Source organism: Hibiscus syriacus, unplaced genomic scaffold (assembly GCF_006381635.1).
Source record: "Hibiscus syriacus cultivar Baekdansim isolate YM2019G1 unplaced genomic scaffold, ASM638163v2 tig00112411_pilon, whole genome shotgun sequence".
Classification (NCBI taxonomy): domain Eukaryota; kingdom Viridiplantae; phylum Streptophyta; class Magnoliopsida; order Malvales; family Malvaceae; genus Hibiscus; species Hibiscus syriacus.
Window position 1 is genome coordinate 802,819 of NW_024063326.1, and position 140,367 is coordinate 943,185.

At 32.6% G+C, this 140,367-nt stretch overlaps 8 protein-coding genes and 5 pseudogenes across 9 annotated transcripts; 6 read left to right on the top strand and 7 right to left on the bottom strand.

Moving 5' to 3' along the window:
* Positions 1 to 14,005: 14,005 nt before the first annotated feature.
* LOC120179272 lies at positions 14,006 to 14,770 on the top strand (annotated as a pseudogene).
* A 16,483-nt stretch (positions 14,771 to 31,253) lies between these two features.
* LOC120179378 (transcription factor bHLH160) lies at positions 31,254 to 36,494 on the bottom strand. The gene is made up of 5 exons (XM_039184988.1): positions 36,440 to 36,494; positions 35,282 to 35,361; positions 32,597 to 33,112; positions 31,481 to 31,831; positions 31,254 to 31,379 (listed from the first exon to the last, which is right to left on the bottom strand). Exons 1-5 carry the CDS (start codon positions 36,492 to 36,494, stop codon positions 31,308 to 31,310), a joined length of 1,074 nt encoding a protein of 357 aa, XP_039040919.1. The 3' UTR covers positions 31,254 to 31,307.
* Positions 36,495 to 38,762: 2,268 nt separating this feature from the next.
* On the top strand, positions 38,763 to 43,048 carry LOC120179379 (annotated as a pseudogene).
* A 309-nt stretch (positions 43,049 to 43,357) lies between these two features.
* Positions 43,358 to 46,545, bottom strand: LOC120179288 (serine/threonine-protein kinase SRK2A-like). The gene is made up of 9 exons (XM_039184924.1): positions 46,207 to 46,545; positions 45,855 to 45,929; positions 45,667 to 45,768; positions 45,312 to 45,365; positions 45,127 to 45,219; positions 44,943 to 45,035; positions 44,393 to 44,497; positions 44,203 to 44,301; positions 43,358 to 44,012 (listed from the first exon to the last, which is right to left on the bottom strand). Exons 1-9 carry the CDS (start codon positions 46,324 to 46,326, stop codon positions 43,689 to 43,691), a joined length of 1,065 nt encoding a protein of 354 aa, XP_039040855.1. The 5' UTR covers positions 46,327 to 46,545; the 3' UTR covers positions 43,358 to 43,688.
* Positions 46,546 to 53,041: 6,496 nt separating this feature from the next.
* LOC120179289 lies at positions 53,042 to 59,969 on the top strand (annotated as a pseudogene).
* A 1,470-nt stretch (positions 59,970 to 61,439) lies between these two features.
* Positions 61,440 to 64,122, top strand: LOC120179286 (cleavage and polyadenylation specificity factor subunit 3-I-like). Its single transcript, XM_039184922.1, is given in 7 exon segments — positions 61,440 to 61,474; positions 61,506 to 61,674; positions 61,773 to 61,870; positions 61,973 to 62,018; positions 62,104 to 62,253; positions 62,382 to 63,300; positions 63,303 to 64,122. Coding segments are annotated over 6 exon segments (2,082 nt in total). The 5' UTR covers positions 61,440 to 61,474; positions 61,506 to 61,524; the 3' UTR covers positions 64,022 to 64,122.
* A 2,684-nt stretch (positions 64,123 to 66,806) lies between these two features.
* On the top strand, positions 66,807 to 69,803 carry LOC120179290 (annotated as a pseudogene).
* A 4,279-nt stretch (positions 69,804 to 74,082) lies between these two features.
* On the top strand, positions 74,083 to 78,586 carry LOC120179287 (uncharacterized protein At4g06598-like). Its single transcript, XM_039184923.1, has 6 exons — positions 74,083 to 74,228; positions 75,412 to 76,155; positions 76,864 to 76,939; positions 77,055 to 77,181; positions 77,909 to 78,142; positions 78,182 to 78,586. The coding sequence occupies exons 2-5, from the start codon at positions 75,431 to 75,433 to the stop codon at positions 78,055 to 78,057; spliced, it is 1,077 nt and encodes a 358-aa protein (XP_039040854.1). The 5' UTR covers positions 74,083 to 74,228; positions 75,412 to 75,430; the 3' UTR covers positions 78,058 to 78,142; positions 78,182 to 78,586.
* A 1,346-nt stretch (positions 78,587 to 79,932) lies between these two features.
* On the bottom strand, positions 79,933 to 81,471 carry LOC120179380 (annotated as a pseudogene).
* Positions 81,472 to 86,743: 5,272 nt separating this feature from the next.
* LOC120179291 (B3 domain-containing transcription factor VRN1-like) lies at positions 86,744 to 89,017 on the bottom strand. The gene is made up of 4 exons (XM_039184925.1): positions 88,769 to 89,017; positions 87,465 to 88,074; positions 87,179 to 87,387; positions 86,744 to 87,087 (listed from the first exon to the last, which is right to left on the bottom strand). Exons 1-4 carry the CDS (start codon positions 88,859 to 88,861, stop codon positions 86,818 to 86,820), a joined length of 1,182 nt encoding a protein of 393 aa, XP_039040856.1. The 5' UTR covers positions 88,862 to 89,017; the 3' UTR covers positions 86,744 to 86,817.
* Positions 89,018 to 89,494: 477 nt separating this feature from the next.
* Positions 89,495 to 93,001, bottom strand: LOC120179344 (B3 domain-containing transcription factor VRN1-like). Of its 2 annotated transcripts, none has more exons than XM_039184968.1 (5): positions 92,772 to 93,001; positions 90,557 to 91,001; positions 90,433 to 90,486; positions 90,146 to 90,345; positions 89,495 to 90,058 (listed from the first exon to the last, which is right to left on the bottom strand). In XM_039184968.1, exons 1-5 carry the CDS (start codon positions 92,829 to 92,831, stop codon positions 89,786 to 89,788), a joined length of 1,032 nt encoding a protein of 343 aa, XP_039040899.1. In that variant the 5' UTR covers positions 92,832 to 93,001; the 3' UTR covers positions 89,495 to 89,785. The 2 variants fall into 2 exon arrangements, with proteins under 2 accessions (XP_039040899.1, XP_039040898.1); XM_039184967.1 differs by having other exon boundaries at positions 90,433 to 90,504.
* A 31,112-nt stretch (positions 93,002 to 124,113) lies between these two features.
* On the bottom strand, positions 124,114 to 125,449 carry LOC120179404 (probable 2-oxoglutarate-dependent dioxygenase At5g05600). The gene is made up of 3 exons (XM_039185006.1): positions 124,928 to 125,449; positions 124,503 to 124,830; positions 124,114 to 124,408 (listed from the first exon to the last, which is right to left on the bottom strand). Exons 1-3 carry the CDS (start codon positions 125,386 to 125,388, stop codon positions 124,142 to 124,144), a joined length of 1,056 nt encoding a protein of 351 aa, XP_039040937.1. The 5' UTR covers positions 125,389 to 125,449; the 3' UTR covers positions 124,114 to 124,141.
* An 859-nt stretch (positions 125,450 to 126,308) lies between these two features.
* On the bottom strand, positions 126,309 to 127,592 carry LOC120179381 (pollen-specific leucine-rich repeat extensin-like protein 4). Its single transcript, XM_039184990.1, has one exon. It carries the CDS (start codon positions 127,578 to 127,580, stop codon positions 126,309 to 126,311), a length of 1,272 nt encoding a protein of 423 aa, XP_039040921.1. The 5' UTR covers positions 127,581 to 127,592.
* Between the last annotated feature and the right edge of the window lie 12,775 nt (positions 127,593 to 140,367).

Genomic DNA, 140,367 nt, shown 5'->3' on the forward strand with positions numbered 1-140,367 from the left:
TGGGAGTATCTGGACATTCAACAGGGAATTGTTGGTCACTGTTAAAGGAAATAGAGACGCTCGTCGATAAGGGAGTCTTGACACAAGAAATGATCAAGAAATGGGGAGCAAATAAGGATAAAAATCCTGGGCCAAGTACATACCCAACAATAGAGGAGTGATGAGTCATGATAAATAAATAAGTGGAAGTGTTATCTACCACTATAGTACTTTTCTATTTTCAGCATCTTGTTTGAACTTGTTTTTTTGTTTCTTTCTCCGCCTTTTGTGCAAAAAAATAAATTGTGTTGCTTTTATGGTTATGAGCAAAGAATCAAGTTTTAATCTTGAGATTATTGAGTATCAAGTAGCTTAAATATTCTTTTAAATTTGCAAGAGTTATAGATCTATTGGCAAGTGATAAAATTATATCTTCCATATCCCATCCAACACCAATTACTCGACCTTTACCAAAACCAAATCCTGACACTACATTTATCTGAGACTCTGAAGAAATGTATCTACCTGTTTTTGAGACACAAACTCTAGATGTTTACCTTCTCGGGTAGAGTCGATTGATTGATGATACTACCTTCCACCATATACATGACTTTATAAGTCACACATTTGTCCTTCCAAATACAAAACCATCATAAACCAAAAGACCTCAAAAGAACCAAACTTTCAACTATTCGTGAAGAGGAGACGAGATGAGGCATCATGGACCAACTCATTGATGATAATTTCGAGTGATTAGGGCATACTCAAAGAAGAAGGGGAAAGTGATTGATTGAAATATATATCATGCATTAATTACATTTTTTCATGTAAATAAAGTTAATCTTGAATATTCATCCCCCTGTGGATACCTCTTTTTACAAAGGTTTCTGTGTATGAGATGATGAACGACATTGTTTCATTTATCCTTTAATATATATATATATCCTTTGTTGTCCCCATTTGAGCCTGAATAATTTTTCTTCTAATTCAACCCTAACCAAGGATCACCCTCTACATTGGGGGGCAAGGTAAAGGATATTGGCTCACAAGAATAAAGATTGTCAATACAGTTTTTACGAAGACAAGTTTCCATGAAGTCATGAAAGTTTTGAACTACAAAGTATGTCAAATACAGAGTGCTTGAAGATCAATCCAATCAAGAATAATGGAAAACCTCCAAAATGCAAAAGAAAAAGGAGGTGCTCAAAGCAATTGAAGTATTATACTCATCCAGCAAAGAAAGAAGAAAAAAAAAAGGAAAATTGAATCAAGATGGGTGACTTATTGAGCCTCAAGTTACAAGGTTGATCAAGTACAAACAAGAAGAGCAAGAAATGCTGGAGATATGAGAAAATGGAAATGAATCCAAAATTTGGCAGTCTAGAGGGATCCAGTTGATGGAAAATTCCCCAGCAAGGCAGATCCAAGTCAAACAAAACAAGATTGATGGCATCAGAATGAATTGATCCTTGGTTTGATGACCCTTAAACACTTATTTGGGCCTTTTTATCCCTTTTTTCATAACCATAAGCCATGGCCTACGTTACGTACCTGAAAAGTCTATTTTAATCGTACATGGATTTCTAAGTAAAAGAGAATATCTTCAGAATTCATTCCGCCTCTCAAGATTGATTTTATTTGCAAAAATTGGTTTTTAAAATCTTTAATGCATGATATGAAAAATGATAAAAGGAGGGTTCAAGATATAAATTTTTAAAAAAACATCTTTGAAACCAAAGGAGGATTCAAGTTGAAAACCTGAAAAAGGTGGCTCGAATATTGAATGGTGCAACAACGACATAAGAGACGATCTTAAGCTCTTAATGAAGCACCACACATCTCAAAAACGTTCCTGAGATTCTGGAAACGAGAAGCATCTCTACAAGATGAGCATAACAACCATTTCTTCAAGTTAGTGGAAGCCCGAAGCGACATACTGAACCAACTTGAAAGAACCTACTTTACCAAAATCAACCTACACCTCAAATCAGTCAATATTTGACACTTGCCATAGGACTATGATTTTTGAATGATTTAAAAGTGTAGTTGATTTATTTGATATTCATTAAACTCATTGTTTATGATTCGATTATATTGTGAACCTGAAAGGGGTAATACTTTGCAAAATTCTTTCATTCTTCAATAAAGAAATGAGAAAAAACATTTTCAAACAGTACAGTCTCAAATGAGGAAGGTCCTTAAAGCAATTGTTGCTTATTCTACCTCTGTTGTAGAAAAAGAATGAACAAAGCCAGAAGAATGAAGCACTTCACATTTTTGAAGGCAAGTGGTCCAAGAAGCCAGAAAGTCTGGAGAATTGAACTTGTGACACTCTCCTATGACATTAGCAATTCATCAAGAAAGATTATCGTTTATCTCATGCTGAGGGCGATAAGCATCACCAGACAGATTATTTTCCCCAACCATCAATTCATGTTCTCTAGAAGATTACATCATAAAGCCATGAACAAGTCACTACCTGCACTCTGGTTATACCGTGATGCTGGCTCAAGTCTTGATACATTATTGCTACTTCTTCATGCTGATCATTTCTTTGTCAAGATGATATTCATTATGTCCTTCAGAAGATTGCTGAATCTGAATTTGAGGACTTATGGCATAGAATAAGACATTGGAACAGAATCTACCCTTATAGGCCTTTTATATAGGGTAACATTGGTTACAGGATTCCAAAAGTTGAAGATGACAAATTTTACTATCAACTAAACCGTTCCATAATTCGAAAAGAGTGGGATATTGAAGCAGCAGAAGAGACAGTTTGTTGTAGCAATCATTGCAAGTAAATGCACCAACAAAAATCTTCAAGCCCATCACAATGATGTTTATTTCTTCCAGTAAGGTTGTTACGCTGGATGCCACTTACAACAAGGTCGAATTCGACAAAACTACTCATCAATTGCTCCAACCGATCATCATTCAGTTCTTGCACATCTGTTTTCAAAAGTATGCCAAGACAGTAAAAGACAACTTCTGCATCATTGATCCCAGAGAAAAGAGACAGGACATTGATACCACCATGGAACATGTCTCTATACAGATCCTTGTGTATGGTTTTTAGGGAAACCTAGAAGCATTTCCACCTCATCAGATTCAAGTGGAACAATTTTATTCTTTTCAACCCATACCAGATTCTATTTTCAGCACTCATCAAGAACATACTTCTGGACACTCGAAGGTGGCTCATTGTCATAAGCTTCAAGAGCCTTACAGATCCTTTCTGTCAATTTGGCACTTCCTGTACATGTTTATAAACAGTTCAACTTTGTTCTTGGATCCCAGGAAGGCCATCATTTCTTTGTCAATGGAAAAGCATCAGCACATGGAGGAAGCAGAATAAGAGAAAATTTGTTCTCAATTGGCAGAATTATGAATATAGCCCTTTTCAGTGTAGTAGCATGAAAATGCTTCGAATCTACAAATTCTGGCTCTACATCGAATAAGTACTGTGATATTCCAGTCCAAACATTAACTGGAGCAAGTGCCATGTGCTCATAGTAGAAATAAGAAGACTCAATAGCATCTTCTGGAAGTGTTCTTTGAGTTATCTGATCTGGTTTGGTATGAACCCCAAAAAACCAATCATTGGATTTGAAAGATGAATTTGCTCATAGTAGAAATAAGAAGACTCAATAGCATCTTCTGGAAGTGTTCTTTGAGTTATCTGATCTGGTTTGGTATGAACCCCAAAACCAATCATTGGATTTAAAAGATGAATTTGCTTATAGTAGAAATAAGGAGACCCAATAGCATCTTCTGAAAGTGTTCTTTGAGTTATCTGATCTGATTCGGTAGGAACCCCAAAACCGATCATTGGAATTAAAAGATGAAATGCATGATCATCTTCATTAAGAAGCTTCTTTTCAAGCTTCCTCTACTTCTTCCTTTTCCACAAATCATAGCCCAAGTTTCGTCTTTGCTTGTAATTGGGATCATTGCATAATGGCTTCCTATCTTCTACCATAAGAAGTGCATCAGTAACCTTAGCCATTTGATCAGCACATATAAAATCTGTCAATTCTGTAATTGATGAATCTGAACCACATCTCTCCATGGTTATTGAAGCCTCAGCCTCTGAGAATCCCATTTTTGTCAAGTATAACAGTTTACTCTCCTCATCAGAATCAGAATTCATGATTTCCTCGATATCAGAAGAACTATCAATATCTGTGAAATCATCCTGAAAGATCGCTTCATAATCAGATGAGTTGTTATCAGGATCAACATGTTGTATGGGTGCGGATTTTTGATGAACTTGTACCATTGTATATGTAGTCTTGCCATTGCATCAGATTACTGTTTGCATAAATTGGTTTCTCTCCCACAGAAAAGTATATTTCAGAGATGGCCTTCACTGAAAGATGATAAGCCAATGTGTCAGCCTGGAACGGATTACCAAGCTATTTTTACTACTCTGTCCGACTAAATCCCTCCAGATACAGAAAATGGTCATCTCATTCAGAAGACACATATCTTAGACGTTTCTGTCAGAATGATTGAGTACTTCTTAAGCTTCTGACAATATCAAGAGAATTTCTCCAGTTACTTGAAAATATTATTGTTTAGTGACACCAGAATGAGAGTATTCAGGATAAACATATTTGGAGCACGAATAAAGCCACAAGTATCCACCACAGTGTATTGTCAAAATTGAACCTTGTAGGGATCATGATATTCAAGTCAAACAGACGTCGAGAGTAAACCAGAAATAGAAAATTGAGGCATCTAGAAAGCCCAATTTAGACAGATCTAGAGGGACATATTGAAGGCCAATTTCAACCAAAAATAGAATATTGAGGCATTTTGAAGGCTCACAGCAATATGAATATTTGGGCATTTTTGGAGGCTCATCTCAACAAGAAGTAATGTTGAGCACACTTTTAACATATGTATCAGCAAATGTTGGGGCATTTTAAAGGTTCCTTCAGACAGATCCATGTGGGCATTTTGAAGGCTCGGATTAACAAGAAGCAAATATCGGGGCATGTTGAAAGCCCATTTCAATCAGAATTAGGACTGTTGATGCATTTTTGAACGATCGTATCAGCAATTGTTGGGGCATGCTGAAGGCCCACATCATCATGTGTCAAGATCATTGACTTGAACAGATATTTCCAATGAGACAGAAAGGTATGAAGAATGAAAATGGTGAAACAATGACAATGAAGCTGACTATACATAATTGCTTCGTTCATCAGGCAGTTACATTATGATCATGTTGTTGAAAAATATCTACTCAGCAAATATGTTTTCAAATACCCAATCTTCTTAACCATGTGTCACATGATAGCGTGTTCCTTGTTAAGCTACATCACAATCGCATGAATAAAGATGGTCCCTTTGTAGACCATTCGATCCAAGGATCAGTTCCTCGAGACCTCGAAATCTGAATTTGGCCTTTTGTGTGTCGGTGATGATTGGAAATATTTCTTTGAGATTCCTAGCAGTTAGTTTCAACCATAATGTTGAGATTATGAAGTTGTTTTTCACATCAGTTTTTTGCTTACTTGATGACATTGAAAAGGGAGACTCGACTCTCCCTTATATTACTGTTATTCCCGTTGTTATTGGGATCATCATTGCTAGCCAGGGTGAACTGAGTTTTCATCTATTTTGGTTTTATCATGGGTGTTTCATCCCCAGCGGCAAGAATTCCATGAACCTCTTCCTGTACATGGCCCCTATAGCTGATATGTTTCTAATTCTTACAACGCTCATTACAGAAGAAAACGTGATCAGTATTATATTTGCCTTGGCCCGATATGAAAACGTGATCAGTTGGTATCTCCTATTCAATTCGACACTAGTACATTTTGTGAATTTGACCAACTTTTTGGTCATACTAATATCACACTTGAATCTCCACTGAGTTTTGCTCTCAAATGGTCTTATGACATCATTCAAAAGCTTTGAACACTAGGCAAAGAGCTTCAATGATTAAGAAATCTTGGCAGAAGCCACAGAAAATGATGAATGTGTTGTCAAACGCTTTATGAACGTCTGAGCAAAAACCACAAGAAAGGATGAATGTGTTGTCAAATGTTTTACAAACATCTGAGCAGAAGCCACAGAAAATGATGAATGTGTTGTCAAGTGTTTTACATCTCGACAGAAACCACAGGAAAAGATGAATATATTGTCAAATGTTTTATGAACCAGTGATTATGGTGCTGAACCAATGTTGTGATCATATGGTTTCCATTTTTGATCCAAGATGAAGTCTGTCTTCTTCAACCCCAAGATTAGAAGTTGAGATATGATGAAGATTTCTTTCCACAGAAGGAGAGCTGAAATTTTAACAACAAGAAACTATTGGAGCCAACTAAGATCAAACAATAGGTTGTTGTTAAACATCTTTACATGATATGGTTTGAGTTGCTTTGTTCGAGATCCAATTAGATGTGGAGACATGAAAGGAATTGGAATAAATCCTCCTTGTGATATGTTTCAAGAGTCAAATCAGAACAGACACTACTCTCTTAATTAATCCCTGCTGAGTCAGGCATATCTACATCTACACTCTTCAAAGATGATAGATTCTCTTTTTAAAGATGACAGATTCTATTTTCAAAGATGAAAACTTTATGGGATTTCTACACAAGTCCAAACAAATAAAGTTAGTTTTATCCAAGACAAAATGGGGCATTAAGGTCATAATTCTGACTACGACAAGAGTTCCACAAATGAAACAATTCTTCTGAGACTTTCATGAAGCAAAGAATACATAAAGATACAAGTTGATCAGATGGTTCTTCAGAAATGCAAGCTTGATAGCATAAGTTGCTACACTGATATCCAGAGGTGACCCTGGCAATAAATGATGAAGTGGAGGAAAACCGAGTTCACCATTTTGAAGTCAAATGAAGATTGCATCAACATTCATGCATCATATTTAGACATTTGCAAAATAGGAGGATTTTCATTCATTTTATCCATGTTGAATATTTGACAGGAATTTCAAAAATTTTAGCAAAGATTCAAATCCATCATCTGATGGATCAGCTTTTCCAGAAAAATTTCATAATAAGAAGAACTCATCTGAAGAAGGAAGAAGAAATTCATAATGAGAAGAATTTGTTCAACCTTTTGCTCAAATCCATCATCTGATGGATCAGCTTTTCCAGAAAAATTTCATAATAAGAAGAACTCATCTGAAGAAGGAAGAAGAAATTCATAATGAGAAGAATTTGTTCAACCTTTTGCTCAAATCCATCATCTGATGGATCAGCTTTTCCAGAAAAAGTTCATAATGAGAAGAACTCATCTGAAGAAGGAAGAAGAAATTCATAATGAGAAGAATTTGTTCAACCTTTTGCTCAAATCCATCATCTGATGGATCAGCTTTTCCAGAAAAAGTTCATAATGAGAAGAACTCATCTGAAGAAGGAAGAATAAATTCATAATGAGAAGAATTTGTTCAACCTTTTGCTCAAATCCATCATCTGATGGATCAGCTTTTCCAGAAAAAAGTTCATAATGAGAAGAACTCATCTGAAGAAAGAAGAAGAAGTTCATAATGAGAAGAATTTGTTCAACTTTTTGCTAGATTTCATCATGGAAGAAGATAAATTGTCATCCCCAGTGGAAGAATGGAAGAGTTCATAATGAGAAGAACTAATCTAAACAAAGAAGAATTTGTTCAACATTTCCATCTTAATCAAAAGAAGTCAAATGAACAAAAATTTATTGTCTTTTCGTCTTTGCCCTATTCTTGTTAACGCAAAAATGAGCAAAGAGGGGCAGCTGTAGACACTAAATTTTTACCCGAGCAGCCCCCTCCATCCAGCAGCTTCCAGCGAGCAGCCCCTCCACACATCAGTTGCAACAGCTTCCTTGTCCACGTTGCTACTCTATAGTGAGTCACCACCATAGTTCGGTGACTCACCAAGGGCCATTCCTTTAACTGGTCCGAAGAAGACACCGACGAGGCCTATAAATGGCCATCTCCTGCAAAGAAGAAAAAAGAAAAAAAAAAGAGGAGACACAGAGCAAGAACGAGAGAAGACAAAAAAAAAGAGGTAGAAAAGCATCTAAACCAACGATCCCAGGCAACATCAAAACGAAAAACAAAAGGAGAAGAAGTCGAGAGCCTTACCACCAGCTTTAAAATCTTCAAAAGCCGCCGGAGATCCAGATTTAACCGAAGGTAATCACTTTGGTTTATTTAGATCTAGGGTAAAATAGAGGTTTTTAGAAAAAAAGAATGCTAGATTCGGGTTAAAGGTTTAAAAGCGAATCGTTTGGGTTAATTTGTAATTTCTGGCCACCGGAGACGGTGGCTGGCGGCGGCGGTTATCGCCGGAGCGAGGCGGCCGGTTCTCTCCCCCGATGGATGATTTTAGAGAGAAGGGGGAGAGATTCTCTCCTAAGAAAGAAAGAAAAGAAAGAAAAATGAAAAGCTTTGGCCCTTAAGGGCCGGTTATAGGGTTTTTATGCCCTCATCAAAACGACGTCGTTTTGATGAGGGTGTATGCGTAATTTCGCGCATGGTAAAATCATTTACTAAGTCATCTGAGTTTGTAACTTTTACGTTTTAGTCACTGGAATGATTTATGAACATATTAATATTATATTCGAATTTTATTTTATTCTATTTTAGTCCTTATCTGTATATTTATATGCTTAAGGTAAAATACCAGGATTAATCCTTTTAATTTTTTTAAAAAAAATTTAATCCCGTATAATTATATAGGTTAAATTACACTAATAATATTTAGGTTTTATGGTATTTCGAATAATGTCTCTTAATTTTGTTCTTTTATAAATTAATCACTTATTTTTTTACTATGAATTTTACATATTTATAATTTAATTGTTTTAATTTCAATTATTTGTTATTTAAAAACTTTCTTAAAATCGTTGTCAATTAGCTATTCACTATAAATTTGCCTTTAATGTTTCATTTTCCTTAATTAGTTGTAATCTTAATGTTTGTATCTTTGACTTTATTTTTTCCATACTTTAATTTTCTTTTCATTTATTTATAATTAATATCTTAAATTTACTTTCCATTCTATCCATTTTTAATTATAATAGAAATTAATATTATTTGACTTTATTATATAGATATTATTAATATAAATCTTTTTTATTTATTTTATTAATTCGTTTACTTTTATTATACTTACACATGGTATTTTATTATTAATATAACGTTAAGTGTATTTATATTGTAGTTTTAATTTTATTTAGTTATTTTATTTCATTATTTATTTGTAATATTATTTTTTTTATTATTTTTAATATATTTTAATTATTACTTTAATTATTATTTTATTATTATTTTTATCTTAGTCTTATATATATGTATATATATATTTGTTTAAATAATAATATGTATTTATTTTTAATATCAAAGAAAAGGGTAGTCTTAAAGTAACTAGATGCCCTATTCTGATATTTTAAATAAATAAATATCTTACTTATAAAAATCAGAAAATACATATTGTTTTATTTAAATTATTTTCTTAGAAAAGTAATCATATTTATATATTTATATATTTTTTTAACATTAAGAAATGGGCTGTCTTAAAGCACCTAGAAGTCCTTTTCTGATATTCTTAAATAAATAAATATCTTACTTTTATAAATTATATCTATTTCTAAATAAATGTTTTAATTAATTATTTATTTTTTTTAAAGAAAAGAGCTGTCTTAAAGCACCTAGAAGTTCTTTTATGATATTCTTAAATAAATAAATATCCTGTTTTTTTATAAATTATATATTAATTATTTTTTAAAAAAATGTTTTTTTAGTTATTTATTTATTAATATCGAAGAAAAGAGCTGTCTTAAAATACCTAGAAGTCATTTTCTGATATTTCTAAATAAATAAATATTTTATACATATTAATATTTTCTTTAAATTATTTGAAATAACATAATTATGAATTAAATATATTTTGAATTTTTAAATTTCTAATAATAGAGACAATTTATAATTAAAAAGTACCAATTTTGGGCGTTGTAGGGGTGCTAATCCTTCCCTAAACGTAACCGACCACGAATCCCTTTTTATTATTAAAAAGAAAGAATTTTTGGTTAAAACGCAGATCAGTTTATCTTTTAATCGATGTTTTCTTAAAAACTCTTTTAAATGATGATTTTTAGGTATTCGACCTACCTGACCCAAAAGGCCGATGGCGACTCCCAAATTATTTTAAAAAAAAACCATTTATTCCCATCACTTGTCCAGTTAAGTAAATATTTCGTGCCCGGACGAAAACCGGTTACGACAGGTGGTAATGATAGGGATGGTGGTGGTGGTGGTGATGGGGATGATGGTGGTGATGATGGGGATGGTGGTGGTGGTGATGATGGGGATGATGGTGGCGGTGGTGCTGGTGATGGTGGTGCTGGTGATGGAGTTGGTTGTGGTGGTGATGGTGGTGGTGGTGGTGATGGAGTTGGTTGTGGTGGTGGTGGCGGTGCTGGTGATGATGGCGGTGGTGGCGATTTCTCTGGTGTTGAGGGTGGCGATTGTGGTGGTGGTGAAGACGATTGTGGTGGCGACGGAGACGGTGGAGATGACGACGACGAGTTATTCTGAGGCGGTGAGGAAGAAGACGACGAAGGCGGAGAATTCTCCGGAGCGTTAGCAGCCATTAGGGGTTTTTCCGGTAATGTTTAACCTTAAAAAGATGCCGGAAAATGCCCCCTCTTCCTCTCCTCCAAAGGATGCCTGGCAACAATCAGAGATTAGATGAATGGTAAACAAAAACAAATTATACTAATAACAATGATCTTCATACCATTAGCTTAGCCATGAAAATGGAAAATAAAAGAAAAGAAAACAGAATGAAAGTACCTTGAGGAGAATTGTGGGAGGATTCCCAGATCAAAATATATTTGATTGCTAGGTAATAGCTCCACCAAACATTCTGATACCTTTAAGTTTCATGTTCTTCCCTGAATCGTCTCCTAATATGGAGGAGGATCTCTATATTTGAAGTTTTTTTTTTTGTTAATATGTTTCTTACTCCTTTAACCAATTAATTATTTACTTAAACCCAAACTGTAATTAATATATTATATTGTGCTATGCAATTTACGATTTCTAAAACGGCTTAACAAATTAATTAGTTGACTATTATTTTCTTAATTATTTATAATTCATGAATTGTATTATTTATATGAGAGATTAATAGCCTTTGCAACTTAAGAAGCAGTCAAACTTTGAGAGTGTAATTAGGATTAGTGAATCCTAATACAAATAAGTTTGGAGCGGAAGAGTATCAAGACGACGAAAAACCTAGGTCGTATTTCGAATCTCCATTGAATTTTATAACCCAATAAAAAAAAGTAAAAAATAAGGAAGATGACGATTGCAGCGGTGAAGGATGATAGTAAAAGGAATAACGATGAAAATGAGTAAATTAATATAAATTTAAAATATTTATAGTTATTTTTAAAAAGTTAAGATCAAATTATCCTAATATATAAATTCAATGATTAAAAAGATGACTTTAATATAAATTTAAAATATTTATAGTAAAAGGATCATATCATTTATTAATTCTTTTAATTGAAAGATGACTTTAAGCCAATAATTTAAGTAAGAAGAGTTCTACAATAAGAATGTCTCGATATATCTCTTGAAACAAACTGTTGAATGTCGGGTGATATAAAAAGTCAAACAATGAAACTTGATAGTGAACAAGAGTAAACATCTTCGTCAATCGATCAGCTACCATGTTACATTTTTGTAGGATCTGAAGAAACTTAATAAACAAGACTTGATTTTAAATAGCATATATGACTTTTACCGATTGAAGAGGGTTAAAGTTTGCGCACGGAGCATAGATTAACTTCACGTCTCCTGCATAGTCCTATTGCACTGGAAATTGTTTAGAACTGTGGGTTCATGTCACTTGAAGAGCAATGTAGAAACTCCATAACTCGGCTTAAAGAGACGTGATAATGTTGAGAGTTTTACGAAATTCAATAATCCAACTATCATCGTTAGACCCGAATACACCTCCAACAAAACTAAAACTAATGATAAATGACACCCAAGTATTGGTGTTCAAGCAGATTCAATCTTGTGGAGGTGTAATCCATTGAATAGACTATTTACCTATTTTATCCTAAAAATAAATGAAGGAATTATTTGCATATTATAATATTTTATACTTAGATATTTAATAAAAAAACACATTATAGTCTGGGGATTGTTTGCGTATTTTATCCTAAAGTAAATGAACTTCGAGGGAAAAATTAACGCTTGAAACTTAACCCAATTACCCTACCGATTTTTCTGTCAGACAAACGAAGTCTAAGAGCAACTCACTCACTATATAGTGAATTTTCCTTTTCGTTTTCCTTTATCTATAGACACGTTGATTCCTTACTGTCCTTATCATGCCGTCTCGTCGTAGAACCCTCTTGAAGGTCATCATCCTTGGCGATAGCGGGTTAGATAAATTCATTTTTTGCTTTTTTCCCCCCATCTGGTTCAATACTTTCCTATCATTTTCTTGTTTTCTTATGTTGTTGGGGTGGATATGTCGTTCTTGTAGATACTTGCCTGACACCATCGATGTCGTAAGCAGCAGCCGAATAACAAATAACATGCCATAAAAACTCAATAAATAAAAATGGAAGAAGAAATTCACTTGAAGTGATAAAACAGATAACAGGAGACTTCCTTCAACATTCCTATATTAATCAAGCAGCATTGGAACACTTAAGTAAAATGTTAGATGAAAAAAGTCGTCACCTTTAACCTCATAACAGCACCCACGGCTAGTTGTGCAAAATGCTCCTTATCCTGAGAGAGAATTTTGGAACTCAAAGTGGTCATTGCTATTTTCATCAAATCTGGCTTGAAATTCTCTGCAATATCCCGAAATGCAACATGCATGAGTAAAAAGACAGCCCAATAACAGGAACTACTCCATTACAAATTTCATAAAGGCAGGCTTATTAAAGAGTCAAGTTCAAAGGAACAATAAACCTAAAACATCAAGCATAATTAGGGATGGTAATTTAACCCGAATCATCAGACGGGTTCCGACCGTCTACCGGATGTGAATGTTGAAATACAGTATGATATTTTTTTTCTTCTTCTTGCGGTTGCAAAATAACAATCTTTAAAGTTTTAAGAATGATTTGACTTTGACAACCATTTTTATGGATTCAAAGTGGGGACTGGGGATATACACTGTACATTAGTTATTGTGTGAAACAAATGGTTTGCTAATGCTCTGGTTGGATTTAGTTGTCTGTTTGGTTGTGCCTTTGAATTAAGTTCTTCATTTGTTTAACCATTTATAATTTTACCCATGTTAAACCATACATTCCATGTTCCTTGAATTTCTCGCATCTCCTAACTGATCCAATTATGATATATATTTTGCCTGTTTGTCTTTTGAATGTATGTCATTTCTGGTGAAAGGATAATCATAACTAAAATTCAAAAAATAAAAAATATTTGTTATATTTTTTAAGAAAACCCTCCAAAACCACCAAATCCCCACTAATAATCCGGAGTCAAACATCATTTTGGATATCGTATTCCCTATCTCTGACGTGATCATTGATAAAGCTAAATCGGATATATGATAATCATATCCATACAGTTTGTTAGATATTAACAGGCATGATGACAACCATAATTGTATTATCTATCAGCCTGTTAACATATATGATGACTCTAAGCAAGATGAATTTAGAGGGGTAGTTATGGCATCCTCTCTTTTAAAATTTTAAAATTATATATTTTTATATTTTCTGTTGAAAATATATTTTTAATCCTTAAAATTTTATAAATTATCTTACTTAAAATTTATAAATTCACCTTTTTTTTAATATAAAATTTTAAAATTCGCCTCTTTTAACTCGATCAAAACTAGGCAACCCCCACTTGGCAAGGAGCGCAAGCTCAAATACAGATTAACACGTGCGAGACAGGATTAGACTATTGGTGACGCAGTAGAATCTTCACTTCTTCATAAAGCCAAAATATCTTCTGCAGTTTGTTTAGGTGCTACATATCTGCCCAATCTCCATGTATAAACCCTACCCAAAACCCATCTCACCGACCCAAATCGGGATAGGCGTAATGGGTGCAGCCATGGCTTCTCACCTCCTCTCAGCCGGCTATTCCCTCACCGTCTAAGCTCGCACCCCATCAAAGGCCTCGTCTCTCATATCCCAAGGAGCCCATCTCGCCGACTCCCCAAAACAACTCGCCCGTCAGCTCGCGAAAAGGGTTGTTGGTCGATCGACGCTTCGGTCTCCGGTGGTGATATTGGAGCTAGAGAAGGAAAGGTGGCTATTTTCGCCGGAGGGGAAAGGCCCGTGGTGGAGTGGCTAAAACCCTTGTTTGATTTGATGGGGAGAATGACTTACATGGGGGAAGCAGGGTGTGGGCAGAGTTGTAAGATTGGGAACCAAATAATGGTGGGGGGGGGGTAATCTAATGGGGTTAAGGTTTGTTTTTTGCTGAGAAAGCAGGGCTGGATTTGAGGAAGTATATGGGGGCCATTAGGGGAGGATCTGCTGTGTCAATGGCGATGGAGCTATTTGGGGGGAGAACGATGGACAGGGATTTCAAGCCAGGTGGGTTCGTGGAGTACATGGTGAAGGATTTGGGGTTGGGGGGATGTTGTGAAGGAAGATGAGGATGAGAGAGTGGTGGTTCTGCCTGGGGCTGCTTTGTGCAAACAATTGTTTTCATCAATGGTGGCTAACGGTGATGGGAAGCTTGGTAGACAGGGGCTTATAACTGTTGTGGAGAGGATAAATGGCAAGTGAGTTCTGATGCAAATTTTGGTGTTCAGATGGGAAGACACTTAGATATTAAATGATTGATTGGCTCAATGATTGATATTAAAAATTGACTCATTAAAAGTTTTAAGAACTTCTTGAGAAGACGTTCAATCATCATCAAGTTCACACATGACCTCTAAATTTATTTCTGACATCTTCAGCGATTTCCGAGCCATTTATAAACCTTTTATACTCTAATAAGTCATCTATGTCTATTAGAAGAAAAAAATGAAGTCATTCATTTGAACTGATTGGGGGGTTTGAGATACCATCTTTAAGGATCATTCTACTTCAACAAAAGAATTAGAGGAGTACAGTGAAGAATAGAAAAAGAAAAAGATCTCTTTTGGAATATGTTCACAATTCATTACAATTATTCTTTTTTATTAGTTTGAGATAATTATAAGATAATATATTTTTAAAATATTTTCAATCATTTGATAATGAACACTCAAACATTCTTATAGTCGTACTCGAACTCAAGACCTCTAAAATTTATAATCATCTCTTTAATCATGAAAATTGTTTGGTTCATACCTTTTCTTATTTAATACCGAGAAATCTTTCAATTACTCAATCAGAATTTAATTATAAAAGATATTACAGTTTTGGAGAGTTTTGTATTATTATTTTAGTTTCTAAATTTTATTTCCGATCTTAATAAGAGTATTAAGAGTTTTTTTATGAAAAAGAATACAATCCTTAGATTATGTAGCCGTTACGGTAAACATAATCAGAAGATTTGATGAAATTAGAGGACTGAATTGCGGGATTGTCTCAGGAAAGGCGGGTTAATATACGGCTAATATACAGCATTACCAGATACATTAAAATGTATTTAATAAATTCGGTTTAGCGGTACCTATTATGTTGACAACTAATAATGTTTTAGGTAGAAAATATGAAAAACTATTAAAAAATTTGGTAACCGGTAAACTTTGGTTATCGGTAAGTATCTATCATTTTTATAAAAGTGTCCATACGTTTAACATATCAAGTAAATTTTACCGGTTTTGTCATAATGAATCTGGTTTTGTCATATTTTTACCTGTTATATTGTAAATTATCTATCCTTTTTATAAAAGTGTCCATACTTATTTCACTGTGAAAATATATTTATTATTATCTTTAGTTAATATTGTTAAATTTAAAATCTAAATAATATTTTATAAAATATCAAAACAATCAAATAATTTTTTGTGTAAATGAAATTATTAAATTAATATTGTAGGTGGAAAACATGAAACACTATTAAAAAAATTGAAACATAAATTACATAACTTTCAAAAAAGTATATATCATTTTTATAAAAGTGTCCATACTTATTTCACTGTTGAAAACATATTTATTATTATATTTGGTTAATATTGTTAAATTTAAATTCTAAATAATATTTTATAAAATATCAAAACAATCAAATAAAATTTTGTGTAAATTAAATTATTAAATTAATATTGTAGGTGGAAAACATGAAACACTATTAAATAAATTGAAACATAAATTACATAACTTTAAAAGCAGTTTTAAATCCTAAAAAGTGTCGATACTTTTAAAAAATATATCGATCCAAAACGATATACCAGGTAAAAATATGATAAAACCGGTAACAAAATGATAAAACGGGTAAATTTAAAAGTGTCGATACGTTATATAAGGATCGACACTTTGTGAATTTAAAAGAGAAGCAGTTATAGCGCCTATAATGTGTCGATACTTTAAAAAAAAATATCGATCCACAACGATATAACAGGTAAAAATATGATAAAACCGGTAACAAAATGATAAAACCGGTAAAATGATACCGGATATATTTAAAGTGTCGATACTTTCGTAAGTACGTGTAATAAATTATCGACACTTTCAAAGAAATAGGTAATTATCCTTCGAAAGTATCGACACCTGACATAAAAGTATCGACACTTTTGTATTTGTATCGATTAAATATAAATAACATATCCGATGAAAATATAAAGGCCATAGCTAAATATCCTCTGAAAAAAGATAGAACGGACGAGTTTTTGAAATCGAAGAGTAATTGTTGCTGCATTTCAGAAGGCATTTCTAAAGCGAAGTTTGTTTGTTTGTTGCTGCAGTCGAATCGAAAAGTATGTTGTCGAAACCCTAATTTTTTATTATTACAGTAATCACGATAGGGTTTTTTATGTGTTGTTTGGGGTTTTGGAGTAAGGAAGCATTTGGGACCGATTGCAGGTAGAAATAGATATTCAAGGAAAAATATAAATGTCGATACTTTTATTAAATATTATAGGTAGAAAATGATATTATAGGTTGTATAAATGTGCCGACACATTTTGGTGTGGCCATTCAAATTCTTTTGAAGAAAACCGTTTTACCACAAGAGTAGTTATCTATATTTGTATATTGAAAAGTGTATGTAACAAAATAATTTGATTTGCGTAAACTGATATATGAAGGAAAAATGGAGTCAATGGGTTGGAAAATTGTTGGTGGAGCAGATGACTTTGAAATTGAGGCCGAGACTCGAAAGCAACCAAAGGGTGGATATATGTACTTCTAGTAAGTATCAATGTCTTTTTGTTATTATTGTTGAAATGGTAATTGGATTAAAGTATCGATAAACTTTAAATTGATTACAAATTTTAAATGTTAACAGTATGGCCGAATGCAAAAGGATGAAGGGAGATGGCACACAGAGCGGTTCGGTATGTAAAATGAAATTGACATTGAGTAGTATTAGTATTTAGTGTTAATGTATTGATTAAGAAACGTTTATGTTTAATATTAGGTGAAAAAAGATGTGAGGTCCAAATGGAATTCAATGAGTGATGCTGAAAAGGAACCTTACATCACACAGTCAAGGAATGATAGTAAAGAATACAAAGAACGGAGGAAAGCACATGAAAATAAGGTATTCATTAAACTTGTAAATACGTTGATACAAAATATATAAGAACTATAACATTATATATTGTTAAAAAATGTAGGAAGTGTCGACAAGATGCAGCATTAAAAGGGTGAATTTATTAATTAAACACCTTAAGGAGAAGGGTCAGTTGAATGTGCTGGGAGAAATAGGTTTTGGATCGTTGATCGGAGTAAGGGATCGACCTATTCGGAGGGAATTGTGTCGATCCTTGATGGCACAATTTGACGTCAGTCAATGTATGGCTAAGTATGGTGATTATTCATTCCCTCTGGGGGTATCGACTGCTGCAGCCGTATTGGGGGTACAAAACAAAGGCAAAAGTGTTATAGAAGTCTGTAGGAGTAAGAACTGGAAAGCACTTGCCTCCAAATATGGTTTGAATCATAAGGTGACATATACTGAAGTTGAAGAGGATATCAAAAGTGGATCTTACTTGGGGGATGAGCTGAAGGCCCGAGTTCTATTGTACCTTGTCGGGATATTTCTTTGTCCAACGGGTGATACGTCAACGAACAAGGAATATATGAAGCTCATTTGCGATGAAGGCTTGAAGGGTGAATTCAATTGGGCTGAATATATCCATTCGAGATTGATTGAATCAATAATCACCTTTAAAAAGGGCAGCCAGAGATACCTCAAAGGGTGCATAGCAATCTTAGAGGTAAATGAGTTGAATCACTTTTTTGTGTTTTTATATAAAAATATAAATTTGATTATAAATGCAGGTTGCACTGTTCGATTTTTGGTCGGGCTGTGAGGCAGTGCCGGCTTATGAAAGAACCGGAGTGGCACGCATCCGTGCATGGGGGAAGGAAGAGGTGGTTAGAGTGATGGTGAAGTTGAAGTTGGATAGAGGGAAGAAGCAATAAATGGTAATAAATGTAATTAAATAATATTAAGAATATAATCAATGTCTTAATATTGTAATTTAATTTTTTGAAGGTTATTGGCAAGGATGTAGAGGAGGCAGTGGAGGCAGAGGAGAAGAAAGGAGGGATGGTTGTATTGGGGGATGAAGGTGAGTGGGACGACGGTGAAGCAAAACAGAGTAACTTCGACATTTTGATGTCTGAATTGGCTGATATCAAAAAAATCCAATTTGAAATCATGCAAAGACAATCAAGAGTCGAAGAGAAACTTGATCAAGTCGTAGAGAAACTCGAGAGAGTCGAAGATACATTCGAGAGGCATAAGGGGGTAGTGGAAGGAAAAATAGATGGAGTGGTGAAAGAAGTAGAGGTGTTGAGGGGTGAAGTGGTGAAAGAAGTATGGGTGTTAAGGGGTGATATTAAGATGGTGACGGGAGAAAAATTTGAGGGAGTGGTGAAGGAGGTTGTTGATTTGAGGAGTGAACTTACGGGGGTGAAGGGGGTGGTTGATAAATACTCGGATGAAGGAGCTCAATTGAAGGGTGAAATAAAGATATGAAGAGCTATGTAGAAAAAAGTACGATGAACTGAAAAAATATGAAGAAGAAAAGAGGGAGGAGGAAGAAGAAGAGATGGAAGAAATGAGGAGGAAGGAAGTCGATGTCATTTATACACCGGAGAGTGTTATAGCAGCAGTTTTGGATTCGGAATGTCCTGCACCCCAGAAGAAGAAGCAGAAGGTAAGTTTAATAAAAGAATACTTAATTTGATTTTTATTATGTTGTTGTGACAAAAATTTGTATGCAAAATTGTAGGTTGAAAAAGCGGATATTCCAACCGGAATTGATGACATCGAAGCTGCAATTTGTGATTATTTATGGAATAGCAAGTTAGAATCGGGGTAAGTGAAATATATTGTTTTGTGAGTGATATTTAAATATTTCATGACAAGATATTAATCCTAATGATTCATACAGATATTCTGTAATATCAATGGGAAATCAATTCGCTACTGTATACGACGTTGCAACGTTGAAGCCTACGGAATGGGTTGGCGGTGTGGTAAGTAGAAAGTAGAAAATAAATAAAACTTATTGAATATGTTCTGATTGTGTAATTAATTTTGTTAGGTTATCGATTTGCTCGCCTGGACCATATGCTACGATTCTCAAAAGTCACACCGGAGGATTGGCTACCTTTCATACCTCTTAGTGGTGAGTTAAATTAATAAATATTGAAAAGTAGTGTTATAGACGGTAAATTAATAATGTTTGTTGCGTAATTACAGCAACAGGCGTTGGAAGCCAACAACAAAGAAAGTGTTGAGAATATTTCTACCTTCTGGGGTGTCATATTGGATAACTATGTGAAATTCACCGACTGTGAGAAGGTAAGACACCATACCAATTGCAAATGATGTTTTCGGATATAGAATGTTGAATTTTGTCAAATTGGGTGTGAAATTTGTTGCAGATAATGATCACAATAAACTACCATAATTCACATTGGTATCTGTTGGTGTTGGATATGGTAGATCATGTTGTAACAATATATGATAGTATGTTTACAACTGAAGCAGCTAAACAGAGAGTGAAGGATGCTAAGAGATTGGTATGTATGTATGTATGTATGAAAGGACATTATGTAAATTATAATGCATAATTTTTTTGGTGCATAACTTCTTCTATTTTAATGCAGATTAAAATATTAGATTCTTATAATAAGAAACGCATTTGGGTTGAGTCATGTGGATCTCTAGGAAAGTATCCCTTGAAAAATTTCAAATTTGTGGAGCATAAGAAGAATAAGCAATTGAATGGGTATGAGATGTTATTACAAATAGAAAGCTTAATTTATGCAGTATTCATCATAATTGACATGTGTGGTTTTCAAATTTTGTAACAGATATGATTGCGGCATGTATGTGATGATGTGGATGGAATCGATCGGTTCTACAGGGGCAACTGGTGATTTTGTAAGTGGATAGAAAAAATTGTTTGTGGTAAAATTGTTAAAAGTCGTAGATTGAATGCTGTAGTTGACAATACTTAACGTTCTGACAATTTGAATATAGGTTGTTGGAGACTGGGATCGATCGCGAGTATTAAACGATCTCGTAAGCCACAATCAAAATGAACGAAGACAGGAGATAACAAAAGCTGCAATATTACATAAGAATAACAAAAGGATGCAATGATGTAAATGTCGAGTTAATTTTGTATAAGATTTATAATTTTGTATACGATTTATATTTTTGTATGTGAATATAATTATGAATGAGATGAGAAAAGTTAGCAGTATGTTGTTGTACATGTTTCTTATACACATTAAGGGTCATGTCGATACTTGGAAGTAAAAGGCAAATTTACAATATGGCCAACAGGGTGCACCCATAAAGTGTCGATCCATATATAAAAAGTGTCAATCCCAAAAACATCGAAAACCAAAAGTATAATGTAATATGTAATTTTTCAATCTAACCGGTACAATTATACCGGTTTTATGAGAGAATATGTCTAAATAATGTGTCGACACTAATATAGTTTGTGTCGATATTTTTTTCCAGAATGAATGGAAAACAGGGTGCACCCATAAAGTGTCGATCCATATATAAAAAGTGTCGATCCCAAAATCATCGAAAACCAAAAGTATAATGTAATATGTAATTTTTCAATCTAACCGGTACAATTATACCGGTTTTATGAGAGAATATGTCTAAATAATGTGTCGACACTAATATAGTTTGTGTCGATATTTTTTTTCCAGAATGAATGGAAAACAGGGTGCACCCATAAAGTGTCGATCCATATATAAAAAGTGTCGATCCCAAAATCATCGAACCCAAAAGTATAATGTAATATGTAATTTTTCAATCTAACCGGTACAATTATACCGGTTTTATGAGAGAATATGTCTAAATAATGTGTCGACACTAATATAGTTTGTGTCGATATTTTTTTTCCAGAATGAATTAAAAACAAGGTGCACCCATAAAGTGTCGATCCATATAAAAAGTGTCGATCCCAAAATCATCGAACCCAAAAGTATAATGTAATATGTATTTTTCAATCTAACCGGTACAATTATACCGGTTTTATGAGAGAATATGTCTAAATAATGTGTCGACACTAATATAGTTTGTGTCGATATTTTTTTTCCAGAATGAATTAAAAACAAGGTGCACCCATAAAGTGTCGATCCATATATAAAAAGTGTCGATCCCAAAATCATCGAACCCAAAAGTATAATGTAATATGTAATTTTTCAATCTAACCGGTATAATTATACCGGTTTTATGAGAGAATATGTCTAAATAATGTGTCGACACTAATATAGTTTGTGTCGATATTGTTTTCCCATAATGAATGGAAAACAAGGTGCACCCATAAAGTGTCGATCCATATATAAAAAGTGTCGATCCCAAAATCATCGAACCCAAAAGTATAATGTAATATGTAATTTTTCAATCTAACCGGTACAATTATACCGGTTTTATGAGAGAATATGTCTAAATAATGTGTCGACACTAATATAGTTTGTGTCGATATTTTTTCCCCAGAATGAATGGAAAACAAGGTGCACCCATAAAGTGTCGATCCATATATAAAAAGTGTCGATCCCAAAATCATCGAAAACAAAAGTATAATGTAATATGTAATTTTTCAATCTAACCGGTACAATTATACCGGTTTTATGAGAGAATATGTCTAAATAATGTGTCGACACTAATATAGTTTGTGTCGATACTAATTTAAATATCAAGTGTTTTCCACCGTTTACGATATATAGTACTCTTAATCGAGAAACCCTAAACATAAATGCAAGCAGGCAGATCTTCCTCTTTCTTCTACCGTTATCATAAGTGACGATCAGATATTCAGGTAAATTTATCGATATTTTATGGGTTTGATTGATTTCTATATTGGAGTTTTTATCCTGAATGTGTTTGTGTTCCATTGTAATAGGGGTAGCATCCAACCAAAATGGCTCCAAAACGTCAGCGTCAGAAGCGAGGTCTTTCTCAAAGCTCTTCTCAACCCAGTTTTTCTCAACCACCTCCTTCTGTAACAAACGATTCTTCTGAGGAAATCAGGTCCTTCGAAACTCTGAACTTTAGATCCGACATGGAGAAACAAAGATGGCAGACGAGTTTTAAAGTAAGGAAGATTCGTCCCGAACGTGTCATTGACCTGGGTTTCTTGTTTGATGATAAATATGCATTTAGTTTTAAATCCACATTTACATCTTGGGGTTGGCTTGAATTCCTTGGTGTAGAACCAAGATATTATCCCAACCTAGTTAAAGTCTTCTACAACAATGATTCCTTACAGCACGAGCCTAATAAGACTAATATAATAGGAATTAATACACATGTCATGGGGAAGGATATATATATATCTCCAGAAACTATTGCGGAGGGTTTAGGTGTAGCGAATACAGGGGATTCAGATGAAAATGGTGTAGATTGGTCTACAATTAAACGGGTTACTAGAAATAGCCCAATTCACCTCGATGTAGAGTCGAGTGTTTCACAAATGCTCACATGGTATATCCGGCCTAGTGGGGGAAAACATTCAACGCTTCGAGACAGCGATTATTGGTGGATAGCAAAGTATAAATCCAAAACGGCTCCAAACATTGCAAAACTCATATTTAATACAATTGTATATATGGTCACAAAGGGAGCAACAATTTCAACTACACTACCATATGGATGTGTCATCACCCATCTGTTGAAGAAGAAGGAAGTTGATTTTTCGCATGACGCCCCTGTTCGATTAACCCGCAAGATTGACATGGTATTTATTAAAAAAACGGGATATGATTTTGTTGAAAAACTCGGTTGGAAGCGTGTCAAGGAGGTCGGATTAGATCAAGAGAGGGAGGAAATGGACCCCGTTGGCCATGAAGAAGAGCAACCAAGTGGAGACGCAATGATGGAAGAAGCTCCAGTTGCAGAGGATGTCACAATTAAGACCGTGATGGAATACATGGTCAATTTTCGGGAGCATATTGATTCCCTTGTGAGTGGAATGCGATCCGATATTTCATCATTGCAACGTGAAGTCTCCATGTTGCGTAACGAATTACGTCAACGACATCAAACGAGTTAGGTAATTCATTATCTATGTTTCTTAACATTTACACGTTCTGAACTTTATTTTATTTTCTTTTAACAGATGTGGACAACCAAGCGGTCGCAGAAGATGAAGCTGACGATGAAGATGACGATGATGATGATGATGACGATGAAGCTGGCGATGAAGATGATGACGATGATGATGATGATGAAGATGATGATCCAAACAAGTATATCGTGTCTGCAACGCCGCCTTCAAGAAAACTTTTAATTTTTGATCTCAATGGTGTCGTTGCCTACAACCCAAGACTGCCGGCAGGTTTTAATTCTATTCTTTTGTATCCATTATTTTAACATATAAGCGTAGAACTTTAATCTCATTTTCTTCATGTTGTAGATGTTGTCCTCAGAAGAGGATTATTTGAATTTATGCAATTTTGTGTCGACAATTTTGTTGTTGCCCTTTGGTCTTCAAAGATGAGGTTAGAACATGTTTGAGGCAATTGAATTACTGTAGTCAAAATCGTTAATATACATTTGAATGTTAACATTCAAACTTGATTACAATCTCAGGCATAACGTCGACCGTGTACTTGAGAAACTACCTGTATTTTCCGAGCATTTTCTATTCGTGTGGGTAAGATGAATGTCATTACAGTTTGCTGACTTTTCGTTGTCTATGATTCCTACATATTTATGTTCGACTGTTTGTGAACAGGATCAAAAAAAATGCAAAACATACGATTCTGTTACCTACTGTAAAGATCTCAATGATGTTTGGAACGCGTGTCCAGATTTTAACGAGCTAAATACACTTTTGGTCGATGATTCAGTGGAAAAAATGATTTATAATCCGGTAAGTTGCATTTATGCAATATGTTTTTCCAGTTGAACAGGTGTTCAGACATTGATTATTTTAACAACTTATGTGTTTATATAGAAATACAATTACATATGTCCACATACCTTTGACGCTGCTTCCCATTCGAACGACAAAGCTCTAGGTATGACACAAATTTATTCATGCTTATGCGAATTTAATTTATTGTTAGTAAAATTGCACCTCATTAGTTTGATAATTGAAATTATTTATGTATGTCCTCAGAAAAAGGCGGAAACATACGAGAGTATTTGGAAAATTTGTTGAAGGCCTCTAATGTTCCGGACTTCGTTAGAAACAACCCTTTTTCATCGGATTAATTTTGTTTGTCGGTACATTATTTGAACATTCTTGTGTATTTATATTTTGGTGTGATTATATTGTGTGTATATTTTCATTAATTATTCCATATTTGCTGTTATGTGTACATATACATTTGAGTGTCTATACTTTTTTAATATATTGTAAAGTATCTATCCTTTTTATAAAAGTGACTATACTTTTTTCACTGTGGAAAACATTAATTTAAGGTTATCTTTTGAGTGAGTTTTAAGATATTAATTTAGTAATTATAGGCGTCTAATGATTAATTTTTTACGTTACGGTATATATTATTAAATTAAAAATTCTTAATATTATTTATAAAATATCAAAACAATCAAATAATTTTTTGTGCAAATGAAATTATTAAATTAATATTGTAGTGGAAAACATGAAACATACTTAAAAATATTGAAACATAAATTACATATCTTTAAAAAAAGTATCGATCCTTTTTATAAAAAGTATGGACACTTTCAACATATTATAATAAAATAGGTAAATTTGCAATATAACCGGTATAAATATACCGGTCTTATGCGCGAATAGGTCTACAACCTATATCGACACTTTTTAATATTGTGTCGGTACTTTATGTCCATATTGGAAGAAAAATGTGTCGATACGATTTAAAAAAGTGTCGACATTTTACACATCGGAACCCATAATTATAATGTAATAGATAATTTTGTAATATAACCGGTATAAATATACCGGTTTTATGAGCGAATAGGTCTACAACCTATATCGACACTTTATAATATTGTGTCGGTACTTTATGTCCATATTGGAAGAAAAATGTGTCGATACGATTTAAAAAAGTGTCGACATTTTACACATCGGAACCCATAATTATAATGTAATAGATAATTTTGTAATATAACCGGTATAAATATACCGGTTTTATGAGCGAATAGGTCTACAACCTATATCGACACTTTATAATATTGTGTCGGTACTTTATGTCCATATTGGAAGAAAAATGTGTCGATACGATTTAAAAAAGTGTCGACATTTTACACATCGGAACCCATAATTATAATGTAATAGATAATTTTGTAATATAACCGGTATAAATATACCGGTTTTATGAGCGAATAGGTCTACAACCTATATCGACACTTTATAATATTGTGTCGGTACTTTATGTCCAGATTGGAATAAAAATGTGTCGATACCATTGAAAAAAGTGTCGGTAATTTGAAGTAACGCGGTTTTTCTTCCTTCATTCAAAATATTTATATGTACATACAATAGGAGTCATGTTGATACTTACGATATATTATATGGAGATCGTTGTCATTCCATTCCGTCTTCGAAAAAATCAGTTGATGTAGGCTGTGTGCTTGTACTCAAACTAAGCTTGACTTGAGGACATGTTAGTTTGTTATGCCCCTCACCGTTGCAGTACCCACATCGCCTAATTTTCTTCTCGACCTTGTTCTTCGGCACTTCTTTTCGCTTGCGATGTTTTCGTTGAGGGTCACGAACATTGTTTACTACAATGCTCTGGTTGACTGAATGATTCAAACCAAACGAGTTTTCTAATTCTTCTATTAGTTTTTTCATCTCATCTCTTGCGGTTTTGAAAGACTCGTCTGTCTTTGATGCAATGTAGCATAACCTACTTGACGTTGAACGTAGAGCAGCGAACCTTGCCATTTGCATCACTTCTGGAGACACATTCAAATCAACATAGCTGGGTGCAGAAGCCTTCGCATCATTAGTCCACCTACTTTGAATCAAAGTCCCGGGCAAATATGTGTAGTCCAATTGCTTCAAAATGTGAAGTTGATGGCGACACGGAAGTCCAACGGTCTCGAATTTTTTGCAGGAGCAAATTAGAGTTTTCGTACGAGAATCAAACTAATTTCAAATTTCCTATTTTTTCTGCGTACTTTGACAAAATATAATGTTGACATTCATCTGATAAGGACTTAATCTCTGCCTCAATCCGGTACAATGTCTCCCGTATAAGTTCATCTTGGAACACACGAAAAGATTCGCGGGTAAAATCGCAGCGGCATGGCTTTCAAGGTCGACCAGTTTTGTGATCTGGAAGGGCTTCGTATGAGAACTTAAGTAATCCGCTTTCAACTCGTTCATACGCATTCTACTAATTCCATCTTCAATTGCACGAACAACATCTAAATATGTCTTCTTGTGTTTCAGTGCAATAGCTAGTGAAGCATTCATAGACTCGCACCTTTGTGTTGAGCGAATATTGGCAAAGAAATGACTGGTTAGATATGCTTGTGCCCATAAGTGTCGTGTATTTCCCTTCTCAATCACCCATGGATGCTTTTGGACGTTGAATTCTGAAACAATCGAACGCCATTGAATATCAAATTCCTTGGTTGTCCACCAGGAAGCCATGCATTTTGAGAATGCTGCTGTAAACTTTGGGTCACCAATGTTAGCTTGTGCATTGCGAGAAAGATGCCAAGAACATAATCTGTGCTTAGCATAAGGGATAACAGATTTGATAGCCCTCTGCATTGCCCTATCCCCATCGGTTACAACAGAAATAGGTGATTTATTCATCATGGCTTCTAAAAAATTCTGTAGCACCCACTCGAAAGATTGAGACGTTTCGTCAGCGATTATGGCAGTGGCAAACACAATTGTGTTATGGTGATGATTGACACCAACAATAGGCATAATTGGTCGACCATACAAATTATCTTTGTACGTTGTGTCGAACGCAATTACATCACCGAAGCATGTGTAATCCGATCTCGATGTAGAATCCGACCAAATAAGATTATACAATGCCCCCGATTCGTCTACCGAGTATGTCATAAAAAACCCGGGATCATCATGTTTCTTATAATCAAAGTAGGCAATAAGCGCATTCACATCCCCATCGACGATTTCCTTTGCTTTACCTCTTTGAAGTGCATTGTAGAGGTCTTTATGCGTAAATCCAACATTATGATAGCCCCCTGCCTGCTGCGTTAAATAGTTCATTACTTGTGACGTGCCAACACCGACCTCTTTCAATGTCGTTGCCTCATCGATATCAGCCTTACTTACAGCTATATTAGAACGCATAAATGGTGTCATAGCAGATGTGCACAATGCATGATTATATTTCTGATCAGACTTACTTATAACCCACTGATCGTTTGTATTTGTTGCTGTAACTACGACTCTAGCCTTACATCCTGTTCTTGTGACTGGCGTATGAGCACGTTGACGATCAACAGTATTTACTTTTGATACTCGAAACCCTTCTTTGGAACAACAAAATTCTTGTGTCTTCACATTCCCTTCCACGTCAAGCCGTGTTGTTCCCTTACGTGCACTAAACCCATGTTCTCGTGTGAATCCCTTGTAAAAGTGCCAAGCTTGATCACGTGAACAGAAGAGCTGACCAACCAATCTGTCAGATTCATCAACATTATGTACTTCATGGCATTCCTTGGTTGGCTTAACATTGTCTACATCAGTATTATCCATGGCAAAAATTTTGTTGTGCAAGTTCAGTGCTCCAGGAGTTGATGGATATGTAAACAAAGGTTCATTTTGAACATGTTTCTGTCGTGCTGCTTTCAATAGGATGTGGCATTGGTAGTGGTAGTTAAAGGGTGGGTACAACATTAAATTCGCAGTACATATTTAGGTATGTACAATAACTACAAGTATATTATCATTAAATTTAGGTATGTACAATAACTACATATTTAGGTATGTTTGTTAACTACATATTTAGGTATATACATCTTTTGAGTGAGTTTTAAGATATTAATTTAGTAATTATAGGCGTCTAATGATTAATTTTTTACGTTACGGTATATATTATTATTAAATTAAAAATTCTAAATAATATTTTATAAAATATCAAAACAATCAACTAATTTTTTGTGCAAATGAAATTATTAAATCAATATTGTAGGTGGAAAACATGAAACACTGTTAAAAAAATTGAAACATAAATTACATAACTTTTAAAAAAAGTATCGATCCTTTTTATAAAAAGTATGGACACTTTCAATATAATAGGTAAACATATGATGTAATAGGTAGCCCTTATATAATGTAATAGGTATCGTTTATATAATGTAATAGGTAGTGGTTATATTGTAAAGTGTTTATCCTTTTATAAAAGTGTCCATACTTTTTTCACTGTGGAAAACTTAATTTAAGGTTATCTTTTGAGTGAGTTTTAAGATATTAATTTAGTAATTATAGGCGTATAATGATTTATTTTTTACGTTACGATATATATTATTATTAAATTAAAAATTCTAAATATTATTTTATAAAATATCAAAACAATCAAATAATTTTTTGTGCAAATGAAATTATTAAATCAAATAATTCAAATTGAAAATTAAACAACAAATCAATTAAACATTGTTGTGGGTACATTAATTGAACATTGTTATGGGTACATTATTTGGAAAAATAATGTTCCGGACTTTGTTAGAAATAACTCTTTTTCATTGGATTAATTTCGTTGAGATGGGTTATGTATAACAAAACAATCTATCTCGCATGTGAGTACTTTATTCCAACCATGTGACAAGTGTGACAACTCCATCAACTCACAACTCAGCTTTGAACTCAATCAATATTGTCTTTTAGCTTGATGGTTCATAAAGCATGTTACTTGAACAGTATGAATCAATTATGCAATTTCATGTTCAATTTAACACTGCATTTCAAATTCATTTCATATGTAATTGGAGTTTGAATTTAAATTTCAATTTGAGTTTGAATTTCAATATTTATTTCGGCTCCACTATAAATATTAGCCCAAGCCAATATGCATGTTATCATTGATTATTCCTAATTTCCATTGTTTTTTTCCAACGTATAAACGCGAGGGAAATCCCGACCATTTTATTTTTTGGTCAACTTTAAAGCGTCAGAAACGTTTCGGGCGTATGATCTGGGTGGTATACAAGAAATGTAACAAATAGCAACTAAAATCATAAGTTGAGTACCACCCAAATCATAAGTCTGAAATACTTCCGATGCTCATCAAAATCCAAAGCTCATATGGTGCCAAGCAAAAGGAACATTGATATGATATGTTCAGTTGTTATCATGTTGGGATTTTCTCGTTTTTGATTGCTTGGATAGTTGTTCTCTTGCTTCTTCAAGTGTTCTTAAGGTTATCTTTTGAGTGAGTTTTAAGATATTAATTTAGTAATTATAGGCGTCTAATGATTAATTTTTTACGTTACGGTATATATTATTATTAAATTAAAAATTCTAAATAATATTTTATAAAATATCAAAACAATCAACTAATTTTTTGTGCAAATGAAATTATTAAATCAATATTGTAGGTGGAAAACATGAAACACTGTTAAAAAAATTGAAACATAAATTACATAACTTTTAAAAAAGTATCGATCCTTTTTATAAAAAGTATGGACACTTTCAATAATAGGTAAACATATGATGTAATAGGTAGCCCTTATATAATGTAATAGGTATCGTTTATATAATGTAATAGGTAGTGGTTATATTGTAAAGTGTCTATCCTTTTTATAAAAGTGTCCATACTTTTTTCACTGTGGAAAACATTAATTTAAGGTTATCTTTTGAGTGAGTTTTAAGATATTAATTTAGTAATTATAGGCGTCTAATGATTTATTTTTTACGTTACGATATATATTATTATTAAATTAAAAATTCTAAATATTATTTTATAAATATCAAAACAATCAAATAATTTTTTGTGCAAATGAAATTATTAAATTAATATTGTAGGTGGAAAACATGAAACACTGTTAAAGTATCGATCCTTTTTATAAAAAGTATGGACACTTTCAATATAATATAATGTAATAGGTAAATTTGCAATGCTATCGGTATAAATATACCGGTTTACTTATAAAATAGGTAAATATAAGCGCTACCTATTACATTATATAAGCGCTACCTAGTATGTTATTGTACTTTATAATATTTCCGGTTAAATAATATAACATAACCGGTCTAAATTTTAACCGGTCACTTGTTTAACCGGTCACACCGTATATTAACCGTTTTTTAGGCACCGCACCGCAGAACTGCCCCTGAATTGCAGATCAAGAAACTTGGCCTTTAAGCTTGCAGATCAAGAAACTTGGCCTTTAAGCTTTGCGGCGTGGGTTCTTTTCCCCAAACGCAATTCGCCACCAATTGCGCTATGAAATGCCAATTGACCCTCTAAGTTCTCACTGCTTTACAATTCAATCTTTTGATTTTGTCAAACTCTTCGATTAGGTCTTCTACACAGTGGCTCGCATACAAAGTAAATGCTACACGACTTACAGATCGTACTCTCTTTAATCGAGGCACCTTCAAAACCCTCTATAATATCGAGAGACAACTTCTCATGATTAAAATCACATCCACCCAGCTATGAATTAGGAAAATAGTACCATAAGTGTTATCACAAAATAATATTTTGTGAAAAAATAAAATATAAAAACAAAACATTAATAACCCTTACCACCGAAATTAAAATTAAGCTCGTATCTAGCAAAACCAAGAAATTAGCTTTTCTCTTAAACTTGCAATATTGATCTCTCCATCCAACATTTTCTTCATCTGTTGAAATTTCCAAATAAAGATAAAACATATTATGTTATGAGCATGCATGTATGTATATATATGCTTGTATATGTGTGTGTATGTATGTATGTATGTACCTTTATATGTAAATGGTAGCAGTGTCCACGATCAGAAATTTGAAGAGTCGAGGCACTCATAATAGACATGCCTTGTTCTTCACCTTCTACGTTCTGTAGTAGGTTCGAAAAAGCACCATTTTCATGTCCTGGGGTGAATATTTGTACGATAAACTCACCTTGTTGGATTTCATGCACCGAAACTGACGATGGATCTAGATGAAGTTGCAAATGATTGACAGCTGCAGATTGCTTATGTTTAACTGCAGATAACATGTCATTCTTCCTCAAAGTTAACTTCTCGATTTCTTTCTCCAGTTCTGGTATGTATTCAACTGCTCTATCAAGTATAAGACGCGAACTGTTTCTTTTCTGCAACATCATTCATATGAACAACCCTAAGAATAATTTCTGATTGTAATCTGGGAAGTTTGTAATATATATATATATATATATATATATATATATATATATATATATATATATATATATGATGGAACAAGTTCTTTTGGACGGTTCATCCCTTTTAATTTAGGTAGAGAATCATGACCGGTAAAAAAATGATAGTTGACAGGTATTTTTATGTGAAAGAGAAATTATCATAAGGAAAAGGATAAAGACAAGAGGTAGGATAAGGTTTTGATGGGGTATGTAGAGTCACTTTTGGTACGTATGTCAATCCTAGGATCATTATGACTACGGGTTAGACAAATGATCATTAGATTTTAGACTACATTTGGATAAGTTATGTGGATCTGTCAGAATTATTCTCTATTTATCGTAGTTGATTAAGAAGTTTGTATCCAGGGATGTAGGCTTCTTAGAGATTCTGGTAGGTGGAGGGACATGTTCAAGGATGAATGTATAATTTTATTTTAAAGGAAGCGAACTTCTAAAATTTTAGTGAAGACGAAGTTAATTATAAAACTCTAGGAGAGAAAATAAATTATAAGACAAAACCTAAAATATATGATAATTTAAAATTTTCATAAGTAACGAGTGCGAGGTATGTCTGAAATTTTGCCTGACGAAGTATTGCTTCAACAAATCCGACCTGACAAAGGTTTGGAGGTTCCGGAGTTTACATCCGAAGGTATAACAATATATATATATATATATATATATTATACAACAAACCTTTGATATGCTGGAATCTGTAGGAAGCAAAGCTCCAAGAGCCAAGTATGCTGCATGCTGTTTCCTCCTTCGAATCCTCTCTTTGGCGTTATGTTCTTCTTTCTTCATTGTTGTTTCTCCTCCATTAACTTGAGCATCCCTTGTTTCTTCACACATTGTAGGAAGCTGTCGATTGTTACTTTCATGCGGAAGTAAATCTATGTCGTCTGAATCTTCAGGAGGTGCAGACAAACTGTCATCAATGGAGTGATCAAGTATGCTTTCCATCAATCCCTCCTCGATGCTCGGATCAACTGGTTCTAAAATCAACTTGCTTGAATCAAGTTCATAGATTCTTGCATGTTCTTCTATCAATACCTTGCCAACGGTGTGATCCAGTGGTAGTACTGCAGAAATCTGTTGATGATCATCATCATGATCAACAGCCAAAATGGGGTCCATAGCTTGGGATGATGAGCATCGATGATCATCTATATGAATAGAAGCTAAGAAATCACCAGTATCTTCGTCGTCGTCCTGTATGAGCGGCCATAAATCATCCGTCGTTCCAGGAATTGTGAACAAATTTTCGAGATGTGGTGGAGAAGAAGACATGCAAAGATTGCTTGGAATATATCAAAAGAAATGGCTTGCTAAATTCCTGGCTAATTCATACACAAAAACAGAAAGATTAAACTTCAAAGCATGCAAACATCTTGTCAACTGGTAAAAGGATGCGAGATCTTAGGACTAGTTGAATTAAGTAAACCCTAAATGCATGAGAACATTAACAATCTCATGAAATGGCAAAACAATATCCAATTAATCCAACACTACTGCATGACTTCCAATTTGGAAACTTTAGTTTACATAATTACATACAAAGGAAGCAAAAAGAAAGAAAGAACAGTGCAAAAATGTTTCAAAACCTTACCCAGATTATGAAGGAAGATGAACATCCTCAAAAAAGAAAGGAAAAGAAAAAGTAAAACCTCCATCTGTAAAGAAAGAAGACTATATTTATATATATATATATAATGAAATTTTATAAGAATATAATTGTCATGGTGATGCTACTTGTCGAAACTGTATAAAGTCAAATAGTTAGCACTTAATATATATCATTTTATAAAGTTTAAAAATGATTAACTTAAAGAGCTATGGGGAGATCTAAAGAGAGATGAAACTGTGACATGACATCCCTCATCAACTCACCATTGCATAGATTAATGGTTATATGAGGAGAAAACAAGGCATAGATGTGCAAGAATCATTAGGTATCTCTGAGAAAACCCAGAAGAATAAACGAACTTCATGGATGAAATGCTGATTTCCATAATATATCTACACAATATCAACTAGAAAAGAGTGGAAGAAAATTACATAAACAATAAGCAGAAGATAGGGCTTTTGTTTTCTTTCTCAAGGAAGATGAACACAGTTCTTTTTTTTGGGGGGGGGTGTAAAGAGGGCACAGACGCCATGAAATAGCTGAACACTTAGAAAATAGATATCTTACACTACTTCCCTGGGAAACATGAATAAGAAGATAAATCCAAGCTAGGCAAGCACGGTTAATGGCCCTTTCATAGAGATGCATATGATGAAAATGCGAGCTAAACATCATTTTAATTCACTAATTTGGATCAAACCAAAGGAAAAACAGAGAAAGAAGGAGAGAGGAAAATGAGGGAGTAATTGTGTGTAGTACTATTGACGATAATGGGAAGATGAATATGCTTGTACTTGATGAATGCTAGTACTGTCATTGGGTATATAAATTTGTACTATACTAAAACACATTAACATTATTAATTAGTTTTTGCTAGCACTATCTACTACCCACATATTTTAATTGGTTTACTATTTTCGGTGCATGATTTATTTATTTACTATTAATATATATATTTGCATAATTAAAATATGGATTTTAAAATTTGTTGAAGACCTCCTATATTTGTAATAGCTTATCAGAATTATTCTAACTTGTTCTTATTTTCAAAAACATATTTTATTTAGTATTTAGTCATTTAATATATATTTTCTTTTATTAAATTTAAAAATATAAACGACTTCGTATATTTTAATATTTACATTCTCAAACAATGATTAGTGTTAGGATGAACTACAAGTTTAATACCTATTATTATGATTAAGTAATATTAAATTTTATTATTAAGATGGTTCTCTAAATTTAAATCATTAATATTATATCAGTCATTAACCCCAAATCATATACAGTCGTAATTCTCTTATTATCTCTTTCTTCGCTTAGTAAAAATTTTCGTTTTTCTATTTGTGATTCTTTCGTTAGAATTGTTCACATAAATCTTGATATATTATTTTCTTTCTCTTTGTCATTATTAATATCGAATATTACAAATGGTATCGGAGCATCTGATTGCTCACCTTAATCATGATAATGGAGGAATTTAAGTATGATATTTTGATATTGAATCGCAACACTGTATTTACATTATGACAAGTAAAGAAGAAAGCAGTTCCTATGCAGATGAATTTGAATTATATCTTGTTTTACCTCCGATATTGTGTACTGGGAAAAATAGAACAAGAAGTCAAGAATCGTGAGGTCTTATCACAATTACATATGAATTCATTAAGTGGTTTTTTTATAAAAAATAAATTAAGTCTCAAACTTTTTAAAAAATCAATTTTTTACCACATTATCGTTAACATGTAGATTACCACATCAACAGCGATAACCTCTACTTTAGCATTGTGAACTGTCATATCAACACCGATAACATCCACGTTAACATTGTGAACTGTCATATCAACTCATAACAATCAATGATAACTTTTATCGATGAAAATTTCATATTGATAAGTTTTTGGACTTAAAGAATTAATTGAATTAATGTAAAAAAAATTAAAAAAAATAATTATTTTTAATTTTGAGACTTATCACGTCTTTAAACTTTTTTTTTTTAATTTTAGGAGTAATGTTTAAATATCATCACATACCCTTGTACATGCGTAGTATAAGATTTAATTACACATATTTAAGATTGTTGCATGAATGAAATTAGATGATTGAAATTAATAATATAAAAATTATTCACTAAAAAGAAAAAAGGGGCTAATTTTAACCATTTAATTTGACTCATATAGCAATCCTAAATATATATCTTAAGCAAGGTCAGAGGTTCGAATCTTGTCGTTTGCGAATGGAACAAATTGGGTTAGGAGGGTCACACTAACTTCTGCAGTAATCGATATGGATTAGTCGATCAATAGATAGTATATCAGTAATTAATTAAAAAATCATATTGTTATATATATTTACAACATTATATATATATATATATATGCAATTATATGCCGCATATTGCGCACCACATAATATAATATAATGGGCAAAACTTTTGAAATAATGTTCTCGAATAAATTAATTCACGAGACAATGTACTCTTCAGATTAATTGTTCAAATAGGGTGAAATCTACAGTGTTGGCCGTAGGTCGTCATTTCTTCCCTGCGAGCTACGAGAGATTTTGCATGTGCTGCACGTCCCAACACACTGGGCATCCGAGGCCATCCGAGCGAGCTATGAGAGAGCATCCGAGGCCATCCGACCGAGGGCATCCGAGCGCATCCGAGGGGGTAGGTTACCATATATGCTGGGCTAAGTAACAAATATTACCTACCTCGGTAATTAGGCTTTCATAAGATTACCTAAATTTCTCTAAGTAACAACGATTACATATATCGGTAATTATGATTTTTAACTACTCTGAAATGGAGATCGCCATGTATGCCTGGCGATCTTATAATTCGCCATGTGATTCCGGTGACCAAACTGGCGAGATACCTAATTATCGATATAGGTAATGAAGCAGCTCACCACAACTTGCAGGGACGGCATGACGACCTCCTTGATCGCGAGCTTCTGACGACATATGTTCGAACTTTAAGTTTCATCATATTTCAACAAATAATTTCAATTAAATTTTATTTTAACAATTAATTTTTTTCAAACTTCAACAGTAGCAAATCACCCTAATATAATGGTAGGTGTCGGTCTGAACTTAAGACACTGTTTATTATTTGGAATTAATGGTTGTGAGTTGGATAGCCGTTTGATTAGACTTTCTCACTTTTCAGCAACCTCTCAGAATTTCCAGTTTAATAATTTATTTTTGCTTCAATTATAAAATCATGTGGCCAATACAAAATGTAGTATGTTCGCAGGATGACAAACGAGTATAATTTTGTAGATTCTGTATTGTATTAACTTTAATTGAGGTGGAGATAGATATAATTTTAGTGGGTAGTAAGCGGGTGTGGATTTAGAAAGTAATATCCGTCGCGGATAATGGGCGGGTGATGAGTTTGAGACCTTACTCACCCTGCATCCACTCGCCCACTAAATACCTATTAAATTTTGGACCATTATAAATTTAGGTATTAATTTTAGGGTTTGTCATTTATGTGTGTCAAATAACAAAACTATTATGTGTTTGTCATTTATGTTTCTAGGCATTAATTATATATTTTATTATGGTGTTTTATGTACTTTAAGATCTATGTTAACACTTAACTCGGATAATCCTTGGTTTATTTTATTATGTTTCTTAATGGACGTGTTTGTTTTATGTTTGTTGTTTATGTATAACTTAAGGTTACTGTTAGACGGGTCTAGTCGGATACGTCTCCAGTTAGTGTAGGGATGAATTTGAGAATGTAACCGCGTGGGCGGGTGTTGATTTGAAAAATTTTATCTATCATGGGTGGTGGACGGGTGGTGAATTTAAAAATATTAAATGAGTATGAGAATAGAGGAGAGGTATTCACACCTGACCCGCCCGTTTACCATCCATATACCTTCATATGCATTATCAGTCCAAGATTTATTTTTACTTTTTGCAAAAAAATAATTTTCTATTTGTTCATAAAAAGAAAATAAATTGTCCAAAATAAAACATAGGATCAGATATGATTCAAAATATAGTTTCAATGAAAAAATGTTAAATAGCTAAGCGTTTGTTTGTTTCTTAGTCACATCATAACACTTTAATGAATTAAGTAATTTAAAAAAATTAAATTTTTTATTATTTTCAAATACATAATTTGCTTTTTAATAGCCTATAATGATTATTAAATAATATTTATTTAAAATTTTTCTTAGTCGTTAATAACGTATATTGACATATACATCATTCACAGACGAAGTTGATTGTACTCAGGACTTCTGAAGAGAACACTTTCTTCTAGTGGCGGATCCACATGTGTGTCAATCATAAAATTCGAATTTTCTTCGATTAATTGTTTATTTTATTGATGATGACTCCTCTAAAATTTATATGTATCCATCTCATTCAAAAATTTTATATTATTAGTTTGATATAGGGTATGTCACTGTTTCTTTTAATCACTTAAGATGCATGATAGATTCAAATACATAATTTGTTTAAGATTGAATCATTATCTCAAATTATACAAGATATATGTAGGACGCTAATTTTAAATTTATCTTTAAATTTTAAACATTATAATTAAATCTTTAAATTATCAATATAGTATCAATCAAATTTTATTACATATAAATTTAGACCTGAGATTTTCATAATACATAATAGTCCTCCTAGATTTTGTTTATCAGTACGGTCCAAACTATTTAAACAATAGACACATGCATGTTTATAATTTGATTCATATATATTAAATATATTTATATCGATAAAAGAGATTAATTGATATAATATTAATATTTTAAATGTTAAAATTTTATTCGCAACTACTAGAATATTATAATTCCTGAAGTAATGTTTAAATATTGTTACATGTTTTAAACTTTAAATCTTAAATTCTAAATCTCAACATCCTATAATCCTTTATCTTTAAACCTTAAATCCTAAGTCTAAAATTAAAATCCTAATCCTTTAATGACACATGTCATCCATTTAACCCTATTTGTGAAGTTTTTTCTTTTAACTCCACTGGTAATATACAAAATAATTTTTTACATTTTAAATGCTGAATTAGAATATTTTAAAATTTAGGGACCGGTTTAAAATTTAATAGATAGTTCTAGAACCTTTAGTTGAATTAGTCCTTATTTTATTTATAGGACCCCAACTACTCTTTCCCATAGCCACAATAATAATAATAACATTAACTCTCTTACTAGTACCACTACTTTCGGTTATGGACTTGTGGGCTTGCCTTTTTATCCCATCTTCCCCTTCACTTCTCCTATAAATTCAGTGTCCCCCCTTGCTAAAACCACTCAACCTTGTCGTGGGAAAAATGGACATGAACATCTCCCCAGAAGCATTGAAGCCGTACTCGACCGCCACGAGGCCGACGGTCAACGGAGTTCAGCGGCAAAAGGAGAGCGATGAAACTCTAGATGATGATACGTCTTTGAGTTTGAGTAGCTTGTCAAAGATCATACTTCCTCCTTTGGGTACTTCAAGCTATAGCCATGACAACCATATAAATTCCTGATGGATCATCTCTCCAATGGATTCAAGATACAGGTATGTATACATATATGCACATAAGATAGGAGTGGACACGCCGTAAGATTTTATATCGAGATAAAAATAAACTATCAATAAAAATATAAAAGAATACTTCTATTATATAAAAATTTAAAATTTTCAGATATAATCGTCCTCATTAACTCTCAGTCTGTTTGTATACACATGTCAATGATATAATGTTTTCTTGAATTTTTGACAGATGGTTTGCTGTATATAAAATTAATATCGCATTTGTCATTATTTAGACCATTAATACTATCTGACTGAGTTGATTTTTTCATAGTTTCCTGAGTTCCCTGGTCTTCTTTTCCCTTGTAATATGCCTATTTCCTAATTACAGTTGAGCCAATAGGCATGGCAGTCGAATTCAGTACTAAATTATGATAAAAATAATGATTAAAATGTTATGATATTGAAAAAATAAAAATATGACGTAAATATATAATGTTTTTAATTTAAAGTTCTATAGTGCGGTACCCTTAATATACAACTAAAAAAATACGTTATCGGTTTTATTATTATTTAAATAATAAAACCGATAAAAATTACCTAAAACATTATTATTTTTACCCAAAACATCAATTTTTTAACATTTCTGATACAGTGTCCAATAATAACAAAACCGGTAAAAAAATGATAGAAATAATAATGTTTCCGATAATTTTTTATCGATTTTATTATTTAAATAATAACAAAACTAGTAACACTTTTTTTAATCGTATATTAAAACTACTGCACATGATCATTTACCCAATTCCCGTAGAACTTTTGATGTAGATTCGTGTTTTACTTAACATGTAGATACCCCACACCAACCCAGATAAAAATTGTTATCACTTATACGTACGATGATACTAATAAAGTTTTCGCCAATATAATAAAAAAAGGAGTAAATTCAGTTTGTCATCAATAAATTTTAAAAGAATCCAACATTTTTGTTCAAATTTATTTTTCAGACTTTATGTTGTTATTTAAATCCTTCTAAATTTGGAACAAAACTTGGAAGTATTGATAAATAATCTGATTTGAAATCCAATAAGTCAATATCTTTTTTCTTATTATGAATTCAAATTAATAAGTAGGTTTGTACGAACCAATCGATTTCAGTAATTAAAAGGATGATTATCATTTTTTAATGAGATCCTGAGTTCGAATACAATGTTTATAAAAATATTTGAATCTTTTGAATAAATATTATCTTGTATTCATCAGATATTAATAAATTAAGGAGTGGGTTCTTTGTGAAATGGACAACTCGGGCGGTGGGAAGCATTTATGGTGGTGTTGGTATTTTATTCGGCATTCGTTTACCCTTTCGAAATAGCGTGTTTCAATCCGGCTCCGCCTACGGCACTCTACGTTGCCGACAGCGTCGTGGATTGTTTCTTCGGTGTTGACATCGGGTTGACGTTCTTCGTTGCATACATCGATTCAACAACTCAGCTGCTTGTCCGTGACCGCAAAAGGATTGCCAACAGGTTACTTCATCTACCCCAAAAAAGAAAAAGAAAAAAGGAATTACAAATTATTTATTGTAGAAGAATGGTATGTGGGTCGGTACCCGGAATCAGCTTTGCACCAAAGTTCCATTTCTTCATGATTGCTCCAACTAAAATGGTTCGATTAAACAAAAAAGTATAATGATAAAAAAAACCTCATTTATTTTAGTTCTTATTTTTTTTCGAAACATTTTAACTCTCAATATTTCATTTCCGAATAAATTATCTTTATAAATCAACTAATAGTTAACGCATCCAACTGACTGTATATATATTAATGTGGATAAAAATGTTGACGTGATATATCCACGTGAACTAGAAAAATGACATTATAAGTTGCCACGTAAGTATATTTGTTTATATGTATCTATTTAGTTAGCAAGATATATTGATTATTAGTTGATTAATCGTTTTATTTACATTTAGGGTCAAAATGAAATGTTGAAGTACCCCCAATGAAAAAAGATAAGATAAAAGTGACTTTTATAAAACTTTGGGGTTTTTTGTCTAAATTTTTTTTAAAAAAAATCGATTTTACGGTAAATCAAGTACCGGTATGTCCATGTTTTAGATTCGACGTATTAATAAAGATAGAAAAGAAAATGATGAATTGGTTGTTGGGGTTTAGGTACCTTTTAACATGGTTCATAATGGATTTGGCATCAACAATCCCATTTGAGGTACTTGTCCATTTGTTCTTTGCAAAAGGCAAATTAGGAATATCGTATTCCTGTGTAGAATTGCTCATATTTTGGCGTCTCAGGCGGGTCAAGCTGTTTTTCACCAGGTCTTTGTTTCTCAATAATCTAAACCTTCATTATTCTCTGTTTAACATCAAATTCACTTTTTCTTTGTTTGTAGGCTGGAGAAAGACATTTCGAGTCAGCTATTTCTGGATCCGATGTGCTCGCCTTATTTCTGTCAGTCAAACCTACCTCTAATTATCTTATCATCATCTGTTCAACACATAGTAAAAATGATTAAACTCCAACATAGTAGAGGAGTTCATTGAAAACTATTATGTTAGGCCCTTTTAAGTTCATCTTCTTCAACCCATCATCCCGTATTGACTCTTTTTGTTGATTCACACTGATATGGCAGGTGACATTGTTTCTGGTTCATTGTGCTTCATGCCTTTACTACTTGATGGCCGACCGGTATCCGCACCGGGGAAGGACGTGGATCGGCAAAGTGAACCCACATTTCCGGGAAACAAGCCTTTGGGTCCGTTATGTCTTAGCTTTATATTGGTCCATCACCACCATGACCACAGTGGGTTACGGTGACCTCCATGCAGTGAACACTGCTGAAATGGTCTTTATAATCTTATACATGCTCTTCAACCTCGGATTGAATGCTTATATAATCGTCAACATGACGAATTTAATCGTCAAAGGAACTCTGACGTACCATGGAATTCGTAAGTACTTCTCTCTAGTTAGTCCGGTCGAGGGACCAAATTGCAATTCTGAGTATGGTAGAGGGATCAAAATCATAATTTAACGGTTGTGAATCCGAGTTTTCTTGGATTTTTTTTTGTGTGTGTGTGGTGCAGAGGAATAGTATTGAATCAGCTTCAAAATTTGTGTCTAGAAACCGGTTGCCCTCAAGGTTAAAAGACCAGATATTGGGTTACATGTGTTTGAGTTTTAAAGCTGAGTTTCCATTTATACAAGCATTTGCCAGCATTTGTTTTTACCAATTGTAGAGAAAGTGTACCTCTTCAATGGTGTTTCAAGGGAAACTCTGCTCCACCTGGTAAGAGTAGTGTCAAAATATGCACATATAATCCGTTGATGTAGCTAGCACAAGAAAAGGTTGAACTTTGGGATCTCGAAATTCATTAGGTCGCGAAGATGAAAGCCGAATACGTGCCGCCACGTGATGATGCAGAATGACTCGCCAGAAGACGTGTACATCATCGTGTCGGGGGAAGTGGAAATCATCGAGTTTGAGATGGAGAAAGAGGAGTTGTTGGTGGAACCTTGCGTTGCGGGGATATGTTGGGAGAAGCTGGAGCACTTTGTTGCAGGCCTCACAGGTATACGTTCCGAGCAAAGACGCTTTGTCAGCTCTTGAAGCTCGAAACTGCCGATATGATCTGAGCGATGGAGGTTAAACATAACGATAATGTTGCTATCCTCAAAAACTTCCTTCGGGTGGGTTCATTTGCTTGTCCCTTTCTTGCTTGTTTCTTTAAATAACATATGTAACTTGTTGCAGCATAACAAAAGGCTTAAGGATATTACAATTGGAGGTTCGAGAATGGAGGATGGAGAAGAGGTCGGTGATCTGAGAAACATGTCAATTAGTTTGCTCGATGTGGCAGATACCGGCAATGCTGCTTTCCTCAATGAGCTTCTCAAGGCAAAATTGGACCCCCACATAGGAGATTGTAGAGGCAGAACCTCATTAGTAAGTTTTAATTTAAGAAAAATGAAGAGGGACTATTTCCATCATCTTTAGTGAAATCATCATAAAACAAAGTAATCATTCTGCAGATGATTATGTGATGATATTATTGGACCGGTTCATGTATTTGATTGTGGTGAAATCTGCACGGTTTTTGCCACTAATTATTTACAGTCTCCATGTATACTCAAATATCCATACGATAATTCAAACATATGAAAAAGAGAATAAAAAATAAACGAATTTGACACTTACAACAAAAATCTAAATAACATAAAAGGAAGAGTCAATGTAACATGAAAACCTAACGAGCTGGTGAACACTGTGCGAAAAAAGGAACAGGGTATGATATATAAATGCTGATTTTTTAACATTTTAACGAGTCAAACCTCCTGTCATAACATTTTATGGAAAGAAATCAACTTACAAGACACGCATGTCTTCTTCCATTATACTTACTCTAAAAGTATAGACCATTATGAAGCTGATCCGATTCGGGTAGGCTTCAATTCCAACTTCCAACATCAGTACCAACACACCCTAAACAATCATACTAAAGACTGCACAAACTTCTTGCCCAAGACACTACTTTACAGATTGTTTATTCAACATCAGGTCTTGGGCAGAAACCGACATCAATATAAACACGACATTAAACGCAGAAATCCAATTGAAAAGCATATACTGCTAACGTTCAAGAGACATGAACTTCTCCACTAGCATGTACCTCCTTTACTGTCTTCTCGTACTCATCTTCTTCTTCTTCCTCCTCCTGCTCTGTATCTTCTTCACTTGCATCCCCATCTTCTTCTCCACCCCAGCCAAAGCCTCCGATAGACCGCGATACTGGAGGAGCTGCTTTAGCCTCTTCAACTATTTTCATGATTTCCTCGACACTTTGAAGGGAGAAAGTTGGGTTTTCTTTCCTGTAATAGGAAGCTTGAACTGCCTCCGTCAGTTCCCTGGGCAAGTTCTTCAAAAACCATGGATGGCTCTTGATATCTTTGATGGTGATTCTCTGTAAAAACACACGCTAAAACAGTGAGAGAGCCAGAGGGAGAAAGTTAGAAAGGAAAGCAAGCTTGTCAAGGGTAATGGATGGATGGCAGGTAATTAAAGGCAACCACTCCAAGGATGACAATCTAGAAATTACAGGAGTACAAACATTTGTCCATATGTTGAACAAGTTCTGTAACAACAGTTCATACCCTGGAAGGGCTAGCAACAAATATGCGAGAAAGGAGATGTTTGCAATCTTGAGATATGTGAACGTAGTCTGGGATTTTGTATTGAACTGACATTATTCTCTGCGACAGATTAAAGAACATAAGAAATTATAAAGAAATAAGATGATTGAGGATAGTTAAAAAAATGGATGGTCAGAAGGATGTAGCTTACACTAATGGTTTTCCTAAAATTTTTTGGATCTTCCTGGTCCTCGAATGGGTAAGCACCAACCAACATAACATAAAGAGTCACTCCACATGACCATACATCTGCCATCTGGTAAAGGAATGCAGTCCTAAAATTAATCAGAAACAGAAAATGAAAGGACTATCTTATCTATCTCTGCTTTGGAAAGACTTACTAAAACCCAGACCATGGTTTCTCTTTCCAAATATCTCAGATGCTACTGTTTTCATGATCGTTAAAATAAAAACTTCATCATAAAGAAGCACTTCCTGTAATAATGCACTACTTGTAGACAACCACCCAATTGATAAATATTCTGAGCAAGTGATCTTTAACCAAGTTTATAATCAGCCTTATCAATTCTTAAAATATTACCAAGTAACATCAGTCGATTCATTAGGACAGTACGTTAAGGCATCAACTACTCCATCAGAAAACTAATTAGCATAGACACAACAATAACCGAAAAAACCTAGTCTAATAAACAAGCCACTATCAACAATATTTGAACAAAAGTAGATAAAGACTAAATTACCTTGCCATCATATTCTCTCCGAGAAAGAACTTCTGGTGCAATATAAGCTGGTGTCCCAACTGTTGACTTGGGTCTTGAATGCAACAAAGATGACTAAAAGGGGTGGAAGGAAGCATCACAAACAACAAAAACATTGACATGCATTTGATTAAGCATACTGTAATAATCCTATTTTCAATATTACCTTTGAGTAACCAAAATCGCAAATTTTCAGCCGAGGAGCAGGGCTCCCATCCAACAAGGTATTCTCCAACTTCAAATCTCGATGACATATTTGCTGAAAGTCAAAACAGGTAAAATACGAGAAGCTAGCCAAAAAAAAGACAATTGTAACATCTTGTGATAGATATAATGTTAAATCTTAGTTACCATGGCATGACAATAGCTAACTCCTGAGATCAGCTGCTGGAAAAAATATCTAGCCTGAAAACGAAAGACATTGGACAGATTAGCTTTAGTGGAAAGCTCAAAAACACCGAGCATCCCACCTCTTACTTGCACAGTAATGCATGATTATTCGATGATAAGATGAGACATTCCATCTCATACTAGTTTCTAACTTTCTATATCAATTGAAAGGGAAAAAGGGAACATAAAAAATGCAGCCGGCAATAAGTAAAAGAGAATTCAAACTAAAATGAACATCGACAACCCCCCACCCTTTTTCCTTTTCTTTTTGCATAACATCTATTTAATAGGTAACACTTTCAAGATAAATGCTGACCTCATCTTCACTAAACCTTCCAGCATTGCAGATTCGCTCAAAGAGTTCACCACCAGCTGCATACTCCATCACGATTGCAAGATGTGTAGGAGTCAAAACAACCTGCAAATTAAAAGGGAGAAAAATAACGTTAAATCAAGAACGTTAATGTAAAGGCAACGAAAAGGAAGAGCATAAAATTAGAGTACCTCTTTGAACCGAATTATGTTTGGATGACGAAGGGATCTATGATTTATTATTTCTCTTGCCACATTCTCATCAATCTATCACAAAATATAAAACAAAATGCACCAAATTTCCAATTTTCTTCAAATACAACAACAATAAATAAAAATAAGAAAACATTAAATTCAACTGCAAAATCCAATCTCTATGAAACTATTGACAACGAGTTCGTTAGAGAGTAAATACTAATTTTCCCAAATGAAAAAAAAAACCCTACATACACACCATACATGAATGCATAATAGATATAAATATATGCAAATGCATCATATAAATATTAAAAAGAAAAGAAAAATAAATGAAGGAGAAGGGAACCTTATGGCCACGGTCGATATACTTCATGGCGACGAGTTCTTTGGTTTCCTTGTCACGCATCAGCCGGGCTACCCCAAAGTTCCCAGATCCTATGTCTTTCACCAGCTCGTACTTCTCCATCTTCTTTTTTATATATATAACAAATAAATCAGATTAATCAAAACCCTAACTCAATTATTCAAAAATCGAAGCACGCATCAATTTATACGCAACACATTACAAACCGAAACTGGTAGCGGCGGCGGCCGGCGGAGGTGGAAGTGTGGTCGGAGGTGGAGATTTGGAGAGATTTGAAGGAAAAGGAATATGGAATTTTTTAAGTCTGGAAAGGCAGCTACAAAATCAGTGCTTTACGAGGGGAGAGAGAGACGTCTATAAATTATTTTTATTTATTTATTTATTTATTTTGGAAAGAGAGTGTGGGGATAATAATTTAGAAAGAACTATATCCTGCCATTCCTCCCTTCCCTTTCTTTCTTTGAGGGTGGCTTGATTCTATGCGGAGGGACCCTCGCTGAGCTCATCATGAGATCTCCCCCCTTGATCTCGCTATGATTGTATTTTGTGATCACAAAATGATGATGGCATTTGGTGTTTACCTTGAAAGTTGTAAAGAAAATTAATATTATCAATGAAAGTACTGTAGGTAAAATATATATTTTTAAAAAATAATTTATAAGTATAGTAAAAAAAGTTGTATATAAATTTATCAATTTTTGGTTAGTTTTTTTAGTAGAATGGAATTATTATAAGATAATATTTTTTTAAAAAAATTATTTACTCTGTTGAAAGTATATACACACATCCTTTAAATATAATTCTTTAAATTCGAGTCTTCTAAATAAAATAATATTTTATTATTATTGAGATCACTCAATAAATTCTAAGGTCAATATTTTAATATTTTTGGTTAATTTATTTAAAAATTATATTAAAGCATAAAAAATAAAAATAAAATATTAATATAACATTAATTGTTATTTAAAAGATATTTTTAAGTTGTTTTTTTAATTTAGTTCGTATACATGATATAATTGTAGTTAATAATTTTATAATAAACCAAATAATGATGCACCCACGAAAGAGAGTGATATAATACAGAATATTTTAAAATAAATAGTAATTGTTTTTTAAAATAATTATTTTTAATATGATAACTTTTGGTTTAAATAATCAATCTTTTTGGTTATTTTACTTGGTTTAAGTATTTAATTGTATTTTGGTAAGAATTAAAGTTCAAATCTCATTTATGGAGTGTTTCGAAATACATTAAAAGTAGTAAATCAAGAAAAACATTGTAGATTATATCAATATAAATGGAATAAATTTTATCTAACTTAACTTATATATACATATATAGTTTTAAATTTTAAAAAATAAATGTATGTAAAAAAACTCCCACATCAACAAAACATAAATTTTTAAGGATAACTAAATTTAATATGATAACATCTTTAAAAAATAAATTTATGTAAAAAAACACATCACCAAAACATACCATATGTTTATAAAATTTTAAAGAGATTTTGCCTTTTATTTAGGTTGGACTATAATAAAATAAAATTAGCATGGGACAAGCCATGGCTTATGTAGGCCCAGGCCTGCATTTGTCGTTGTGGGGAAGGATCATTCAAATTTTAAATATGATGCACGGTATGAATGAATCTTGTCTTTATGTATATTATGATATATATTTATATTTTTTTTTTGGTATCCCGAGGTATCCCAGGCTTCACCTGGGATTAATCCTCCAAGGCACTGTCGGGCACTAAAGGTAGGGACCTCTCCCAAGAAAGTTTATTGCATTCACAGGGGCTCGAACTAGAGACTACTTGCTTAAACGACCAGAGCCCCTTCCACTCAGGCCAACCTTCGTTGGTGATATATTTATATTTTTAAAATCATTAAATGAGTGAAAATAAACAATTTATATTATTTCTTTGGTTTTGACCTCAATTATATCACATTTTTTTAATCAATATTAGTAATTATAGTGCTAACGTGATAGTTAACGGTGTTAAGGTGACGATCATAATGCTAACATGGTAACCTACTTGTGAATAATGATATTGTAGAAAGATTTAATTAATTCTATATTGAACAAGTACGGAGTATAATTGATTTTAATTAAAAGTTTAATTAGCTATTTAATTTTTAAAAATATAAATTACTAATTTTTAAAAATATTAAAATATCTATAAATTCATTAAATAAAAGCATTATTAAAAATTTTAAAAATAAAATTAAAAACATGATAAGTTATAAAATGATATATTATATATATAAAATTAAAAATATTGATAAAGTATTAAAAGTTTGGGTGAAGTCAATTTTTTTATTTTAAAAGCCCGAGTTGGAATCATATTTTTTTAAGGATGTAGTCAGATAAGATTTAGTTCGAGTTTAGGATGAAAGAAACCAATCTGATCTGACATAATATTATAATAATATTTTATATATTTAGAGGTTATCAAAATAATACTCTTATTTATTTTATTCTAATTAGATTCTTATTTTATCTAATAAAAATAAATTATATATATGTCAGGTTAGATATGAATTTTAATTTAAAATATCAAGTAAAGTTTCAACCAGATAATGATAATCCTAAACTAAGATCACATCATACGTAAAGGTAAGACTTTAATTTTCTAATCAAATCCAGATGGGCCAAAAATACGATTCAACTCAACCCGTTACCATCTATAATTGTATCGTTATTAAAATTATCATATAAATTATTTTATTATTTTTATTAGATCATCAAAAGTAATATATATATATATAGAAGTTAATATTAATATTATAGTAATGAAAAATAATTATTTTTTTATAATTTTTTTGAATTTTTAATAATATATTAGAAATTATAAAGGAAAACAAAGGCAGCTTAATGATATTTTCACTGTTATGTTACTTTGGATCAATTTAATAAAAAAGATAAATTAAAATAATTAAACTAATAAAATTAAAATAAATTATCATTCTATCTTTTAACAGCAATGTTAATCGAATGTATTACGTAGTCTTAGTAGTAAAAAATTTATTCTACATAAATAATTTAAATTTAAACTTAAAAAATTAATTTATAGAGTGTTTGTTATTAGTTAATTAATAATTTTTTTAAAAAATATTATTTTATAATTACTTTAAATTGTTAAGAGAAAAGTTAAAGTACATAAATGATCTCAATTATAGAGTGTTGTTTTGTTGAGTCTTTCAACTGTTAAAAGTAACAAGATAGTCCTCCGACTATAAAACATTGTTTTGTTGAGTCCATCGACTATTAAAAGTTACAAAATGGTCACCCAACTATTCATTTGTTTTAAACTCAATAATTTTTTCGTTAAAAATTTGACGACGATATGAGCTGAAAATTAATCTATTAACTGAGATATAATAGTTGTTTGAAATTTTAGGATTAGATTTTATTATATCATGATCAACATATAAACATCTAGCTCAAACTGTCATCAATTTTTTAACAGAAAATAATGAGTTTGAAACATATAAATAGTTGAGTGGTCGTTTTATAACTTTTAATAATCAAAAGGCTTAACAAAATAATATATTATAATAAATAAATTATTTTATAAATTTTAATATTAAAAATAATAATAAAATAATATCTTATAATTGATGAACCATTTATATGCTTTACCTTAAGGGTGAGTTTGGTTCACGGAATGTAAGATTACCAGTGGGAATAAAAGATTACCAGAAAATAGGATTATTGGGAATGTTGTATTTTGTGTTTGGTTGATTTAGCATGAATGTAAGATTACCGTGTTTGGTTAAAAGAATAAAAGATTATTAGGCTGTATATTTGACCAAATTGTCCTTATTATATATATATATATATATTTAACAAGTTGAAAAATATTTATATGTTTTCTTAAAAAAATTTAAATTCATAAAATTTTTATAATTTTTTTGTAAAATTAAAAATATAAAAAGGTTTAATGAAAATGTAAAATTTTATTTTAACCCATGAATTTCATATAAAATTTTAATTATAATTTTTTTTTATAAATCTAAAATAGTTTAAGGATAAATTTATAATTTAACATTCGTAGATTTTTTATTATTCAATGACAGAATAATAATATTTTTGAAAAGAAAAAAAATTTAAGGGCATTTTAGTCCAAAACGCTGGTAATCCAATAATACATAAGGAAATGGAGGTAATGACATTCCCGGTAATATACTCCAAAAAATCCATTATTGGTAATATAAGATTACCGGGAAAGACATTCTCGACTAATCAAATGGGAGAATGTGGATTTCATTCCTATAAAAATCTCACATTCCTCAACCAAACGCACCCTAAACGAAATAATTGTGTTAGCACACTAAAAAAGAAAACGTTTGAAATGGCGTACGTTTCCTTTTTCTTTTTTTTTGGGCTTTTAGAACTCAAATTGGTGAACCTCGTCATGACGTGAAAATAAATAAATCACCGAAGGTCCACAGCATTATTGGTTCACAACCTACTTGATTATGTCTCCCAGGAGAGAGTGATGTCGAAGTCCACATCTGCGCGTTGGTCACCTAGACTTGCGTCCTTACCGACTGTTTCCTTTTCCAATACTAACCCCTTTTAGCAACGTGTCTACAAGGAGTCCCGACCCGAAATTGATACAAACGGTAGCGGTTTTCTTTGATTATTATTTTTTATATATATTTGATTGGTTATAGTTTAAAAGCTAAAAATATATAATTATTTGAACTGAATATATTTTAATTTATAATTAGTTATGATTCTTACAATATAAAAGTAAATGTTTTATATTTAAATATATGAAACTGACTTAAAATACAATAGAATAGTTTTAGGTTTCATTTAATATTGTTTTTTAAAGGTAATTGTATAGTAAAAATACTTTTTAAGATGTATATTTTGTTAAATAAATATTTTTTTTATAAAAATAAGTTTAAAATAATTTTTCAACCAAATAAAAATATTAAAAATTTTAGCTTTTATGTTTGAGAATTGATTTGAAGTTGAAGTTATAGTTTTAACCTTTATTTTTTTAATAAATTGTATTGATATTCAATCTATCTATTCAAATATAACTCTTAACATTTTGATATTAAATGCTCGTACCCTTGATATTTTTTGTGTTCCAACCCGAAAGCTTAAGAAATAATAACAATTCATTTACCATTGAAGTCACTAAGGTTCATGATATTAAAAAAATTAAATATAATTTATATATATATATATTTACTTTTAATATTATATCTAAAATAATCCTTCATCATCTCGAATTTTTTTAACAACAACACATAAATATTAGTTCAAAAAACAAAACTTTTAAAATCAATTTTTAAATATAATTTTTCATTGTATTTAAAAAAATTATTCTAAACTAATCATAAAAACATTAATAAATCACACATATTTAAATAAGTAATGTTGGATGCAACTAACTTAGTTTACATATAACTGTAATAATATTAAATTCTCTTAATTTTTTTCAATCAGATTTCTATTTTATTAAATAATATATATATATATATATATATATATATTTGTATCATATTAGATAGGGTCATTCATAAATTTTTACATTAAAAATCAAATTAAATTTATATTTCAATAAAACTTATTTAAACCTAAATCAAATTACAAGTGAAAACATATAATACTATGAATTAATTAAATTTCTAAATTTTTTCGTAAAGAGCGAAAATGTATTTTATCTTCAAATATTATATTTATAATTTATAATATAATATCTAGAATATACATTTTACTTTTTCAAAATTACTTTTTAATAAATAATTTTAAATTAATAATTTTAAATTCTACTTTTAAAAAATACTTTAAACCAACCCAAATAATTAAATTGGGCTTAAATCTATGGGCCAAAACCCAGATCCGTTAAACCATCCCATCCTAACGATATCTTCACCTTCAAATCTCCACCAAGTCAACGTTAATCAAAACAAGAGATTAAAATTAGTATTATTTTAGAAAGGCTTAATACAAATAAATGTCTTGAAAAATATTTTGGTGTCCAAAGAAATTTTTATTAAAAATAAGTGTCTAACGTTTTATCAATTACACTTTTAGGTACCTACTATTATATTTTTAATTTTTTAAAATTTTTAATAATTATTTAAAAGAAAACTTAAGAAACTTAATTTATTTATAAAAAAACTCAAACTTTGAATGAAATTATAAAAACTCTAAAAAATTAAAATATCTTATTTTAACCCCTATTACCAATGATCGTTAGGTCATTTTTGGCCACCATCGTCGTCGAACATTTGGGTTTTGATCGGAATTGCACAGTGGTTCGAATGGTGGTGACAGTATAGCTTATGGACGTCAGGTTCGACCAGAATTGACGAAAAACATTGACAGTGGCTTAAATCCGACGAATCTTTAAACGTTTTTCTACTGTAAATGGTGACATCTTACGACGAACAACCAACAGAGGTTTGATCGGGAATCGACGTCGGTGCTGATGCTATGATGGTCACAGATGACCGACCGACGACAATGTAAATAGAAAGGGAAAAGAGAAAGGGGGAACCAGAGGCTAGTATGGTTTTTTTAATAAAAGATATTTTTAATTTTTTTAAATATATTCTTAAAATTATAAAAACGTGACATGTGTCATTCAACGGTCAAATTTAACGATTGTTACAGTCTATACACTTAAAAATATCCGATGAAAATATTAAATATTTATTTTTACTGAATTTTTTTTAAACACTAAATATTTTTCGAGATAAAATATAATCACTTATTTTTATATTAATTCTTTTACAAACAACCCTCAAATATCAACGGAAAAATTCAATAGAAAGCGCGCGTTACCCGAAGGTCACCAATCTTAGAAAGAAAAGAGCTGGTTTATGTAAAATTAAAATAATAATAGTCTTTTCCAAGCGGCCTTCGGTTTAGCTTCAGATCCGAGCATCTTTAGGCGATCGTCATGTCATCTTCCGTGTTCTCCACCGTCCGATCATCATTCTCTCTTCTCGCCTTCGTTTTTCTATTCATTGCTCCGGTTTTCGCTTCCGAATCAGATCACAAGGTATAATCTCTCATTTTATCCTTTTGCCTCTACTCTTAATCCTAACGGTGACGGTTTAGATATGGCTTCTTTTTTTCCGTGTAATTCTCTTCGTCTATTTCAACTCAGATCTGCACACTTTCTAGTTGTTAGGTTCGTTTATTGCCATTGATGTAAACAAATTCGTGTTTTAAGTGTCATTTGGGGCGTTTATTATACGAAAAAATTTGTTACTATGTTGTTTCCGTTATCAGGTCTAAATGTGGATCTCTGATGTATGGTTTCTTAATGTAAGTTACATACGAACTGTTCGAAATATGTGATGTAAAAGTTGTTATGCACGCTTCACGCTTGAACTGTATCGTTTTCTAGTTCAGTTTAGGCAGCTCAAGGTAAGTCAGATTGTAGCGAACCTGGCATGGAGATGTTTTATCAATTTCATTCGTTCATGTCTAAAAATAGTTCTGAGCATTTTCCAGCTCTTTGTTTGTTGGGTTAATTATTATTATTTTTATTGGTTTTCAATCTGATCTTCTTGAAAGAGTTCATTATGATATACTTGTGGAAACTATTTGATATCTTTGTATTTGTATGATTAATGCCCTGCCGTATGAAGTTTTCCCGGGCACCATAATAGTTGGTGAAATGTCTCAGCTGGAATAGTGAGAAAATATTATTGATATTTGCAGCCTTCTGTCCTTTATTAGGTACAAGGTCATGCTTTTGTTGAATACCCTGGCTGAGTAGATTGGAAATTTGTTTATACAATTTCTGATGATTGATATTGAGTAAAAAAAAACAATCTGTCTGGAGATCAATGTTCAATCATCATGTCCTGTGTATTTCCTTGTATTAAATTTAAAATCACATTTTTTTTCTCAGTAAGAACTTAAGATTACATATGTAGAATTTTGTTGTTATATGTTGTTAGATTTCTTTAATAATTGTATTGTGTTCCTCTACTTCAATTGTCATGTGTAAGTTTTATCAACTCTCCTCTTGTTACTCCTTGTAGTATCAACCTGATGATCCAGTTACTCTATGGGTGAATAAAGTTGGTCCGTATAACAATCCACAAGAAACATATAACTATTACAGCCTTCTTTTTTGTCGTCTGGGCACTAATCCGGCTCACAAATGGGGTAGTCTTGGTGAGGTTCTTGGTGGAAATGAACTGATCGATAGCCAAATTGATATAAAGTTCCAAAGTGCGCATCTTTTTCATTGCCAGACTCTGAATTTGATTGTTGTAAATTCTTTAATAACTTTTTTCCATGTCTTTGACTTTTATATTTTCTTCTGCTCCGCTTGTTTTGTTCTTCAACAGAGAATGTGGACAAAGGTACCATTTGTCAACTGGAACTTGATGAAGCAAAGGTCAAAGAGTTCAAGGATGCAATTGAGAACAGTTATTGGTTTGAATTCTTCATGGGTATGTTTAATTTTATTGGTTTATATACAACTAGTACAAAAGTAGAGCTAGAAAGATATTGATACTTGGCAGGTCAGATCAGTACCAAAAATCACAGGATTTGGAGGCTTCTGTGTGTGGGGTGGGAGTTGTGGTGGACAGTGAAATATCCAAGGCCATTCATGCCTTTGATGGAGCGTACTCCATTATGAACCTGTTAAAATGTCTAAAATGTTCAATGCATGTTAGGAATTAGGTAGATGCTGGATGTGATAACTTACCGCCATGTTACATGCATTGACTCCAGTAATAGATGGAAATGATTTTTATGCACACTTGTGCTTGGTAAAATTGTCTACAAGGTTTCTCCTTCCCCTGATTCATTTCTAAAAAGTGTCTTTCGCCAGAAGTCATCGAAACCTTATGCCAGTCACCTAATCACCCATGCATTTTTTTTCATAATGCAAACAAAACATAGGTTTCTTTTTTGCACTATAAAAATCTTACGGACCATTGTTGGTTGCATGGTTATGGATTATTGCATAATGCAAGCTAGAAATATTTAAAATCGTGTAACTAGATCTGAAAAGAGAGGATCCATAGGTGCTTTCTCTTGGTATGATATGACTGATTGCAGGGTTTAAGGGATAATTTTGTTGAGATGGCTTCTTTTGTTTGAGCACTTACTCGTCCTTGCCCTTTTATTGATGCCATGTTTCTGCTTTTCGCAACGCTGGAATTTCAGATGACCTGCCTTTATGGGGTAAGCATTATCCACTTTCTCTTCCTTCTCTTCAGTTTACTAACACTTATATGGCTTGATACTGAAGAATTTATTATTTATCTTAAACTTTTTAGGCTTTGTTGGTGAGCTGCATCCTGATAAGAACAGTGATAATGGAAAGCATGTCCTCTACACACATAAGAATATTGTCATTAAATACAATAAGGATCAGGTTTGTGATTCTTTATATATATGTATGGCTCCCATTCTGTATTTTTGGATCTGCTGTTGTTATTGACCGCAGTTCATTCTTGTAGATTATTCATGTCAATCTCACTCAGGAGAGTCAAAAACCATTGGAAGCAGGGAGAATATTAGACTTGACATATTCTATCAAATGGATTCCAACTAAACTTTTGCTCGTCGCCTTGATGTCTATTTAGACTATCCTTTCTTTGAGCATCAAGTATGTACTGTTATTGGTGATTGCTTTCTTCTTCATTTGACCTTTTTTTTGTTTTCTTTTCTCTCTGAATTAAAGTTTTCATTTATCTTCATAAGTCTTGCATTTGGTTATTCTGTTTTCTACTAATTTCCTGACATGTTGCAATATACAGATCCATTGGTTCTCTGTTTTCAATTCGTTCATGACGGTTAGCTTCCTCACGGGTTTGGTGTCGATGATCTTGACGCGAACTCTGAGAAATGACTATGCTAAGTATGCTCGGGAAGATGATGATCTGGAAATTTTGGTGCTGATACCTGGACCCTTCCTTTTTCCTTTTTTAAAGGAAACTTCTGTTATCTGAACATTCATGTTTTCCTTTCTATTTCACCTATGTTCTCAGGAAAGGGATGTGAGTTAAGAGTCTGGTTGGAAACTTGTGGTGATGTTTTCCGGCCACCTTATAATTTGGCTCTGCTTTCCGCTGTTGTTGGCACAGGAGCCCAGCTAGTGTTGCTTGTTCTCCTTGTCATCTTATTGGCAATTGTGGGAACCTTGTATGTCGGGTATGTTGCGAAGCTAGTATGAAGTCAAAGTTTGTGAGGCCTGTAAACAACTGAACATACATATTTGTTCCTGTTGAACACCATTTTATGCATATAAAGTCAGCATGAATGCATGGAGCTCTTCATGGGATCCCCTGTATTTACGAGCCTTTATTTTCTATTGCATGGTTAGAGTTGATCGTAGTGTTTTTTAGTTCATACTCTGAATTGCATTGCTATTTGGTTTTTCCATTTCATCTTTCAGCTTTTTGACTATTAATAATCTTATATACTGATTATTTCTGGAGAGGAGCAATTGTTACAACTTTTATACTGTGTTATGCTTTTACATCGTTTATTTCTGGTTATGTTAGTGGTGGGATGTACTCACGCAATGGGGGTATGTACTTTATCCCTTAGCAATTCTCGTTTGCATATGTTCTCTCTACTTATGGATCATTCATTCTAAAAGTTTGGGTTCTTTTGTTTCAGGTAAAAGTTGGATAAAGTCAATGATACTTGCTGCGTGTCTGTTCCCATTTATGTGCTTTGGGATTGGTTTCATCTTGGACACAATTGCCATCTTTTATGGATCCCTAGCAGCCATTCCTTTTGGAACAATGGTGGTTGTATTTGTAATTTGGGCTTTCATTTCATTCCCCCTGGCCCTTCTTGGTACAGTTGGAAGAAACTGGAGTGGTGCTCCAAATAATCCATGCCGTGTGAAGACAATTCCTCGCCCCATTCCAGAGAAGAAATGGTACCTGACCCCCTCAGTGGTGTCTTTGATGGGAGGACTTCTGCCGTTTGGCAGCATATTTATCAAAATGTATTTTATCTTCACATCTTTCTGGAATTACAAGGTGAACTTTTTTCTCCTGGGTTTTAATCGTTTGATGATGCACTAAATTACATTTGCTGTTCTTTGTATCAGATATTTTTGGTTGATTATTTGCTTAGTTTTGTGAGTCGAATGATTTAGATATTTATTTGTTCTGCAGGTATATTATGTGTATGGCTTTATGCTGCTGGTCTTCCTGATTCTCGTCATTGTAACCGTTTGTGTGACAATTGTGGGGACATATTTCTTGCTAAATGCTGAGAACTATCACTGGCAGTGGACATCATTTTACTCTGCCGCCTCAACAGTAGTCTATGTGTATTTGTACTCCATATACTATTACCATGTGAAAACCAAGATGTCAGTCTTTTTTCAAACCAGCTTCTACTTTGGATATACTTTGATGTTTTGTCTTGGTTTGGGAATTCTGTGCTGTGAGTTTTGAAATATGTAAAAATAATCCATCTTTGTAAGGTTATTCTCCCTTTTGTTATACGCGCATTCCAATTTACTATTTTCCCGCATGACATATTCAGTGGAAATGAGTATATCCTTAATCTTCTAGTGTGTCTGTCTACTTGAAAATTTTCCCAAAAGTTTCTGGATTGTTTTCCTTGGTTGATTTTTTTTTTTAACTTCTTTTGGATTCATTAAAATGTCTGTATATCATACAGGATTTTGAAACTCATCAATCATTTTTCTCTTGTTTTTTTATTGGAGTTTGAGTGGCTGATTTCATTATAACTTCTAAAGAATGCATGTCTGCTTGTTTATTTGCTCTGTTTTTTTTTTTTTGATAAGATTTGAAGGCCTTATTAAAAACCTCATTCTTGATTAATGGAGCTTGTATAGAAGCTTCTTAATCATCGGAAGGAAGAAAAGAGTGCCTTATAATTTCATTATAGAAAATATAATTACAACCTTGGAACAACTATTCCAAAAAACCCTTACAAACAATGCAGGAGCCAGAAAACCAAACTAAAGAAGCCAACAACATAAAAATCAACCTATACCAGCCTTTGCTAAACCATCAGCATCCATATTCGCTGTCCTTGCAACCCATCTAACAACCCCCGAAAGTTCTAAGACTATCAACAATATCTCTAACAATAAAACCATATACAATTGGACATGAGTCAACATTATTTATCCAGTCTACTGCAACCCTGCAATCACTCTCAACGATCAGCCTATCTTTAATCCTCCCTTGAAAAGAGGCAAAGAAAGAAATACCCCTTGGAATAGCTTTAAGTTCCTTCAATGTTGGAGGTCCTGAACCAACAGGCTCCTGAAAAGAACCTAGGATTGCACCAGATTGATCCCTCATAAGACCTCCAAGACCTGATTCCTTCCAATCACTGCTAGTGGCTGCATCCACATTTACCTTGACGAAACCCATAGGGGGAGGTAACCAAGGGATTATAGAAGACTTCAAGAAATTGTAGGACGAATAGGAATCTCCTATAGAAGGATCAGAAATTAAAGAGTCCTTAGTAATAGAAACATCCTTATTCTTTGCTAGAAACCAAGAGGCCAGCCTAACTCTTGTTAAGAAAAATAATTCAGACTGATCAAGCTTTCCCTCTTCAAAAACAATAAAATTTCTGATTTTCCAGATTGACCAAATAACAGCCACATGAATGAAAGTCCATATTGCAGAATTGGATTCAACTCATCCCAAGCTAGAAGAAAACTTTTTGCTTCTGCAGGAAACACATAACTAAACCTCCAAAAATTTAGAAATTTGTTCCACAAAGACCACGCAACCGAACAAGAAAAGAATAGATGCGATGAAGTTTCTTCAACCATTCTACAAAGAGGGCATAACTCATCCTCAATACCTTGAACACCTCTTTTAACCAATTCAGTTTTAACAGTAATTTTGTGAAGCACAATTTGCCATACTAATGTTTCAACTCTAGGGGAACCAATCCTCTCCAAACAATTTTATTCCAGAAATGAACATCTTCTGAACCTGATCCACACCTCTCAACACAAGAACCGACTGTATAAACACCGTCCCCACTACCTTTCCAAATCAAACCATCACTAGAATCAAGAGATAGAGAAAAAGAAGAAATGATGCTCACCAAATTACACCATTGTTCAAGCTCCCAATCATTTAAATTTCTTCGAACTTGAACATCCCAAATCCAGCCCAAAGAAAGAAATTCCCCAAACTCACAAAGTTTACCATATTTATTAGTAGAAAGCGAAAACAGTATAGGAAACATAATCTGAAACGGAAAATCAGCAGCCCAGCTGTCTTGCCAAAATCGAACATGCTTACCATTTCCAACGTGAAAATTGCACAAACTACGAAACTTAGAACCAAAGGAGTCTTGTTTGTAATGGTTATTAACCACTGATCTCCATAACCAGGAAGATTGAGTAGAAATCTTGCTATCAAACAGTAATCTAGAATAATCAATGTTGTATTTGCTACAAATAAAATTCCTCCAAACATAACTTCTCTCATTTGCAAACCTCCAAGACCATTTCCCTAGTAGTGTCCTGTTCATACAAATCAGATTCCGAACTCCCAAACCTCCCTCATTCTTTGATCTGCAAACATCATCCCATTTAACCCAGTGTATCTTCTTATTACCATTTCCCCCTTCCCATAAAAAATTAGACATAATTAAATTTAGAGACTTAAGGATAGAAGCTGGAATCTTGAACAAAGATAAAAAATACGTAGGCAGTGAGGATCTTGGTTCCAATTTGTTCGTACGGAGGATCTATAGAAACATCAAGTGTGACTAGAACTTCACTATCGGGAAGTTGAACCTTCGGCACTTTCTAATTGTCGAGGCGATGAGTGCTGATAGGAAGCTTTATGGCCAGGTATGGGGAACGCATCACAAAGTTTCATGATAAACACGTATTCATGGTAAACATGTTTCTGGCCGTAACTTGAAGCCCTGATTTAGATTTCAGATATTGTTTTATAATTCAGAAGCTAGCTAGGGTATTAGTGTCCTTTTCACTTGTTATAGATTTTCCCTTCATCCCCTTGCCGTATATAGATGTTGTCTTGTCCTGTGTAAAAACTGGTGCTTGAATTCCTTTGGGATTTGTTATCCTATTTGCACTATCCCCCCCTTTTTGGTCGGGATCAAATATAAGAATGAATTTGTTAAAAGTTAAAACCTGAAGAAACTGAAGGGAGATGGTGTTAGTAGTTACAATTGTTAGGCAGTTGCGCTTTGGTTAGTTTGTACTCGATCAGTTGGGTTGTGAGCAGATAGGTTATAAAAATTAGGCTTAATAAATTCCATTACTGTATTTCATTCTTTTGTATCCATGAAAGTCGTATTCTTAACTCAAACCGTTTGCAAATATCACTTTTTAACCTCTTTGATCTGATTTTGGGTTGGTAAACAATTGGAATGGTTAATCGATTTTAAAATTAATTGTAATCGAAAAATTTACTAAGACCGTAAATTTTTAGAGTAACTTGAATAATATTATAAATTGAAAAAAATATTATATTCTCTATAACAAGTCATGTAAATTGTATAATTATTCCGGTTGTAACTTTAAAAGTTATCGTTAAAATATGCTCGATTATAATTGAAATTATTACTAATAGTATAATCTTCTAGAGTAGACAAATAATATTTAAGATTTAAACCTAAATCTATTGTAATCAAAATTATTTTTCATCGTATGATTGTTTAGATTTAACATAATAATGATCATAAATTAGTCTTAAATTAAACATGACGACCAATAAGCGATGCTAGATTCCCAAGCTTGCTCCTGCACTGAAAACGGGACTGGAAATTACTCTCGAATTCCCTAGTTCCACCATGGCTATCAAAACTTAATTCAATAAATGGATACAAGTGAGGTGAAAAAAAGATTCGAATATAAATCTATTTTATCTCCAAGAGTATGTATTGTCATTTACTCATTTATATAGAAATAAGCTTTTTAATTATTTTTCAATTCGATTTATCACCTCAACATGTTTTGTAGCCCTATTAATATCACCTCAACAAAGCTGTATAAGCATATAATTCATTTACCCAAAATTAGCGGGTTCGATCGACTTCCATCGTGGTCATTTTTTTATTTGGTTTTTAAACCAACCCAACGGGCCAAATCTAGGACTTGATATTGGGCTTTAATTTCAAATCTTGTCTTCAACGTTATCACCTCTCGGGAATCGGATGGGATCTTTAGTTAGGGTTTTAGAGATCTGTAACTCTGCAATCTCTTTCATCTTACTTTTGCTTCTCCAATCTTTTTAACTGTTAAAATTCCTAACGAAACGCTCTTTCCGAGAGTGAGTTCCTTTTCTTGAGGAAAAAAAATGGCTTCAACGGGGCAGCCACCGTCACTCAAAAGAAGAGATGCGCCATCGACGAGAGAAGGAGATCAGCTTACTCTTACTCCTTTAGGCGCTGGCAATGAAGTTGGTCGTTCTTGCGTTTACATGACTTACAAAAGTAAAACTGTACTGGTATGCTTTCTAATGAATCCTTTTATTCGCATAATTTGTTCTATTTTACTGCTGGATTTGTTTATTTATTTTTATTTGTTGGTCATTTCAAATGATAGTTCGATTGTGGAATTCATCCTGCTTACTCGGGTATGGCTGCGTTGCCGTATTTCGATGAGATTGATCCTTCAGCAATAGATGTTCTTCTTATCACCCAGTATGCCTTTACCCCTTTATTTTGTGTTCATTTATGGTTCAAATTTGGTGCTGGGTAGAGTTTAACTGTTATACATTTCATTTGCTTTTGCCAATTTTTCAGCTTTCACTTGGATCATGCTGCCTCCCTTCCATATTTTCTAGAGAAGGTTTGTTTCTTGGGAGTAAAGTTATTGTATAAGTTGTACTTACCTGGTCATGTTTAAGAACTTATGTGCTCATACTTTCGACCAGACCACGTTCAGAGGCAGAGTTTTTATGACTCATGCAACGAAAGCTGTTTATAAGCTTCTTCTGACTGATTATGTTAAAGTGAGCAAAGTGTCTGTTGAAGACATGTTATTCGATGAACAGGACATTAACCGCTCCATGGATAAAATCGAGGTATATATTCCTGGTTTTCCGTTTCTTCTAATGTTTAGTGTCCTGTTCCGGGGCTTTTGGATTTTCTTTGAAGTTGTTTCGAATTAACTGATTGAAAACTACGTGTTATGTTTTGTAATTGACTGCAGGTTATTGATTTCCACCAAACGGTGGAAGTTAATGGCATTAAGTTCTGGTGCTATACTGCTGGGCATGTTCTTGGTGCTGCCATGTTTATGGTTGACATTGCTGGTGTACGAGTACTCTACACTGGAGACTATTCCCGTGAAGAAGATCGTCATCTCCGCGCTGCTGAGCTGCCACAGTTCTCTCCTGATATATGTGTAATTGAAGCCACTTATGGTGTTCAGCTCCATCAACCTAGACACATTCGGGAGAAGCGATTCACTGATGTTATCCATTCTACTATTTCTCAAGGGGGTCGTGTTCTAATCCCAGCGTTTGCCCTTGGTCGTGCCCAGGAACTTCTGTTGATTCTTGATGAGTATTGGTCAAGCCATCCTGAGCTTCATAACGTTCCGATATATTATGCTTCTCCACTCGCAAAAAAATGTATGGCTGTTTATCAGACATACATACTTTCCATGAACGAGAGAATTCGAAACCAGTTTGCAAACTCAAACCCCTTCAAGTTCAAGCACATTTCTCCACTAAATAGCATTGAGGAATTTAGTGATGTAGGTCCTTCTGTTGTAATGGCAAGTCCAGGTGGTCTTCAGAGTGGGCTGTCACGCCAGCTCTTTGACAAGTGGTGTTCCGATAAGAAAAATGCATGTGTTATACCTGGTTATGTTGTTGAAGGGACGCTTGCAAAAACAATTATTAATGAACCGAAGGAAGTGACGCTCATGAATGGTCTTAATGCTCCTTTACACATGCAGGTTCATTACATTTCGTTCTCTGCCCATGCAGACTATGCTCAGACAAGTACATTCTTGAAAGAGCTTATGCCTCCCAACATAATTCTTGTTCATGGAGAAGCAAATGAGATGGGAAGACTCAAACAGAAGCTTATCACCGAGTTTACTGATGGCAACTCCAAAATTATTACCCGAAGAATTGTCAGTCTGTTGAGATTTATTTTAGCTCCGAGAAAATGGCTAAGACCATTGGAAAATTGGCTGAAAAGACCCCAGAAGTAGGTGAAACTGTTAGTGGTGTTTTGGTTAAGAAAGGTTTCACATACCAGATAATGGCTCCTGATGATCTCCATATCTTCTCACAGCTTTCGACAACAAATATCACTCAGAGGATTACTATTCCTTTCACTGGTGCCCTTGGTGTGATAAAGCATCGACTCGAGCAGATATATGAGAGAGTGGAGTCTTCAACAGATGAAGAATCTGGGGTCCCAACATTGCAAGTGCACGATAGAGTGACCGTGAAGCAGGATTCAGATAAGCACATCTCATTGCATTGGACATCAGATCCCATAAGTGACATGGTGTCAGATTCTGTTATGGCATTGGTTCTGAACATTACCCGGGAGATCCCTAAGATAGTAGTCGAGTCCGAGGACGTAAAAACGGAAGAAGAAAATGGGAAGAAGGCAGAAAAGGTTATTCATGCTCTCCTGGTTTCACTCTTTGGGGATGTTAAATTAGGAGAAAACGGGAAGCTTATGATAACTGTTGATGGGAATGTAGCTCATCTTGATAAACAGAGTGGCGTCGTCGAGAGCGAAAATGAAGGTCTGAAAGAGAGAGTAAAAACAGCTTTTCAACGAATTCAAAATGCAGTAAAACCAATCCCTCTCTCAGCATCATAGTTTTACCTCCGGTATCTTCTGATTTACTGTTTCATCTTTTAATGTACTTGAAATTTGGTTATAAATTTTGGATTCGCAAAATTGCATGTCTAAGTTGTGTTCCAGTCTTATTACCAAACACATAATTCCTAGTTTGTACTGCTTAGCACGGTAGCTGCCATGTATGTTAGCTTTGTTTCTATTCTTCATTCGTTTGATCATCAATTTTTATCCTCTTTCCTTTGGTTAGAAAATTGAATTATATTTCCAAATTAATTCATTCGAGAAAAAAACAAGATCTAACAAGATAAGGTGTTAAATTTCTTAAGCAAGGTTAAGAGTTGAAATCTTGAGATTTTAAACGAAGTATATTAGATTGGGAGAATCGTTCTTATAATAAACTTAAGTAATATCCGAACTAGATTAGTCCTCTAATGAGTCGAATACCGATAATTTTACCAAAAAGAATTATATATATGGACTATTGGATTGGACAATATTTGATTATTTTTTTATAATGAGATGATCTCATTTAAATATTTTGACATTATTAGTGATGTTAGAAATTCTCATATTTGTTGCGATGAGAGGTGTTTACCCTTGATAGTAATTTGTTCTTGGCAAGGTATATGAGTTGTAATTTTACTGGGGGTATTTGAGTTGTGAATTGCTAGCAATAATAACTATAACAATAATAGTCAATTAATAAATGAATATATTTGAAAAGGGATAGGATTAATATACACCATTTAAAAATCATCTAGTGACTGTAAATGAGAGATTTGAATTTAAATTTTGTGCATTTACAGTATTCATTTTTTAGGAGAAATCTTCATTTCCAACCATTAATCCTAGCATCTATTTATATTTATCTAATAATTTTAAATTAGTAGAATTCAATAAACGATTTTAGTGATAAAATAAAATGTTGTTCTTTCTATAAGACTCGAGTTAGAGTCTAAATGATAATTACAACAAGAAAATTGATTACAAGGCATACCTTTTGCAAGTAAAATCCCATTTCTTAGAAACATTCCCTAAAAATTTATATTTTATTTTTTAAAAAACAATAAAATTATATTTTAATATTGAAAAAAATTGTGTAATTTGGTTCTGCACCCAAAAAAAATTCTTAGCTTCACTCTATAAATCACATGCGATGTTTATTTCTATTACCAACACCATTTTCTTCTATTTTTTTATTTGATTTTCTTTTCAATCTACATTAATGAAGGACAATAAAAAACTTGTTTTCTTTATTTAAATATAAAAGTTAATTATCACGTCTATTCTTTCAACTTAACCGGGTTCAGATAATTAAAAAACTGAACTTTCTTTTCTCTTTTCCACCTTCTTAAAAAAAATAGTACGGATCAAACAACTTCGATGGTAATTTTTTTTGGAGGTCTCAGGTTCGAACACCAAGAGTACCAGGAGTGTGACCGTTCAATGTCAAATTATATATATATATATATATATATATATATATATATATATATATATATATATATATATATATTATATATATATATATATAAGTATAATGTATACTTATATAGTATATATTTATATTGTATGCATAAATATAATGTATATTATATATATACATGCATCATATCATAACATTCATATATATTATATTATATACATAATATATATATATATATATATATATACATATATATATTATAATTGTTTCAATTTTTTTCTTCAACTTTTGAAATGAATTCAATTCAATCCTATCAGTGAAAAATAATTTTACAAATACTTATAAGTATTGTATTTATTTAATTTCTAAAATTTAATATATTTTAATGACATTTGTCATCATCTTAAGATTGTTTGTGGAATAATTTTGATATACTGAATAATGATAATAATATCAGTAACAAAATCTTATATTTCTTCTCCAAACATAATATGAGATTATTTGATCCAAACACGTTTAAAGTTTTTTTCCTACCAAACTTTGTTTTGGTGAATAAAAAAAATATTTTTAAACTAAATTCAATTTTGAAGTCCCATTTAACTAGATATATTGAACGTCGCTCTTCTGTGCTTCCCCACAGAAGATTTCTGATTATTTTTTTCCATCTTCAAAATACTGCTTTTTGGGATCACTCTAGCATAAACAATGATTATCTGATGAGGTATGGAGTCATATAGCTCCTATGGTCCAAACATATGTGCTCAATATGAAGAACTACGGAATCATGAACCTCCCAAGTAAAATTTTATTATATTCCATCAATCGATTAATTCAAGTCATGCATTGCAAATGTCTATTATGAGAACGATTCACTCAACTAAATTTATTTAATTCAAAACATTAAAATTCAGAAAATCTGATTTTATTTAAAAAATTTAGTATCTCGTCTCACTAAATTAATGGATCATTAATGTGTATTAAACAGTAGTAAGAAAAATTTATTTCCTTTATGTGCTACCGTTTCAATCATTAATTATAGATAAATTATACAGTGAGTATGTATTAAACAATATTTGACATCCAAGTAAATTAGTAACATCGTTTTTCGGTTAATATAATTTTTTAAAATATATTAAAATAATTAGTTTATATTAAAAAAGTCAAAGCAGGGACACCGTTATTGTTGCTTTATAAAGTTGGCGCCTTTCGAGATCAAACAATGTTTTCTCAGTGTTTCCCGCCTGAAAATAATAAACCCCCCAAAAATGCCGAATCAGATTCGTTTATGGAAGAAGAAGAAGAGGCGGAATCGGGAAAGAAAATGGATAAAGATCCATGCTTTGATTAATTTTCATGACCCCTTAATTCAATACAAACTCAGAAAAAAAAAAAACTGTAGTAGAGAGAGTTTCAATGGGAAAAAATCCGTTCTCATTCATCCGTTCCTCCAGTCGGAAACGGCGTTCGAAACATAAGAAGGCCGCACAATCGCCAGTGCTGCTGGCCATTGGAGCTGTTGCTTCGTCTTCAACTCCGCCTCCGAGCTCGATCAATTCTAGTGGCGGTGTTGTGGGGCTGGTGGCGAAGGCGAAGAAGAAGGCGACCGGGGCAAGGCTATGGATGAGGTTCGACACGAAGGGGGCTTCGGAATTGGTGGAATACGATAAGAGCACGATTATTCAAAAAGCTTCGCTTCCTGCTAGAGATCTGAGGATTCTTGGTCCTATCTTCTCTCAGTCCTCTACAATTATTGGTATGTTTGAACTTAATTTTCAGAGGACTTTAGTATTGATCATTGAAATAGGGATTATATCCACTTTCACAGATTGCAAGCTAATTGATTTCAGGGTCCGGCTCATTTTCCTCATTTATAGACTGAGGGTTCATGGTTCTATAACTTCTATTAGCTTCCGAGTGGGAACAATGTGTAAAATTATTTGAATTAGGTATTGCTATAAAAAGGGTGGGAATTTGATCAAGTCGAGTAAAAACAGTTTCATGTTACTTACGAGTTTTATTTTATAACTCATATTTTTTTGATTTTTTTTCAAATTAAGTCGATTTTATGAAATTTGGGTCGAGTTGAGTTGTTTGAGTTTCTGTTTAAATTTATAAATATATATAATGGTATTATACTAATTGATTCCAATTGAAACGGCTTTCTATAACCATATATGATATACATATATATATTTATTTACATGCAATATACATATATCATGCAAAATTGAGAGTCTCGACTAGAACTTGAAAATTAATCCACTAATTATTAAAAAATTTGAGTTATTCGAGTTCTATTTTATAACTCAAATTTTATTTAAAACTTTTTCGAGTTAAGTCGAATCGAGTTTTACTCACTTTACATTAAGCAACATGGTTGAAATTGAATGCCACTGGAAGTTTCCGATTTTGCTTGCTTCTTACACCTCTAACCAAACCCTACATGCTGATATCAGTTATAATTTAGCTAAGCAAAGTGATTGATGACTAGCAGCCTTGCATGTTAATTAAAACGAATTATTTGTTCTTGGTTCTTTGCTTAGTCCTATAAGTTGCTTAATCGAAGCCTAAACCGATTGCATTGATAATAATAAATGAAAACCGTTCTTAATCATAGAAGTTGCTTAACAGTTATGTGACTGAGAATCTTCTTGCTAGCGATGTCAGCAAATACATGGCTACTATAACCATGCATTGGGCAGTATGCTTTGCTGTGCTTTTTCTTGCCAGCAAATTTATAGTTTTGTCTGTTGTCCAAAGAGGAAGGGGATGAATTGTTGTTCAGATTTATGCACTCTGTTTTGTACCATGGTTTATGTTTCAAGCAAATAAGAATTCTGGATTCTCTATTTGGTCATCATCATCTTGAAACGGAGAAGAAATTTTCATAATTTCCAATCTGTTTTGTACCTTGACATATTTCATGATCTTGATATAAAGCATCAAACAAATTGTGAATAACTGTATGCTTTTTCTAGTCATCATTATTATATTATCTTGAAATAGTTAAGAAATTTTCTGTGATTCTTTTTGCATCTTTTCTAGCCAGGGAGAAAGCCATGATTGTCAATTTAGAGTTTGTGAAGGCTATAGTAACAGCTTCTGAAGTTCTTATATTAGATCCTCTCCAGCAGGAAGTTCTTCAATTTGTGGATCAACTAAGACAACAATTTTCTCATAAAAGTGCTCTTAAGACGCAAGGAGCAGGCACAATCGATGCAAGTGAAAACGAAATGCATGTTTCGACACCCATTACGGAAGTGATGGAGGGCTTGTTGTACGAGCTACCATTTGAGTTTCAGGTTCTCGAGATAGCGTTAGAGGTCGTCTGTTCATTTCTGGACAGAAAGGTCGTGGACCTCGGAACAGATTCTTATCCTGTGTTGGACGAACTGGCTCGAAATGTCAGCACCAAGAATCTTGAGCATGTGCGAAGTGTTAAAAGCAACCTCACTCATCTCTCGCTCGTGTACAAAAGGTAACTTCCATGCCTGTTGTTTTGCTCATATGGACTAAGAAAAATACCCCTTTCTGGATTCAGAGTGCTTGTTTGCTATATACAGTTCCACAATGAAAACAAGTATATGATTCTTTAAAGATTGATGCACATAATAATGTCAGGTGAGGGATGAAATTGAGCACCTATTGGATGACAATGAAGATATGGCGCATTTGTATTTGACAAGAAAGCAGGTCCACAATCTGCAATTGGAGGCTCTGTTGAGAGATGAATTTTCAAACACCATCTGTAATCATCCACCCCGTCTACCTCGACTAGGTTCAAATAGGAGTGTAAGTTTGGTCAGCCACTATTTCGACGACAACAATGTCGAGGATTTGGAGATGTTGCTCGAGGCTTATTTCGTCCGGTTGGATCGAATGCGTAACAAGATTTATCTGTGAGTGATTTTCTTTTCTGTGAACAAGTACAACAGATGCATCTTGTTTCACCTCATTGATTTGATTTCCAAGTATCGTTTCGTTTGTTCGATTCACAGGTTCGTGAATATATCATACAGAAGACTATGTCAATATCCAACTTGACAACCAGAGAAATGAACTCATTGAACTTCAATTGACATTGACCATATTTCATTTGCCCTGAGTATGGAAACTTTGATATCAGGGTGGTTGGTATGAACATCCCTTGTACATGTACAAAATGGATGGGGTATTCGAAATCTTTGTTGCAGGTATTACAGGGGGCAGTTTGTTGATTTTCTTTATTATCCTAGGATATGCCAGATGGACAAAGCTGATGGTTCTTAAAATTATCCTCATTATCAACCATCTCTAATTCAGGTGTAGGAAATATATTAGCTTAATTATGGACCCCGACAATAGGACGCCATTGTTAGATCTATGTAATCGTAAGGTATCCCTTTATGGTATAATCACATTTTTGTTTTTTTTTTTAAATTTAAATATTATTCATTTGATGGAAAGCAATTAAAACCCTCCTTGTATTTGATATTGTTGTACATCCTCTGGATTTTCTCTGCAAACCACGCCTTCATTGTTAATCCACCGCCTATCTGGCCTCTGGAATTCTAGAGGTTTACGGAGTTCCATGTATTTCAGACGGTCACAATCCTTAACTTAACCGTTGTTAATTCCATTATCGACAAAGTTTGTTATATGATGACTAGCTCTATTCACTTTACTAACATACAATTAACAATCATCACTTTAGATTTGATACTAATACTAAAGTCCCATATATAAACCACTAGGTAAAATTGAAGGGAGGATTCTCTCTGAATCGATCTCTTTCTCAATTTCTCACTTATTTATCGTCTTCTTCAACATATCACTCCTCGTCTCCTTTACAAAACCAATAATTATAACTCTTCGTTAAACCAAAAGAAATGAACTGACTACGGTCGCTATAGTTTTTCTTCCATAAACAAATCTTTACTTTGTCTCCGGTTGTAACAAGATATTTTAAGCAATATATATATATATATATATATATATATTTGCATCTGAAGTTGTCAATGAATTTTTTAGGGTAGGCATATAGCATTTGTTGTTTTTCTGTATTGAAAAATGCTTACATTCTATATGATTGCTCCCAACGTTTATGCTTCTATAATTGTATGGTATTTATGGTCACCGATGATCACCCACTCCTTGTTCGTGTGACCGCTTATATGAAATTAATTGTTACAAAATTTATGTGAATCGGATTTAGGGTTGTTGTGGATTTTCTTAGCTTAGGTACCTCCCTCAATTATATTAAAATATGCAATGCATCTAGAATAAGCTTATTCAGATGTGATATTAAGTAAAATATTACTTATGACATCAATAAACATTTAGTCCTTTAAATATTTTTAAATTATAATGAATATTTTACCAATAATTTCTTAAAATCACTTTTAAGATTAATGTATTGAAAATGATAAATAAAATTGACATAATTATTTGATACATTAATAATTATTTTTAAATTAAAATTTTCAGATATTTCCTTATTATTTTATTATTTTAAATATAATGTAAGAATAGATGATAATAAATGACTTTACTCGTGAAATTATAAAATATCTACTATTAATATATTATATAATAAATATAAATATAAATATAAATATAAATATAATATAAATATAAATATAAATATAAATATAAAAATATAAATATAAATATAAATATAAATAAATATAAATATAAATATAAATATAAATATAAATATAAATATAAATATAAATATAAATATAATATAAATATAAATATAATATAAAATATAAATATAAATATAAATATAAATATAAATATAATATAAATATAAATATAAATATAAATATAAATAAATATAAATATAAATAAAATATAAATATAAATATAAATATAAATATAAATATAAATATAAATATAAATATAAATATAAATATAAATATAAATATAAATATAAATATAAATATAAATATAAATATAAATATAAATATAAATATAAATATAAATATAAATAAATAAAATATAATATAAATATAAATATAAATATAAATATAAATATAAATAAATATAAATATAAATATAAATAAATATAAATATAAATATAAATATAAATATAATATAAATATAAATATAAATATAAAATATAAATAAATATAATAAATATAAATATAAATATAAATAAATAAATATATAAATATAAATATAAATATAAATAAATATAAATATAAATATAAATATAAATATAAATATAAATAAATATAAATATAAATATAAATATAAATATAAATAAATATAAATATAAATATAAATATAAATATAAATATAAATATAAATAAATATAATATAAATATAAATATAATATAAATATAAATATAAATATAAATATAAATATAAATATAAATATAAATATAAATATAAATATAAATATAAATATAAATATAAATATAAATAATATGTGAGGTGGATAATATTGTTTACCAAAATTTTATATATGTTTTAAAAAGTAGTGTTGGATAATATATAAAAAAGGAAAAGTACAGTAATGAGCAATGCAAAATAATTGGAGAAGACAATCTCTTCCTATCTTACTCTGTGAATAAAACATGATGGCCTTTGCAACTTGTTGCAATAAAAAGTTGGGTAAACTACACATATAGTATTCTGACTATTACTTTTATTCTGTTTTGGTCACTAACTATTATTTTATTTTCAAAATCATTCCTAACATTACATTTTGGTTTTATTTTGGTCACTCTTCGTTAAAAAATTAACAGAACAATTAAAGTGATATTTTCAAAAAATTCAATGATGATGTGACACTATCTTATAGTGACATGTCATCACCATTGCTATCTTTTTAACGGTAGGTGACCAAAATAAAACAAAAATGTAATGTTAGGTATGATTTAAAAAAAATTCAATGATGATGTGATATTATCATTTGGTGACATGTCAGTGTCATTGCTATTTTTTAACGATCGGTGACCAAAACCTAATGTTAGGCATGATTTTGAAAAAATAATAATTGGGTGATCAAAACGGAACAAAAATAATAATTGAAGTAATATTCTTATGTTGGTGTTGATAATGTTTATTCTTCATTGTCGACAGTAGTGTTTGCTAATATATTTCATTTCCTTCTCAAAGTTGTTTGATTGAAAATTTTCAATCATTTACTTGTATGTTTCATTTTTCATTACTTAGAGACCATTTTTCATTACTTAGAGACTATTTAGTTCACTTTGATGGTTTTAAAAGAAATGTTTATGCATCTAATCACTCAACTTTTAATTTATTTCTATTTTAATCACTCAACTTTCAAAAAATTAATTTTGTCACCAAAGTTTTAATATTTATTTTTTCACCCACCCGTTATTGTGTAATAAAGTATCAAAACATTGTGTTTTTGGGCATAATTGTTTATGAAATTAACCTAATATTTAATCCTTTATCTTTTCCATGGTCAACATCTTTATTCATTGCCATTTGACTGTCGATTGTCGTTCATCATCGTCTCTGACATAAATATACCAAAATATTATCTTATTTCTTATTTTTCAACTTGTTTTTCCTTAAAATCAACAAAACTCAAATAAAAACTTTGAACTTATCTTGATTTAATTTAAATCTCCACCTTCTGATCATTATAGAATCAAAATATATTATTTTTCTTCTCCTTCTCGACCTCCTAGAATTCATATTTGAAAGAAAATACTATATATTGGTGAATTAAAGGGAGTTTGAAAATATGAGTTTGAGAGAAAAGATTAAGGGGCTTATACATGAATTTACTCCAAAAATTTTAAATGACATACAGATATTTAAATGGTTGAGTGACTAAAAAATAAAATTCAAAAACTAATTTTATTTGAGAGAAAAGTTTACTTTCTGTAATAATGTTTAGTGAGTAAATATTTGATTTACCCATATAGTTATATATAAAATATAAAATTATTAATTATTAATGAAGTTCGATGACTTCATCAAATAATTATATTATACTTAATGTAATTTATAAATAAAATTAAAATAATTAAAATAAAAAAATATTAAAATCTTATATCAATTAATATGTGTTAATAACTTGAAATACAAGTATGCACGTCTAAATTGACTGAAACGATCCAAAAAGCACCAGGACAACCACTGCTAATCAAGATTTACACAGGAAACATAAATATATTTTGTTTCTCTAATTTACTATTGGAACGAGACATTTTGATATTTAACTAACTCGCGTTGGTTAAATTAATTAATAAATGAATCGAACATTTTATTTTTAATAAAAAATTAAAACTATTAATTAAATTAAAAATTAATTTAATAAATATATATAATTATAAAAATAAATGTAAAAAATTATAGTTTAATAATATATACACATTTAATATTATTTTTATTACAAAAATATACATTTTTATGAATATATATATATAATGTATTAATTTTAGTAAATTATTTGCTCTGGCTTGGTGGCTAATCGACTTGCACTTAGAATAGATTATATATTTATATGGAAAATGTTTTATATACTAAGTGACGAGGTTGGCTTATTGGTAGTCAAAGTGAAAGTGTGAAATAGTCGGGTGGTCATCCGTGAAGTTTACCCGTTATTTCTCAGATTTTATTAGCCAATCCGGTCTCTGATTCGTGATTCCCACTTCCAGCTTACAACGAGAGAGACATATAAATAGAAAGAGAGGGAGAGCAGGGCAGAGGGTTCATAATAAGGGGAACCCAAAAAAAACAAAAAGGGCAAACCCTAGGAAATTCTTAGCTTCAGATTTTGAGTAATTCAAGATTTACATTTCGAGATCTTAATTCTTCAATAATCCAAAGGTAAGCTTTAAAAATTTTGTTTGTTTTTAAATTACAACTTGTTTTCCGTTTGTTTGTGTGTTCAATCTGTTTTTGAATCTTAGAAAATATTGATTTCTTTTTCGAGTTCATTTGAATTCATTTTCATCTCACACATTGTGTAACATTTCCTTTTTATGGTGAATACAGAACACCTAATATTCAACGATTAAGATTTTTTTATATAAAAAATCATGAGCTGCATTTTGGCTTTTATTTATCTTAGATTTTCTGGGCTCCCTTCTGGTTGCTGAGGAAATGTGGAAAATAATAAGAAGTCACAGTTTTAAGTATTCTATACTTTGTTTAGCTTACTCGCTGTTTTATTTGTTTATTTATTCATCTTTTTATTATTTATAACAAGATTTATTTAGGGTTTTCCTGTTTGGGTAGAGGAACTAAATAATGCTAGAATTGTTGTTCTTAGCTAATTGAATCTGTTAATTTTAACAGGTTTGCTTTGCATTTTTCTCGGTTGTTAGATGAAATTGGAGTGTCTCATTTAAGTTTATGAATTAGATTACTTAGATTATGTTGTATGGAATGTCACGAACTCCTGATTTGTATTTTCCTGTTTGTGAGGAATATGCTCCCATTTCATTGCAGATTACATGCTTTACTAAATATGCAAAAGTGGTCACTTTTCAGACACATTATGAATATGATTTCATCGGATAGGTCTTCTTATTTGACCCAGATTGGGAAACATTCTTTTGTGACACGGTGTTTTGAACTGTATTTTTTATGTTTTTTATTGCACTGTTTCAATTTAAATGATCAAAATATAGATCATAAAAGTGTTGTGTAATGTTGCAATCTTCTACCTACAAAATAAAAGCAGAGTTCTTGTAACTATAGTGTTTGTTCAACATATGCATCAATTGTAACTAGGGATGTTGATGTAAGATGTAAAGTCTACTTGTCATACAATGCTGTGTGCCAGAAACTTTTCTATGTTAAGATCACTGTGTGCTATATAATTGATAGGTTTGATGCATGGTACTGTCTATTGTTTTTTTGATTTCTTTTGTTGGAGGAATGACTTATTGTATCTTGGTTTCTGAACTGAAATTGACATCAACTCTTTTTCTAGGACTTTTATGTTTGCCTTTGTTTTTATCCTAATTATCTATTTCATGATTGGTCTCTCATGTTCCCTGCACAGAAACGGGTTGATCTCGGACATGGCCAATTCCAAGGGATCAACAAATATAAGAAATTTGATGTATGCTGGAAAGCACGCCTTACTTCCTCCTAAATTTCCATTTCCTACTGTCTCCTCAACATATAATGATAATGCCCCCAACAATGTACTTGGATCAAAAGTGGTTCAAAAGCCTAGAGAGGGAAGTGCATTCCACCAGCGCACTTCCTCTGAAACCTTTTTGATAGAGGAACAACCTTCTTGGCTTGATGATCTCCTTGATGAGCCAGAGACTCCTGTGCGCAAAGGAGGCCATCGACGATCATCGAGTGACTCTTTTACATACATTGATGTACCTAAGGCTCCTAACCCAGATTATGCAGCTCAGGATGATTATGGTTATAGAAATATGAATCCTGGACTTTCATGGGTGTCTCATGACTTAGATCATCACAGTTGTAAAGATGCTCAGCTTAACTCTTTCTACACTGATGTGAACTTGGTAAAGCAAAAGAATAGGGCTTGGGATTCATCTTTGAATGCTGTGACCCATCCAAGTGGGCCTCCTTCACTTAGAGAGAACACATTTGTTCAGGGTCTAGGATCATGTGCACCACGAGAATTAGAGGGTATACCAACAACAGCAAATGGAAAACAAGATTCTGCTAAATCTGTCCCTCTTGATGCAAAAGATTCTTCTGAGAAAAAAGATAATTCCCACGCCAAGTCTTCTGGATCTGACAGTGACACAAAAAGAGCGAAGCAGTGAGTAGCCATTTTTGTTGTTCCACAACTGGGTATAGTAATACTCTAGTGATATATTTTGTTTTCCTGGTTGCAAGGCATGCTATTGTCGTTGCTTCCCCCCCCCCCCATCCTTGCATTGAGCAAAATCTCATACTGTCAACAATATCTTTTAAAAGTTGCATTTTGTGAGCTCAGGTAATATTGATAGTTGCTTATAATGCTTCTAGTGTTGTTAATAATTACTTTTTTGCTTATAATGATCAAATTGACAAGGAGTTTTTAGTTACTTTTCAACGGGATTTATAGATGATGCTAGGATATGGATCTGCAGGTTCCCTAGGAATGATTGTATGATTAGATATTTCTTGCATTTGCATTCACTTTCTAGTTGTTTTGCATTTCTTGGCCTTGTACCTTGGCTGGAATTTTTTATGCTTTCTTTTGTTCAGTGGAATTTCTTATACTCACAAAAGGATAACATAAATACATTTTATTATGTTTTCTTTGTTCTCAGTGGAATGCCATAGCACTTTCGTTCTTTGTCTATTCTTTTTTTTGGATGCCTGGCTTTTAAGATATTTTTTTGCTAGTAACTAGTAAGTAGTAACTTTGATTTACTTTTGCTGTGTGATTCTTAAAACTTATATAATTTTTTTTAGTTGTGACACAAAGGCCTAAATTGTTAGAAAATGTTTGATTACGGTACTTTGTTATTGTCTATTGCAGGCAGTTTGCTCAACGCTCAAGAGTGCGCAAACTTCAGTACATAGCTGAGCTGGAAAGAAATGTACAAGCTTTGCAGGCAAGAATTAGTCTGAACATAAGTTTTTTAACATGTACTACATTTGAAATTGACTTGAAGTTATGAGGGAGTATATTCCTTATGATGAATTGTTTTTGCGTTTCTTACTTGACAGGCTGAAGGATCTGAAGTTTCAGCTGAGCTTGAATTTCTTAACCAACGGAATCTTATTCTTGGCATGGAGAACAAAGCTCTTACACAACGTTTAGAGAGTTTAGCTCAAGAGCAGGCCATCAAATATCGTATGTGTCTAATTTATGACATCTAATGCTATGATTAAATCTTGTTTTTCTGCATTACAATTGTATTTCACCTTTTTCAGCCCTAGCTTTTAATTATTTGCATGGGCATGATTAATGCTAAAACAAGGTAGGTTTTTATATTCCATAGTCTGCTACTGAATATGCAAAAGGAAAAAAAACATTTCAATTCATAGAAACTTTGACCAAAATAGTTGAATTGGTTTGAGATAGTTTGGGCATGAGTTGCTTGGTAAACTGAAATTTACTATTAAGTTCTAGAATGATTTTGAGAGAAGGAAGAAGATATATGCAGAAATTTGTATTAGAGATCTGAGGTTCCTTTGGTCATGATTAGTTTATTACAATAGTAAATTATATAAATGTTTTGTTGTGTTGTGTATGGGAGGGGTTAAGGTATTTACTAACTCATGAGTCGTGAGTGAACATATTTCACTTGTTTTACCTTTGTGTTAGGAGGGAAAATATGGGATATGCATGGTCCATGTCTTATTCTTTTGTTTGGGAAAAGTGATTTTCCTGTTTCCTTGGGGGGTACAGTCGCCCATAACAATGCATTGGGTCTTTCAAAAGCATGAATTATCATGGAGAAAAGGCCAATGTGTCTGATAGGCCATTATTGGTCTCTCTTGCGACAACATCAATTATTTTATTTGGTAAAACAAAATTTTATCGAAGGAAAACTATATCATGCAATCATTGTGCTCAGTCGAGCAGGAAGTATTGGAGAGGGAGCTTGGTAGGCTACGAGGCTTGTACCAGCAGCAGCAACAGAAGCAAAAGCATCCATCATCAAGCCATCGACGCTCTAGCAGTAGAGATATTGATTCCCAATTTGCAAACCTATCTCTGAAATAGAGGGATACCAGTTCCGGTCATGACACTATCACTGGTCCACTCTGCATTTAAATATCTAATCTAGCCAGAGCTTTTTGGGCAACTACTTCAACTGGAATTGCCATGCTGACCACATTTGTTGCTTCCACATTCCCTTTGCGCAGGGATAAAGCTGAGTTCATCCAGTCTTGGTGCCCTCCCTCTGCCTGACATTCTCTTTATTTTCCATCATATCTTACCCTTTTTATTTTCCTCAGCCAATTAAATCTTGATGTGCACCTGGTAGTCATTGCCAGCAAATTCGATGTCTGGCACATGATTCGCCTGAAGTGGTAAACACAAGAACATTTCCCCCCTTCATGTCTGTTCATCCGTGGTTACTATGTGAATTTTTATTTTTCTTCCGTTTTGAGTATCCACCCAGTGGATCCGACCTTATTGTGCGGAGATCTTTGGGCTGTTTAGATGTGCATTATATATAATGCATAATGCCAGGAAACTATATATTGTACAATGCTTTTAATCAAATCTATGTCATATTTCTGGGTTCTGTTGGTTATAGTTATTTGCCAGGTATTGCTCAGCTTGAAGATAGTTTGATGTCTGCAATCAAGGAGCTGCCTTGTTACTACATATTATTTAACCCCTCCCAATCTTTTTCCTTGGCATTATCAGGAGTTATTTTACAACTATTATTATTAGTTTTCTTATGAAATATTAGAGTTGTTGAAATAAGGTTCAATTATTCTTATTTGATTTTTTACTAGCTTGAACTTATTTTAACACTGTTGTCATTACAAACCTTCCTAGAGTGCAAATCCCTTGGCAACTCATATGCATTTGTTCAGCTACTGCATGACAGGGGAAGGATTGGATTGTTTAAGAAAAAGAGCAACAACCAATGTATTTGCTGAATTACTTTTGGAGGGTAGGGTTAATAATGCAAGTTGAAAGTGAAGCATATGTGAAACAAAGATGCTAGTGCATCCAGGCTTGTGACTTGTCAAGTGGTCACTCCTTTGCCCCACAACCATAATTGAGTTAGTGTGTTAACCCACGATCAAGCTCATCTGCAAATTGCCATGCTAGTTGTCAAATTCAGTTCTGATTATTATTTGGGTAAATTATATATTTTTTCTTCAAAATTATACTTAAAGTTATGTTTTGGTCATCCGTTGTTAAAAAATTAATGGTGATGCTGACTTGTCACCATAAGGTAATACCACATCATCATCATTGCAAAAATAAAAAAATTTCATGTTGGTAGTTCTGTTTAGTTTTTTAACGATGGATGATTAAAATAGAACAAAAACATAGGTATGACTTTTGAAGAAAAAATAGTGACCAATATGGAATCACGAAAATAGTTGGGTTACTAAGTTTCCCCTAATTATTTTATTGTTGAAAATGGTTGAGCATGATGGGAGAGTTGTGAAAGATGTCCGAAGGAAGAAGTCCCTATTCGTAAAAATAGTCTTTTGTTGGGGAGGAGAGGGATTTTACCTTAGAGCCCCTATAGCAATGCCCTTATTATTTAGGGTAGCTGTAAATGATTCCTGAATATTAGATCCGTTAAAGGATAACATTATTAGTTAGAAGAAAGCCCTACTCTCCGTGGTGAAACTTGATTTCTTTTGCTACTGATATCTTAAGCTAGAATCAATGGCTAAGTAAATTGCTTACAATGTTTTCTCAGACCAATTTCCAACGTTAAACATTAAGTCAATAACGCCGAGGAGTACATTAGTTATGTACACCACAATCGTATTCACGACCAAAGAATCCCAAACCCAGTATGTGGTTTTCAAATTATTTTAACAACTTCCAACAGAGCAAATAAAATGGGTTTTGTACAATTGGAAACTTAAAGGCTACAATGCTCTTACATTTTCATTTTTAAGCACATAGTATTGCCAGCAACAAAGAGAAAAAGATGGCAATAACGCTCAATTTGGCACCATGGTCTCCCATGCTAGGTAGCATAGGGTACCCATCAGGTGGGGGCATGACGCATTCATCACCATTGGAAAGAGTCCTTCTAGGGTAACCCCATCCTTCTCTGAAACTGAACATATCCGCATCTTTGTGCAGCAACATTTCAGTTTGAACATTTCCACCACCTTACTGAAGCAGCATGTCATTGTAGAACTTAATCCCCCAAACATGCCTGTATCATCTGCAGCGGATAGTAAACATTTCGGTTAAGTCGGTTTAAATCAATTTTTTTCTGGCCTCCTACAATTGGTTGCAGTGCACAATCTGGATAGCAAAATGAACTTACTGATGAAGCCGTATTGGCTAACTGGTTCATAGTTGAAGCTGAAAACCTGTACCAAGCTTTTCAGATTGGGGTGCAATGCGACCAAGTTCCACTCACTGTAATTCTTTAGGTTATTATGATCGTGCACCGTTATCTTCACCTTCCAATAGTGTGTGTAGCTTTGTTTCACATGCCAATGAATCCATATCGGACACATATGTTCCGAGCACCTCACCGAAGACGTTGACTCCCGATTCATATCTTTCATTTGTCGCAACAACGACGGTGTTTAACAGAAACTGTCAAGAAGGAATATCAGAAACTATGAAATTGTAAGTATTCTCATGCAGCTTTAAGAAGGAATGCCTCAAAATTCAACAATCATGCAATATTAAGCATACACGTATGCATTAATTCATTAATTCATTCATGCATGCATGCATACAAGTACGTATGTATGCATGCATGTATGAAAGGAGGAGGATTTACTTTATAAACATTTTCCTCCAGGCAATCCTTTGCAGCTGCAGCAGCACTTGGGACAAGGAACTATGGTGCTATTGTAGAATGCAGATAATGATACACTGCACTTTGGAGTAGTTGATGCCAGAAATTGGGAGTACATACAAGTCCCATTCCATGTCCGTGCAACACACACATACATGCATACATGGTGAGTTTCAGTTCAATCCAAGAGAAAAATAGGGCCAAAACAACCGAAGATCTCCAATCTGAGCTATACCTACCAAGTACTTGTGTCCACCGATGACCGCAATTCGAATTATACTTAATCGGTGCAACCTGAACTGGTGCCGCACAGGTATAGCCTTGAACTCCGATAGTGAATTTTTCCGGCATGTTGAAGTTGAAATTGTCTCCGGCCGAGTCACTCATCTGAAAAATGGCACTGTATTTAGAGGGGTCTTGGATCATGGATGATAGGACACCTCCTTTGCAACAATTAGTGGTTTGCACGTTATATGGGGCTCCAGGTAGAAGATCAACAATGGAAGGGTTTTTTTACAACAATGAGGCAATGGACCTCCTTTGAAGCTAGAGCAGTTTCCTTGCTCGCTGGCCTCAGCTCCTTGCAAGCTCCAAATTGCTTCATTACCTGTCCAATCCCATCCCAGTTTCCACACATGCTGCTCTATGCGATGCGGACATGATGACATTGACGAATCTTTTCATCATTTTGATAGACAAATTGATGGTGTTTTAGTACGGATCTTTTAATGGTGGATCCACATTAACATGAGGGTGACTGATGCCTAAATCTATGGGTGACCAAAATAACTTTTTAATGGTGGACAATTAAAATTAAACTAAAGTATAACATATAATATAATTTTTAAAAATAGTACAACAAAATTTTTAATTAACGATGTCAGTTTGTGCAAACTTGAGCACTGTTAAGTGTGTAATATGTCAATTTAATTACTTGGAGGAGGGGTTGAGGATTTTTCAGTAAATTTAGAAATGTAGAAGAAAATTAAAACAAAGGGTAAACTATATATTTAGTATCTCAACTATCACTTTTGTTACGTTTAGGTCATCTAACTATTTTTATGTTTCAAAATTATATTTAACATTATATTCTGGTTTTCCACCATTAAAAAATTAATGGTGATACATACGTTTCACCATAAGGTAAATTAATTTTTTTTAAATACCACATTAGTGGTTATATTAATTTTTAACAACTGACCAAAATAAAATTAAAACGTAACTTTAGATATTATTTTAAATAAACTAAAAATTTAGTGACTAAGACGGAATAAAAGTAATAGTTGAGATACTAAAAGTATAATTTATCTTAAAACAAATAGCTCGTGCTCTTTTCCAAGGGTTTATAGGAGCAGAGCAGTGCCGTGCTGGCGCTTCTGTCGAAGCCTCTTGGGTTGGAAACCGTATCGCTCGTTAAAAGAGCGTGCAACAACGAAAACCCGGCGCAGATGCAGATGGATAGAACGATTACGAATAAAATCCATTGGTGCCCCCACAAAATAAAATCTATCACTCCTGCGTTTGCTTTATTAATAAAGTTACGATAAAGAAGAAAAAAAATACCAAAATGACATCAGTACAGTATTTTTATATTTGAATTGACATTTTTCTCTAAAGAATTATAGTTTTCTTTCATTAATTTGCCAAAAGATGTGCTAGATGATACTTCTTCTTCGATTTCTTCCGATAGTTGATTTCCTTAATTAATTTAACCAAAATGTTGAGAATCTGGTTTATATTATGCATTTTTGGGAGAACTACTTCATAAACTTGGTCTGTTGAATCGTTAATATTATTGAATTTTTTATTTTATCAATTATAACAGTGAACTTTAGTTTTACATGCAATTATATTATCTCGTCGTTAAGATAGTAACGAGATGATGACATGTCTAACAGTTTCTGACGTAGCTTTTCACACCAAAATGATGTCGTTTTAGTGTGAATGTTCTGATTCCTAAAACTAAGTACTTTTGGACAATAAACTTTAGAGGTTTACCGATTTTGTCATTGAACAATTTTCTTTTTAGCATTGTACTTTTTGATTGCCATTGGCAACCAAACACCGCCCAAAATCGACGGAAATTCATTTAAAAGTTGGACATATACTCTAATATCTTTCAATGAACTCTGATGAGGTTAGTTTTGAGATTTTCGAACAAATACTTTAAATCCCTTACGTAAAAAAAGTCTCCAAACATCTAAAAAGTGACCGTTGTTTTTAATAATTTCGTCGATTTTGAGTGGGTTCCATGAAAAACTAATCATATTAGAAGAATTATAAGTGAAATGAGAACATTTTGGTATCGATTTCACCGTGAAAGACGATGGATGATGAGCATTGATTGGCGGCGGTTGAAAAATGTAGTCCAAAAAAACTAAATTGTTTAAAAATTAAGTTACAAAATTGATATACTCTTAAAGTTTAATGTCTAAAACAAAATCGTTTTAGATATCCATCTCTGCATTTGTTAGTCATGTCATCTTCCTGTTAGTGATTTAACGACGGAGTGACATAATTGAAGGTAAAATTAGAATTCAGTACTACAATTAAAAAAAATAAGAAATTTAATGATATAAACGAGTCAAATAACAAAATTTAATAATATTAATATCTAAAGTAGTTATTCTCTAATTTTTTATCTTTTACGTTAATAATGTTATATCTCCGCATACTATAATGCTTAAAATTATGTATCATGATAAGAATAAAATTCAATGAAGTTATAAATAATAAATTGTCAATCAAGTTTGTGATGTACTAACGAGTAATATCATTTTAATCTTATTTGAGATAAGATCTCGAATTTGATACCTAATTACCACTCTCTCTTCCTTTGTAAAAATAAAAAATAAAACAAAACTAATAATTTTGAATTAAATTTATTTAGTAAAGTAAATTAGGGATTTAAAAATTTCTAATCAGTTTCATTTTCGAATCATTTCGAATTAGGACTATTTTAGGTTTAATTCATTCAAATTTTAAAGATGAGCTGAACTCATCGAGCGACTTTAGTAATTAAAGATAGTATTGTTCTTCCTAGAGATTTCAGATTTGAGAAGTTATGTTTGTAGGGTGTGTGCATTGTTAATGGCCCAGAGAAATTATGAATATATATTATCTTATAATCATCAATGACTATTAAATTTTTTTATTTTGGATAAGATCATTTTTAAGATTGAATTGAACGGATTTTAACTATAAAAAATTCATAATTTTTTAAAGGGACGAAGTTAAATTATAATTTTTTTTGGAAAGGTCAATTAAAAATTAATGGATATAGTTGCAATCACATTGATGTCAAGGTAAGTGCTTGGTTTGTTAATGTGAAAGCTCCAGTTTGACATTTGAGCAGGTCACTTGTGTTTCTCCCAATCACGGTGATAATTCAAGTGTCAACGTCCATGAAAAAACAAGGCTGGGCCATGCTTCCAGAAATACTGCATACATTTCGAAAGAATCTGGCTATGATCGAACGATCCATCATCTTTATTAACATGAATTCTCTCTATTTAAAGACAACCATATTCAACAAGCCAAAAATTGCTTCTCTTTCTACTCTTTTCCTGTTGTCGTAGTAGCCATGGGTATGCCGCATTCCGAAACAGATGATAAAATTTTCTCGAAATGTCTGACTAACACCGACGTAGGCGTGAGGCTGTCATTTCCGATGGAGGCTCTGAACGAGTTCGAGTTCCGTCGAGGCGAAGATAAGGTGGAGTTCAATGTCACGGATGGGATGGGGAACACATGGAAATTTGGGCTGTCGAAAAGGAACGAAGCTCGACACTCGCACCCCAAACCTGTGCTGTCTTCGGGTTGGCGTGCATATGTGCAGGCAAAGGGTCTGGAAAAGGATGACAGGGTCACCCTTTACCGCGTTAAGGGAAGATTAGTGACCAAAACAAGATTCAAAGTTCGAGCACAGAGAAAAGTTGTGGGGGAAATTAAGCTGCTCGGCAAAGAGATCCGTTGTGAGGCTTGGGTTGATGTTGAGGAGTTATAGCCTCAGGTCTCCGCTTCAATTATATTATATATCATATATACAAGTATTGGTAGATGTTGATATGATGATTAATAGAATCGATGTTGTCTGTAGGATGTATGTTGTTAGATGAAAAATTCACGTTGACATTAATAGCAAAATTTATATGCGTTTATGAGTAAATTCTACATGTATTTTGTATACATTTGTAGAAAGGGTCGCATAATATATATTTGGTCATTTTGGTGAGTCAAATTAAAAAATAGTTTAAGAAAGATACGAATTTAAGATAAAAATTTAAATTATTTTATTTTCCAAAAATCAAATTTGTATTTTCATCTTAATAGGAGTTATCATCAATTATAGCCGACTCATGAGAGAGTAGCTTGAACGGGATCCTCGAAATATGCAAAATAATATATATTTAAAGATAACTCTAATCAATTTGACATTAAACGCTCACACCTCTAGCATTCATATTGCTCGAACCAGTGACCTTAAGGAATAACATTAATTATTTTATCACTAAGATTGCTTGATTCGTATATTATAGATTATTATTTTATATATGTACTAGTAATGAAATAAAAGAACTTTACAAACGGGGTAATAGCAATGCCATGTGTTCTTTATTTTTATTGAAAATTAACAATGAGAACATGATACCCTTAAAAATTTTCTCTAGAATTTTTTTATTCTATTGTCAACTCAAAGAATAATTATTCCGCAAGTATCAATTTTTTACAATATATTTTTTAAAAAAGATAATATAAACATATGGTGATACAATTAATTTTATATAATTTAATTGATTTTGATGTTGTTATCAAGTACTACATTAAGCTAATCACTTTATAAGATTTTACATCCGTCCATGAATATAATGAATTAATACAATTATACGATATTTATGCAAAGAACGTAATCATAAATTTATAATTTTATAAACTCAAATTCCTTAGAGAGACATACATTTCCTTTTATCGTTTAATAGTTTGATTTCATTATAGATTAATATTAATGTAAACGTGCATATAAACATAACAGGGGAAGAAACTTACGTTGGATATACGGGATAAGTCTAATGGCTTTGATATACAATTATACAAAATTAAAATTAAAATTAAAATTAAATTAAAATATAATATCATATATCTTACTAAAATTCATGAGTAAATTTGATATTTATCCTTATCATCTGTTAATAATATTTTGAATCATAGATAATTAGGACATCAAATATAGATTGTTAATTTAATTGATTTTCAATGACATTCCAACGTATTTTTAAACATAGATCATTTACAAAAAAAAATAAAAAAACATATTTTATTATTTTTATATTTCGACCTAAATTATAATTAATAACTAAGTTGGATTTTATTATAATTTTAGTGGTTGGAGATTATTTGGTAATTAGTTTATTTAATAAAGTAGATATTTTATTATCATATACTTGCTCTTCTTGTTCTTTATTTTTATAATAGATTATTGCTCATCTTGCCCATGAAGATAGATAAAACCGAATCCCGTTAAATCTTATATGTTGTGTATATCTTATTTTATGTTGATATCGATTTGATTATTTTTTGCTCCCAAAATTACTATCAGTTATATGTACGCTTTGATATTTTATGCTTTCACAACAAATCTAGTTTTCTACAATTTTTTTATTAACCTTTGGTCATTACAATGTAATATATGTTCTGAATATTCTCAATCATTTGGTGTTCAAACCCATGATCTCTAGGAACAATAACGATTCTCCATTTATATTCACAGTAACATCAGCGAGGTTAACTGCTAATAATCGAAGCATGAAAGCACCTAAGGCTACAAAATACCAGCATTGGTATACAAAGAAGAGGTCACCTCCAGCCCCGGTCGAGTTTGATACCATTATTGTTATTATTATCGTTATCAAATCACACTTCAACACGATCTCCTAAATGCTGTGAAGCAGGAAAGCACAGCAGGAAAGCAAAGATGTACCTGACATTGTTAGCTGGTCGACGAGCAAATTACGGGATTATAGTTGGTTCACTGCTAAGCCATCTTCAAGAACACGAAATATGGTAACTTTCAGCACAATCTCCTTTGTGTTAATAAGCTCGAATACACAAACATCCCCTTCGTCTAAATTATTATCCAACACGAACTCAGCCCATCCTTTGCTAAACTTCCAACTGCTCTGCCCATAAATACATCGAACTGGCCACTTTTTACCTTCGGATACCTGAAGTGTGATGATCCCATCAACTCCATTCAGGTACCTCAGAGCGAAGCAGCGAGGGATATGCTGTAGAAACAAAAAAGGAGTTACAAACTTAGTTGAAAAATATTTCAAAGTAAACAACAAATTATATCAAAGCGTTTTTTCAAGGGCTTACTAGAAATATTCCCTTATATACATAGGATGGACGCAAGATAATCCTGCAGAAAGGATTGTCGGGTTTGAACATTGCAGCTGCACGTAAAGCAATCTGTTTTCCTTCTGTCGTTGCATCTCTCCGACTCCGTTGAATACTTCTTGGAGAGTTCATGGCTGGAAGCTCTACTTTCACGTTGGATTTTCCAAATGACTCGTATTCCCCTATATCTTTGAACATGTTATAGATGAGAAAAGGTCAATTAGGAACACCCTATAAAGAAAGCATTCAAGTTCAAGAGGCTAACCGGGTTCGATTTCTTGCTTTATTTCTTTGGTGTTCTTTTGTGTTCCATTTAAGAAATACAGTACACCTTCATCTGTGGCACTTATAACCTCAACCCCATTAACTTGAATGCCTTTGTCTCGAGTGGATTGAAACGTTGCTTGTAAATCATCCTCATGGTTTTTCTGATCCAGACATGTAGAGTTCTTACATTTCTTCCTATCATGATCTACATCTTCATCGAAATCATTGTCAACCAAAAAGTACGAACTAGAATCTGCAGGCTGGGAAGCCTTAATCCCGGCGACGTCACCATCTTCTGTATCATTTAAATGCTTATCATAGCAAGGTTCATGCGAGTTATTTAAGCTATTAGACTGATAGTTTATCTCTGCAGCTTTCAGGTTATAAATATGAACATTGAAACGTGAATTCCCTTCGTATCTAAAGACCAAGAAATACCCAATGCAGATAGAATAGAATTCCATAAATACAGTCCAACCACAGTCAAGCCACACCCTATTGTTTTCGTTCCTCAATTCCACTAGCCAGAGACGACTGCCGGGGACAGCAAGTGTAGCAATCGAAGAGAGCTCATCACCAAATTTCTTAACAAATTTATTTGGGATCTTCTGTAAGTACAAAGAAAACAAGTCAGCATCCATTTGGAAATCGTCTACACTCTGAGATGCAGAATTGATGATAGATCATGTTATCTTTCTTGCTCAATCAGGAAAGACCATGGTCTCTTACTCTTGTTACAAATCCATGAAAAAACCGTATCCAAATCATTTTCAACAATAAGCGCTTAAGGAATCATATTATTGATTCATCATTCGGTTTTGTTGCACACAATACAAAACAAACACGTTTTAATTGTTCGGAACATTGAAGCAGAAAAACAAAAGTCCAAAGGCTAACTTGTTAGCTGTCCAAGCAAGAGGTGCGAGGCAGAAGAAAGGCATATAGTGCTTGTAACAGTGATATAAATAGGACAATGAAGCAACAAGTGTTTGATGATCCAAAATAAAGCTCAAACTTTCAAGTTTTTTTCTCTTCTTTGATTAGTCTCATGGTCATGGAACAAGATGGGTTCAGTTTCGATGCAAAACCCTCAAATTTCTCTTATTTTAACTTCCATACCAACTAAACAAACCCAAACAAAAAGTACTCTTCATGCAAAAAAAAAAAAAGTTTATATCTTTACTAGAAAAAGAGAGAACACGTGAAAATAAAGAGAAAACGGAATAAATTTGCAGTAAAGTTTACAACATCCCCAGAGACCAAACAAAGAGAGAGAGTAGATAGAAAGGAACAGGACTTAACTAGCTTCTTGTCTTGAAGAATGGAGGCCACCATTAACTTGTAGAAGATGCAGGATTTCTTCTCAGGCAAAGACGGTCCCTCTTGTTGTGACATTGTTTTCTTTTGGAGTTGGCTTCGTCAAGTTGTTTGATCATCAGACAGTGAAAAAAACATTGATGAAGATATTTTACATTCCTTTGATCCTTATGTTGTGCATTTGGGCCATTAAAATTCTCTTTTTATCTCGGACCATCTCTTTTCGTGGGGTCCAACCCCAATTGAAAACAAAATTAATTACATTGAAATCTGGTAGGATTTGCTTACTTTTCATTAATCTCTGTTGAACCTTTGAATCAAAATGTAATGATTTTATTAAATTGAAATTTGTTCATAATCAGGACACAGACTTTGCACAAGATATTAAAATACAACAGAAAACATTTCAAATACCACAACTGTCACGATAAAGTTAATCAGTAATGGACCAAGAAAATTTATATATTTCTTTATATTTTCTATTAATAATCTGTTTTTGTCCCTTAACATTATATCTTATGTCCGCCCTACCCTTAACACACAGATATCATAATTCTACGGTAATCTAAAAGCAGTGACAAATTTTCAGCAGCAAACTAGGAAATGAAAACGTTAAAGCAATATACAGGACTGCAGCATGAAAGCAACAAGAGGAATTAAAGCCAAGTAGCGTTGGAAAAATTCGACTTCAAACCAATCAAGCAGGACCACAAAAACCAAGTCGAAGGACCCATTTTCAAACCCAGCTCAAAGTCGATTTCATTGGAGAAATTTATTTACAAAGCTAATAAAGCCAGAAAACTTTTGCATCAATTATCTTAATCAGCCAAACGTCCCGATAAAGCTGATGGACATCAAAACAACACACAGCAGCTAATTTCTTATGGTACCAGGTCGGTTACACCGTCACCTGAGAAGAAAAGAGTTATTTAACAGAGTTTTAACATTTCTGAGATTTCCAGCTCTCTATGATCTAAGCTGGTTTAAAACTCAGCTGGCATTTTAGTGAGGCCGGTGCATTAGTCCCGCGCTTTCCATTACACGAAATATGGTAACTTTGAGCACGAATTCCCTTGCTCTAAGCAGTTCAAAGATGCACACATCCCCTTCTCCCAAATTATTCTCCAGTGTGAATTCGTACCATCCCCGGCTGAACTTAGCCTTGCCTCCTTTATAAAGACATCGTACTGACCACTGCCTCCCATCAGGAAGCTGAAGTTTAATGGATCCGGAAACCCCGTTTAGATGTTTCTCAGCAAAGCAGGATGGTAAGTACTGAGAGAGAAAGTCAAAATGCATGTTAACGCATGCTACAGGATGAAAACGAAAAAGACATGAACAACACATCATATCGATGCTCACCATAATACATCCCCTGTATAAATATGATGGTCGCAAGACGACCCTGCAGAAAGGGTTAGATGGCTCAAATGCTTTGGATGCATTAATTGCTCTCTCTCTTTCTTCAGCTGTCACAGTTCTCTTCCGGGCTGAAGCACTTTCATAACATTTAAAGCGCATATCAACATCATCTACATGTCCAGCTGATGACTCCTGTATGTCTACATTTCATTTAACAACCGATCATAAATTCTGATTCCTTAAAAGAACAAAAGAAAAAACAATAAACCTTAGTTAAGAAGACTTACTAGGATCAACCTTCCGCTTCCTCCCACGCTTTTTTGGTTCCGGTGGCATTGCACCTGAAGTATGCAGTTTCACTTCATTAGCAGAATCATTTTAAGCTCAAATGCACTAAATGAAAAGCCGTACCTCGAATAACTTGATTATTCACACCCTTTGAAGTTTGAAGGTTAACGTCACCACCCCAGTTTATGCAGCTGTTAAGTTTAGACCCACCAAACAAATTCTGCAGTGCTGGAGAGACGCATTCATCATCTTCAAGTTGTTCAAATGGATATTGTTTTCCGTGATTGTATTGAGCACCACCAAGGGTGTTAGTCTGATAGTTTATTTCCGAGTTGTACAAATTAAATATACTAACACTGAAAGCAGAATTTCCCTCGTATCTGAAAACCAAAACGTAGCCAACACGGATATAGTAACGCTCTAGAAATTCCTGCCAACCTTCCTGAAACCAAACCTTGTCGTCGGCTTTCTTTATTCCTACACGCCAAACATGACCGTCAGGAACAGTGAGAGCAGCAGCAACAGAAAGTTCATCCCTGAATTTCTTAACAAAGTTATCAGGGATCCTCTGCAGACACCCCCAAATCAAGTTAGGATTATTTATTTGATGAATACTAGAACCGTGATTCAGATGGTTTTAGTGAATAATTTGCAGAGGCTCTTTCATAACATTGTGGGCTTAAACCTCATGCTGGGTGAAGAAAACTACTAATCCGTCCTCGGACTTAAAGTAATACTAGCATCAACATGAGAAGTTTGGATCATTTCAAAGAAAAGAATATGCAGCATAACACGTATATACAGTAAGCATAATCATAGTTAAAAACGAAATCCATACATGATTTTTCAAATGACTAAACATCAAGGGAAAATTATGAAATTAAGATGTAGATGAACTTTCTTCTCTTGCTCATAAAACACGTTATGAGATAGCCACATTATGTGATCTATTTGATGAAACCTGCTAGCAGTATTACCCAATGAGAGATGCCAAACAAGTAGATGCCCGTCAAAAAGATCCCCCATCTAAGTAATATACACCAAGGATGAAGATTGAAATAAATAAACAGCTTGAATTATCTTACAGTTTTCAAATTTAGTACAAATTACCTTCTATAAAGTTTGTTTCTTTATCGGAAAGATACCCAAGTAATATAGCCATGTCCTATGAGATCCTTCCCAGAATATGTATTCTATAAACATGTATTTTACCAGGAAAAAGAACAAACAAGAGTCCATCGGCCTCAGGTACTCTATTAAATCAGAAAAATCCGGGAATAAATAACTTTATTTTACCATTATATAGACTTGCTATGTCTTCCTTATTCCCCACAATGCATACAGTAAGATCAAAGCAAATGCATAAAAAGTACCAACTTAAAACCCAGTGGATAAGTCCAAATATAAAAACTAATAAGCATTCACTCACATGCAGGTAAACTCAAATGATACATAGAAAATTAATGAAAATTACACCAATCAACTTCTCTTCATTTATAACCAAACGAAATCCATGAGAGAATTATCACACCATTCCAAATGAGTGAAAATTTAGGGCAAATTGAGTTCAGCAACAAACATGACAATTCATTTTAATAACAACTTTGAAAGACATAATATTTTCTGCAAAATTGAACCTGAAAAGAATCAAAAGATTAGATTTCTTTCTTCAAGTACAATACTAACACACTCCGATATCTATATAGTCAATAGCTATATATACTAAAATGAAGTAACACACACATCATGCATCAACAATTGGTCTCAAAAAGTATATCTCCACGGCTTCAATAATAGCATATGTCTGATAAAAGGAACTTTAGAGTGAAAATTGAGATCTTGTGTTTACTTTACCTAGTTCATCAAGTAGGCAAACAAACTTGTAGGATTATTTGAGGAAAACCATATCACACCAGCTATCAAAACTAAAACTAGTTTCTTCATATCTCGCTACTTTTTGTATAATTTCATCATGTCTTAACCTTCAAATCTCCTCCTCAAATCTCAAAAACACACTTCAAAGTTCAAAGTTCAAATCACAAAAGAAACAAAAAGTACCCAAAAACAAAAAAAATGGAAGGGAAAGAAACATATGACAAAAGCAGCTGATCTCCATCATACCCTAATTTTCCATGACTCAACTTTGTCCCACAGAAAAGCTTCTTCCTGAAATACTAAATCGCCCTCAAAATGGGGAAAAATTTATCTACCTAGTTTTGGTCAGTAACAATATACGAGTAACCAGATAGAGAAGCGTAACAAAAACAAGGATTAAAGAGCAATAAGAAGAGTAAAGTAAGAGAAAGAGATGAAAAAGAAAGGGGTTTTAGCATTTTACCAGTTTCTTTTCTTGAAGGGTGGTGGATAGAATAAGCTTATGGAAAAAAGGACGAGGCATTTTGGATAAAAGGTCAGATCATATAATGATGTTGAGCTTCAGTTTGAGTGAGACTTGGGTTTTCCTTTTTGAAATTTCAAAGTCTATGGTGCATGCATATCTATGAAAACAATTCTACTCTTTCACCTGTCTCCCAGATAAAAATGAAACCCAAAATAAAAACACTCAACACGGAGAACAAATAAAGTTTCAGATCTGTGTCTTTCCTTTCTCTTCTGCTTCCCACTGGTTTTTCCTTCCTGTCAAATACCGCTTTCAAAGCTTTAAAAATAAAAAATTATATATAAACAAAGACATCGACTTCAACAAAAAGTTAACCCAGTTTCATCACATCTGTCGACTCACACGCTCACCCGTTCACTCACTTCCCGAGTTATAGAACTCGCCTGCTTAAAACTCAGGCACTCTATGTGCGTCCAACTAGTTCCCCCCCTTTTTTTTTAGTAGTAAAAGTTTTTTCTTTTCCGAATAAAATAGTTTTTTCTTCTTTTCCTTTTTAAACCAATTTATATAAATATTATCATTTAAAATTTTGTTTTCAAAATTAACATCCATTTAAAATTAATCTTAAAAATAATATATTTTTATATATAAAACAAAAACATATTCAATCAATCATATCAATCATAGAGCTTTTAAAAACAAAATCATAGGGATCAAAGTTATAATTTTAACTCTATAATTTAAAAAGATTTCTATTATTAATTTATATAGATATAATTGAAGTGTTAGTCTTTGTTTCTTCTTAATGTGTTATTCAAGAATTAAAAATATGTCGCTAATATTTTTTCCTACATGATCTCTATTCTTTATATGTATATAGATTTGTGTCACGATAAATTTATATCATACTCTATTACTAAATCTCACTTGATTGGAATTTATTATTAAAACAAAAATTATGTTTATATCAATTAAGTTTTTTTTATATATTATAGTGTTTAAACAATTAGTTTTATAAATTATAGAATAAATTTTATTAAAATTTTAAATTTTTTATTTGATTTATAATTTTATAGGCTAAATTCAATTTTAAAAAATTAAATAAAGTTTGAGGTATAAAATAGATTCGAATAACTTAAAAATTTGAAGTTTTTAGTAACTAATGAATTGGTTATCATGTTCGAGTTGAATCTCTCAACTTTCCATAGTATATGTATATCACATATGCAAAAATATATGTATACCGTATATGGTTATAAAAAATAATTTAAATTAGAATCATAAAATTTTAAATATATATATATATAAAATTTAAAAAATTTAAATAACTCTATTCGACTTAAATTTCATAAACTCGACTCAACTTAAGAAATTAATATAAGATTTGAGATATAAACAACACTCGTCAATTCGAATAATTTTATATTTTTTATTCAACTTGATCGAATACTCAACCTATCTCCAATGATTATAATTTGATTCATCACTTTTTAACGATATTAGATATGCTAAGTTAGTAATACTATTAAGTATTATGATTAAAGTGAAAATTAGAATTATTATATTATATTTTAATCACACAATTAAAATTATATGAAAAAATAATTAACAATATTTAACAAATAACAAATTTACGTATTAATTAAATAGTTAATATTGTTTGAAAAAATAGCCGACTAAATCAATAATTAATATGTTAAAAAGAAGAGAAAATCGCCTCAGTGACCAAAAATACCTTATAATATACGATTTTAACCAACTTTTTTTGGATTTGCCAAAATGACCAATAAAATCGCAACGCGATATCAAAATCGCAACGCGATTTAGAAAATCGCAACGTTAAAAAGAAAATCGCAACGGTCAAAAGAAAATCGCAACGCGAGCTTCCAAGTTCGCAACGCGATTTAGAAGAAAATCGCAATGCGATTGATAGAATCGCAATGCGATTGATAGAATCGCAATGCGATTGAGAGAGTCGCAACGCGATTTAGAAGAAAATCGCAATGCGACTGAGAGAATCGCAACGTTGAAAATCGCAACGGTCAAAAGAATAGTTAAAAAAATTTTGTTTCTTAAGAATTTTCTCTAAAAAGATAGTATCCGCGCGGACGTGTCGAAGACACGTATTACCACGACCACGACCACGACCACGACCACGACCACGACCACGACCACGACCACGACCACGACCACGACCACGACCACGACCACGACCACGACCACGACCACGACCACGACCACGACCACGACCACGACCACGACCACGACCACGACCACGACCACGACCACGACCACGACCACGACCACGACCACGACCACGACCACGACCACGACCCGAGACGAGACGGCGGCGGCGGCGGCGCGCGAGAGTCCCCCTTGTCCTCTTTCACTCAACAAGGAAGTGCAAAATACAAGCCTTAAATATAATTCCCAATAGTGTTTCCAATACTATGTGGGATTGAGCATTACCAACACTTGTTCCCAATATCATTATTCTTCATAAGTTATCATCCATTACAATATGAATTATCGATAATAAATTAATTCATTTTAATAAGTATTTAAAATTATAACTTGATAAATACATGAAATAATTCTATTATTAAATAAAAAATATATTTTTTATATTAAAATTATTGAGATAGATATTTACTATAAAAGTAAAAGATTTTTTTTTCACGTACAACCTCTATGTGAATTAGTTTCACAATAAGGTATCGGTTATGCATTGGATTCTTTCGTATTAGATGGTCTTTAATAAGATCATCATCATCATTCTTTTGTTCAACAATACCATATATTAATGAGGTATATTGGTTCATTAACACGACTAATTCATATTGTAATGGATGATAACTTATGAAGAATAATGATATTTGGAACAAGTGTTGGTAATGCTCAATCCCACATAGTATTGGAAATACTATTGGGAATGGTATTTAAGGCTTGTATTTTGCACTTCCTTGTTGAGTGAAAGAGGACAAGGGGGACTCTCGCGCGCCGCCGCCGCCGCCGTCTCGTCTCGGGTCGTGTCGTGGTCGTGGTCGTGGTCGTGGTCGTGGTCGTGGTAATACGTGTCTTCGACACGTCCGCGCGGATACTATCTTTTTAGAGAAAATTCTTAAGAAACAAAATTTTTTTAACTATTCTTTTGACCGTTGCGATTTTCTTTTTAACGTTGCGATTTTCTAAATCGCGTTGCGATTCTCTCAATCGCATTGCGATTTTCTAAATCGCGTTGCGATTCTCTCAATCGCATTGCGATTCTATAAATCGCATTGCGATTCTCTCAGTCGCATTGCGATTCTCTCAGTCGCATTGCGATTTTCTTCTAAATCGCGTTGCGACTCTCTCAATCGCATTGCGATTCTATAAATCGCATTGCGATTCTATCGATCGCATTGCGATTTTCTTCTAAATCGCGTTGCGAACTTGGAAGCTTGCGTTGCGATTTTCTTTTGACCGTTGCGATTTTCTTTTTAACGTTGCGATTTTCTAAATCGCGTTGCGATTTTTATATCGCGTTGCGATTTTATTGGTCATTTTGGCAAATCCAAAAAAAATTGGTTAAAATCGTATATTATAAAGTATTTTTGGTCACTGAGGCGATTTTCTCTAAAAAGAAAGAGCCCGTCATGGAGTTGATGAGATTTCAGAAACCAAAACAGCGACAATGATGAGTTTGGTTTGAACTCGTTGTGGTGACTAGTGAGTGAGTTGAGTTGGGAGCACTGAGTCGAAAGGCACTGCGGACCGAGTGGTGACCCCATCAATTCTATCAGCAAGAAGATCCTTTATTTATTCCATTCGTCAAAGACAAGGTTTCTAATGGACACGTGTCAAACCAGGGTGAAAAGGGACCACTCCCAGAGTCGCATGCACAGCGAAAATAAATAAATGGAGGAGCCCACTTTTATAACTACTTCAGTGTTCATTTCTAACTAATCAAATAATTATTTTATGTTTTTTGTTTTATTTTTTAATCTTCCAAATTAAACCTATCTTTTTTTTTATAATGATTTCGTGTTTTTAAATAGTTAATGTAATTGTTTAATTTTGAGGGTTACACTTATTTTTATATTATTGACGTTCTTCGTCTAGAAAAATTTATGAAGTTACGTTTTTAGATTAGTTGATGTATAAGTTAGCAGAATTAAACATAAAGTTTTATTTCTTAACTCTATCGAAAAATTTACAAGTCAGGAACGCCTTGAATGCTTGATACTTTGAACCATGAAAACCAAGGAGTTTCGTCGTGAAGGGCTCGAGGCATATAAGGTATTAATTTGGAAAATATGATATCATTTGAACACTTGTCTCGCGCATGTCCTTCACACGGACTTTGTCAAGTCACATTAATATATGTTCAGAGGATAATCTACGAAAATAAGACATTTTACAACCTTCAAATATATAGATGTTAATCCTAGAATATCAATATTCTTTTTAGGTATCAATATCAAAAGTAACTTCGAAATTTCATCAAAATATCCTTAACATAAATGCTATACATGTAGTATCGATATTTTTTACAGTTATATTGATACTCGTTTGAATATCGATACCAAATTTATCTTCGAAGTTATCAAAATCATCCTTTGTATTTTTCAAAGTAATAGTATTGATACTACCCTAGCAAGAAAGTCATATTTTACCTATGTTCATATGATATTAAGGGTCTGTTTGTTTAGCTGTAATTGGTTTTCCAGAAAATGAATTACTGGAATTTGAATTACTGGAAAATGAATTACTGGAATTTGAATTCTGGAAAATGAATTACATTTCTGTAAAATGAATTACATTTCTGGAAAATGAATTACATTTCTGGAAAACATCTGGAAAACGTTTTATGATGTTTGGAAGATGTTATTTAAACATTTTTTCGGTATATTTTAGTGAAATAAAATTTTATAAATTATATTAATTATTTATTAAAGTAATAGTACTATATTATATTTTAAAAATATTAATTAGTATATTTTAATATCTTTACTAAAATATTATTGAAATATATAATAATATTATTCATTATTAAATATATAAAAAAATTTATTATATATTATTAAAATAAAATATAATATCTTATATTATAATATAATTGATTATTTTATATAATATTAAAAATATAATATATATTATTATAAATATTAATAAATATTTTAAATATTTTAATAATTAATATTTTGATGAAAATGATATTAAAATATTTTATTAATATTAAATTCATAAAATAAAATTATTTTGAGTATTTTTGCTTGAAGTGAAAAGTTCGGAAAATGACTTACGGAAAATGAATCCGTAAGTCATTTTACCGAAAACACAAAGAAATTATGTTACTAGGAAAATGAATTACATTCCGGAAAACGAATTACGTGAAACAAACACGGGAAAACGTTTTCCGAAAAACGGATTACGTGAAACAAACACGGGAAAACATTTTCCGGAAAATGAATTACGTGAAACAAACACGGGAATTCGGGGAAAACCAATTTCGTAATTCCAATTACGGAAACAAACATACCCTAATATTGTACATTCAATATGGATACTACAAATTAAAAATACACTGTTTAATTCGAAAAACACTCATAAAACTCACCTATACACTTATTTTTAGCCATAGGTTACTTATTAAAATTTATAGAAGTTATTAAAGATCATTATATATCATTTTTACATGAATCTAACATTCGAAATTTCCACAACAATTTTCAATCACCCAAGCTCCCACATATTTCACCACCCGCAAGCAAACGAACTCATGCAAGCAAATTACGTACAAATAGTAGAAAAGAGTTCATATGTGTTATCTCATTTCCCAATTAACACGAAAACCTCTTTAACTTATCCAAAAATCAGACCTCTGAAGCTCTTGCTCTTTGGAGTCTTTGCACCACTCTACAAACTACTCTTAAGCTCCCACAATATTTCTACACAGTTGTTTTTTTTAGTGTTTTTTGATCACCAAATTTTGGTTGTGAAAAATATTTTTCAAAAAAATTATATCAATTGTCTTCTACTTCAAAATCCGAATATACAATATTTAAAGACAAATGTGTTAACCACGAGGGACAACATTTAATTTAATAATTACACCAATAAAAAGGGAGTAGTTCTTTGACTTCACAGTTAACATGTGATTTACTTATACAGTCAATAGTAACTATATATTTTGCAATAGTGTTATTTTCTAACATTTTTTTTTTATAAATATGAGGTGAATACAAGGTCGTATATCAAAGACTCTTAATCTTTTGACAATAAACGCTCATACCCCTGCATATGCGGTTTCGAACCCAAGACTTTAAAAAATAATAACAAATTCATTAACCACTGAAATCACTTAGTTCATGCTTTCCAACATCCTTAAATACTTATCGTTTACCATAAAACAAGTAATATTCACATATATTCTTACTCTACTAATCATCTTTCAAATTCTATGGACCATAATCATCTTCTACGCTCTGAACTCGTCAAATAAATCATCTTCAACCACCAAAATTTATTCTTGTATCAACGGATATATATCTTAAAAATTAAATATTACTTATATTAACTTCATTTATAAAATTTTAAATTCTATTCACAATAATAATTTTTTCTCTTTTCATGTAGCTATTTGCTTATATTATACAAGAAAAGCTATAAGCTTTCAATTCGTAACAATAAATATATTTATCGGTAAAGTTATTTTAAGGAATCAATGATAACATGTAAATTGGTAAAGCCTTTAATAATATTGCAAAGAAAAGGAAAGACTTGTTTCTTATTCATTCATATATTGTATGTATAAAAAGGAACCAATCAATTTTTTTCAATTGACATTATATAGATAGAGATGTTGTCGGTTCAAAATACTATGCACATTAAAGTACGAATATATTTTTCTAAACTTGACAATCAATTTATAAAAAGAATATATAAAAGTGCTAAGGCTAATTAGTTTTTATATCAACAAAAGTTCATATGTCTTCTAATACATTTTTTTGTTATAAAGACAGATAAAAGAGAACCTAAGATAGAGAAGAAGTGTCTTATATAGTTAGATTCATATTCGAGTCTAGTTTCCAGTGGTATTAATGGAATAATTTTTAAGTACGTAGATTAATACAGAATAATATTTCTTTGAAGGTAGTGTAAACTGCCATAACATGAAATTTTGATAAAATTGGATAGTTGAAGCATTTAAGAACAAATGATTAATTGTGAGGCTTATATTTTTGATTTATTGATCAAGTGTCAAAGTGAATATAATTTACGTATTTAGCTATTTTGATTGAGGACGACTTGTTATAAGTCAACCTCACATTACTTAAAGTATGTTTTCTATCTTAAGCATGAATTATTATTTTCATAATGTTTATATATGTCTTATGAATGTTTAGGGTACGAATTACCCAAATTATGATTTTTATGAGAATGATTGGAAAATTATTCTGAATTGAAATATTGATTATGAAACGAATAAGATATAATCTAAAAGCTCATTGTATGTTGCATTAAGAGTAGTAGGTACATTTGACATGTCATTAAGAGAATATTTATCAGTTTTCAGTTATCTATATCATTAGTGCTAATGTGATGATTGCACTGAAGTGCATTATATGTTTCAATTTAAGTTATGATTAGTGCTCGTTTTTCAGTTCTACTTACGTACCTTATATTCTCATAAATAAGCATTGAGTTATAAAAATAAACATAAAAATTATAAATGATGTTTCCATTAACAGAAATCATGATATTATTATTTTATTATACAAAATATGAAAATGAAATGAGAAGTTCTAAAATATGTACAAATGACTAGGATATGAATTGTTTATGTTATTTGATATTGATTTATATGATTTTTGATGAAATCATATGAGAATGATTTCCAGGTTTAAAGGGAAAATCAACTTGATCAGCTCAGTTCGAAAGTTTTAATATTTTTTATTTAAATTACAGTTCCATGTTATAATACTTTGCGAAATTTATATTTTATATCATTTTAGTTATGTAGTTGCTTCACTAAGTTTTAGCATGATGGTTTTCATGCGTATGTTCAAATACAATAGAGGAAGTGAAGTGAGGAGCTTGTCAGCATCTTATGAGAATCAAACCTACCGACAATATCAATTAGACATCCTAACTTTAACTTATTAATGTCATGTACATTATAATCGTTAGGTTGCTTTATCAGATTTATTTTATAAAGGGTTGTAATAGTAATTTAGGACTGTTTTTAATTTTGGATAATTTTAGTTATAATCGTGTTTATGAATGAATATTATAAACGATTTTAAAAAAAAGTTTTAAATCAAGCAATATTAGTCAAATGTATATATGAAACAACATAAAACTGTCTAATTGCTACATAAAAATTAGCCTTGTTTGGAACAATAAGTTATTATGTTATGACTATGTATGCTAAAGAAATTACAATTTTTAAATTGTAAGAAAATGATATTTTAAACCGCAACAAAATTTTAAGTATTTATATTAAGCAAATGTCTATTAAGTTGATGTAACATATTTAGTTCGTATTATGAGTCGTATAAGTGCTATGAGTGTTACAAGAGTCCTATAGCTATGGTTCACGAGTGTGTCAGAACCTTGAAATATGACACTTTAAACCCATACGGATTTAAGGTGTTACAATATTTCTTATAATATTAATATTAAGTATACATTTATTTTATTTTAAATTTGTTACGAACATGTAATGATTATGTTTATATTTTTATTTTAATTCAGGCTAATTTATCTCATATATCATAATATTAACGAATTTAGATATTATTTAAATCAATTATTTTCAATTTAGAATATACTGTTTAAAATAAATATTTTATCTTTCTAAAAAAAAACTTTTTTGACAATAATACCAAATACAAAAAACTTAAACTTAAATTTTTAAAAATATTTTTTCAAAATCATTTTTGGATAATACTTTTTAAAAATATCCTAAATTACAATAAAGATTTACAATCATAATCGTAAATTAAACACATAGTTAGGATAATTTCTTATAATAATTGAAATAACACTATCAACTTAAGATCACATAAAGACCATACAAGGAAAGATTAAAATATAACCAAGAAAACTCGAACAAAGATAAATAAGAATTTATCTGATTGCATCGGCAAACGAGCCACAACAGGAATCAAGCTACTGAAAGACCACCGACAAACCATAAATCATACTCGAGCGACATGAAAAGCTATTCACGAACGCATAACAGGTATCCAAATCCAATCTAAGGGTCCGAACAATTGATAAGTGAAAATAACGACCAAACAATCGATAAGTGAAAACAACGACCAAACAATAGAAAAAAACATGCCAAAAGACATAGGAAAATGTGTCATAAAGACATATGAAAATATGGCATACAAGTAGACTTATTGAAAATAATGTTGGACAAAAGTCGTTAATCCAAGAATAATATAGAAAATAAAATAATGATAAACAATAATCAAATATCATTATAAAAATTAATGAAAAAGAATGAGTTTACTTGCCTTAGGATTGTAAGAAAAATAACAATTCGATACGAAATTAAACCTGAGAAAATAAAATAAAAGAAGTTAATCTTCTTTAAAAAATAAATAAAATTAAATAGAAAGAAAATACTCTTTTCTTGGTTGATCTTTTGATCGAAAACAGTTTAGGCATGTCGCTACACAGTTTTCTTAAGACATATTTTCGGCCACTCCATTGGTGCTCGAGATCGTTGGTCGTCTGTCTCCCAGGATAGAACAACTAGATGATTAACTACAGTAGCACAATTGTAGAGATCACGAACTATCCTTGCCTTCGACTATCACCGGAAAACCAAGAAGAGAAAATATTTTTCAAGAAAGTCAATATTTATAGGGGATTTTCAAGAGAGATTCACTCCAGTTAGATATATTTTAATATTCAAAAATTAAATAGATAATAATATCTTTTAATTTAAAATATTCTAAAGATAAAGTTACCTTTTACTATTCAAACTTAAATAGATATTATTTTAATTTGAAATATTCAAAAGGATATAATTATCTTTAATATTCAAAGTTAAATAGGTAGAAAATACCTTTTAATTTGACACATTCAAACACTACAGCAAAAGTGTTCTGTAGTGGCGTTTTTAGCAGCGTTTGGAGAGTAAACGCCATAAAAGTTAAACATATAGCAGTATTTTCAATCCAAAAGCCACAAATTTAGACTTTAGCAGCGTTTTTTTGTGCAAACGATGCAATAGAGTAGAAATATTACGGCGTTTTTACCCAAAACGCCGTCATAGGGTGGTACATAGTGGCGTTTCTACAACAAACGCCGCAATTAAGATTAGGTTTGTGTCGTTTTTAAATAAATGCCATAGAAGTTTTAATAAATAGCGCCGTTTATAATGAACACGCCGCAATATAGTAGACATTTAGCGGCGTTTCAGCCAAAACGTCGTAATATAGTGTTAATTTAGCGGCGTTTATACCACAAACACCGTAATAGATTTGTAAAGTGGCGTTTATACCACAAACGCCGCAATAGAGTGATAAATTAGCGACGTTTATATCTAAAACGCCGCAATAAATAATACTTTAGCGTCATTTTTTGACAAACGCCACAATAGTGTTGTCAATAGTGACGTTTTTTGTATAAACACCGCAAAAAACATGTGATATAGTGTTGATAAAATTATCTTTTAATTTGTAATATTCAAAAGAAACATAATTTTAATTTAAATATTAAATCCATCAATGAAATTCACTCTTTTTCCAATAAATAAAAAACAAAAGATAATAAAGATATAACATAAGAAAATAAAAAAATAATAAAAAATACTAACAGTCGAAAATCAATATTAAAATCAATGTCGTCATCGATTAATAAAGATAAAAAAAAGAAACGAATGAATTACTAATGACATAAAACTATTTTTTTCATATCAAACTAACTTTTAACCGTGTTATAAGGAATTAACTGTGCATAACAAAAAAAAATTAAATATTATACTTAAATTTTATTTGTCATAAAGCTAGTAACATTGATTTTGACTTGCATTTTATGATTATCATGCAGTCCATAATATTAAAATCTCAATGATATGTATTAGATGCCCGAATATCCAAAGTTATTCTTTATGTAATTGGAATAATGAATTATTGCCCCGCAAAGTGAGTTTTTTTAGCACAAATAAAAGCCACGTTAATCACCCTAATATAATAATTATTATTATTTAAACTAAAACGTGTACGGAATGCGTATTAAATATACATTGTTTTTCTATTTAGAGTTAATCCATGTGTGGACTTGACGAGGATTAAACGAATAAGAGATTCGACATTATTAACCTAATAACACATCGGATATGAACAAAGTGACGCCGTTTTAGCCGACTAGCTTTACTATAATACCAAAATTATTGGCACTCGGTTTGCAAGGTTGTTTAAAAGCCATTGGTTTGGCGATATCCGTCGATTTTAAATTTCAATAATTATAAAATTTTAATTATGACCAAGCTTCAATTTACACGTGTTAACGTGCTAGATGCAATGATTTTCAAAAGATTTTAATAAAATTATTATTTTTATATATTTTTAAATTTCTTTATATGTAGGTGTATAATGATAATATAATTTGTCTAGTCATATTCATATTATTTTGATCAAAAGATAAAGCAAACACATTCAATTGTTCTTGTAACTAAATTACCTTAACTTTTTTTCTTCAAATTTATGATTTAATCATATTGCATTCATTTAACATTTCAAATACATACATGTCGTCACTTTAGTATATAATTCATATTTAAGTCATATTGTATATGTCCACAAACATGTTTTTATGTTGAGAATGTCTAGAATATATCATTTAGCTCAAATAGCATATGATTACACTATCAATATATCATATATCATACATGATAAATACATGTAACATATAGACACAAAGGTAAATGAAGCATATTCATATAGTAGAATTAACAAAGCTAATATGCAATTAATTTTTATATACAATCAACCATCACTACACATGTCATACACTTTATATCTCGTACATGTACGCATACTAAACATGCTTCTGATATCATACACTCATATCATCAACATTTATACAAAATGTTCTTATTAGAATAATCAAGACTTGAGAATTTTGCATCCGAATGTAGTTAAAATACATCATAAGTCGCTTGAACTAAGCGTACACACATCTAATCTTATTACAAATAATTCAAAGGTCTATTCACAAATACTAACACATCGTATAATAAACTAGCATATAAACACATTCATCTTGCTTCTGAGTATTCAAATTCATATTTTTATGACATTATTATAACCTTATGTCCAAGGAATATTTTAAAAAAAATTAAAATTTAAAAATATTATAATACTTTTGATTAAAAATATGTTCAATAAATAGCGGTAGACTCAGGATAATGAGAGACAATTTAAGCATGAATGGATAGAAGATGGGACGAAGATAGTCGTGCATTGAAAATTTTAAATTATCATATATTTTAGATATTTTATTTATATTTTCTATTGATATATGTTTCATTTATAGTGAGGGAACTTGAAAACAAGTGATTAATTGAATTTAATCGAGCCAAACAATATTAGGTAAGTTGAGCTATTGTTAAACTTGAAAAGAGGTGAGCAAATGAAGTTGATTTTGGGATAATCGAAATTTCCCAGAAAGAAATGAGCCAAGGCAAAAACGGCCTTTGGGGTGTTTCAAAGGTTGTATTTATCTACAACACTCTCTCTTTGTGAGCAATCATTTTCTTCCCCGTCACCCACGCTGTTTCTTCCATATATAAATACCAACGCCCCACAGATTTAAATAAATAAAAAGCAAAATAAGGGCATTGCAACAATGGCGCTGCAGAGATTGGAGATATCCGTGGGAATGGTGAAATTTGTGGTGGAGTTTGTGGTGGTCGTGGCTGAAGCTTTCGGAATTGTCATTCACCAAAACCACAGTAATCGCTCCGTCGTAACGGTGATGCCTCACCGCTCTCATTCCGCGGCTCCTTCAGTTCCTTTTATCGGCTTTCTTCCTTAAGTTGAGCTCTCTCTCTTTTTTTCCCATTCGAGAAACAAACAGATGATCCTTCTCTTTCAACTGTTTGTATTTTCATTTCTTTCTCGGTTTTAGAAGATGACGTTTTGTAAGAAGGTTTTTGTTTGAAACCTAAGATTAGTTTTTTTTTGTAAACTTACATCATAAGTTGCGGCATTGTCGGCGTTGTAATTAGATTTGAGAGGCCGTGGAAATCAAGGACTTTAAGCTTTGAATTTATTTCTTAATAGACCCCAAAAATAACGAAAATATATTAGAAAAAACCTTGTTCTTAAAAATTTATTTAAGAAGATAGTATTCTTTTGTAAAGACGTGTTTATATTGATATGATGAGATATTAGACTATATTTTTTTAAATATACGAATTTTATCTGAAAATATTAGACATACATAGAATGTGGCGAAAATACATTTTCATAAGTACGAGAGTTAATTGGACCACAACCACAATATATGTATAAAGGTATCATCTTCAATCCCTCAATAATTGCAAATTTGAAAGATTATATTTAAATATTATAAGAAAGATCATATCTAAACAATGTGAAATTTGAGAATCTTAAATCAAAACTTGTTGATTTTAAATTAAAAATAAGTCTTGATTTTAATTAGACTCATGTCAATATATAATAATAAAGATAATTTTAAATATTAGAATCCATAATATTTTAGATAAACCTTGAACTTGATTAGACTCTCGTCTAAAATTTTTATGACGTCAATAAAGACATTTTTACAAAATACACTATGAAAAATATGATTTATAACGCAGCATTACCAAAAAAAATGTGTAAATGGTTTTAATACTCTCTACAATTATTTATTCTCATGCATTTAAGTTTTTTTTCTTCCAGTTTCTCGTTCCATTTTGGCATGAAACTCTTTAAATGTTCTTAAGCACATAATCTTTTGTTTTGAACAAGTATACCTGAACCTTTCTTGAATGATCATTGATGAAATTAAAAAAATATAAAATTCCACAAAGAGAAGCTTTAGACATTATTAGAATAGCTAAGCAGTTAAGGATTAGTTAAAGGAGTTAGAACTGTTAGTAGTTAGTTGAGTTAGTTGTAAAGCGCTTAGACTTGTGCTAAGCTTCTATGAGCTGCTATAAAAACAATGTAACTGATGCACTGAAAGCAATGAGAAAGAATTCAATGTTTGTTGTATATTGAAGCTCAATCTAGTTTCTTAATATGGTATCTTTCGCCAAAGTCCTGTGAATTTTGATTTCACTGTTCTAAACTTTCTCTCTCTGATTCTTCACTCATGGTGCACAATGAGTCTAGTCAGCAAACTGCTGACTCAGTTGCCATGGATTCTACAACTTCCCGTTTGTTCCATTAATTTCTACAACTTCATGGCTGAAACCGCCGCTAACTCCGTCGCTGCAATGATCAGTTGCAATGATCATGGCAATGATTCAAATATCAAACATCATCTACCTTTTCAACTGCAAATAAAGTTAAGACGCATGTTGACACGTCTAACATCCTTTAATACGATTTCCCAATCAATATTCGCTTTCAAAATTACATTGTCGATAACCACGATCTTGCTAGTCACATGATTATCTATTTTCACAAAACCAAAATTACCACTTTGGTAGGTTGAGAAAAACTCTTAATGTGGGGTTACACTAATGAAGCTCCTACTTTTGTCTGAGTCAACAATTCAGGAGCAGTCACCATGTACAATATTGAGACATTTTTCTTCTCCAAATAAAAAGATTTTAGCTTCATTTTCCTTTGAAATTATTGCGACTGTACTTTTGTCTTTATTTTTCTTCTTTTGAGGTTTAGACACTCCTACTTGTTGTGATTTGACTTTCCACAGTAGTGATGAAAAATGTCGGGGCATGATCTACATTGACCACGAGGTTTGCCGTGAAATCTTTCTCGGTTCTCATTCCTTCCGCAAATCTCTATCACATTGGTTTCAAAACAACTTGAAAGACTTCGATCCTTTCGTATAGTTTTTTCATTCATCAAACTTTCTGATACAATATCTATGGTGATCTTGTCTCTTGGGGCAGAGTTGCTTAAAGTGACAACTAGAGTGTCTCAACTTTCAGATTGAGAACTTAGTAACAACAAGGTTTGCAATTCATCATCAACCTTTTTATCCATCTTTGTTAGGTAATTTACAATTCCCTTAAAAGTGTTAAGATGTTCAATCATTCTTTGACCATCTTTTTACTCAAGTTTGGCCAAGCATCATACTAGATGAGCTTTATTCCGGGTATCTTCTTTTGAATCATAGATTCTAACTTTGTCAATAATTCAAAAGAATTGAACATGTTTGTAGATCATGTCTACGACCTTTCGATTTAATAGCTCGATATCTTTCTTATTTTTCCCTTTGGACATTGTCACCTTTACGATTGACTAGTAAAAATTTTTACAATAAAAATGATCTTTCATCATTTGACTTCTATCACTGTTTATCTTACAAATCCTACATGAACGTACCTAAAAAAATACAACTTTAATAAATATCATACATGAACGTGGAATTATGCATCCACCAAACCTATAATACATCTCTCTAATCACCAATTAAGAAGGGTTGCATACAACAAAAATTACATCAATACAGAAAAAAAAGTATCATAACAGTTTTGTTTTATAGTCATAATAATATTGCGGTCCCCTACTAGAAGAAAGGCACACATAAAATCCAACTCATTACACCAGTCATCCTTCTTTTCTGTGCCGAACAACCGACAACTCTTGGCTTTTGGGACTGTCGTTTGGATTCTGGCCAACGGTGTTCCTCTGATTTATATATATTTTTATTCTAGCTGTGAATAAATAATCACCTTCTCTTCATTTGGTGGATGACTTGTGTTGCGGAAGACGGTTATCGGATAGAGCAAAATCGCAACTGATAATTTGAGAAAATAAAAATGAAGATAAAAGAGACACAAAATTTATGTGGAAAACCCCTTAATAATATAGGGTAAAAACCACGGGCAACGGTAGAAGAATTTCACTATGAGAAAATAGGAATTACAACTTCTCTCGATCGACCAAGGAGAAAACAATGATAATTCTCTCTTGATAAAAAGGCGAAAACAACTCTCAAGAAACTCTCTAAATTCTCTCTAGTATTGGAAGAAAGCTAGAATGCTTTGGGATGATTTTGAAGCTAAATGAGCTAGGGTATTTATAGTTGAAGCTTAAGGACTAGTTTGTAAATATCTTAAATTAAAATGACTAAAATTGAGATTTTACCATTTCAAAAGTCATCAAAATCATGCTGCCAATTGCTCCAATTTTCCAACCAAATTTAGGTGGAATTATTTTGTTTGTTTTTTTTTTCAAACTTTCCACCGAAAGTTTGGTGGCAGCAACTAATTTGGACTTTCCAAATTTGTTAATCTCCCACTTGAAGATTTGATTGGAACAATCATATCTTCACACTATTCCTTCTACCTTGTACCATCATGTTGCTTACGTTTCTGACAGGCCACAAGAGGATCGACACCAGGTAAATTTATCAACATAGATTGCCTTCGTCATGAAATTTGCTATGTTGTCTTTGGTATGGATCTTCTGCATATCTATCGTCCCTTCTTCTACCTTTTCACGAATGAAATAATACTGAACTCGTATGTGTTTTGTACTTGAATGAAATGTTGGATTCCTTGCTAGATGCAAGGTACTTTGACTGTCACAAAACAGAGAGACATACTCTTGATTGTGCCCAAGCTCCTCCAATAACATCTTCAACCAAATTGCTTCTTTAATGGCTTGTGTAGCTGCTATATATTCTGCTTCTGTTGTGGATGTAGCCACAACTGACTGCAACTTAGAAACCCAGCTTACAGCTCCATCAGCAACTTTGAACACATATCCTGTTGTAGATTTGCTTTTATCCAAATCCCCTGCATAGTCAGAATCTACATACCCATTGATTAGTAAGTTTGATCTTCTGTAACATAATGCAACATTTGAGGTCCCTTTGATGTATCTCAGGATCCTCTTTACTGTATTCCAATGCTCTTTGCCTGGATTCGCCATGTACCGACTAACCACTCCCACTGCTTGTGCAATGTCTGGTCTTGTGCATATCATAGCGAACATTAAACTTCCCACTACTGATGCATACGGCACTCGAGAAATCTCCATCCTCTCTTCTTCACTGCTAGGACTCATACTGGAGGATAATTTGAAGTTAATAGGAAGAGGGGTAGAAATTGACTTACAATCTTGCATGTTGAATCGTGACAAGATCTTCTTCAAATAATTCTTTTGTGAAAGCCAAATCTTCCTATTACTTTTGTCTCGGTGAATTTGTATCCCTAGAATCTTGTTTACCGATCCCAAGTATTTCATTTCAAATTCCCTAGCCAGTTGTGCCTTCAATTCTTCAATATGATCTTTGTTGGGTCCTGCAACCAATATGTCATCCACATACAACAGCAATATAACAAAATCGTTATCACCAGACCTCTTGAAATAAGCACAAGGGTCTGCATTAAGTCTATTATATCCAAGGCACATAATGAAGGAATCAAATCTCTTATACCAACACCTCGGCGCCTGCTTTAGACCGTACAGAGATTTGTTCAACCTGCAAACAAAATTCTTCTTTTCTTCTTCTTCAAAACCTTCAGGCTGGAGCATATAAATCTCTTCTTCAAGTTTTCCATGAAGAAAAGTTGTTTTAACATCTAGCTGCTCTAGATGTAAGTTCAATGTAGCACACATTGCCAAAACTACACGAACTGTTGTTAGTCGAACCACAGGAGAAAATATTTCATTGAAATCAATACCTTCTTTTTGAGCATATCCTTTGACCACCAGTCTTGCACGATACCTCTCCACTTGATCGTCACCATTTCATTTGATTTTGAAGACTCATTTGTTACCAATTGGCTTCCTTTCTTGTGGTAGTGGCACAAGGTCCCGCGTATTATTTTTATGAAGGGCTTCAATTTCTTCTTGCATCGCCATCATCCATAGTGAAGCATCTGAGCTGTTTATTGCCTCCTCGTATGTTGTTGGCTCACCGTAATCTGTTAAAAGATAGTATGCAATATTTCCTCCTATAACATAATTTGAGTGCCAATTGGGACGTCTTCTCACACGATCTGATTGATGAGTTGTTGGAGCTTCAGAACTCTCTGGTTCTTGGTCATCATGTGCTGGTTCTGCTTCAGAAGAATCTCCTTCCTCAACCTCCTTTTCCACATGTATCTGTGTAGTCTCTAACTTTTCAGTGTTATCATCGTCTTCTTTTCTCTGTAGTTTATCTTCTACAAAGATAACATCCTTGCTGATGATCACTTTACGGGCAGTGGGATCCCACAAGCGATACCCCTTGACTCCATCATCATACCCCAAGAATTTGTATTTCCTGGATTTTGGATCCAGCTTTGAGATTTCTTGGGAGTTGTACATCACGTACATAATACTTCCAAATACATGGAGGTTTGAATAATCAGCTGGTTTACCAGTCCACATCTCCATTGGTGTCTTCAGCTTTATTGCAGTTGATGGAGCTCGATTCACCAAATAACAGGCGGTATTGACTGCTTCTGCCCAAAATGATTTTTCTAGGCCTGCATCCCTTAACATTGCTCTTGTTCTTTCTAACAAGGTTCTGTTCATCCGCTCTGCCACTCTATTTTGTTGAGGAGTGTTCGCCACTATGAACTGTCTTTTGATGCCTTCTTTCCTGCAAAAGTCATCAAATTCTTCACTTGTGTATTCTCCTCCATTATCTGTTCTGAAACACTTGATTTTATTTCCAGAATCAAGTTCCACCCGCGCTTTGAAGTTTTTGAAAGTTGAAAATACATCGGACTTCTTCTTAATAGGGTACACCCAACATCTCCTGGAGTAGTCATCAATAAATGAGACAAAATATTTTGCTCCGCCAAGGGATGTAACCGGTGCTTGCCATACATCAGAGTGAACCAGTTCTAGAACACTTTTGCCTCTAGAATTTGATGTGTTGAATTTCAACAAGTACTGCTTACTTGTTATGCAATGCTCACACAAGGTAAGTGATACCTTTGTTAAGCCTGGAAGTTGCTTTTGCTCCACAAGGACTTTCATTTCTTGTTCTAACATGTGTCCAAGTTTCTGATGCCATAACATTGTCGAATCTTAACTACATGAGGCAACAGAGGCTTCTGCTTCTACCAAAGTCTCTCCCTTCAGCATGTACAAGTTTGCAGCTATCTTTTCACCTTTCAGCACCACAAGCGCTCTACGGAACACCTTCATGATTCCTTTCCGTGTTTCAATCTTGCTTGCATTATTATCCAACAATCCGTAGGATAATAAATTTTTATTCAGACCTTTCACGTGCCGCACATCTCGAACAACTTTAATTGTTCCATCATACATCTTCAATTTGATGGTTCTCACGCCAATGATCTCTAAGGCATGATCATTGCAACTATACACAGATCCTCCTGAGACAGGTTCATACTGATGGAACCATTCTCTTCTTGAGGTCATGTGATATGTTGCTCCTGAATCAATGAGCCATATATCTGCAAATCTTTTTCTGCCTTCCACGGTGGTTGACGCTTCACAGCATAGAGCATCTCCATCATCTGAAGTGTTTGCGGTATTGCCTTGTGGATTGGAGTTTTTATTTAGACTCCAACAATCCTTCTTCAAGTGACCCTTCTTTCCACAGTTGTAGCACTTTAAATTCTTCTTGCTTCTCGACTTCGATCTACCATGTTTGTGACTGCTGCTTTGGCCACGTTCTGTTGATCTCTCTCTCATCGTTGTCATCGTTGTTAACACTTCTGCTTGTTGCAGATTTACTTGTCTGTCTTATTTGTTCTTGCGTCGATTTTCTTCTTGTAGAACAGCAGCTGCAACGTCATCGAAGACTAGACTGGTGACATTACTGTTTGTCAAGTTGATGATGAGTTGATCATACGAATCTGGTAGACTTTAAAGTAGAAGTTCAACACGTTCTTGTTCTCCTATTTTACAGCTTAAAGATGTAAGCTGAGAAAATAAAGTGTTCAGTGTATTTAAGTGCTCCGTCACTGAAGTAGATTCTGGCATACGGAGAGTGTACAATTTTCTCTTAAGGAAAATTTTATTGTGCAGCGATGTGGCCTCGTACAGTTTGGTGAGATGATCCCATATCTCCTTAGCTGTCTTTTTCTCCTTGATGCTTGACAATACTTCATCTGCTAATGCTAGATGAAAGTTTGCCATAGCATTCCCGTCCATTTCGATCCATTTGTTGTCATCTGTGAAATCTATCGGCCTTTCACTGATAGATTCTAGACACCCGTCTTTCCTCAGGATGACCTTCATCTTCAATTTCCACAATGAGAAATTTCTCCCATTGAATTTTTCAATATCAAATTTCGTTGCCATAGCTTCTTTTACGGATAGCTCCCACTATTTCACTATCCTGAATAGTTCACTGGAACCTTCAAAGAATGGGTAATATCTTCTTATTTTCTTATGTTGGAGGATATACCTTTTGGTGGCAACCACAAAGACAATAAGCAAATATTACACACTCTAATCTAGCTCGGATACCAATTGTTGCGGAAGATGGCTATTGGATAGAGCAAAATCACAACTGATAATTTGAGAAAATAAAAATGAAGATAAAAGAGACACAAAATTTATGTGAAAAACCCCTGAATAATATAAGGTGAAAACCACGGGCAACGGTAGAAGAATTTCACTATGAGAAAATAGGAATTACAACTTCTCTCGATCGACCAAGGAGAAAACAATGATAATTCTCTCTTGATAAAAAGGAGAAAACAACTTTCAAGAAACTCTCTAAATTCTCTCTAGTATTGGAAGAAAGCTAGAATGCTTTGGGATGATTTTGAAGTTAAATGAGCTAGGGTATTTATAGTTGAAGCTTAAGGACTAGTTTGTAAATACCCTAAATTACAATGACTAAAATTGAGATTTTACCATTTCAAAAGTCATCAAAATCATGCTGCCAATTGCTCCAATTGCACCAATTTTCCAACCAAATTTAGGTGGAATTATTTTGTTTGTTTTTTTCAAACTTTCCACCGAAAGTTTGGTGGCAGCAGCTAATTTGGACTTTCCAAATTTGTTTTTCAACAACTTGCCCCAGTTATCGTGTTTTTTAGTCGTGGTGTTTGTCCATAATCATGCTTTTCGTTAAGCTACCAAAAAATATTTTGTTTTAATAATCCAAAACAATTACAAAATTATATTTATGTAGAATTTTTTAATCAATTGACATTAATAAACGTATATGTAGCAAATGTAGTTGTTTGAACCGACTTCTAAAAAAATATTATTTACTTTTATCACTATAGTCACTTATGTAGAATTACCTTTTGAAGAATTTGAAGTGATACTGGGAATGGATTGGTTATATCGTTATTATGCTAATGTCGACTGTAGACTGAAAAGAATAACGTTGAGAAGTTCGGAAGAGGTAGAAATCGTGGTGTTTAGTGAAGGGTGGAATCCATTGGCAAATGTAATCTCAGTGATGACGGTAAAGAAGTTACTGTTACAAGGATGTCAAGGGTTCATTGCTAGTATGTTGGATGTAAGAGCCAAAGACAAAGAGATTGAAGAAATTCCTATCGTGAGAGAGTTCTCTGATGTATTTCCTGCAGAATTGCTAGGTTTACCTTCGGACAGAGAGGTAAAATTTCAAATTGAGATAATGCCAGGAACAACGCCCATTGCAATGACACCATACAAAATGGCTCCAAAAGAGTTGCAAGAATTAAAGATTCAATTACAGGAATTATTGGACAAAGGTTTTATTAGACCAAGTGTATCACCTTGGGGAGCTCCAATTTTGTTTGTTAAGAAGAAAGATGGATCAATGTGACTCTGTATCGACTACAACCAGCTCAATAAAGTGACTATCAAGAATAAATATTCGCTTCCTCGAATCGATGACTTATTTGATCAATTAAAGGGAGTTTCAGTGTTCTCAAAAATTGATATACGTTCGGGTTATCATCAATTAAAGATTCAAGAGAAAGATGTTCCAAAGACGGCGTTTAGAACAAGATATGATCACTATGAGTTTATCGTAATGTCACTTGGAGTTACGAATGCACCAGCTGCTTTCATGGATTTAATGAACATAATTTTTCAACCATATTTGGATCAGTTCGTGGTAGTTTTCATTGATGATATTTTAATATATTCAAAGTCAGAGGAAGAGCATAGTTCTCATTTAAGGATTGTCTTGCAAAATTTACGAGACAAGAAGTTTTATGCTAAATTCTCTAAATGTGAATTCTGGTTGAATGAAGTGGCATTTCTTGGACATGTAATTTCTGCAGAAGGAGTTCGAGTGGATCCTCAAAAGATTAAAGCTATTCTGGAGTGGGAAGTTCCAAAGAATGTGTCAGAAGTTCGAAGTTTTCTAGGGTTAGCTGGTTATTATCGAAGGTTCGTTAAAAACTTTTCAATAATATCATTACCCCTAACTAAACTGTTGAGAAAGGAAGTAAAATTTACTTGGACTCAAGAATGCCAAGAGAGTTTTGAAAAGTTAAAGAATATTTTGACAGAAGCTCCAGTGTTAGTCCAACCTGAGTATGGCAAGGACTTTTTAGTGTATAGTGATGCATCTCATAATGGCTTGGGATGTGTATTGATGCAAGAAAGCAAGGTGGTGGCCTATGCTTCGAGACAATTAAAACCGCATGAGAAAAATTATCCGACACACGATCTGGATATGGCTGCAGTAGTGTTCGCTTTAAAGATCTGGCATCATTACTTGTATGGTGAAAAATGCTACTTGTATACGAATCACAAAAGTTTAAAGTACTTGATGACTCAGAAAGAGTTAAATTTAAGACAGAGAAGATGGGTGGAATTTCTCAAGGATTATGATGTTGTGATTGATTTCCATCCCGGAAAGGCAAATGTGGTAGCGGATGCCTTAAGCCGAAAGACGTTTGCAGCCTTACGAGCTATGGATGCTAAACTATCATTAGGCGAAGATGGTGCAATTTGTGCGGAATTGACTATCAAACCATCATGGTTAGATCGAATTAAAGAATTGTAAGCTAAAGATGAAAAGTGTTCAAAGAATTTGCAGCAAATAAAGAATGGAGAGTGTACAGATTATGAGATGAAAACTGATGGAAACCTATATTATCAAGAGAGGCTAGTGATTCCAGATGTTAATGAATTAAAGAATGATTTATTAATGGAAGCTCATTGTAGTCCATTAACGATGCATCCAGGAGGAAACAAAATGTATATGGACCTCAAGAGTCGATATTGGTGGCTGGGTATGAAGAAAGACATTACAGAATTCGTATTTAAGTGTTTGACTTGTCAGCAAGTTAAGGCTGAGCATCAGGTTCTGTCGGGACTGTTACAATCAATTTCAATTCCTCAATGGAAATGAGAAAATGTAACGATGGATTTTATTATTGGGTTGCCTTTAACTCCGAACAAAAGAGATTCAATATGGGTGATTGTAGACATGTTGACTAAGTCAGCTCATTTCATTCCGATATGAGCTGATTTCTCTATGGATAAATATGTTGAGTTGTATATTAGAGAGATTATACGGTTCATGGTGTACATGTTTCCATAGTTTCTGATCGGGATCCTAGATTCACGTCACTATTTTGGAAGTTTTTACATGGAGCATTGGGCACACAACTGAACTTTAGCACATCATTTCATCCTCAGACAGATGGTCAGTCTGAACGAACTATTCAAATTCTGGAGGATATGTTAAGAGCTTGTGTTATCGAATTTAAAGGATGAAAATGGCTCCCTATGAAGCTTTATATGGGAGAAAATGTCGTACACCCTTGAATTGGTATGAACTTAAGGATCGAGAAGTTATTGGTCCTGAGTTGATTCAGAAAATGGAAGAGAAAGTTCAAGTAATTCAGAATAATCTGGAAGCTTCATCTGATAGACAGAAATCATATGTTGATTTAAAATGGAAAGAAATTAAGTTTCAAATAGGAGATAAAGTGTTCTTGAAAGTGTCTCCATGGAAGAAAGTATTGAGATTTGTACGTAAAGGAAAATTGAGTCCTCGGTTTATTGGACCATATGAAATCGTTAAGAGAGTGGGACCAGTGTCATATCAATTAGCTTTGCCACCTGATATGGAGAAAATTCACAATGTTTTCCATGTTTCAATACTTTGTAAGTATCGATCTGATCCCTCCCATATTATATCACCAGAAGAAATAGAAGTGCACTTGGATTTGACATATAAGGAAGAAACGATCTGAATTTTAGCCCATGAAGTTAAACAATTAAGGAAAAAGACTATTCCATTAGTCAAAGTGTTATGGAGAAATCACAAGGAGGAAGAAGCGACGTGGGAACGTGAAGAGGACATGAAGATTCAATATCCCTATCTCTTTGTACAATGAAAATTCGAGGATGAATTTTCTTAAAGGGGTGTAACACCCCAATTTATGGGCTAAATATTAAGAAATTATAAAGTGGTGGATTTAATTTGGTATTTTGAAAAAAACAGTGGGTTAAATTGCAAATTTTTAAAGTTGGCAGACCATTTTATGAATTGCATAAAGTTCAGTGGCTAAACTCTTGGTTTAACCATTTTTAATTATGAGATGTTATAAACCCCTAATTTCCCGTATGTTTCTGGAAATTTTTCCAGTTTTCCCTTTCCCGTCAACCCCTCTTTCAAATCCGATCTACTCGTCGTCCGACCTCCGATCGACAAGCTGAAACCACCATCGTGTTCGTTGTCAACCGAGGAACAAAACCCCTCAAACCTTTCATCGTGAATCATCTCCTTTCGTCGTTAATTTCAGTCGGAAGTATCGTCAGTAATAACTCGATTTCAATTGGTTTTTTGTCGATTCATGACGATCCGATGATCCGTTTACGACACCTCCCGCACCATCGTGTTGATATGTATCTGAGGAATTATTGGAAGTTGAATTGAAGATCAAAGGCGTTTGAATGGAATTTTTATGGTCGATCAGTATTGCACGGAAATCGAGGTAATACTTTACTACCTCTTTATGCTTTATAGAACATGTTGGTATTGGTAAATGCATGAATGGAAATGTTTGGTCTCATATGTGTAATTAATGAAGATCTACGCTAGATACGAATACGGTAAAAAGTAGGTAACTGAATATGGCTCAGATTACTATTATAAGAAATTGGAGGACAGTTGGAATTAAATTACAAGTTCTTGAATTAAGTGATAAAAGAATCAACCATGGATATGTAGATTATAATTTATCTCATTAAAGGTACTTAGATGATAAATTATGAGAATATTTCGATTAGGTAAAATTACGAAATTACCCTTATGTTGGAAAATGACAAGAATTATCCATGGAAGTTGATTAATAAATCTGAAAAGAATTATTGATCTGCTAAAACTATTGATGTGAATAAGAAATGTTAGTTTTACTTGGAAATTATGGATAACCGATTTTTAACCCCAAGAAGGTTTATGCTAGATACTAGAAGTCTTTTAAGGAATCATTTCAAGATCAAAGAATGTTCGAGGAAGCAATTAATCATAGGATCTTTATATTATATTATTTTCGTTAAGAGCTAATATCAAAATTATCTGGTTAAGAAATTATGAAAATGCCCTTAAGAGGTAAAATAGTCAGAGTTGACCCTGAAGGAGAAAGTACTTTGAGGATTTGTACTTAACCCAATTAAGTACGAATTTAATTAATAAGATCCTGTCTTTGTAAAGAAAAATTCAAGATATTTCGTTTGTAAAATCTGAGAAGGCACTTGACCCGAAAATATCCGAGTTATGAGTAAATACCTGAAGAACAATTTATCAGAGAGTGCTCTTTTATCAGAATTGTTCGAAAGTACTGGAATAGATGATAAATTAGAATTAAATAATAAGACCAGATGGAGAGAAAAGATTAAAATATCATAGATCTGTAAAATGACCAAAATACCCCTGTAATGGAAATGACCCAAGAATATCACCAAGCTCGGGAATGATTGGATATCCTCGAGCTCTGAAATGAATGGAATAAGAATGATCATCAAAATGACCAAAATACCTTATGACCTAGAATAAGTAAATGTCTTGGATTAATTAAGTAATCCAAATAAGCATAGGTGTTGGACTACCTTTAAAAGTTATGGAACACAGCTTAAGTGAGTTGATCAATCGTAATGATATGTCAGTACCTGGACGATATAGATATTACTTGAATGCGTGTTCGTCTTCTCAAGTGTGGCTTTATGATAGTTTTGGAAGTATTCAACTCAGCTAAACTTTAGATCGTATTCAATATCAAGAAGTGGATATTCATTAGACAAATCAACTACGACTACCAAATTGAATTGAACGGAAGTGCAATATGTATCTGAAATTCAGAAGTCTGTATTACTATGGAAAACCCTGATATAATTATAAAGGACTTGACTGTTAAATGAACTAAGTAACCTCAAAGACAGATGATTAAGTAAGAGATTGGAATAAGTTTGGAAACTCGGATTAACTTATATGATGTATCATCCCTATGGATTATGAACCACAAATCAAGTACGTTAGCATTTCCTGGTATAGTTGAAACATGGAAATGAAATAAAGACCATTAGAATAATTGTTTGTCTCCTTAAGATTTATTCAGTGACGACTCAGAAGATGATCTGTGGATAAGAATATTTGATATTAAAGAGTAAATACCCTGGAAGGTTAATGAATTGACAAGTTGATAAGTATTGGTTTTGAGATCTATTCATCTGGAGTTGTTCGATAATCGGATTAATCGTTATAGATTGTAAAGATTCCGAATACCTTCAAATTCCGTAGAGATTCAGAAAAGTGTTCGAATAAGATAATCCCGATAAATTATATCCTGAATAATTGATGATTCTGTCAGTTAATGAACTTTTCAAATAGTTTTTCTAACTTCCGACATTCTATCGGTAAACTGAAGATTTGCATCTCTCTACCCCGATAAGATTATCCAATATCTCTGAATAATATCTGTAAACTCTGGTGTGTTCCCTAATCATATAAATATTTTATCTAATTTCCGACTTGAATTATGTTCTATATATGACCTGAATTCTATTCTGATTTCTGATCTGGATTCTGTTCTGATATATGTTCTGAATTTTGTTTTGATTTCTGATATCTCCATTTAATGAAGGAAAAATGTTTTAATTGGGGGGTATTGTTGAAGGAAGTATTTCCGCAGGTTCCTCGGCTTTGTGCTCATGGCCTTATATGATGTGTTGGGCTGGGTGTATGGTTCTAGGGAACCTACACATTTATGATGTTATGGGATGGGGGTATATATATATATGTTTTAAAAGATCTGTATCTTTTTACTGGTTTTACGGGAACACACTAGACAACCTATTCCGATCTCCTGAACTCAAGCATTCAAAAGTATTTATTTGAACTAAAAGCTCATTGTCCGTTAACATCTGAAATATCAATAGGATCTCCAATCAGCATAAAAATCTGTAGATATTCGGAACCAATAAGGAAAGATATGTTTATCTGTATCTGAACGTTCTTTTGCATCATTTGGTAGTTCTGTATTACTGAGCTTTTCAAAGCTCACTCTGTTACTCATCTTTTCAGGTTAAAAGAATTGTACCAGTGCAACTATTGTCATCAGTAAGAGAGTTTTCTCGGTGCTGTTTGCAGAGAACGATACATGTGATTAGGGGGCATGTAATTGAATTTTGTTTTATGAACAAGTCTGAAAATCTGTTTTATTTTTTATATTGATACATGATTTTATAAGTTTACATGTTATGTTAAAAAATTTTAAATTTTCTGCTATTTTTACGGTGGGTCGCTCCGGTGGCCCTAATATGACAACCCAGATCGAATCGGGTTATCCGTATCGGTCTGGGGGGTTACAGGGGGTGAGATTTGTAACATCCCAAACTACGGGTTAGTGACTTTATTGTAAAGTTTTAGAATTTGTTGATTTAAATAGGAATATTTCAGTTGGATTAAGTGGTGAATATGAAAGAATTAAAATGATAGTATGGTAATTTATCTTAAAAGATATTGTCATCTATCTATTTAGAGAGATACACGTGAAAAGAGGAGATAATTCTCCAGAGTTATCTTCTCCTCTTTGTTCTTCATACATGAGGCTTGAAGCATGAGGTGAGTTTTCTGATTTTTTGGTTATTTGTTAAATTAAAAGTTAGGTTTTGATCATTAGAAGATAACTAAGCTTAAGGAAAGATTAAGTTGTCTTATAATCAAAAGATGAAGAAGTTATAAGAAATTAAAAAAAACAGGTTTTTATATGAAATTATGGAAAAGAGTTGATAAGTTGAATTTGAAGTTAAATTTGACTTGTCATCATGCTAATTAAGGAATGTGAAGTCTTAGAATTGTATTTAGAACATATTGAAATTTGAGTATGATTCTTGATTTACATATGAGGGATAGGATTTTGAGGTTATGGATGGTTTTCATTGATATAAATTGGTTTAAGTAATGGTGGTTAGGTTTAATGACATTGTAGGGTTTAAAATAGAAGAATTGAATGAAGAATTGATGATTTTCGGGCTTAAAATATAATTTCTGGGTAGAGGGAACCGATACCCTATGAATGGGTATCGATTCCCCTCTCTCTTGAACGAAAAATTCCAGTATGTTCAGGGGGTATCGATTCCCCCATAAATGAAAAATGGAATTTGGTTTAAGTTGTTAACATCAAGTTTAAGGTTTAGGCTTCTGATAGTTGTTTTGAAATGTTATATTTATGTAGATATTGAGTCTAAACAAGTTCTGGAATAATCAAAGGATTAGGATCGAATCAAAGCAAATAAGGCTAAGGTGAGTGCAATTTTAATTGTACTTATATTATTGAACGAACATTGGCTTGCGATGAGCTAGTGATGGAATTACTATGGTAAGAAGTGACTCCTAAAATGTTATTTGATTTGTGATGCTTATATGTGCATAAATACATGAAATGGGTATATGTTATTATATATGTTATATGATATGCATAGACATAAGAGCATAAAGCATAAGATATATGATATGATATACATGATTATATGCATATGTGATATATGCTATGAGACATGACCAATGTGAAATGAGATAAGCTATGTAATATGATATGAAATACATGGTTAAACATACATGTGGTATGTGACAGAAAAGAAAGAACAAGTGATGAGAAATGTATTCATCGTAAATGCCCATAGTATATGATACGAGAGCTATAGGTATAGTTGGCATGCCAAGAGTCGAGGGTACTGTAGTTCTTCGGGAAGTAGTCCTTCGGGACGTAGTGGTCCTACGGGACATATATAGCAATCCTTCGGGACGAATACTGAACAAATGTTCGGTGCCCATGAGGGAATTTATACGAGTTGTGGTGACAGCATTAGTGCACAACCTCAATGTACTCACATACCTTTGTTCTCAACAACAATATACATGGGCAATTGAAATATAAACTAAAGTGAAAGTGATGCAAAAAGGTAAGTTTCATGTGTGCATGACTTGGTTATATATGTCATATGAAATATATACATGCATATTGAAATATCATGATCAAATGGTAAGAATGCATATTCATGAATCTACTGTTACATGTTTATTTATTGCCTCACTAAGTCTATGACTTAACGTGTAAGTGATTTACACGTAGGTACCAAGAAACGAGAGGAGCAAGAATAGAAGTAGCAATGACAATATTATTACTAGAAGATCAGATCAGAAGTAATCGACAAAGTAAGTATTTTGTTGTGTATAGAATGTTGGCATGTAATAAGTCGTTAATTATGAGCACTTTGATCGAGTTTGTATTTTGTGGTCTCTTTTATGTAAATTAACGTATTTTGTTTTAAACAAAGTTTTAAATTCCCGGGGTTTTTCTTTAAAAGTCAAATTTTGAAAAGTCAAATTTTGAAAAGTCAAAGTGACACCTCGGACTCGTATTCGAGTCGGGTACGGGTTGGAGTGTTACAACTATAGTCACCTGATAGATAATAACAAACATATTAACCAACCCATATGATTTCAAAGTGTTATACTCAGCAATCCAACTATAATTATTAAAATACTTGCAAATAAATAGCTAATATACTGCATCTTGTCTATGCTACAGCTACTACTTTTTCTAAGCGGTTGGCCAACTCGGAAACCATTTCTTGCAAGAGTCGCCTATGTCGGAAACCAGACTAGTGTCCGAAACCGCATCAGCTGAGTTCAACACCGAAAGATCAATCAACTGAATCAAGGGTATTCCTTCAGCTTCGATAGTGGCCAGTTTTGGCCTGTGTTCGAGGTCTTGGATGAATGCTGGATCAACTTCGCCCATTGTCTTTGCATTGAGTAGCTGAAAATGGTAATTGATTTGGTTTTGTCTCGGAGAATTGGACGGCTAAGAAGAGTGGTTTATATGGGGTTTAACGTAGATTGAACTTGGATAGGATAAGTGAAATCGAAATGTGAAAAAATATCGACAAAAGAACAAAATACGAATACGAAACCAGAAACAATACATACTATGAAAATTGTCATTGGATAACGGTTGTCTAACCAGAAACATGCCCGGATTGTCTGACTGATGCAAGTAATACGGATTGCTACCATTGTCAAAACTATCACTCAATGAATCAGGCATGATGAAGCGTGAAAAGAAAAAACTCCTGATACCATATAACAGCAGGAAAACAAGATGAAGAAGATGGAAAAAATACTGATTTTACATTGATGTTAACGATACAAGAATATGAAGTATATGTAACAGATACCACTACAATAACTAAGATAACAACTTATGCTAACCAAACTGCCTAACTAACTGAGTTTATACAAAGTCGTTTGATATATGTATCGTAATATGAAAATTTGCATTGATGTAAAATTAAAAATATATCATAACAGTTCTTGTTTTATACACCTAATAATATTTTGGTCCCCTAATAGAAGAAAGGCATACATAAAATCCAACTCATCACTTCAATCGTCCTTCCTTCCTGTGCCGAACCACCCTCAACTCTTTGCTTTTGTGATGGTCGATTGGATTTTGGCCGACAATTATATTTTTATTACTTTTAGTCTCTTTGTGAATAAATAATCACATTCTCTTCGTTTGGCGGATGATTTGTCAGTTTTTTATATAATTATTAATATTTAATTTATTAATCGATTAAGATATTATAATATAATTAACCAATTCATATGTTTTCGAAGTCTAATACTTAACAATATAAATATAGTTATTAAATTACATGCAATTACAAAGCTAATAAACTGCATCTTGTTTATGCCACAGCTACTACATTTTTACATAGCTAATATACTGCATCTTGTTTATGCCACAGCTACTATTGTTTCTAAACAGTTGGCTAACTCGGATTCTGAACCCTGAAATGGTAGATTTGGATGTTTTCGACATCAAGCTTCTTGAAATTACTTCCTTTCCTTGTTACAAAAAACTTTCCCCAGTTGTAAGGCCTGTATCTGGCTGGATTTTCTTCACTTGTTATCTCTTCCAAGGGCTTAATCATGGTGTAATGAGCCGGGTTGAAGAAGAAGGGAATCGAAAACCTTTCCTTTTCCGAATTCACCATCACCCTATGCTCCACACTCTCATATCTCTCATTGCTCCAAACCTGTTTATATGCAAAACTCTTATCAATTTTCACATGGATCGAGTCAGATTCAGATCGAGCTTAGCATTCGTTATTTTTAGTTTATTTGAGTTACCTGAATCATGTCACCAACATTAATGATAAATGCATTTGGAGTAGGCTTAACTCGGATCCACTCTCCGTCTGATTTCCGCTTCACTTCCAATCCTCCAACATCATCTTGAGCGAGGACGGTTAAGGCACCGGCATCCTTGTGCCGGCCAACGCCAAGAGCTAGTTCCGGAGCAGGGCAAGGTGGATAGTGGTTAAGCCTAACGAAGCTGGTTTGATCTTTGAAGAAACCATTAAAAGAATCTGCCGGTAAGCCTAAGCTCAAGGCAATAAGTTCCATCAACTTGAAACATAATTTGTCCACTTCCCCTGCATATTCTTCGCACGCCTCTCTGTCGAAAATTATGTCAAAAGTTGTATAAAATATGTATTCGAATCATGTGATAAAATTTAGTGATATTTGGTGCACTTTACCCTAATAATAATTACCTTAGTTGAGGAGGAAATTCAGGCCATTGATTATGCCACTGTGCTACTTGTTTGTCATCAGGGCGTGTTGAAGCTGGAACTATGGTTGGATTCTGCACTGTAAAATCAAACACCTCTTTCCAATCTCTAACGTTCTTGGTATGCTCGGTGTCATAATACCCTAAAACCCTAACTTCATCTCTCCTGATCTTCACCTTCTCCTCCAAAGGTCGGTCAAAAAATTCCCTGGCTGCCTTCTCAAGCTTCTCACGTTTCTCCAATGGCACCCCGTGGTTGATCACTTGGAAAAAACCCCATTTCTTACAAGCGTCACCTATGTCCGAAATCAGACTAGTGTCCGAAACCGCATCAGCTGAGTTCAACGCCGAAAGATCAATCAAGGGTATTCCTTCAGCTTCGATGGTGGCGAGTTCTGGCCTGTGTTCGAGGTCCTGGATGAAAGCCGGATCAACTTCGCCCATTGTCTTTGCTTTTGTTTTGTAATAAAAGAGTGGTTGAAAATGGCAAGTGGAGTGGTAAGAAGGATGGTTTATATGAGTTTTAACGTAGATTGAACCTGGACTGCTTTTGAAGAAAGATTAAGAGACCAGTGAGTGGCAGTGGCGTTTGTGCTTGCGTAGGTCTGATAGGATAATTAAATACGAAATGTGAAAAAACAGAAACAAAAGAACAAAATACGATTACGAAACCGGAAATAAGACATACATATTTGAACAATTTGCTGTCTTCAAACCTTTTGATGGGAGATATTATATATACACACACATTAATTTAATTTCATACTGACTAAGATCGCTATAAACAGGACAGAGCATAATGAGGTCAGAGTCCAAGATTACATATATATATATATATATATATATTTGTTTAATCTTTAAAAAATTTAATTGAGTTCTTTTAAAAATGTTAGAAGTTTTTAATTATATTTTAAAGGTTCCATGGTCTTTTTAATTGTTTGTAAGTTGCTACTCAATCAGTCTTAATTTAGTTGCAAAATAGTATATATTGTCTGAAATTTAAATAGTAAGAATTGTTGCAAAATAGTATATCTACAATCTCTTAGTTTACATCACTGTTTTGTTTCGTTTAATTTGATTTATTAGTAACATTTTCGTACGTGAACTTCACCAGATTCATTTTTTAAATGAAACCTGCAAATGGGTCTAAGAATTGTCACCGTATCAGGGGCGTAGTCTGGAGGGACAGAGAGAAGTGTTGGCCCTTTTTATTAAATGTGAGAAGGGCGGCCGGAAGTGAAGGAACCATATGTGCTGGTCGTCTAATACGATTTACCGGGTATCGATAGGTTGGATTCGGTGCCGGTGCCGGATGTCTAATAACAGCCATCGGAAATGATATGTGAGGGATATTCTGGTTCTGGTTATGGCTTAGGCGTTGGATGAACTTGAACCAGTGATTTTGGTTTAGGCATTCGTGAGTTAGGCTTAGAAGATGAAGACAGTACAACATACTGGTCCTTGTTACAATCAACCGGTTTACTCACCACCGGTTGGCATTCCTTAGCCAGCTTCTGCTTAATCCGGCCAGCCAAACAATTACCGGTATCATCCAGCACAACGTCGTCCCTTCCGGGCGATACACAAGCTTTAGACTCCTCGCTGAAATAGTTATGAGAAAACGTGAAATTAGACAAGGTTGGCAACTTGCACACATTTTCTAGCACAGTCCCCGTCAACTTATTGTGCGAAACATCCAAAATGTCAACCTTCTTCAAGCTCGATAAACTCTGTGGCAAACTACCGGTGAATGAGTTGAAGCTAATGTCAACAACCGTGACATTACCAAGCAATCCGATTTCCGATGGGAAACAACAACCGAGGTCATTGTTGGTGAAAATAAGTTCATTCAATCTCCACATTTCTCCAATGCTACGTGGGAGACACCCTTTGAACTTATTGTTTGCGAATGTCATAGCCGAGACTGTCGATTTGCCGATTGTTTCAGGGATGGTGCAAGTGAATTGGTTATCGTTTAAAAACAATGCATCAAGGTCTTTCTCGAAGATCTCCGGTGGTAAACAACCTTCAAAATTATTGAATCGTAAATCAATGTACCTGATGCTCTTCCATGTCGTTACAACTCTAGGGAAAGGGCCACTGAACCGGTTATTGCTGATATCGAATTCATACATACGTGTAAGCTTTGATAAGCTCTTAGGGATGATACCGCAAAACCTGTTTGAATTTAGATGGAGCAATGCAAGGTCAGTCAACAATCCGAACTCGACTGGAATGTAACCAACGATGTTGGCATGGTTGAGGTCGATACCGGCGACGACGGTCCATTTGGGTATACCCAATGCTGGTGCACAAAACACGCCTCTGTAGCTACACACGTTGGGACCAAACCAGTTCCTGGTGATGTTCAAAGGGTCGGAGTAGATAGTCTTTTTCCAGGCTTGAAGAGCGATGAAAGCCCTCCTAAGCCTTTCGTTTTCGAAAGTTTCAGTTGTTTTGACTGTATTTTCGTACCCCTCGGGGAGATCACCGTTTTCAGGGAGAGTTAAGAGCTGACGACGGGCGATATAATCAGCTTCGCTGTCGGATAATGCGGAGGTAGGTGCTGCTTTATACAAGAAACAAGAGAACAAAAGGAAGCAGGCCAAGGCCGGAAGAGGTTGACGAGTATCCATTAGTGACCACCTTGGTCTGCGCAATGCAATGAAGAGGGAACCGTAGGATGGGGATTATATTGAGGGAGAAATGCCTAATTTTAGCCACTGAAATCACACATTTTCATACACAAATAGTTGGCTTTGAGAGATGTAAGGTCTATTATCAATGAAACGAGAGAAAATATAGCTAAAACAACTCATATTTGACTATGTCCTTTCACAAGTTTAAACTCTAATTTAAATTTATTTGATGGTATTAATAGTTAAAAGATTGTTCTCCCTTAAGATTTTTAATTCGAATAATTACGTCTGTAAGATATATATATATAATAAATAATTAATAAATATTATAAACATATATTATCTTACAATCCCCTAAATTATTAAAAAAATTGGAATTTCCATACGTTTAAAATATCATAAATGGAAGACCACTTATTAAATGGATAATTAGTACGTTTATTACAAATTTACAAACTTTTACAACAATTTTTTTGGACCCAAAACCAGGCAAAATATTATTAATTTAATGAAAATGTTTTTATCTACATTGAATTGTAAATATGTAAAATTTTGAAATGAAAAATATACAAAAAATAATTTCACCTAAATGTATACCTACAATCTAACATTAAAAAGTTTTTCATTATCCTTTGTTTTTCCTTTTTTACAAGATATAAGTAGTTAGTTTTACGAAAAATAGAAAAATATCTAAATTACTGTGAAAGATTACAACCACAATTATAAAGTAAAACATATAATAACAAAATTTTACTATAATCATTAACAGAATAAACTAGCCACTTAAGATTACATAATAATCATATAAGGAAAAGGTTAAAAACTTAACCAAATAAACTCAAATAAAATGAAGATATTATAAGATCTAACTGTATCGACAAATAAACCAGAAAAAATGATCAAGTAATTGAAAGACCACTGACAAATCGCAAATCATAATATAGCGACATGAGAAAACTATCCACAAATGTAAATCGCGTATCCAAATCCAATTCAAGGGTTCAAAGCAGGAAAGATCAGTATAATAATAAATTAGTGCTATCTTGATCAGTCGTGATGATGCTAAATTCAGCCTTGATAAAAAAATAAACGGAAATAACTGTCAAACAAACGAGAACGTACCAAAAGGAAGAAGAAAACTTGTCATAAAAACAGAGTTATTAAAAAATTAAAATTAAAAAAACAATGAATACTGTTGATCAACGACCAATTAAGATTGGTGCCGTAAGAAGAAGAACAGAAAACTAGGATTAAAAACCCTACGATCAAGCTAAATATTATCCTTTGGTTTCTTTATTCATCATAAAGGTTAATAATAAAATGAATATATATATTACTTTGATATAAAATTTATTATTTGGTATATATTAACATTAGAAGTTTTTTTCACAAATAACTTTAATTTATGTTTAATATATCAAATAATAATCATTATAAAATTAATATATTAAATATTATTTATTTCAAGGATTAGCATTTTCCATAAGCAAGCTACAAACACTGTCACAAATGCCACTTATTTAAAAAAGAAAAATTAGTATACCTTGGATATATATGCGTCACTCTGGACTATATTTGTGGAGAGTAAATATTCTATTAGAAATGTATAAAATAAATTTCTTTAATTTAAAGTGATAATTGAATAATTCTTAGTTAGTATGACGATGTATATTCATTCGTTCGAAGTAGCTAATTTGGTGCTTTTAGTACGTGTGAACAAGAAAAAGAAGAAAGCGTTGTTAAATTCAACATTATTTGTGTTATATATTATTTATATTAAACATTAATAATTAATGTCGAATCACCTTAGATGTGTTAGTTAATACATTAAATTATAAAATTAAAAAAGTGAGCTCATTTATATATTTCTATAGGTTATTTATTGTTATCGTTGTAAATACGGGGTATTTATTATGATGATCAGTCTTTAATATGATAATGTGATCATGAATGGTTTATGGAAATCTATTTATGGTATGATTGTATGTGTTGGATTATTTGTATAGTCGAGGTTCGTGATATTTAATGTGTAGTTTTATCTATTATTCATTTATGTTATTTGATGTGTAATGATTCCAAGTGTCATAGCATTGTTATTTGTAATGCCTATTAATGCGTAGTCATTTTATCCTATCTTATTATTATATTTATTTATACTATCTAACGCGTAGTGTTTTCATGCACCACGATATATAGTATGTAATACCGCACATCAATTCTAGATATACTATTACTATTGTGGTTATTTTTATTACTTGATATACAATGATAACTCTAAATAATTTACAGTTATTGTTGTAAGTGCATGTATAAGCTTTATGATAAATGAAGTAAAAATGATGATATGATCAAATGAATAAATCATGGAGTAAAGGATAAGAAGCATTATCGATGACACTCTTGTGTATTATACTAATGAACATTGGTAAGTAAAAATGACACGCCTATGCTTATATCTCTCTACTTATGCATTAAGTTGTATGTTTATGTTTATGGAATACATGAAGTATAGTAGTGTAGAAGTGTATTATCGAGTTTGTACATATGTTTTGTTCGCATATTAGTAAAATGCTATTCTATTCATAGGACCTTAGTAGTATTGTAGTCTATAAATTTCATTAATGTTTTGATTTATTTTGATTTAAACCTTATTTAATTCGGAGTTCTAATTTTTGTTTCAACTTGTACAATTTATACCGAGTTTTCAACGTTGGCTAACGAAGCTATTTTGAGCAGAATATACTGTCCTATTTTCTGGCCTATTCTTGATTCAAAATTCATGTCTTTTTGTATACACTTCGAAATTAGTAGCCGTTTATTTTAGACAAAACTAGACCGATATACGAATCAAACGATATAAAATTCATTCTCTAATCATTTCTATATAATTTACGATGAATCCTTAAACTTACTGCTCGAATCATGAATTTCTAGACAACTTTCCTTAATTTGCATCCTTAATTTTTTTCCCTAATTCTATAAGCTTAATAAATTAATATATAGGCTAGAATAACAATTCATATAACATTAGGGATCCTTTTTTATCATAGTAATTCCGACATTGGATCATCGCAAGCCAATGTTTGTTCGATAACATAAATACAAATTAAATGCACTAACATTTGTCTTGCTATCGAACCTTATCAATCTCAAAATTTTTCTTTCCCTTTCGAGCTACTCGAATCACTAGATTTACCGTGGTCTTGGTGAGCTTGGTGGTTTCGGCTAAATGAAAGAAAATGGCTGAAAATAAGTTGATTATCTTGATTATTCTATTATTTAATAATTGATATACACTTGACACTAAACAAATTTAATTTAATTTAAAATTCAATTCTTAAGAAATTTTATTTTTATCATTAATGAACCTTGATAATTACCAAATGTCGTTACCTTATTCTCCATTAAAAATATTCCTCGGTCAAAGATAAATCAACTTGGCTTTGACTTTTCACTTTGGCCATGCAATTTTCAAAAATTTCATTTTAATCTCTAAAATTTCACTGTTCGAACAAATATGAAAAATTACACTGATATGAGTTAAATTTCTCTTATCTAAAGTATGTGAATAATATTTCCAACCATTTTCTAACATCCTACAAATTTTGTAAAATTCCGGTTTGATTCGATTATCCGATTTTACTATCGAATTTTATCGCTTTATAATTTTTAACACAAATCTTGTACCAAAAATCTGATTCCCTACGAATTAAGCCAAATTGTTCATTTAGGGCTAAAAATATAACTTTTCAAAATTACATTTATAGTCCTTAAACTCTCACAAGTTTATACTTTAGCCACCAAACTTTTAAAACTTACATTTTAGTCACTAGCCAAAATTTGGGGTATTACAACTCTTTCTTCTAGACTCAATGATTTTTCTTAAGGATAAAACAATAATTACACACAACTAATAAAAAATTCATATTCAAAAGTGGAGTTCCATTTCCTTCAAATATTCAACAAAAAAAAAAGAAAAAAAAAGCAATGTTCCAAAACATTTTACAACAAAATGTAGTTTAAAGATCCACTCCATAAAGTCTACATGGATACCTATAAGAATACAGTATAGTACTCTGGAATGCGAGATTGGGATTCCGCGATGACTGTGCTCCTTTGAAGAACAATTTACTCGTATGATCCTGCAATGGTAAACAATTTAAAGGGTGAGCTATTAGTGTCAAGTAATGTACAATTATTCCAAGAGATTCATATATCATAAAAATATGTAATGCAAGGGAAAAGTGCATTGACTATAATTATTAGAGTATATATATATAACTCAGTCGCGTATAACCTTCAATTTATAGAATGTTGTGGTATGATTTTTAACACATGGTTGGAAACATGCAAGTGCTTCTGTGCGAGTCATTTGGAACTTTTTTAGGATTCTAGTGCGAGTCACTTCGTAATTAAAGTGATCAAGTGCTCCCGTGCGAGTTACTTTAATCTTTCATGGTTCTCAAGTGAGTCACCCAAAATTAAATATGATTAGATGCTCTCGTGCGAGATACTTGGAATGACAGTAGTATTCAGTTTTTACTTACCATTTTTTATTTTCCACGTCCCTTCCGATACCCCCACCAAAAGTAGTTGTTACTTACCTATTTTTAAACCCATAAATTTCATATTTTATTCCAGCCAAGTAGTATCGGTATTGGTGATGAAGTATAGGTATTATATTTACCCAAATATCGATATTGTGGCTAGTACTAATACCGAATTCACATTCTAGAATTCTTAAAAGTTTTGATTTGTTTTATAACATTGATACTATATAAATAAAGTATTGGTATTGCGCTTACTCGAGTATCGATACTGTAGCTAGTACCGATATCAAATTTGTATTCTATAATTCTAAAATTTTCTAAGAAACGTTAGAGCATTGATAATATTGTCTATGGTATCAATACCGCTTAAATGATATTGATACAATGAAGAATAGTTTCGATACTACCCAAATATCTTATATCCTGATTTTTTTCTAGAATTTTCGATAGTAATAGTGCGGATACTAAAACTCAGATTTTGTCCTTTTAAGGCTTTGAAAGTTGTAAAACATATTCTAAGTCAATCCAACGGCTGTTACATCAAGAATCAAGCCTATTAAGGCTAACCACGCACCTCTTCCAACTTACCATTACTTCTCTTTACAATCATATGGATCTATCAAGAATAAGAGGACATTACCTTAAACTAAATAGTTAGTATGGAAGCTCTCTTCCTTAACCTTCAAGCTTTCTCCTCGCCCTTTAACTGAGATGGTCCTCCCGCCTCTTTTTCTATAATAGAAAGAAATTAAGTTATATGAACATAAGAATGATAAAAATGCACTCAACATGTAACTCTTTCCCCTTTCAATCTCTACCACGTTCATCCCGTCATAACCCTAAAATTTCAACTCTATCCCAAAGCATGGAAAATCTTCTCTTTTATAACGGTTTGCAAGAGTTAATAATATATAAATACATCAATTGCTTCTTACCTTGCCCGAAACTCTTGTAAAACACCAAGGGGTGTTTGGATGGGGGAATGTGAGATTCCCATGGGAATGAAATCCACATTCTTCCGTTTGGTTAGCCCGGGAATCTTATTCCCGGTAATGTAAGATTACCAATAGTCGATTTTTTGGGGTATATTACCGGGAATGTTATTACCTCATTTTCCTTAGGTATTGTTGGATTACCGGCGTTTTGGACTAAAATGCCCTTAATTTTTTTTTCTTTCAAAAAATATTTTTCTTCTGTAATTGAATAATAAAAATTCTACGAAGGTTAAATTATAAATTTATCCTTAAACTATTTTAGATTTACAAAAAAAGTCTATAATTAAAATTTTATATGAAGTTCAAGGGTTAAAATAAAATTTTACCCTTACATTAAACCTTTTTATATTTTCAATTTTGTAAAAAAAAATTATATAAATTTTATGAATTTAATTTTTTTAAAGAAAATAAATAAATATTTTCCAACTTGTTAAAAAAACAAATATATAATAAGAATAATTTGGTCAAATATACATTTCAATAATCTTTTATTCCTTTAACCAAACACGATAATCTTACATTCCTGCTAAGCAAACCAAACACAAAATACAACATTCCCAGTAATCTTATTTCCTGGTAATCTTACATTCCCACTGGTAATCTTACATTCCCAAAATAATAGGAAAGAATTTAGATTTTTCTTATTTGAATGGAATAATCACCCTATAAGCCCTCGCCTTCTCTTGAGTTCTCAAATCTCCTCTTTTGGGCTTACTAACTGGGCTTCAACTAACAATTGTTTCAATCTCTTATTAAATTTAACCCAACACCTTTAAGCCTTCATGTGATTTTCCCGGGTCAGCATCCGGACGTTGACTCAGGTCGAGAACGACCGTTACAAATATATTATTTTGTGCTCAATGAAAATATTTAGACGATTATACATGAAAAAAAGACCTTTAAAGTTCTATCAACTTATCTAACAATCAATTTGAACATTAATAAAAAAAATAATTAATATATATATAATTATACATGTATTTATATTAATTTTATAATCAATTAAACTTAAACAATTCCTTGTTTAGATTGAACCGGACTAAGCAACGGTTCTCGATTGAATCGGTCGGTCAGGTCCGGTTTTCAAAACAATGTGTTTGACATTATTTATGGGTGGAAAATCAATATTTCACTGTCAAAAACGTTCCCAAGTGGGATAAATATAAATATATTGAGTAACTCTAGTTATAAAAGATATTGTATTTTCATTAGAAGTCTCAAATTTAAACAGTTATATTTGCATGGTATATATATTATAAGTGATTAAGAACATTTTGAATATATACTATTTTATGATCTTGTACTATTAAAAAAATTATAAACCTAGAAGTAATATTGATATTTTCTCCCCCCACCTCTTCTTCTCTGTTAGTTCAAGTTTCTTGTTTTTTTCATGATAACACATCATTAACTAACTCCGGAATCAGAAAATGTAATGAAACGCAAATTCCGACGTCTTCATGCTCGCTCACGTTAGTCTAGAGTAATCTAAATGCATCCATGCCCATTTTATCTGTATACGAATCTATCTACAGATACCATCCATCGCATAAACAACTTTTATAATTTCATACTTTGAATTTCAAAATATAAAAATGTTATTTTGATTTAAATTTTGATATATTTGGGGTAAATTATATCATTTACCATTAAATTTTGGAATTTGTATACATCTTACTATTGAACATTAAATTGATTTGTATGAACTAAGCGACTTTTGTGGTAAAGAAACCGATGTTGTTCCTTAAGGTCCCAGATTCGAGCACTATGAATGTCAAGGGTATGAATGTTCAATGTCGAATGGTTGAGAGTTATCTTTGACATATATTGTTATGTACTAACCCCATATTAATCTAGTTGGGGATCATTTGTGAACCTTATCCTAAAATTAAAACAATGTGATGAGGTGGATGAATTTTTTCATCAGTAAATGTGGATCCATTGACCCGCAAGGGTTACCAATCTTCTTTTGAAATAAAACCCTAAACGGCCACCTCTTTGCCATTATCATCATTGCTTTGATGACTTTTTTAACCACCAATTGAACCAATTACCTCCCTTTCCCTTCTTCCTTTGTATCGGTTTAAACAAGACTGGAATAAAATGAAAAATCAAATCCTCGCCTCTTTTCACTGTCGTTTTCACCATCGTTTACACCACCTTAAATTACAAATCACTCATCACCACCCTCATCGTTTTCACAACTTCTACCTCTCAAATAACTCGTAAACCATTACCTATCATCACTAAACTGATTACAAATCCTCGACTAAACTCTTACCCCATCAAAACCGGGGTTATACCCTAAACAAGCTCGTCCTAAAAATAAGGCCCTTAAAATATTTTATAATAAGAATTGTTAAATTTGAAATTATGAGGGATTTACTATGTATTTTTACCAAAATTCATCATGGAAAATGATTAAAGATATTGTCAAAATCTTAATTTGTACCTTTTTCTGCCATTTTTTCGAGAACTAAACGAAAAATTTGTTTTTCCTTCAAACAAAAAAGTCATTAGAGCACAAATATTATACAGGACGAGCTTGAATGACATTCATGTGTGGAGCTTCTAAATTTTGAAATCTTGTGAAGCGTCACATGCCATACATGTAAATGGACATGCCCAACCCCAAACACCTAAAGTCTTAATCATCTACTAATACCAGCAACAAACAAGGAATAAAAGAGAAAAGACTCGTTCTTTTGGGTTTATTGATACTTGATGCTTTATGACATTGACTAGGGATCCGACCAGTCAACTAAAGAGATAGGTAGTGAATGAAGATCAAAGAAAAGTGAAACTGGGAGTTTTGGTGGCCCTTGAAGGTGCATTTTACTTTAACGACCAGTCAACCTTCACGTTGTCACTAAGATATAGATATTGTCCATGTCATTGTATCGTTTTACTTTAACAACCCAATACTTTAATTGGACCCCAAAACAATGTTAAGTGCTATGGAGAACAAGAAAATATGTGTTAGAAACTTAAGGTTTGAAAGGAAATAAACAAGATGTAGAATCTTGAAGAAATGGAAATATGGATTTATGAAAAATAACATCCCGATTATTAGGTGTAATGTGTTACTTAGATGAACTATGGAGTTTTCCTATAATTGATCACCTGATGGTCTGATGCAGGTGGTTTCAAAGCCAAGTTTCGCTGAGAAATGGGTGGTTTGATGCTATGATGGGCTGCATTTCCTTTGTTATGTCATAGGGAATAATAAAAATGGGTTGCATCTATGGAAGGCTTATTCAGATAATTTTTTTAAAAGAAAAATAATCTATTAATAACATAATACATTCTGTAAATATAGTTTCTCGAACCTAGGGCTTCTAAAGAAAATAATTTTATATTTTATCACCGAGGCCATCTAATCGGTTCAAATAAATTTTAAAACTTGATTTGCCAAAGTTTTAGATAATTCAATATATTTTCTCATCTCATATGGAATGTAACATCCTCAATACCGGGTTAGTGATCAGATTGTAAAGTTTCAGAATTTGGTGACTAAAGTATAAGAATGAAATAGTTCAATGATTTATTTGGGAATATTTCTAGAAAGTTGTTAGTAATTATTAAAGGAATTAAGGGCAAAGTGGTCATTTGTCATAAAAGATATTTTTATTTTTATCTCTTTAAGAAGAGATAAACACGTGTGGGGGGGAGGAGTATCTGGAAAACTCTTCTTCTTCTTCTTCCTTCTTCTCCAACGTGCTGAGCAAAGGTGAGTTTAATTTCAGCTGTTTAATTCTTAGATTTATAAGTTGATTTTGATTCTTTGAGTATTATATAAGCTTAAGGAAAGCTTATATAAGCTTTAAACATCAATAATAGAGAATTAAAAAGGAAATTATATGAAGGGTGTAGAAATGAACTTTTGTTATAGAAAGGTTTTTGAAGTTCTAAAGCTGGATTTGACTTGTCAAGGGTCTAATTAAGAAGTTAGAAGTAATTAAATGGAATTTGAAACATGTTAGAAATTGAGTATTATTCTTGAATTTCATAAGGAAGATAGGATTTTGAGGTTAAAGATGATTTACATGGATATAAGTTGGTTTAAGTAATGGTAGTTGAGTTTAATGACATATTAGAGGCTTAAAATAGAATAATTAAGGGAAGAGTTGATGATTTTCGTGCTTAAATGCAAATTCTGGGCAAGGTGTATCGATGCATATTCAATGTGCATCGATGCACTCTTTAAAGAAGAAACACCGAATGCAATTGATGCATCGATGCATAAGGAGTGCATCGATGCATCCCCTTAAAATGAAAACATCGAAAGTAATTTGTGTATCGATGCATGGGTAGTACATTGATGCACATGTTAAAGAATGCATCGATGCACTGTAGAATGCATCGATGCACTTCAATGGGAAATTGAAATAGACATTTCTTTTGGTCTAAGAAATGATAGATTAGAGTATATCAATTGGATACTGATATGTATCAATATGTGATTATGTAGATATCGAACACGAACAAGTTTCGGAACGATCATCAAGTTAAGATTCGATCGAACGAAAGGAAAAATCACAAAAGTGGATTGGAACTTAGTGAGGCTCAGGTGAGTGCATATTAATTCGTTTATGGTGCTAAATGGAAACAAGACTTGTGACAAGTCTATTTCCTATGTTGAATGCATGAATATATGATTATATGTATATGCATGACATAAATTGTATGTATGCATGATTATATGTGTTAACATGCTTTTGAATGAATGATATGAAAAGTGAGATAAACAAAGTATGGTTGATATAGGGTAATATAAGAATAGCTCATAGGTTATATGATAAAGATGGAACCATATAGGAACATTAATTGAGTACTTGATAATAAGTCATAAGGTTATATGCATAGGTAATATAAGTTATAAGATGAGAATATATAGGAATATCAGATAAGTTATGTTACATGATATGACATGCGAGTTACATGAACAAATGAGAAATGGTATAAGTCATATGAAACGATCTACGTGAATACATGCACTTGTGATACATGTGATATGAGATATATGGTTACACATACATGTGGTATGTGATAGAAGAGAAATAACAAGTGATATGAAATGTTATAAATGATAATGCTCATGTTATGTGATATGAGAGCTAGGGGTATAGTTGGAATGCTAAGAGTCGAGGGTTTACCTATGTCTCTCGAGACATATGGACAGTTTACCTAGGTTCTTCGAGACCTATGGACAGTTGTCGAGGTTCTTTGTGACCTCTGGATAGTTATCGGGGTCTTTGTGACCTCTGGATAGGTCATTCGGGACATTTATATGAGTTGTGGTGACAACATAGTGGTGCACAACCTCAATAGACTCACATATCTACATTTCTCATAGGTGCACATGGGATAATAAGAGATAACATTGAATGTAATGTATATGATATATGTGTGTTAGTGATTATTGTATATGCTATAAGATATATGATATGAGCTTAATTGATCATATAAACAAGAGAATAGAAATATGAAAGGTGATAATATGATAATGATAGGAAAGAAGATAATTATATGTATGTGTGGATATATATATATATATAGATGAATATATGAAAGGTGCATAATAGGAATTATTATATGTATATGTGGGTGTGATGCTTGTATGTGATATGTTAGTAGAAATTGTTCAAGCATGATTACGAGTTAGAGTTTTATTATATGTTTTATGCCTCACTAAGTCAACGACTTAGCGTGTGATTGTTTCACACGTAGGTTACAGAAGTGAGAATAGTAAAGAGCTAAGAGGAGCAAGACAGGTCAGCATTTTCCTTACAAAGTTTCAGATCAGAAAATAGATGATTTAAATGTGTATGGTTAATCTGAATATAGTTGGCATGTACTAATTGAGTGAGTTGTATAGGCTCTGATCGATTTTTGGTTATTTTGGTCAATTTATGTAAATAAACAACTTTTATTTTAATGAAAGTTTTAAATTTTCTTTGAATTTTGTCAAGAGTCAAAGTTTGAAAAGTCAATGTGACACCCCAGACTTGTATTCGGGTCGGATACGGGTTGAGGGTGTTACATGGAATGTGTTAGTTTCTTTTGGTGACTATTTGTATTATTCTCTTTTAGGTTTCTACATGGCATTTGCTAAAGTTGACTGATATTTGATCTTTTGAGGTGTATAGAAAATGAGATTTCATAGGAAATAATTAATAGATTAGATGAATTTAAATGGTCAAGATTTCTTAAAATTATTTTGATTGGAAAGGGGAAAGAAAATTATGAGAAATGAGAAGAGACAAAAGAAAGAAAGAGTCTTTTACAAGGCATGGCATGGGACCAGAGTAATGGAAATGTTGAAAGCACCGCCGTTGGTATGCGGCGAACTGATCCTATTCCTATTACCCATTCGACACTACCCACGTGGTATGGGATACGTACTCTATTATTAACAACAAATATTAAGTATTTTTTATATAAATGTGTATTGATTGCAAATTAGAATCGATTTAAAGATTCTTAATTATTTAATAATGAACCCTCACATTCTACATATACATTGATCGAATCCGGAATCTCAAGAGAAATTGAGATAATAACAAATTCCTTAACAACAAATAATAAGTATTTAATTTTTTATGGATCTTTTCATTTTTATTTTAGGGTAAATTATATACGTTTAGTATTTCAACTATAACTTTTGTTCCATTTTAGCCATCTAATTGTTTTTTGTTTCAAAACATACTTAACATTACATTTTTGGTCACCCACCATTAAAAAATCAACAGTGATGCTGACGTGTCATCATAAGGTAATGACATATTATCATTGAAAAATAAAAAAAAAACTCACATTTAACGACGGGTAACGAAAATGAAACTAAAGCGTAATGTTATGTATAATTTTGAAAAAAAAGTAATAGCTGGTTGACCAGAGTAAAATAAAAGTGATAATTGAAGTACTAAATGTGTAGTTTACCCTTTATTCCATTTTCCGTTAAAAGAGAATGATATAGCTTAGGTAAATTTTCAAAAAATGTAGGTATATTTTTCCAATTTTTCATATTCAACCCCAATATGAAATGAAGAGAGAAACCGAAACACTTTATTTGACAAAATAGAGCCCTAGGAAGATGGCAAGAAAACTGTAAAAAATGAAATGTATGCAACATCTTTCCATTATTCAAATCGACAAATTCTTAAAATGTGACACTGAATAACACAAAAATCCGAAAGCAACAAACGATCAATTATATAGGGATGGGGACAAAAATAT

Coding starts and splice junctions, on each gene's coding strand:
- LOC120179378 (XM_039184988.1), bottom strand. CDS start 36,494: ATGTCGTCAGAAGCTCGCGATCAAGGAGGTCGTCATGCCGTCCCTGCA. Junction 35,362..36,439: donor TGCCGTCCCTGCAAGTTGTG/GTGAGCTGCTTC, acceptor TTGATATGACAG/TTCACAATGTTAACGTGGAT. Junction 31,380..31,480: donor GCTACCATTTACATATAAAG/GTACATACATAC, acceptor AAATTTCAACAG/ATGAAGAAAATGTTGGATGG.
- LOC120179288 (XM_039184924.1), bottom strand. CDS start 46,326: ATGGAGAAGTACGAGCTGGTGAAAGACATAGGATCTGGGAACTTTGGG. Junction 45,220..45,311: donor TTAGCTATTGTCATGCCATG/GTAACTAAGATT, acceptor TTTGACTTTCAG/CAAATATGTCATCGAGATTT. Junction 45,036..45,126: donor GCGATTTTGGTTACTCAAAG/GTAATATTGAAA, acceptor CACCCCTTTTAG/TCATCTTTGTTGCATTCAAG.
- LOC120179287 (XM_039184923.1), top strand. CDS start 75,431: ATGGCCAATTCCAAGGGATCAACAAATATAAGAAATTTGATGTATGCT. Junction 76,156..76,863: donor GACACAAAAAGAGCGAAGCA/GTGAGTAGCCAT, acceptor TGTCTATTGCAG/GCAGTTTGCTCAACGCTCAA. Junction 76,940..77,054: donor GAAATGTACAAGCTTTGCAG/GCAAGAATTAGT, acceptor CTTACTTGACAG/GCTGAAGGATCTGAAGTTTC.
- LOC120179291 (XM_039184925.1), bottom strand. CDS start 88,861: ATGTCACAACAAGAGGGACCGTCTTTGCCTGAGAAGAAATCCTGCATC. Junction 88,075..88,768: donor TTCTTCAAGACAAGAAGCTA/GTTAAGTCCTGT, acceptor TTGTACTTACAG/AAGATCCCAAATAAATTTGT. Junction 87,388..87,464: donor AAAGCAAGAAATCGAACCCG/GTTAGCCTCTTG, acceptor ACATGTTCAAAG/ATATAGGGGAATACGAGTCA.
- LOC120179344 (XM_039184967.1), bottom strand. CDS start 92,831: ATGCCTCGTCCTTTTTTCCATAAGCTTATTCTATCCACCACCCTTCAA. Junction 91,002..92,771: donor CCCTTCAAGAAAAGAAACTG/GTAAAATGCTAA, acceptor GGGTGTCTGCAG/AGGATCCCTGATAACTTTGT. Junction 90,059..90,145: donor TATACAGGGGATGTATTATG/GTGAGCATCGAT, acceptor TTTCTCTCTCAG/TACTTACCATCCTGCTTTGC.
- LOC120179404 (XM_039185006.1), bottom strand. CDS start 125,388: ATGGGCGAAGTTGATCCGGCTTTCATCCAGGACCTCGAACACAGGCCA. Junction 124,831..124,927: donor GAATTTCCTCCTCAACTAAG/GTAATTATTATT, acceptor AATTTTCGACAG/AGAGGCGTGCGAAGAATATG. Junction 124,409..124,502: donor ATGTTGGTGACATGATTCAG/GTAACTCAAATA, acceptor GCATATAAACAG/GTTTGGAGCAATGAGAGATA.
- LOC120179381 (XM_039184990.1), bottom strand. CDS start 127,580: ATGGATACTCGTCAACCTCTTCCGGCCTTGGCCTGCTTCCTTTTGTTC.